The sequence below is a fragment of the Ursus arctos genome, unplaced genomic scaffold, assembly GCF_023065955.2.
Source record: "Ursus arctos isolate Adak ecotype North America unplaced genomic scaffold, UrsArc2.0 scaffold_17, whole genome shotgun sequence".
In the NCBI taxonomy this organism is placed as follows: domain Eukaryota; kingdom Metazoa; phylum Chordata; class Mammalia; order Carnivora; family Ursidae; genus Ursus; species Ursus arctos.
Window position 1 is genome coordinate 208,498 of NW_026622841.1, and position 110,797 is coordinate 319,294.

The 110,797-nt window shown below is 47.3% G+C and overlaps 4 protein-coding genes and 1 non-coding gene across 28 annotated transcripts; 1 reads left to right on the forward strand and 4 right to left on the reverse strand.

The window, feature by feature from the left end:
* Positions 1 to 1,929: 1,929 nt before the first annotated feature.
* Positions 1,930 to 2,036, reverse strand: LOC113253592 (U6 spliceosomal RNA). The gene has a single exon (XR_003315482.1). It is a non-coding gene; the product is annotated as a U6 spliceosomal RNA (small nuclear RNA).
* Positions 2,037 to 31,409: 29,373 nt separating this feature from the next.
* RBFA (ribosome binding factor A) lies at positions 31,410 to 45,966 on the reverse strand. Of its 2 annotated transcripts, XM_057313294.1 has the most exons (7): positions 45,670 to 45,966; positions 42,487 to 42,529; positions 41,470 to 41,646; positions 40,815 to 40,927; positions 38,437 to 38,521; positions 35,325 to 35,398; positions 31,410 to 34,206 (listed from the first exon to the last, which is right to left on the reverse strand). In XM_057313294.1, exons 1-7 carry the CDS (start codon positions 45,828 to 45,830, stop codon positions 33,840 to 33,842), a joined length of 1,020 nt encoding a protein of 339 aa, XP_057169277.1. In that variant the 5' UTR covers positions 45,831 to 45,966; the 3' UTR covers positions 31,410 to 33,839. The 2 variants fall into 2 exon arrangements, with proteins under 2 accessions (XP_057169277.1, XP_057169278.1); XM_057313295.1 differs by lacking the exon at positions 38,437 to 38,521 and having other exon boundaries at positions 45,670 to 45,860.
* Positions 45,967 to 46,767: 801 nt separating this feature from the next.
* LOC113253553 (glyoxylate/hydroxypyruvate reductase B) lies at positions 46,768 to 71,027 on the reverse strand. 17 transcript variants are annotated; one of them, XM_057313308.1, is made up of 11 exons: positions 70,927 to 71,014; positions 60,910 to 61,094; positions 60,653 to 60,807; positions 60,385 to 60,495; positions 60,161 to 60,235; positions 58,557 to 58,654; positions 54,109 to 54,493; positions 53,126 to 53,297; positions 51,548 to 51,726; positions 49,233 to 49,329; positions 46,768 to 46,973 (listed from the first exon to the last, which is right to left on the reverse strand). In XM_057313308.1, the coding sequence occupies exons 7-11, from the start codon at positions 54,488 to 54,490 to the stop codon at positions 46,817 to 46,819; spliced, it is 987 nt and encodes a 328-aa protein (XP_057169291.1). In that variant the 5' UTR covers positions 54,491 to 54,493; positions 58,557 to 58,654; positions 60,161 to 60,235; positions 60,385 to 60,495; positions 60,653 to 60,807; positions 60,910 to 61,094; positions 70,927 to 71,014; the 3' UTR covers positions 46,768 to 46,816. The 17 variants fall into 17 exon arrangements, with proteins under 17 accessions (XP_057169291.1, XP_057169289.1, XP_057169292.1 ...); XM_057313306.1 differs by having other exon boundaries at positions 60,653 to 61,094; positions 70,927 to 71,027; XM_057313309.1 differs by lacking the exon at positions 60,385 to 60,495 and having other exon boundaries at positions 70,927 to 71,021.
* A 41-nt stretch (positions 71,028 to 71,068) lies between these two features.
* TXNL4A (thioredoxin like 4A) lies at positions 71,069 to 85,475 on the forward strand. 7 transcript variants are annotated; one of them, XM_048218411.2, is made up of 6 exons: positions 71,310 to 71,465; positions 71,615 to 71,800; positions 72,720 to 72,820; positions 73,404 to 73,455; positions 73,971 to 74,040; positions 82,000 to 82,107. In XM_048218411.2, the coding sequence occupies exons 1-5, from the start codon at positions 71,346 to 71,348 to the stop codon at positions 74,037 to 74,039; spliced, it is 528 nt and encodes a 175-aa protein (XP_048074368.1). In that variant the 5' UTR covers positions 71,310 to 71,345; the 3' UTR covers position 74,040; positions 82,000 to 82,107. The 7 variants fall into 7 exon arrangements, with proteins under 7 accessions (XP_044239050.1, XP_044239051.1, XP_044239052.1 ...); XM_044383115.3 differs by lacking the exons at positions 71,310 to 71,465; positions 72,720 to 72,820; positions 73,404 to 73,455; positions 73,971 to 74,040 and adding exons at positions 71,069 to 71,158; positions 85,060 to 85,475 and having other exon boundaries at positions 82,000 to 82,103; XM_044383116.3 differs by lacking the exons at positions 71,310 to 71,465; positions 72,720 to 72,820; positions 73,404 to 73,455; positions 73,971 to 74,040 and adding exons at positions 71,086 to 71,158; positions 85,060 to 85,475 and having other exon boundaries at positions 71,585 to 71,800; positions 82,000 to 82,103.
* Positions 82,278 to 96,598, reverse strand: HSBP1L1 (heat shock factor binding protein 1 like 1). Its single transcript, XM_026495959.3, has 4 exons — positions 96,503 to 96,598; positions 95,443 to 95,509; positions 93,843 to 93,937; positions 82,278 to 84,485 (listed from the first exon to the last, which is right to left on the reverse strand). Exons 1-4 carry the CDS (start codon positions 96,551 to 96,553, stop codon positions 84,411 to 84,413), a joined length of 288 nt encoding a protein of 95 aa, XP_026351744.2. The 5' UTR covers positions 96,554 to 96,598; the 3' UTR covers positions 82,278 to 84,410.
* Positions 96,599 to 110,797: the final 14,199 nt, after the last annotated feature.

Consider the following 110,797-nt stretch of genomic DNA (forward strand, 5'->3'; position numbering starts at 1 on the left):
CAGGGACTCCTTTCACCCACCACCAACATCCACCTCACTCCTGATCCTTGCTTTTACCTAATCTGGGCTCAGGTAACAGTGAGTGAGGGAGGGTGAGTGAGGGTGACCCAGGTGTTAGTTAATCACACCCCTCCTTGAGGTGTTTATACTCTAACCCAGGAAAGTCTCTAAGACAAAAAAAATGAAGTGATAATGGTGGTCTAATGGCTTGGGATCTGCTCATCGGAGATAAGAGGCTATTTCTCCTGCTCTCTAAGGGTGTTCCAACCTTCCTGACCGCTCACTATTTCTCCTGCTCTCTAAGGGTGTTCCAACCTTCCTGACCGCTCACTATTTCTCCTGCTCTCTAAGGGTGTTCCAACCTTCCTGACCGCTCACTATTTCTCCTGCTCTCTAAGGGTGTTCCAACCTTCCTGACCGCTCACTATTTCTCCTGCTCTCTAAGGGTGTTCCAACCTTCCTGACCGCTCACTGACCTCCAGGCAGCATTGTGCATCTTCTGTCATGGACCCTGTGCTGTGCAGTAACAGCTTGTGAGCTGGTGAGCTTGTGACTGCCACGTGCCAACTCTGCATACTAGAGAGGGAGCAGATGAAGGCTTGGCAGACCCCTTGAGAGACTGCCCTTGCCCCAGAACCCAGGGAGAACCTCTTCTCAAAATGATGGACCCACAGATTTAGAGTAAGTTACTGATGCCAGTGCCTTTCCCCACAACCGAAGAGGACTCAATTGTAAAACAAAAAAATGTACTGACAAGTGTGTTAACTTGAATATTTTCGACTATTATCATTTGCCTTTTGGTCTGAAGTCTCATAATTGATTAGAACCATAACTATGGGTATGGGTAAAGAGAAAATGCTGAGTTGTATAGATATTGTCCTAATATGGAAAATCCCCAGCTTCCCTCACATATTAAAATGGTGGCATTGACATATATGGCCTGACTTAAGAGATAAATCATCCTTGGTGATACAGTGACAGGTGGAGCTCTAAGGAACTTGCTTGAATGACATAATACATAAGAGAGGGAACACAGGCTTTGGGGTCATGCAGAGGTCAGTCTTAATATGGGTTTTTATACGTGTGTGTCCTCGGGCCACGTTGGAACTCCACTGCAGATCACCACATTTAGAAACTGGGGATAATATTATCTCTGGATTTTGTGTGAAAATGGAATGAGATATCACACATAAGTAGCTGAGCATAGTGTGTGAAATCTAACTAGCATTCAATTAATGTCATGTCTCCCTCTCACCTGCAGATATGTACCAATTGAGTTCTGCTATAAGCCTTTTTTGTAGAGAATGGTAACATAAAGACAAGTTGTAGTTGTTCATTATTGATTGGAAAATGGCAAAAGGGTCCCAAAAACTTACTTTATTACTTGACTTTATGATAGATAGAGAAGGGGAAAGGGAGAGACTTTAACAACTAGCAATATATCATGGCAATGTTTAATTATGGTTAAAAATATAAGATGAATGATAATTTTGAGTGAAAATGATCAGCTGCAAGACAGAAGATGAGCTATGGATTACTAAGTTTTTCTTTTATTGAGGTGACACTCACATAACATAGAGTTAATCATTTTAAAGTGTACAGTCTAGTGGCATTTAGTATGTTTCATCACTTGTCTCATTTCCAAACATTTTCATCACCCCAGGAGAACATCCTGTGGCCATTAGGTAATCACTCCTCATTCGTAGTCCCCCAGCCCCTGACCATTAATCTTTCTTTCTATGGGTTTGCCTAGTCTGGACAGTTCATATAAAAGGAATCATACAGTATGTGATTGTTTTTGTGTCTGGCTACTTTTACTTAGCATAATGTTTTTGAGGTTCATCCAAATTACATCTATCCTAATTCATTCCTTTTAATTACTGAAAAATATTCCATTGTATATATAAGCCACATTTTTATTTTTATTTTCTAAATATGGAATGCTTCAAGAATTTGCATGTCATTCTTGAAAAGGGGCCATACTAATCTTCTTTGTATCATTCTAATTTTAGTATAGGTGCTGTAGAAATGATCACTGAACCACATTTAAAAAAATCCATTCATCCATTGATGAACATCTGAGCTGTTTCCATATTTTGGCTATTATGAATAATGCTGTTTTAAACATTCATGTACAAGTTTCTATGAGGATATATGTTTTCATATTGTTTGGATATGTATGTAGGAGGGAAATTGCTGAATCATATGGTAATTACAGATTTACCTTCTTGAGGAACCACCAAACTATTTTCCATAGCAGCTGCACCATTTTACAGCAATATATGAAAGCTCTGATTTATTCACATCCTGGCCAATGCTTGTTATTTTTCATTGCAATAAGAATAATAATAATAGCACATAGCAATATTCAAAATGTCCAGTACCAGTTTTCAATGGAAATTTACAAAGCATACAAAGAAACAAGAACGTATGATACATTCAGAGAGGAAAAAAGAAATTGGCAGTAAACATCCCTGACAAAACCAAGGCACTGGATTTACTACACAAAGACTGTCTTAAATGTGCTCAGGGAGCTGAAGGAAACCATGAACAAGAAACTAAGGGCAATCAGGAGAATGATGCACGAACAGTAGGGAATATCAATAAAGGGATAGAAATTATAAAAGCAACCAAATAGAAATTCGGGATCTGAAAATACAATAGCTCAAATTAAAAATTCACTAGAGAAGTCCAGCATCAGAATTGTTCAGATCCTTCTGAAAGGATCAACATACGTGACTATAGGGCAATTGAAATGACCCAGTCAGAGGAACAGAAAGAAAGAAAAAAAAAAAAAAGAATGAAGAAAAATGAACACAATCTAAGGAACTTACAAGACATTATCAAGTGTACCAATATACACATTAGGGGCATCCCAAAGAACAGAGAGAGATAGGGAGCAGAAAATATTTGAAGAAATAATGGCCAAAAACTTCCCAGATGTGATGAAAGACATGCATATATACATCCAGGAAGTTCAATGAACTCCAAGCAGGATAAACTAAGAAACATACGATGGAACATGTTACAAACTATCAAAAGACAGAGAATCTTGAAGGCAGCATGAGAGAAACAAAGCATAACATACAAGTGATCTTTGATAAGACTAACAGCCAATTTCTCATCAGAAACCATGGAAGCCAGAAGGCAGTGGGATAACATATTTAAACAATGTCAACTAAGAACTTTATATCCAGCAAAATTATCCTTCAAGAATGAAAGAGAAATTAAGACATTCTCAAATAAACAAAAACTAAGTGAATTCATCACTAGTAGACCTGTCCTACAAGGGAATGCTAAAGGGAATTCAGGGAACAAAAGGAACCTAGGGTGGTAACACAAAGCCATACAAAGAAATAAAGATCTCTGGTAAACATACAAATAAGTATAAAAGCTAGTATAATGGTATTGTTGCATTATAGCTCCTCTTTTTGTTTCCTATATGATTTAGAAGCCACAAGCATAAAACAATAATTATATATCTATGCTAATGGGCACACAACATATAAAGATGTGATTAGTGCCAACAACAGCATAAAAGGGGAGATGATGCTTGATAGGAGCAGAGTTGATGTATGCTGTTGAAGCTAAGTTTGTTTCTATTCAACCTAGAGTTTAGGATTTAGGATTTAATTCTAATCGCCATTTTCACTAATAAAATTTAAAAATTATAGAAAAAATAAATGAGATAAAAATCAATCAGATATAAAAGGAGGCAGTATTGAATTTAAGAAAACACAAAAAATGGGGGCTCCTGGGTGACTCAGTTGGCTAAGCATCTGACTTCGGCTCAGGTCATGATCTCAGGATCCTGGGATTGGGCTCCACGTGGGGCTCTGCACTCAGCAGGGAGTCTGCTTCTCCCTCTCCCTCTGCTCCTCCCCCCACTCGTGCTCCCTCTCTCAAATAAATAAATAAATAAATAAATAAATAAATAAATAAAATATTTTTTAAAATAGTAACTATAGAAAAGAAATAGCAAATTGGCAGAACTAAGTCCTTCATTATCCATAATCACTTTAAATGTAAATAGATTAAACTCACCAATTAAAAGGAAGATATGGCAGAATGGATTTAAAAATATGATTCAAGGGTACCTGGGTGGCTCACTTGGTTAAGCGTCTGCCTTTGGCTCAGACCATGATCTCCAGGTCCTGGGATCGAGCCCCACATCAGGCTTCCTGCTCAGCATGGAGTCTTCTCTCTTTCTCTCTCTTCCTCTGCCCCTCCCCACTGCTTGTTCTCTCTCTCTCTCAAATAAACAAAATCTTTTAAAAAATAAATAATAAAAATTAAAAATATAAAACATGATTCAACTATATGCTGCTTTAAGAGACTCAACTTAGACCCAAAAACAAGTAAGTTGAAAGTGGAATGATAGGAAAAGATATTCCATTCAAATAGATACTGAAAGAGCTGAAGTGGCTATACTAATATTAGACAAAGTAAACTTAAGTTAAAAAATGTTGCAAGAGGGGTGCCAGGGTGCCTCAGTTGGTTAAGCGTCTGCCTTCGGTTCAGGTTATGATCCCAGAGTCCTGGGATCAAGTCCTGTGTCAGGTTCCTTGCTCAGCAGGGAATCTGCTTCTCCTTCTGTCTGCTGCTCCCCCTGCTTGTGCACTCATGTTCTCTCTCTCTCTCTCTCAGACAAATAAATAAAATCTTTTAAAAAATTGTCACAAGAAAGAAAAAATGGCATTAAATATTGATAAAAGGGTCAATTCATCAAGAAGATATAATAGTTATAAACATGTATGCATTAAATAGGTGGAGCCCAAAACATGTAAACATTGATAGAATTGGAGGGAAAATAGCTCTACATTAACAGTTGAAGACTTCAATATTCTACTTCAATAACGGATAGAACATCTAGACAAAAGATCAACAAGCAAACAGAATTTGAACAGCATTAAAAATCAATTAAGGCTAACAGACGTATACAGAACACTCCACTCACCAACAGCAAAATATACATTCCGAAGTGTATGTGGATCATTAAATCTTAAATCAACAATGAATGTCTGCTCTTTTGATCAGTTGGCTATTGGCAAGAAAAATAAAACAGAATTACTTATTTGGGTCTTTGGAGCCATGTGCAGTCCTTCTTTCTAATACTTCCAATGTGCTTTGAAGACTCAGCATTCAGTACAGTGTCAAGCACAAACAAGCATTTCCTTGGTTCTACAGTTTCTTGATGTGCATGAAACCCATGTAGAACGATTGTTAGGTAAAAAAAATGTATTTGAACTAAAATTACACTGATGTTTTCCCACTTGCCAACTTTCCAGGGGGAGATGGGAAAAGTCAGTCTTTGACAAGTCCACTGTCTCTACTGATACCAGCATATTAAAGAGGCTCAATGTGATAATAGGAAGGAAGCTAAATTACTTTCCCATTGCTCATAAATATTTTCCACAAGAGCAAATGCCAAGTTTGATATGACTATCTTTATTCAAAGTCTACATTACTAGAAAGTAGGTCACAGGAGAAAAGCAGATTAGAAGATTTAAAATGGAACAAAATAGAAGCTCTGTTATTCCTTTATTCTTTTTTTATCACCTTTGCAGTCAGTTTATTAGTTTCCAATAAACTGTGAAATCTATTTCAGATACTTCATATCTGAATCTTTTACCCAAATAGTAAAGTAAAACAAACAAAAAGATCCACCATTTTGCTGAAATATTCACCTTTTTGTAATTGAGAGTTTGTTATATCTTATTAACCATTCAATCCACAATTGCTGAGCACCAATAGCCCTTGTCTTTGAGAAGGAAGTCAGTGGGAAAGATAATCAAAAGAATCCATGTTGACAACACACAACGATAGTGTGCTGATAAATGTTTATACTGTATCTTCTGGGAGAAGGGAGGTGTAGGAAAAATTTTCCTGGAGAATATGAAGCCTGACTTGAATCTTGAAAAGAAATGGAGTTTTATATCGTCAGAACAGGAGGGTAAAAGCCTTCTAGGTAAAGGGTTAGCATGTGCAAAGGTGGGGGGAGGCATGCTGCTTATCTGTAACCACACACAGGCACCCACATACATACACTATCATCATGGTGTCAATTCCCTACATTGTTTAGTTTACCTGCATCTCAAGAAAACTTTAATTTTTCTCCTTTTCATGTGTGCACAAAAGCTTTACCACCTCTTGCTGGTTATACCTGAAATGATCATCTTCTCCAGAATTCCTGGTACCCAAGGACAAAGCACTAACTAGGCTTGACTCTGGAATGCTGGATCAGGGATGCCCACCTCAGGACCACTGTCAGGCTGGGCAAGAGAGGTATCAAATTGGACATGCCCAGTAGCATTCCATTATCAAGTAGAAAATGGTTTATATAAGTTCTTCAAGGATACTAGTGTTGCTTTCATTGATATATTTCTCCATAATTTGGTAAAAAGAATGTCTCAGTGCCCTCTTAGCAGAATCAAGTGAGAAAATGCATGAGGGGTCTCACTCCATTCCATTACTATCATAGATCTATTCCATCATTTCTAACTCCTTAAGCCTAGAGATTCCTTCCTCTACATTAAATCAAGGAAGTTATGGATCTAAAATTCATTTAATGTGGCCACCGCTTACTCCAGCTATTAGTCAACCAACAAAGCAAACTGTAGGAGTCACAATCAACTGCTCACACTAACAATGAATCCCAAATATTTGCTAAGTACATCTATATCAGTAAATTCAGCTCAATCCAACACTGTTCTCCTCCTTGTATAATGTCAATAAAATCACTTTCATACATTTTACTCAGAATTCTTTTGATAACAACTACAAAAAAAAAATCTTCATATATGCCTCTTTACCCAGTTCAGACTTTGGATTCCTCTCCCATGATGTGCAGGTAATGGGTCTGGAGGCAGCAAAAAGGTGGTGGGGTGGGCCTTGAGAATAGCATTCTCTTGCAAGCTAATTGCTTCAATGAGAACATTACAAAGCCTTCAACAAGGGAGGCTGACTTCAGGTGGGGGAAGAGCACTGGATTCTAACAGAGAGAGAGGTGCAGTGAAGCTGGAAGTTATGGTTCTCATATTCATCAGAATCCACTCAAAGATCCTCATTCCAATTCTTAGGGCTCCGCTCTTCCCCAGTCAATGTCCTAACTTTTGGTAAAATGCCTGAAGAGGCTGTGGTGTCAACTTGTGTTGTTCTTTGACAACTTGAAAAATAAGATTTAGGTCCAACACAAACAGGTGGAATCTTTAACAGCTTGGAGTCCAGCCCAGTTGCTTTTGACTATAAATTAGAACAGCTTGTGAAAGTGTAAACAAATTGGTGTCCTTAGGACTCTTTGCACAGGAAATCCCTGCCTAGCCTATTGAGCCCCTTTACCCATTAGCACTTGCAAGACTCTGTCTCCCCAGGGTACTCTCTGGTTACCTTTCAGCCCCTTTCGACAATCCCTGCTTTTATTACTCAGAGTTTCTTTTTCTTTTATTTTTTTAAAGATTCTGTTTATTTATTTAACAGAGAGACAGCCAGCGAGAGAGGGAACACAGCAGGGGGAGTGGGAGAGGAAGAAGCAGGCTCCCAGCGGAGGAGCCTGATGTGGGGCTCGATCCCATAACGCCGGGATCACGCCCTGAGCCGAAGGCAGACGCTTAACGACCGCGCCACCCAGGCGCCCCTATTACTCAGAGTTTCTTGATCTGAGTCTCTTTTCTGGGTCCTTCTCCTCATTTATGTCCTCATTACATTTTCTGTCTCTACGGTACCTGAGAGTCACCCTTGAGGGGCATCCTCATGGGGCTTCTCTGAGAGGTGTGCAATGCGTTTCTCTCAGAAGCTCAGAGAAATTACATATTTAAAAAAAACACACCTTTTTAATGTTATCAATTGCTGTTTTCTTTGATTTGGTTTGTTAGATTTCAAAAGCCAGAATAAAGGTGTGACCCTTTTAGGAAGTGAGATAGTAAACATTAGAAACAGGAGAAAGAATTGTGCTTCCTTTTAAAAGGAATTAAAGAGCCATTCAGAGAAAAGAGGGAGGAGAAAGGTTCTGACATTGTCTGGTGTTTAGCAAACAGCAGTGATGGCTTAGATGGGAGAAGCTAAGCACCTGGTGGGACGGTCACGGCTTAGGGATGTGGAGCAAGTAGTTCACAACTGCATCACAAATAACAGCAGAAATAAGCAGGAACGTGTGCTGTAACGTTCTTAAAAAGCACAGAGCAGACTCGAGGTTAAGAGAAGAAGCGGATTGAGAGAAGTAGGGTGCAGTCACTCTTGCCCCTTGTAGCCTAACTTGGGTGGGCTTGTCTTCCTTATCGATAGAAAGTGAAAACACGCTGTTATCGAAAGCAGCTGTTCATCAGTGAGGTATCGAATGCTCATGTTCTCGGGCCACCCCAAGCAGCAGCTTCAGAGCAGCACCCTTTCTCGTCCCAGGAGGGACCTGCACACCAGGTCGACCCGGTGCTTGGGGCACCCTGACCTGCTGGGGGTGAGCAGGTGGTGCTCATACTATAAATGTGTTCTTTCTGTGGTCCACTCAGCGCCACGCTGCTTGTTGTTGCTGTTGTCACTGCACTTCTGTGCGTTTTCTCGGTGTTGTCAGTGTGTAAAAAGTCCCCAGGTGTACTTCTGAAGTCTGTGTTAGTGTTCCTACGTGCAAGAAGGCGGTGCCTTAGGGAGCAAACGTATGTGTTAGATGGGCTTCACTCAGGATGAGGGAGACACTGCCGGCTGTGAGGTCAATGATAATGAATTAACAGTGTATACTACATAGGGTGCCTTTAAACAAAAACACCCAAAAGACAGAGTTTTGTACTGATCGGTTGCTGAGAATGTTGTGACCAGAGGCTTGCAGGAACCTAACGCTGTATTTCCTGAGGAGCAGTGGTTCGTATCCACTATTCCAGGGTTGACAGCAGCTTTGCAGCACATAAGTACCATGAATTACAAGAACCAATTGTTTCTGTCTCCATTTTGCTCCACGGAGAAGCAAAATGATGTCCCACCCCTTTGGCAGAAGAGAAAACAGCAAGCCAACGTCCAGCGGCAGTGCATGCTGGTGTTAACAGAAACACAGAGCCTCAGTCTGGTTTCACCTCATTTTCTTTAACGTTTCTAGTCTTTCCTCCAGTGATTTCTTTCTGCATAGGCTTTCCAGAGTTCAGTCTCACGAGCAGTTTTAACCAGATTCACCTGCCTTAACAGAAAAAATAGCAAAACAGTTGGAACTGCCAGTCTCCCAGTGGTATTCTTAAGGTTTTCTTAAAAGAGGGATGCAAATATTTTTAGAAGAAAGTCATCATTTAAAAATTGGTTTAGAGACTCTTAATCATAGGAAACAAACTGAGGGTTGCTGGGGGCGGGTGGGAGGTTGGGGTGACTGGGTGATGGGCATTAAGGAGGACACATGATGTAATGAGCACTGGGTGTTATATGCAACTGATGAATCACTGAATTCTACCTCTGAAACTAAGAATACACTATATGTTAATTAACTGAATTTAAATAAAAAATTAAAATTAAAAAATAAAAATTGGTTTATACTTGGGGCACCTGGGTCATTTAAGCATCTGCCTTCAGCTCACGTCATGATCCCAGGGTCCTGGGATGGAGCCCTGCGTCAGGCCCCTTGCTGAGCAGGGAGTCTGCTTAGCTTCCTGAGCTGCAGGCAGATGCTTCACCAGCTGAGCCACCCAGGCGTCCCAAAACTTAGCCTTTAAGATAAAAACAATTTCTCCACATCCTTCTCCAACACTACATATTTCACACACAAGCTTGTTTGCACAATTTGTTTGTTTGTTTGTTTGTTTGTTTGTTTGTTTAGAGAGCATGAGCAGGGGAGGAGCAGAGGGAGAGTCCATGCTGAGTGTGGAGGCCAACATGGGGCTCGACCTCACAATCCTGAACTCATGCCCTGAGCTGAAATCAAGAGTCGAGTGCTTAACTGACTGAGCCACCCAGGTCCCACTACAATGCAATATAATTTTATATGGAAGTCTGTTCATTTGTTTTTGATTTCAGTGACTTTATCCTAGTCTTTTCTTTGAGCTTTACTGTCCTTTATCTGAGGTGCTTGCCTCTCAGACCTGTCCTGTTTCCAAGGGAAATGTGGAAAGAGCCAGGCCTTTCCACCACTGTCCTCCGTGCAGCAGAGGGTAGACAGAGCACGCAATGCTCAGCCAGGGAGGACTGCCGTGGCCTCTGTGCCAACGAGGACCCTTGCACGTTCATACAACACACTCAATCTCCTCTGGTGACATAAACTCGGGGGCAGGGAAGAGGGTGGAGGAGGACCTACCTCGTTCCTTGGGGCATAAGGAGCAGCGTATGCCCTGTGGGAAACAGAGTACTTCAACACAACCCCAGGAGAGCCCCATATCCACCTCTACGAAAGCTTTACCGTCTGTAACCCTCATTTCCCTGGCAGGTGGACTCTACTCCAGGCCTTGCTCTGAGTTTTCACTGGGCCAGACCAGGGTGGGGGGTGCCCCCGACGGCCTAGGCTTCCCTGCAGGCAAAACTGTCTCTCTTAGAGCCATCATTCCAATGCTAAAAGCCACTTATAGGCAAGCCACTAAAAGGGATCCTTGACATATATTAATCAGAAATAAGGAAAAAATGCAATCCCTGCCACTTGCAACCCAAGCAAGTACGTAATGCCGAGAAACCACTGCATCAGGAAAACCTCACCTCATAAACAAAAGAGAAAATCTGGGTCATCAAGAAAAATTGCTGAAAATCTATGAAAAGCCAAATGTCCCAGTTTTTTCAAGAGATCTATTCCCAATATAGATTGGAACATCTCAAAAGTAATGGTTTGTGACAAAAGACATGCATTTTGGGGTGCCTGACTGGCTCAGTCAATAGAGCGTGCAACTCCTGTGAGCCCAGCATTGTGAGTTCAAGTCCCATGCTGGACAGGGAGCCTACTTAAACAACAAAAAAGACGTGCATTTTCTTTTTTGAGACAACAAACAATAAAATGACCCATGCCCAAGTATGACCGACCCAGCCTTGGAATAATTCTTACGGACGTTTCTATTCTGTAAAGACTGGTCATGGGCCCCACGATCACGAGGTTTGCAGGGCTGCATGAAAGCTGCAGGGGCTGCGGAGCGCCTGGGCAGAAAGGAGGTGGGCAGCTGCTGTGCAGGACAGCGCCAGGGCCCAGCGAAGGGAAGGGCCGTAAATGCCCTCCGGGTGCACAGAGCTGGGCCAGCGCTGAGTGAGTCCAGGACTGACGGGACAAAACGGTGTGCAGTTGAGGAAACACAAGTCATGCTGCACTGACTGCGTTATTGGAAGGCCGTCATCATGACGTCCTGTGGGTACAGGGAGTCTGGTGATACCCTCCCCCAGCACTCAGACACAAAACTGACAAACATACTCATTTCATCCCTGCCTAATGATGTTGACGAACAAATTTTCATTCAGAAATCCCAGGGGCGCCTGGGTGGCTCAGTCGTTACGTGGCTGCCTTCAGCTCAGGTCATGATCTCAGCGTTCTGGGATCCAGCCCCACATCAGGCTCCCCACTCAGCGGGAAGCCTGCTTCTCCCTCTCTCACTCCTCCTCGTGTGTTCCCTCTCTCGCTGCCTGTCTCTCTGTCAAATAAATAAGTAAAATATTAAAAAAAAAAAAAAAAAAAAGAAAGAAAAGAAAGAAATCCCAGAACTCAATCCTCACGTAATTCTCTTTGGAGAATATTCTAAGCAACTCTCCAAATCTGGGGAATACTTGACAATAAAGAACACTGTCTATTCCAAATCTCCCCATACTCTTTGACAACAGATATCATCCTCTAGTGTTGGGAGAATTACATAAGCTCCTGCTTCCACTTCCAGCCCATCGTAAGGACAGACGGGAGCATCGTGCTTCCTGCTAAGAGCAGCAATGAAACGCGGTCCTGCGTCTTCTCCTCGCCTGGCTCAGACGGGCTGGGCCCAGACCTCACGCCAGATGCTGCACGCACGGCAAAGGGCCGGCAGGTGTGGACAACACGCCCAGGTTTGCCCAGCCGCAGATCACGAGCACGACCAAGAGGAGAACACATCCCAAGAAAACATCACCTGTCACAGTGTGTGACACAAACGTCTGGCCTCCACCTGCCTCTGGCCCACTTCCCCAAATGCCAAGTATCAAAACTGCAAACCCTCCAGTGCACGTACGGTTTATTTCCAGAGGTTTCAGACCAAACTCCCTGCTTTTTCATTTAAATGGAAGACGTAGGGGGTGTCTGGGTGTCTCAGTCAGTCAAACGTCTGACTCTTGGTTTTGGCTCAGGTCGTGATCTCAGGGTCTTGAGATCGAGCCCCGTGTCAACTCTGCGCTCAGCGGGGAGCCTGCTTGAGATTCTCTCTCCCCCCCTCTGCCTCTCCCCCCACTCGCACGCTCTCTCTAAAATAAATCTTTTTTTTTAAAGATTTTATTTATTTATTTGACAGAGATAGAGACAGCCAGCGAAAGAGGGAACACAAGCAGGGGGAGTGGGAGAGGAAGAAGCAGGCTCATAGCGGAGGAGCCTGACGTGGGGCTCGATCCCATAACGCCGGGATCACGCCCTGAGCCGAAGGCAGACGCTCAACGACTGAGCCACCCAGGCGCCCCTCTAAAATAAATCTTTAAAAAATAAATTGAGGACTTAGGATGCTCACAATACCATAATATAAAGTTTTAGTCTCGTGAAATTTTACCATCTTCAGAACTCCCTTTTCAAGTACTTAGAGTTATGTATTCGACATAGCGGGGTCGGCTCGCTGTAGGCCAGCAGAGAACATCACACGCCGTGGTAAGAAACACTCTCACACACTCTACTGTCCAGAACTCGCACAGTGTCCGCTGTCACCCCACAGACGTCCGGAGCCACAGAAACAGTTGGCTCGCGGTTAGCTGCTTTGCCCCTAATTTCTGACTGAACACAAACGGGAGTCCTTGAGGAGGAAAACCTACTTTCAAAACATGAAATTTCTTTTGAGGTTTTGACAGTTTTTCTATGAGCCCAAGATTAGGAAAGAATATTCGTTCCAGGTTACCCGATACACCACCATTATTTCCTGATACTCCCGATAATTTTTTTAAAAACTCACCTTCTTACGGTGTTCATTACACAGCAGTCTTTTGCTCACATCTTATTAGAAAACCAAGAGAAGCAGAAACTTTTCTGCTCACACACATATTTTTGGAGAACGCACTTGGAATTCCCCACCAGCCCTCTAGCTGTAATTCTATGTTGCTTTTATGAAACTACCCATTTTCCTTTATTTATTTAACTACAGCCAAGCAAAAACTGAAACAGTGTTCTCGTGACATTTTTCTCAAGCCGAACCCGACTGTTGTCGGGGCGGAGTCGACGCGCAGAGCTGTCGGAGACAACCACAGGGAGCCACTCTGCATCAGTGCAAACCTGTGATTCAAGTTCTCAAGAGCAAAGAAATGGCCGGTTCAATGACTGGCTCTTCACCCACCTTAGGAAGAAGAAGAGGAAGAGACCGCCCCGGGATCACGGTGCGCCTGACCCAGCCTTCTGAGGTCGGAGACGTGCCACCAGAATGCTCTGTGTGTGTGGCCTCCCTGCCTCACTCGCTTCTCATCCCATTGACATTCCGCTTCACAACTTGAGAGCAGAGTAGCTCTCACTTAAGAAAAACATGCCATTTGGTAGAAAAAGCTCTTACGGGAATTTTCTGTACTGGGTCCATCAGCCCAAAGGACGCAAGCAAGTCCATGTATTAGGCGCCCACAGAATTCAGCCCTGGCTACTAATGCCAGGTTTAGATTTGACTCTTAGTTTTATTTATTTGTTTAGAGAAAGAGACTGTGCAAGCTGGAGGTTGGGCAGAGGGAGAGGGAGAGAGGATCCCTAGCAGACTCCACACCCCGCGTGGAGCCCTGCAGGGGCTTGATCCCAGGACTCTGAGATCAGGACCTGAGCCTCTTCAGGGCAGATGCCCACGTGCCAGGTGGGGGTCACAGAGAATGCATTTGTGACTCCAGCAGACACTGGCAAGCTCCTCCCCACAAGGACGCCCCGCCTGCACCCCACCCACCACTTCCGTGTGGGAGAACACATCACCCACAAAGGTGCTTCCACACATTTTATATATTTTTTATTTAAAATCAATGATCATATAATGTATTATTAGTTTCAGAGGTAGAGGTCTGTGATCCATCAGTCTTAGATAACACCCAGTGCTCAGTCCATCACATGCCCTCCTTAATGCCCATCACCCAGTTACCCCATCCCCCACCCACCTCCCCTCCAGCAACCTTCAGTTTGTTTCCTATGATTAAGAGTCTCTTATGGTTTGTCTTCCTCTTTGATTTTGTCTGATTTTATTTTTCTTTCCCTTCACCTAAGATCCTCTGTTTTGTTTCTTAAATTCCACATATGAGTGAGATCATACGGTATTTCTCTTTCTCTGACTTGCACACATTTTCATTGCTACCTGTCCAACAGAAGAAAAATTATTCCATTTCCTTTTCTTTAACGACGTCACCTCCTGAAGCATTTGCTAGTTAGGACCAAGCCACCACTGGCCCCCAAGAGGCTCTTGAGCAGCCTGTCCTAAGCAAGCATCACTCGGGGCTGCTGAGGGGGCTCCCTGCAGCCAGCACAGGCAGGTCCAAGGGTGGGACCACCCCCAGAGGCTCCAGGGAGCCTCCGACCTGGACAAGGGCACAGAGAGGCAGAAAGTTGGTCCATAAAGACAGTGACCGCTTTGGAACTGGGGGAAGGGTCAGGTTGGTGCAGAGGAAGATGCGTCCACCTGTGGTTTCCATGGTGACTACAGAGTGCAAACATGGACTCCTTACCCTCAGCGTCCCCGCAACCACACCAAGGATGGGACTGTCGTGTCCTGGCTGACGACCATGCGAAGTGATAACACTGTAGATTTTTTTTTTAATGGCATGTTTTGGTAGGAGGAAAACATTTTAAATATTTGAGTTTTAGTTAAATGAATATCTACTTAATTTAAAAAGAACAATACCTAAGACTAATCACAAATGTTGCATCAACTTTTCATTCCTCAAATGGAACCTTTTACATGATAAAAACAATACTTGATTGAAAACTTCAGACCACCTAAGATCAGATCACCGACAGTGGAACTTGACCCTCCTCTTCCCCACCCTCGTCCACAATCTCATTCTGCAGAAACATCCCCCTCAGGGCTTCCTGTATCTCGCTCCAGACCTTCCCGTCTCCAAGGGAAACGGCTCACACTCGCGGGGCTTATCTGAGCCAGCCCCCCCCCCACTTCGCCCTGCCTCGCAGAGGAGCCAGACCTACAATACCAGTGGTTGCTAGTCAGTGGGAGCCGACCGACTCCCCACCAGAGGCTGACATATCTAACCCAAGCCGCAGAAGGAGACACGCAGGCCACGTGCTTGCGTTACAGGAAATCTAGGTTTCTCATTCCCAGATCCTAGCATGTACAGCGGCAAACTAGATTTCAAATAAACAATAAAAGACAAGTAAAAAACTTTCTGCCATCATAAGGGGATTATGTAAAAAAATCAGTCTTTAAAATGCTGATTTTCAGGGGCGCTTGGGTGGCGCAGTCGTTAAGCGTCTGCCTTCAGCTCAGGGCGTGATCCTAGCGTTGTGGGATGGAGCCCCACATCAGGCTCCTCCGCTGGGAGCCTGCTTCTTCCTCTCCCACTCCCCCTGCTTGTGTTCCCTCTCTCGCTGGCTGTCTCTGTCAAATAAATAAATAAATAAAATCTTTAAAAAAAAATAAATAAAATGCTGATTTTCAAAACTTCAGCCAGAGCAAAACCCAAACAGATCATGTTGGTTTCCATACAGTCGCCAAGCCTGAAGGTGCCACCTGCCAGAGAGGGGCTGCCTGACTCTACGGGTCCACCTCTGGCCGCAGGCCCCTGGGCGCGCCCCTTGTGGTCCCCACCCTCCAGTCTGGCCCTGGCTGCCCTTCCCATGAGCACCTGCCAGCTCTGACGGTGCTGTCTGCGTAGTGCAGAGCTCCAGGCTCACCCCTCCCCTGCCAAACACCCTTCCCACACTCCAGGATCTGCACAGATTCAGGGCTCGGGACTCGGGGCTGGCGGCCTCGTCAGAGGGGCCTGGACTGACCCCTCCTGCACTCCCGTGGCCCCCGTGTGCACCCGTGCAGCTGAACCCACACCAGTGTCACGACTGAGCCCTGGCCTGCGTTTCTGGGGGCAGGAACATGTGTTTGTCTCGCAGCCAGTCCTTCCTGCCCAGCCCCACAGGGCAGTGCCCACCAGTGCCCAGTCTTCCTCCAGGCTCCAAAGAGTGCAGAATCATCACAGACAACATAGAGAAACAAAAGATGGGGCGCCTGGGTGGCTCAGTCCGTGAAGCATCCGCCTTTGGCTCACGTCATGATCCCAGGGTCCTGGGATTGAGTCTCGCGTCGGGCTCCTTGCTCAGTGGGGAGCCTGCTTCTCCCTCTGCCTGCTGCTGCCCCTGCTCGTGCTCTCTGACAAATAAAATAAAATCTTAAAAAAAAAAAAGGAAAAAGAAAAGAAAAAATCAACCAAGCCTTCCGGCTAACCCTGCCGAGCCCGGCTTGTATACAGTTTGTGTGCAAGTGTTCTGCACACGACTAGAGCCTGCTCTCACTCTTACCTCCCTGCGTGAGCACATGGGATGGGTGCTGCCTACACCTTCACGCACCAACCCTTAGGATTCCAGCTCAGAGCCTTAGGGAGCCTCGCTTCTCCCAAACTTCATAAAGTTCGTCCCAGGTCCCTGTCTGCACCGGCAGCTCTCCGAACTTTGACTAATTCTTGGTAGCTGCAGACATTTGTGCATTCATTAAGAAGCTAACCCACAAGTCTGCTCCCCCAACTCTCCTGGCATGAAGGGTGCAAGAACCTTTCTGCTTGGGGGCTCATGGACCCTCACCATTTTTGCTGCATTTTAAAACCCAATTCTATAATCGAAGTGATTCAGAGGCACCCACACGGCAGAACTCGGAGGCCGGGGCCACGGCGGGGCCAACGGCTCCGTGTCCTCCGGAGCTGACAGAGGCCCTGGGTCAGGGACAAGTTGAATGAGAGGAACCGAGCAGACTCGTGTTCACAAGCCCGTAGCAGCTCAAGGTTTGGGAACACGAAGGACTGCGAACAAACGTGGCCTTTTCCGAGTCACGGAGGCCAGCTGGCCAGGAGGTCACCTGCAGACAGGCCTCTAAAGTGTCCAGTTATAAAAACGAAGCTCCTCCGTGATCAACGAAATCTACTGCGGAGATTTGGGATGGGACCGGGGGAGGGGGAGGATGAGGCTGGGTGGGCTAGGGTAACCCCTGAATCAGCCACAGATCCCTCTGAAAACACAGCCACGGGGGCGCCTGGGGGGCTCAGTCAAGTTAAGGGTCCAACTCCTGATTTCGGCTCAGGTCACCTTCTCAGGGTTGTGAGATGGAGCTCCACACTGGGCGTGGAGTGCACTTGAGCTTCTCTCTCCCTCTCCCTCTCTCACACACAAAAAAACAAAACCCAACCAACCACCCAACCAAGCAACAAGCCAACAGAACCCACAGCCACAGGTTCTGTGAGCAAGGAGGACGCTTCAGCAGCCAACCCCTCAGTCATACAAGAATCAGGCATAAAGAAGAAACATCCTGAGCGCACAGGCCCACGTTTCTCTTTGAGCAAACACAGACTCACCCCGGGGCCCCAGGTCAGCGCCCTCAGTCCGCCAGGACACCCCCTTCACTGTAGTCCACTCTCCAGCAACTTCCTGCACAAAGTCCCACACTTTAAAGGCTTCACTGAAGATTTAGATAATTTTTAAAGCATCACTTATTAGAAGAATCATCCTGGGTAAAGGCCAAATATAAAATATCACTCCCTCGACCACTGCATCGGTCACAAGCAGGGGAGCAACAGAGGGAGAAGCAGACTCCCCGCTGAGCAGGGAGCCCAATGCGGGACTCGATCCCAGGACCTTGGGATCATGGCCTGAGCTGAAGGCAGACGCTTCACCGACTGAGCCACCCAGGCGCCCCGCACAACATTTTTACAGCCCCCAACATTCTAAAGTCTAAAACACATCTGGGTCTTGAGCTCCAGGTTAGGGAGGATTCTAGGGGGTAGGAGTTCCATCAGGAGGCCATGAAATTCGGTGGTAGGGTCTATAGGACTCCTATTTCCCTCCTAATTCCAACAACCATACAGACATGAACACAAGCTCAGGCAGGATCCCCTTTGAAACGTCCCTGAAGCTCTCATGAGGGGCTGATATCAGGGTGCTGGCCCAAACTTTAGGGCTCACTTAAAATATGCTGCTCTTGGGGTGTCTGGGTGCCTCAGTTGGTTAAGCATCTGACTCTTGGTTTCAGCTCAGGTCCTGATCTCAGGGTCGTGAAATGGAGCCCACACTGGGCTCCGTGCTCAGTGCGGAGTCTGCTTGGGGTTCTCTCCCTCTGCTCTTCCCCTGCTCTCGCTCGCACTCTAACATAAATAAATGCTGCTCTTGGCGATGAAGGGTGATGCTATCTACCGCGAGAACGGGGCCATCACTTACCCCAGGGAGGCATGGGGAGATGGCCCGGGACACGCGGATGCTAGGGTTCTACCGCGAGAACGGGGCCTTCACTTACCCCAGGGAGGGACGGGGAGATGGCCCGGGACACGCGGATGCTAGGGTTCTACCGCGAGAACGGGGCCTTCACTTACCCCAGGGAGGGACGGGGAGATGGCCCGGGACACGCGGATGCTAGGGTTCTACCGCGAGAACGGGGCCTTCACTTACCCCAGGGAGGGACGGGGAGATGGTCCGGGACACGCAGATGCTGAGCTCCCTATTCACACCCAGAACACTACGGAAGTATCTGTCAACCATCAGCTAAAATTTTAATAAAAGCTATAGCGATCTCACTGTATAATTGGAAAAGGCTTTCTTGAATTAGTGAGACCACTTAGCATCCCTGCTAGTCTTAGCGCTTCTGCAGACACAATGTAATGGAAGGAAATGCCAGGCCATCACCTTTTAGGGAGCAGAACACACGCACGGGGAGGCACGTACTCCTGCCCACGCACCTGAACTCAGACACGGCCTGGGTCTGCTCACACTTAAAGGACCTGGTTGCACCCGTCTGCCCAATGCTAAGTAAGCACAGTAAAAATGCAGATAAAGGCAAACTGTTTAACTGTGAAATAAGCACCTCTCAAGCTGACCCCCTTTCCCTCCCCACCTCTACAGGGGACCCCCTGAGCAGCCTGTAGAAACAGAACGCCCTGCCCCTGCTTTCTGCCCCTGCTTCATTCCGACCAGAGAGCCACACGAGCTGTTTGTCAGAACTCGTATGTTAAGAACATACCCTTATGTACCCTGAGAAACACTGCACATAACCCTTGAACAGTTACCTGAAACAGCACATTCCGACTGTGGGTTAACTTCTCCCCTCCCTGTTAGGCTGCATCTAAGGGTTCCCGAAGTCCTTGAAAACTTGCACCAATTCACGGTCAGGCCTCTGGACACATGCGCGTTTGGGGAGCAACGAGCAAGTCTCTGCCCATCTTCTCTCAGACTGACACCAGTGTCCACATGTGGACAGCCCCTGAGACACACAGCCAGAGACTCAGGGACAGGGAGGGGAGGGACAGCACCCAAGCACATTCCAGAAACAGCAGAAGCAGAAGGAGCAGGCAGCTAGCTGGCCAAATACCCCGGACACTAAGATTTTGATCGGTTCAGGCAAAGTTCAGAATAGACACCTGGTTTAGTCCTCCCGCATTTTAGGTGTTATGCAAGGCTGTGTGGTTTGGGGTACATGCTATGGAAAAGATGAAGACATTTTCTATAAAAAAAAAAAATCTTCTTCATAATTCAGAAGATATTTTCTGTAAGTTTCTATCTCAATGTGAAGTTTCCAATTGCGACCCTCAGGGTATATTTTAATCCCCAATAGAGGGTGAGGGGAGGGACCGGGGTAGGGAATGTAGCAGATGGAAGAAGATGGAAAAAACCTTAGTTTACTAAGTTCCCTCCCTGGCAGGCCTCACCAGGAGTCCAGACAGCCGGGTCAGGGAGCTGAAAGCTTAGACCCTACTGGACAGACACAGGTCCCTCTGCAGAATGACCCCACATTGTGGGCCAAGGTAAGCACCGGAGATGTGCTAACAGAGATCGGCCACACGCGCACAGAGGTGGCCTGAGCCAAGACACCTCCCACCAGGGCAGCGAAGCTTGCCTTTCCCCTTTACGCCTCGGAGGGTGGAGTGTGGACGTGCGCTGGGCGTTCAGGGGCGCTGCCAGGGGAGCAGACGCACCTGTGACCAGGCTCAGGGCTTAGTGACCTGGGGCAAGCCCCTTATCCTTGCAAACCTCCATCTCTCGCCAGTGTCCCGGGGACAACTCCAGGCCCGCCCCGGCCCCACACAGCTGATGTTTCTCGGCCGCGAGAAGCTCCACACCTTCCCGCAGGACTTGCAGCGTCCCCCGCACCAATAGCCCGGAAAGAGCTCCCCGGCCCGGGGGGCCCCTGACACGCCCGGCCAGCCCACTGTGCGCACACGCCTGCGGGTCAGCTTCCCCCGCACCCTGGCCACCCCTCCTCCAAGCCCTAGCCTGGCCACCAACCACACCAAGGCCTTTCTCTGCCCAGTCCGCCACCCGGAGCCGGAGCCGCAGCTGCCGGGTGCCCTCCACTGTCTCCTGCGCCCAGCACCAGCATCACTCCACAATTCTGAAACAAGGGCTGGAACCCCAAAGCTGGCCGTAGGAGGCAGGGGGCATGAGCCACAGCTTCTCCTCGTGAGGGGCTCCTCTACCCACAAATCAGGGGATGCAGCAGAGACCCCGCCTCCGTGTCCTCAGTTCACAGTAAATTTGATATTGGCACCTGCCTCCCAGGATTAGGTAAACTAATACAAAGTGCTTTGAGTAATGCCGTAAGTGCCCAGGGAATGTCAGACTTTATTGTTACTACCCCTCTGGTACCATATACACTTGCTCTAGTCTTTGCTTTCCTGAATGATAGGTGGGTTGTCCCACAGACTGATGACCACTGAGGGATTAACGCTAATGAGGAGTTCGCCCACACCCCTTCCTGCCACATTTGGATTTCAGCTGGGGAATTCTCAGTGATTGTCAGGATGCTTTCAGACGGATCCTAACAGGATTAAGTGAATTGAAGATACTCCTCATCTCACCCTATAGGAGGAAAGGGGCTGGAGAGTGAAGGAAGTTCATTCTTGGCTCACACACGTCCAGGCATTTTCCCAGCTGTCTCATGTCTGCCAGGCATGTCTCCAAGCCAGGGTCCAGAGGTAGGAAAGGGGTCCCCCTCCTTTTGTACCCTCACTTCTCATTGGCTAAGTGCCCATTTCTGAACCCAGTGCTGACAAGGATGGTGCTGCCTTGATGCCCTGGCTTTGAGGAGGGACACATGCTGCCCCAACTGGATTCTGGTTAGCAAGGAAGAAGGTAGGGGACACCCCTCCCCACTCGCTGTAAGGCCTCAACCCCAACGAACGCATCAGGAACAGTGGGGCTACAGACTGGGGGACAACCCCAGACCTGCCAAGAGCAGAGAGCTCAGAACCTCAGCAGCTTCATCTGAAGTATGGGGTTGCCAGTACCCCACGCGTTGCTGTGAGGAACAGGAGGTTGTCCATGGAACACACAACCTGCATTGTCAAGCCTCAGTCCGTGGCGAATGTCAGCTAGCATGATTATTACCTCCTTTTCCCCCAAAGGCCTTCCTCTACTTGAGCTACTTAGTGTCAATATTTAAGTGCTTAACTGTGTGAATATTAATGTTTTTGATACAGTGTGCTGCCTCAGACCCTAAGGATTTCAGATAAGGGACTGCAGACCTGTGTATATTTTTCAGAAGTGCTATAAATGACAAACTGAGGGCTTCAGAGGGGAGGGGGTGGGGGAATGGGATAGGCTGGTGATGGGTAGTAAGGAGGGCACGTATCGCATGGTGCACTGGGTGTTATACGCAACTAATGAATCATCGAGCTTTACATCAAAAACCAGGGATGTACTGTATGGTGACTAACATAGTATAATAAAAAAACATTAAAAAATAAATAAATAAACTGCCCTTTCCAATTAAAACAAAACAAAACAAAAAAAGAAGTGCTATAAATGTAAATAAGATGACATTTTATCTTTCTTTAATCTTTGTATGAGAGCTATTTGTACACTTTTTCCCCCATTTTTCTTCAGAATTTTTATTGTGGTAGAATACACAGAAGAGAAACTTTACCATCTTAACCATTTTAGCATCCAGTTCAGTGGTATTCAAACACCGTGCTGCATGGCTGTCACCATCATCTGTCCCCATAATTACTTCCGTCTTGTAAAATTAACCCTCTATGCCCACCGAACACTAACTCTGCAGTCCCCTCCGCCCCAGCTCCTGGCACGATCATGGACCGTCTGTGTCTATGATGGTGACTCCTCTAAGCACCTCATGGAAGTGGAATCCTACAGGATTTGTGTTTTTGTGACCAGCTTATTTCACTTATATGTCCATATCCTTGCCAATACTTAGATTTTTTGTAGTTTTTCAAAAAAATTTTAAATCTTTATCATAAATATTTAGTAGAAAATATGGTTCCAAAGGACCTGACATCACTTCTTGTAAGTATGAGTTTTGTATTGTGTGTGTCTGTGTGTTTAAAATAAACTCTTCCCCCAATGTGGGGCTCAAACTCATGACCCCGAGATCAAGAGTCACATGCTCTTCCAACTGAGCCAGCCAGGCGCCCCTCTTTGCTTTTTTCTAAATAGTAGCCACCCTAATGGGTGTGAAGTGGTATCTCATTGTGGCTTTGATTTGCATTTCCCTGACGATGAGGGATGTTAAGCCTCTTTTCATGTGATTATTGGCCCTGTGTATATCAACTTTGGAGAGATTTCTATTCAAGTTCTTTGCCTGTTTTTTAATTGGGTTGTTCATTTGTTGTTGTTGTCTTGTAAGCATTCTTTGTATATTTTCAATATGGATTAGTTCTCAGATATATGATTTGCAAGTATTTCCGCCCATTCTGTGGGTTGTTTTTTTTACTGTATGGATAGTGTATTTGTGTAACATTTAAAATTTTTCATGAAATCTTTTTCTTTTGTTGCCTGTGCCTTTTGTGTCGTATCTGAGAAATCACTGCCAAATCCAATGTCCTAAGTCTTTTGACCTATGGTTTCTTTTAAGAATTTTATAGTGGTTAAATCTTACATTTAGGGCTTTGATCCATTTTCAGTTACATTTTGTATATGGTGTGAGGTAAGGGTCCAATTTCATTCTTTTGCATGTGGATGTCCTGTTTCCCCAGCACCATTTCTTGAGAAGATTCCTTTCCCTGTCGAATGATCTTGGCACTCTTGTCAAGAGTCATTTAACCACATACGCAAGGGTTTATTTCTGGGCTCCTGATTCCATTCTGTCAATCGGTCAGTCTGCTTTTAAGCCAGAACCCAGTGTTGGATTACTGTAGTTTTCTGGTGAGTTTTGAAATCAAAAGTGAAACTCCTCCAATGTCTTTCTTTTTCAAGGTTGTTTTGGCTATTCAAGATCCCTTGAGATTCCACACAAGCTTTTGGAAGGGCTTTTCTATTTCTGCAAAAAAAATCATTGGGATTTTGACAGGGATTGCATCGAATCTGTACATCACTTTTTTTTAATGATTTTTTATTATATTATGTTAGTCACCATACAGTACATCCCCGTGTACATCACTTTTGATAATACTGACATTTTAACAATATTAAGTCTTCCCATCTGTGAGCACAGGATGTGATTCCACTTATTTATGTTTTTATTTCTTTGAGCAGTGTTTTGTAGTTTTCATTGTACAAATCTTTACCTCCTTGGTCAAATTAATTCCTAAGTATCTTATTCTTTTTAATGCTACTGTAAATGAAGTTATTGTTGTAATTTCCTTTTCAGACCATTCATTGTGTACAGAAATGCAACTGATTCTGTGTTGAGTTTGAATCCTGCTACTTTGCAGAATTCATTAATCAGATCTAACAGTGTTTTTGTAGGGTCTGTAGGATTTTCTATACGGAAGATCAAATCATCTGCAAAAAGATATAATTTTACTTTTTCATTTCCAATTTGAAGGTCTTTTATTTCTTTTTCCTGGTTAATTGCTCTGGCTAGAACTTCCCTTACTATGTTGAATAGAAATGGTTAAAGCAGGCACCCTTGACTTGTTCCTGATCTTCCAAGAAAAGCTTTCTTTCACCATTGTTTGCTGTGTTTTTTCACATATGGGTTTTTTTTTAGGTCAAGGTAGTTTTCTTCGATTCCTATTTTGTTGAGTGGTTTTTTTTTTTCATGAAAAGGTGTTGAATTTTGTCAAATGCTTTTTCTGTATCAAGATGATTGTGTATTTTTCCCATTTTGTTTGATGGGGTTTATCTATCAATTTTTGTGTGTTGAATCATCCTTGCATTCCAGGAAAAAATGCCTCTTGGTCATGGTGTATAATCATTTTAATATGCCAAATTGTTTGCTAATATTTTATTGAAGATTTCTGGATCAATCAATGATCATAAGGGACATTGTCTGTAGTTTTCTTTCCGTGTAATGTCTTTGTCTGGCTTTAAGAGGGTAATACTGGCCTCCTAGAATGAGTCAGGAAGTGTTCCCCCTTCCGTTTTTCTTTTTTGAAGTTTGAGGATTGGTATTAGTTTCCTTAAATGTTTAGAATTCACCAGTGAACCCATCAGGTTCAGAGATTTATCTCTGTAGAGATGTTTGGTTACTGATTTAATCTTAGTAGTTTTAGGTCTGTTCAGATTTTCTGATTTTGTGTGTGTGTGTGACTTAGTCTTGGCAGGTTTTGTGTCTCTACGAATTTGTCCATTTCATCTAGGTTATCCAATTTGTTGGTGTACAAATGCTCATAGTACTCATAATCACTTTATCTGTAGAATTGATAATTTCTCCACTTTCATTTCTGGTCTTAGTAATTTCAATCTTTTGTTCCTCATCTGAAGTTTTGTCAATTTTGTTGATCGTTTTGAAGAACATTTAATTTATTGATATTCTCTGATTTCCTGTTGTTGTTGTTTTAAAGATTTTATTTATTTATTTGACAGAGAGACAGCCAGCGAGAGAGGGAACAGAAGCAGGGGGAGTGGGAGAGGAAGAAGCAGGCTCCCAGCAGAGGAGCCCGATGTGGGGCTCGATCCCAGAATGCCGGGATCATGCCCTGAGCCGAAGGCAGACGCCCAATGACTGCGCTGCCCCGGCGCCCCTCCTGTTCTTGACTTCGTTACAGCTCTCATCTTTACTTCCTTCCTTCTGCTAGTTTTGGGTTAGGGTTGGTTTTTCTGCATTTCCTTAAAGTTAGGTTGTTGATTTGAGGTCTTGGTTTTTTAATGTAAGCATTTCTAACTATAAATGTTCCTTTAGCACTGCTTTTGCTGCATCCCATAAGTCTTGATATGTTGTTTTCATTTTCATTCATCTCTAAGTATCTTCTAACCTCCCTGTGATTTCCTCCTTGATCTACTGGTTAAGAGTGTGTTGATTCCATTTCCATAGATTTGTGAATTTTCCAATTTTGTTACTGATTTCTAACTTCATACCATTGTGGTCATAGAAGACTGTAGAACAGCTGTTTTTAAATTCATTGAGACTGAATTTGTGGCCTAACATATGATCTATCCTAGAAAACGTCCCATGTACACTTGAGAGCAATGTGTGTGCTCTTGCTGGGTAGAGGGTCCTGAATGTATTAGATTTAGTTAGCTTATTGTGTTAAGTCCTCTATTTCCCTACTTCTGTCTGGGTTTTGTATCCATTATCATGAGAAGGATATTAAAGTCTCCAAGTATTATTTTAAAACTATTTCTCCCATCAGTTGTGTCAAATTTTACTTCGTATATTTCAGTGACCTGTCATTAGGTGTGTGTTTATAATTATGTATCTTGTTTTATGGAAATTTTTATTAATATACAGTGCCCTCCCTTATCTCTTGTAATTTGTAAAAATTTAAACTCATTTTTGTCTGATTATTAGTGTAGCCACTCCTGCTATCATTGGTTATTATTTGCAGGGAACATCTTGTTACATCCTCTCACTTTTCAATGTATTTGTGTCTTTGGATCCAGTCTCTTGAAGACAGCATGTAGTTGGAGGACGGTTTTTATCCATTCTGCCAATCTGTCTTTTCACAGGAGAGTTTAATCCATTTATATTTAAAGTAATTACAGATAAGGAACAACTTCTGTCATTTTGCTATTGGTTATGTGCCTTACAGCTTCTTTTTGTCACTCATTTCCTGTATTACTGTCTTTTTTTGTGTTTAGATTTTTTTTTTTTTTGGTACTGAAACATTTAAATTCCTTTATCATTTCCTTTTGTGTATATTCTATAGCTATTTTCTTTGTGGTTACCGTGGGGATTACATTTAACATCTTGAAACTGTAACACTCTAATCTGAATTTATACCAGCTTAATTTCAATAACACACAAAAACTCTGCACCTTTAACATCTCTGTCCCCAGCCTTTTAGTTGTTGATGTCACAAAACGTAAGCTAACAATTCTGTTAAATGCACTAGTCTCTTAAATTATGTAGAAAACAATGTGGAGTTACGAACTGTTGTTACTAGTTTTTATAATTGGCCATGTATTTTTCTTTACTGAGATCTTTATTTCTCCATATGGCTTCAAGTTACTGTCTACTGCCCTTCATTTCACCCTGCAGGACTCCTTCCAGCATTTCCTGAAGGGTAGGTCTAGTGGTAAAGCATTCCCTTAGCTTTTATTTACTGATGCATGTCTTAATTTCTCCCTCACTTTTGAAGGACATTTTGCTGAATCTTGAATTCCTGGTTGAACATTTTTCTTTTAGCACTTTGCATATATCAACCCACTGCCCCCTGACCTCCAGTTTCTGATGGAAATCTGTTAACCTTGCTTGGGATCCCTTGTATGTATCGATTTACTTGTCTCTTGCTGCTTTAGGATTCTTCGTTTGGCTTTTGTGTTTCTTAGTGTGGGTCTCTGAGTTCATCTTAACTTGGAGTTCATTGGGCTTCCTGGATGTTTCCTCAAACTTGGGAAGCTCTGAGCTACTTTTTTTCAGCCATTATTTCTTCAAATACTTGCTCTACCTCTTTCTCTTTTCTGGGACCCCCACAATGCATAGGTTGGTCTGCTTGGTGGAATCTCCCAGGTCCCTTAGGTCCCATTAACTTAATTTTTTTTTTCTTTCTATTCCTCAAACTCAACTTCCTTTCTCTTATGTTACAATCCAGTTTCCTTCTTGTGCTTAAAACCTGCTTCTGAATTCCTCTAGTGAGTATTTCATTTCCATTACTGTACTTCTCGACTCCAGAATTTCTTCACAGTTCCTTTTTGCTTTCTCTTTGTGGATGGTTCCATTTTGTTCATATATTGTTTGTTGATTTTCTCCATATCTTTCATCAGTTGAGGATCAAGACAGTTGTGTTGAAGTCTGTCAAGTAGATCTGCCACCAGGTCTTCTTCAGGGAGGTTTGTTTTTGTTTTTGTTTTTTCCCTTTTCTTTTAAATGGGCCACACTTTGCTATTTCTGTGTGCCTTGTGACTTTTTTGTTGAAAACTAGACATTTGACTCTAACCATGTGTTAACTCTGGAAATCAGATTCTCCCCTTTCCCTGGAGTTTTTTTTTTTTCCTTGTTGAAGGCGGTGTCTATGCACCAAGGATCAGCAAAATCTCTCCCCCAAGCCCTCTCTCAATTCTGATACCCTCGTGTCCTCCATTTTGTCATATGTGCACAAAGACCAGGCCCCTATAAGAGGAGAGGTGTTGTGACCCAAGAATCAGGGTAGACTCCAGACCCAACTTGTTACCACAGATCCTGGGGGCGGGGGTGTCTAGACGTTGCTGTCTATCAGAAGTTTCAACATTATTTCATTACAGAAAAGGGTTAGAAGCCTCCAGTGTGTTTGTACCCCAAAAAGTACAGCTTTTTAACAATATAGGACCTAATCTTCAAATCCTGCCTCCTCCCTAACCTTGATGGCTCTGAGACTTCTTGAAATGGAGCCAAAAGCACAAGACAAATGTCAGTGGCAATGGCCAGATGGCCCTGCTATGTATGTTGTGCCTTCAGACCTCACAGCCTGGGGCACCTGGGGGGCTCAGTCGGTGAAGTGTCTGCCTTCGGCTCAGGTCATGATCCCGGGGTCCTGGGACTGAGCCCCACATTGGGCTCCATGCTCAGCGGAGGGTCTGCTTCTCTCTCTCCCACTGCCTGTTGCTCTCCCTACTCGTGCATGCTCTCAAATATTTAAAAAAGACGACCTCCTAGCCTAGTTGCTTGTGAACAGGCACTCACACATACATGCACTCACACACGTGCAAACACATATTTGAGTAGAGTGCTCTGAGGCGGTATGTGGCACACTTCCAGGATCTGCTGGTTTCTATCAATAGAATTCAGGCAAGAACCTGCCACAGATCTTCTGTCATTTCTCAATGACATTTCTAATGATTCTTCCTCTGATTTTCTCCTGGTAACTAAAATACACGCAATTATTCTTGGCTTGACCAAAATTAACATACTCTAATAAAACCTGCTTTGAAGACCCAGTAGTCGAGCATGGGAGCAGGATGAGGGCAACTGACTCCTCACAACCCTTCTTGATCCTAATGATGCGTGATGCAGGAATGCAGCCCATGTACCAATTTGCAAGTCTCAGGCCTGAGCAGGGACCAACAGCAGGAATTCAAACAGAAGGTCCAGCCCACAAGGTGAATACCACCATCCTGTCAGTCATTCTGATGTGCTGGCTCTTCTCCAAACCCAGCGTGTGAGCTGTCTGCGTACAGAATGGTGGCACAGAAGGGAATCTTATGTCTGGGGCTGAGTCACGAGGATTTACTGGACATCTGGGAGTTTCTTGCACACATACTCTTCCCAGAACAGCATGCTCTAAAAGGCTGTGCCTAACCTCACAGTTCATGTTGAGAAGTGATATCACAAGCGAATTTGAAAATACACAGAAAATGGTGCTACGGGGACAAGCATTCTAGAATACTCGGAAGTGTTATCCAGATCTAAACAAAATATTGGAGGCAACAATGCTCTGTTCTGCTTTCAGTTGCTGAAAACTTACTTTAAAAAATAGATGGAGGAAGAATGAAGGGGGGGTAAACAGAAGAGGGAATGAACCACGAGAGACTATGGACTCTGGGAAACAAACTGAGGGCTTCAGAGGGGAGGGGGTGGGGGACAGGGATAGGCTGGTGACGGGTATTAAGGAGGGCACGTATTGCATGGTGCACTGGGTGTTACACACAAGTAATGCATCATGGAACTTTACATCAAACACTAGGCATGTACTGTATAATAATAATAACAAATTATTATTTAAAAAAATAGATGGAGGGAGCCTGGGTGGCTCAGACGGTGAAGTGTCTGCCTTCGGCTCAGGTCATGATCTCTATGTCCTGGAATCCAGTCCCACATCGGCTCCCTGCTCAGTGGTGAGTCTGCTTCTCCCGTTCCCTCTGCCCCTCCCTCACTCATTCTCTCTTTCTCTCTCAAGTAAATAAATAAAATCTTTTTTTTAAAAAAATAGATGGAAACTAGACTGCTCTTCTATGTAGCAGATACTTTGGGTTTGATCTCAGGGGCATCAGTGTAATGACTGTGTGTCTCCTCGGCTTATCTGGTGTGAGATGATCCACGTCCACCTTCCAGCAGACCACTCCGAGCTAAGAGAGGAAGTAGGTTCCCGACCACTGCCGGCACCATGTGCACCACAGACAGGAGCAGAGTGAGACACTGGAGGCTGCGAGCCACACTTCTGCTGCCACGTGGTCACCCTAGCAGGTGCCAGGGTAGCGAACTTGGGCTTTTCCAGGGAAAGAAGCTGCATGGAGGCTGCTGCTTCTAAGTTTTAGGAGACAGGTCCTGGGGAACAGAGGTCGCTGGCGGCAGATCCGAGTGCTCACCCCGGAGCCGCAGCTCAGGAGCCAGATGGCCGGAAAGCACTTCTCCGCAGCATGAGGGCCTCACCTCCGTGGTCAGATCTGGAAGGTCCAGCACGCCTGTGTTCTCCCTGAATACACGAAACCCGCACCTTGCCTTCTGCTTAACTCCAAACCCTGATTTTCTGCTACAATCCCAAGGACAGTGGCTCTTTTGCAGTCTTCTTTCTGGCCCTCGGTTCTGCTTTACCTCAGCTTTTCTCAGGCCCAGGGTGAAAAGGGGCCACAGGCCGTGCCTTTGTCTGCTGCTTATGTTTTCCTCTGAGGCAGAACAACACTTGCCCCTGGCTTTGGAGCAGATCCCAACAGTCCATTAGTCAGTCAATCAACATGTGCTACACTCTGGCTTGGGAAACCTTACGCAAGAGGCAGGCAAGAGGCTGACTCAACAGTCCGTGCGGTGAGGCCTCAGCTGCGGGAATGTAGGGGGCTGCTACCAAGACTTGGGGGTTCACAGAAAGCTCCCCAAAGGAGGTGGCCCCCAGGTGAGGCAGAAAGGAGGGGAAGAAAATGTGCCAAGATGAAGTCATAGGAACAGGATTACATGCAGTGAGGTGACCAAGTAAGGCTGTGGCACAGGTGACCCCATCAGAGTCCCGAGAGAAGCTGGCTGGGGGGCTGGTGCAGATGGTGGACTGGGGCTCCCATCTGAAAGGGGAAGGGGGTAAGCATGAAAGGGGAATGATTAGCAAGGAAACTTTGACTCGAACAGAAGGAACATCCCAAGGCAAACCCACGGACGCAAAGCTGACTCTGACTTGGGGGGGGGCGGTGAGGCTGGGAGTTCAGGTTGACAGCACTTTAAATCTGCCCTGTACTTGGCGTCTGAGGCCAGTCCCAGCTGTGGCTCCCTGCTACTGTGGAGTAACCACACCACTTCAGGGCCCTGACTCCGCCTCCCCCACGAATTCTTCCCAGGGCAACCTTTCCTACAACCAAAGTCCTCTTTAAACACAGTTCCACAAACAGAACGTCAGGAGCCAGCTGTGGGTACCTGAGTGCAGGTTGGGCCAGCCACCCCACCTGCACCACTCCACCATGTCCCGCCCTCGGCAGCCGCACCTGCCCCAGGCTCTGCTTAGGACACACGCTGCAACCACCAGACTTCTCGCTGGGGCTGCAATGCTGTAGTTCAGTAAGTAATATTTTAAACCCCAATCACAGGAATTTACACGGAACCCTGTCAAACTTCATTTGGTTGGTTTGGTTCTTTATCTCAATCTACTGAAAGACAACTCTGAGTTCTATGTTGTCGTATGACATATTGTTCCCAGTGCTATACTTCATATAATTCCAATAACCCTCAATTAACAAACAAGCAGACCCTGGGACACCGGGTCTCAGAACCAGGTCTCCACACTTCAACAGGCTGGCGCAGAACAGAAGTCAGTCCTGGGATGGCACAGGCTGTTCTCAATCCTATGGGATTATATGGAGCAATGAGATCCTTTCTTTTACTCTAGAGCTTAGGTGCATGCATCATAGACGTGGTGTTCTGAATACGTTTTATGACGAATAATTTTTATTTTTTAAAAAACTGCATGTATCACAAACTCTTGAACGGAGAAGATGCCGTAAAAAAGCGGGAGATATTCTGAACTTTACTGGTAGGACCCAGAAGGCCAAAATGTCAGATGGAGACTTGAGGGAAAACGTGGAGTTTCCAAAAACTGAAACAAAGCTGTCTTCCATGGCAATCCTCCCATGGAAGCCTGTCAAGTTTTCTTCCCTATTAGGTGTTTCAGTTGCTTAATGTTTATTTTCAGTTCTGCTCTCTGGCTACTCAGTTCTTTCTAGGATTTCCAGTCGGTCCTCAGTGAAGGGTGGGACCGTGCCCCCAAGCTCCTGTGTAGATTGCCAGCTTATTGTTAAGAGGAAATAACCCGGGACCAGCCAAAGGAAGGGGTGGGGAGGGTGCAGAGCTGCCATGCCCACTCCCCAAACCTCCACGCACACCAACCCAGAAACTCTGTGAATGCAGATCAAGTAACTGAAATTCCAAGTCCTTTTAACAAAATCAGAGATGAGGGGCGCCAGGGTGGCTCAGCCGGTGAAGCGTCTGCCTTTGGCTCAGGTCGTGATTCCGGGGTCCTGGGATTGAGACCCGCATCGAGCTCCCTGCTCAGCGGGGAGCCTGCTTCTCCCTCCCCCTGCTTTTGTGCTGTTGCTCACTCTCTCTCTCCATCTCTCAAATAAAATCTTAAAAAAAAAAAAAAAAAAAATGTGCAGAGTGCTGCACGCCAGCTGCTAACACGGATGCTGTTCATGTCAATTTTTACCCCTGGAAGCCCGGTCCACACCACCTAGGGCACCTGGCAGGAAATGCAGAGGTGATCATGTGGTCGTACTCCTGTCCCTCGAGAACACAACTGCTGGTGCCGCAGCATCAGGGCCTGACCGTGGAGGATGCCGTCCGTGGAGGACGCCGGCGGGATCGGCCACGCCACAGGCTCCTCCTGACCTGGAAGCTGTCCTTCCGTCTCCACTCCAGTCGTGGCCCCCTCATCCCCCCCGTTCCCACGCTTCTACTGGTACTTACTGGAGTACCTCAGACAAGCGTAAGAGTCTGGAGCATAGCTTCCCGGGTCTGAAAACACACCTTGTTCCGGCCATTTGTTGTCTTTCAACAGAACTGAGCCCCAAGCACAAGCGGGAAGAGAAAGAGAACAAGCCACACCCTGTACCGGCCTCCCCACATCCCCAGTTCTGCGAGGCAGCGATGGGCACACCCAAATCTGCGGTGCATAATTCATGACCTCACAGTGCAGGAGCCTTGCCCCTGCGCCCGCTGCTCTGCATTTGGGGTCTGGGCACCTCCTGCAGTGTGGACCCAGACGTGGCCATCAGTAAGCAGGCAGCTTGGCACCGTAGGGTCCCGTGTTAGTCATGTTTCTTATGTCCGTGTTTATGATGCTTTAACATCTCGGGGGCCGTGTTGGCCTAGGAGAGACTGCCCCTCCCAGGGCTAACTCCCAAAGACAGTAAACAATTACCTGGTAAGCTCACCTTTTATACGCAAACCCACCAACCCAGAGTCCACACTCCAACCGCCTCCTTTACCTGGTTCTCTGGCGCGCATCCCCCAGGGCCAGCACGCCCACAGCCCGGAGCCTACTGCTCCTCCTACAGCAGGAGCCACGCCTTCTCTGCCTCCTGACCTGCGCCTTCCGGGACAGGTGGGATCACGCAAATACCACCCAGACACCAACACACCCAGAGCTGCTGCGGTGGTCCCGCCTGTGACCTGTGATGCGGCCTTTGACGGGGCCACCGTGTGGCAAAGGCAGCACTTCCTGGTGCCACCTGCCTGCACAGAAGGCTCACAGGGGGCGTGCCCGCACAGTCCTTCCTGAGGCTGTTTACAAAAGTGCAAGTCATGCTCCCCAAAGAGCCAAGCCACAGCTTCCTTGCTCCATCTCACTAACACATGTCTGATCACATAAACCCTGTGGGTACCATTTTCAGCATCTTTGACACTGATGATACTTGGGAAAGAGAGGTGCATGTTTCTCTAGGTCAGACTTAAATAAGGATTTATTTTACTTCCTTCCAACAGCACTAGTCTGGCAAGGCTCCCCACAGCTGCCCTGCCCTGGGGAAAACTGGACTTGGGGCCATTCTGAAGTAGACTCTGAGGACGGTGTTCGGAATGTGAGCCGAAACACGTGCAAACAAGGCAACGATGCTCTGCCTTCCTAACGGGAAGCCTGTACAGCACACGGCTGTGCACGTCCGAGAAGGGTGTGCAAGTGCCCAGAGTAAGGAGGACCGACTGCTGCCATCATGCTAAAGGACTTTCACACACTTCCGACGGCCACCTTCCTTCTCAACCGAAGTTCCAATTCCACCTGTGTTGTCGGGCTGCACTGCACACATGGAGCCCGCGGTTCTGCCAGCAGAGCTGAAGCCTCAAGATCCACCCCCTCCCTGCCCCTCAGTTACCGCCACCCTTCCTGCCTGCGCCCCTTGCCGCCTCCTGCTCTGGGCTACTGTCCACAACCTGGGCGCCACCCAGGTTAGAGCTGGGGTTGTTGCTCGCTGTCCCCAATGGGTGGTTCCTGGGGGAGAGGTCACCATCCGCACAGGGCGCCGCTGCCACCTTTCCCTCTCTCGTTTGCGTTGCCAGATGAGCCGTCAGCAGCGACTCCTCGGGACTCACGGTCCTACGCCCTTGCCCTTTCCTCCTCTTGTACTCCATGATCTGTTTGTTGAGCGCCTCATGATCGATCCCACACAGACTTGAGCATGGGGCAGAGGCCGGGGTGCCTTGCAGTGCAGGAGCGTCCAGAGCCCCGGGGCCCCTGGAGGGAGAAGAGGCATCCGGTGAAGCACAAGTGGGGCAGCAGGAGGGCGTGGGGCCCTGGGCCAGCGCTGCCATTTCCCCCTCCACTTGCCTGTGGACTGCTGAGGGAAACTGGGGAGAACGGCACAGGGCTCCCCAGCCCAGAACCACTCTGCTGGCGCTCCTGGAGTCTGCATGTGGTGCAGGCCAGCCCAGTCCCCGCACGGCCCCTCCACGAGATGTGTTTTCCATCTCTTTTTCCCCAATTAAACACAGCTAGTGTGCTAGGCCAGTTTCACAGAATTACGGCTGGGGCCTTTTAGATCTATCACTCAGGTTACTTGAGAAACCAAAGGAAAAGAGAACTGGTGCAACCCTTTCAAAACCCAAATTCGGCCAAGTCATGCCTCTAAGTCCTTTCCTGCTCAGCTCTGGAAGGTCTCACACCCACGGGCTGGGCTCCCTGTGGCTCCGGGCCTTTGCCCTAGCTCCGTGGTCCTCGGGCTGGTGATCGTGGGCCCTGCCCGAGGTCCCGACAGGACCCCAGATGCTGCGGCACCCAGTCTAAGGAACAGACGCTGAGCATCTGCTGTAGCTCTTCCCCGGCCTGTGATGGGGCCCCTCCACATACACCCCTCGAGTCCTCACGACTCTTTCTCAGACCATGATGAGCTGATTGAAAACCGCAACGCTGCCCCACCCATCCGCCTCCTGCTGCGCCAACCACACCTTCCTGACCTACAATCATCTGTGGCTCCCTGTTGGCCTCACCCAGCAAAACGCGAGCTCCAAAGACCCCACTGTGTGTTCTGTTCACGTAAGCACCCTAGATGCTAGAACAGGGATACAGAAAATTGTGCTGAGTGGATAAAGAGGATGCGGGAGGGACACGTGTCCTCCCTTGGTAAGTCGCTGTAGCAACGTCTGGGGGGGACCATGGAGGCCCTCCCAGCCACCTTGCTGAAGTGCCAGGAACTGCTGCAGGCTGCCACTGGGAATGGCCACAGGCCGGAGGGCACAATGCCAGGCCCGACTGGCACCCCTGGCTGAGGGTGCAGGACTGTGCAGCAGCCATGGCAACCACCAATTCCACACCTGGAGGTCTGCCCAAAGTAGCAAAATCACATCCCCACATACCTGACGTCATCTCGCACACAGTCTTCTTTCTCATCCGGGGGTCCGAAATCGGCACTGGCCAGTAACCAGTCAACCTGAGAAGGACAGACAGTGGGTAACTCGGTAAGCCACACCTCCAGCACCAGCATCAGAGCACGGCTCAAGTGAGCCCGTGTGAAGCCTCGCCGTGTTGGCTTGGACACAGGCCTTCCGAGTGCCCGTCACAGCCCTCTGCTGACACCTCGCAGTGGTGACGCTTTCAAACACCTGCTACTTATGTGTTCTCTGATAACCAACTGATGCTTTTTTAAAACTACACTTTAAACCTGTAAACATCAAACTTACGAAAAAACCAGGCAAATATGAGTCCAAATAAGTAATTCCTAACAAAGCGTAAAATACTTTAATTTTGCCACAGAATTTGTGTTTGGGGAAAGAAAGCCTCCTGGCGTAGTGATCAAGTCACAGTCTGGGGTGTGGCGTGCGAATCCAGCTCCACGGTGACCGAGGGGCCTAATCTGGAAACGAAAGCTCTCCCTCCGTGGGGGCACCACACTGAGCCCTGCTCCCTGGACACTGAGGGCGGCTCACACCTTTACCTGCCTACCTACATGCCCAGGATGTGCACCTGAGACCCTACCCTGCTGCAAGCAAGCCCAGGAGAGCCCACGTCCAGGACCAGCGCCTGTCGTTCCCCACAGCAACACAAAGCACCATCACAAACCAACGGCACGCCAGTAAAACCCACAAATGTAAAAAGCAGCAGAACCAGGAGAAACGTCAGTCCACAGAAAACAGAAACAGGACTGACGACGCCACAAAATGAGCAGTGACTGGACGTCTCCCAGGGTAGCTCGGAGAACACGCTCACTCGCACCTGGACACTCGACTGTCCTGCGCAGCTTGGACAGACTTCACGAAACAAAGAGCGGCCAAGAGGTGCATGGGAAGACATGCGCATCAGTCATCCAGCAAACGCGCGTGGCCACCAGAAGGGCCACCGCAAGGGCAGCAAGACCCCTAACATCACGCGGGAGCTCACGGGGGCCCGGACAGTTCCACCTAACCTGCAGCTCCCTGAAAATTGACATACCTGCCACCCCTACATACCGACCTAAAACACGCAAAGATGTGTAACAGCGGTTCACAACAGCTCTACTCACAGAGGCCAAAAACCAGAAGAGAGACAAATGTCACTTAGCAACCACTTACACATGAAACAACATGAATCTCAAAAACAGCGCTGAGCAAACAAAGCCAGGTGTCTGCTCCTATGCATGTGGAATTCCAGAAATCTAACCAGGCAAAACTAATTTACAGACGGTGGTAGGGAGGGTGAGGACTGGGGTGCGGGGGCACAAAGGCACGTCCTCCTCCATCCGGTGCACTGCCTAGAAATCAAGCTTCACTAAAGCTTCTCTTTGAAGCCTTAACCAAGCACTCAATGCAAATGCAATCAAATCCTGACACGTCCAAGAGACTGCAGAGACAGCAGCGGCTCCACGCTGACCTCTGAGAGAGAAATCAGTCTGCCCAGACCCCCTTTCCAGGAAAGACTCAGGCCCGACTACACCAGAGTAAGCAGTCCGCATGGTTAGCCGTGCTCTGCCTGACACCTGCTTCTCAGACGCCCAACCGTCAGCGGGAAGACAAGCAAATGTGTGATAAATCACAATACCGGTACCGTAATTTAAGCATTTTCTTTAAAAATTAACATTTTTTCCTTTATAATCATGATAAAATCAACATTTAAAAAACCCTCTGGGGGCGCCTGGGTGGCTCAGTCGTTAAGCGTCTGCCTTCGGCTCAGGGCGTGATCCCGGTGTCCTGGGATCGAGCCCGCATCGGGCTCCCTGCTGGGAGCCTGCTTGCTCCTCTCCCACTCCCCCTACTTGTGTTCCCTCTCTTGCTGGCTGTCTCTCTGTCAAATAAATAAATTAAATTAAAATCTTAAAAAAAAAAACACCTGACTGAAACGTAACACACGGGAGAAGTACACAAATCGTGACGTGTACAGCTCGATGACGTTTCTCAAATGGACTGCACCCACAGCCGTCTCCGACGTTGCAAAAATGAACCCCAGAAGCCTCTTCACATCCCTCCCGCTCACTCCCTTCCCCAAAGACAGCCATCAGTTTGGCCTTCATCACCAAAGATTAGTCCCACTTGTTGGAACATTCTGTAAACAGGACCACAAGGAACATAGTCTTTTCTCTGGCTCCGCATCAGCTGCAAGGTGAGGGGGCCATGTCCACCCACCACCTGTACCCAGGAGTCCGCGAGTGTACCGGGGCGTCTGACTGAGGGATCCCTGCGGCCAGCACTCCGGGCGCATCTCTCGTACCTAACCCTAACCCCACCTCCCTCCACTCACGTGCACCCACCCTTTCTCTCAAATAAATAAATCTTTTAAATAAATAAAAAAATAAAAATAAATAGGTGTCATCTAGTCCCGTGGTGAGTAACAGCTACCTAACTATAATATCATAAATGCTACTGACTGGATTTTTTTGTAGTTTTTAAAAGTATATCACACCTTAATAACTACCAGGTAATTACCACACAGAAAGAAAACCTATATAAACATACTGGTTGTAACCTTTATAACTTACAATTAACAGAACGTAACCTTCAGTATAAAGTAACTTAGGTTGAATCCAGAGAGGAAGGCAGTTTGCAAGTCGAGAAACCGAAATTTGGTTTCCTAGAGATTTATTATTTTTTTTTAAAGATTTTATTTACTGATTTGAGAGAGTGAGTGAGAAAGAGGACAAGAGGCGTGAGGGTCAGAGGGACAAGCAGACTCCCCACTGAACACAGAACCTGATGCGGGACTCGATCCCAGGACTCCATGATCATGACCTGAGCCGAAGGCAGTCGCTTAACCAACTGAGCCACCCAGGTGCCCCTCGTAGTTAGAGACTGAGTGGTAAACGTTAAAAGCCAGAAAAATCGGTTACCTCTGGGGAATGTGGCTGGGACAGGTGCCCGGGACGCTTACCTTCCATTTATACTCTTGGGGATTGATTACTTCTTTTAACTACACACATTACCATTCGAATATCTGAAGATTAAATATAAAATATTACTCGTACGGGAAGATTATGGGAAGTGAATTACGTCAGAGCCGTACCTCAGCCAGAGCTGCATTTCCTTTGTCCTGAATGAACACAATTGGTGGCACATTCCTCAGGGTCTGCTGGGACATCAAGAGATGCCTGGAGAGAGACAGTGCACACGGTGCAGTTGTAGCTGACACTGAGCAGAAAGGAAAACACGCAATCATCTCACAGAGAATGAAGAGAGATCTGCTCTCACATTATTCAAACATGAACGTGTCAGCGCAGGACAGTCTTCCTTAGCCAACTGCCACATCACACAAGGGACACCAAACACATCATCACAACTGTTTCTAATTGCCTAAATGCGACTCTTGAGATCCTTACGAATAACTGGATCTTAGCCTGGATGCCTCCTGGGCGTGGTGGTGGTGGTGGGCTGCGTGGCCTGCGCATGAACAGCCAGTGGACATTCCCTGGCAACAAGGCCGCAGAAGTGCACCGAAGTCCTCAAGCACGGAGTCAGACACACATCGGCGTCTGCGTCATCACTCATGCATGCAGACATTTATACCATTAAAAGTCACTGAGGACACCAAGGCGCTTCCATTAACGTGGGTTATACCTATCCATATCTATCATACTATAAATTAAAACTCAGAATTTGAAAAATATTCATTAATTAATTTCAAATAACAAACTCACTAAGTGTTCATGTGGATATTTTTAATGAAAAATAACTTCTTTAAAAAAAGATTTATTTATTTGTCAGAGAGAGAGAAAGAGAGAGAGCACAAGCAGGGGGAGAGGCAGAGGCAGAGGGAGACGCAGACTCCCCGCTGAGCAGGGAGCCCGATGAGGGACTCGATCCCAGGACCCCAGGATCATGACCCGAGCTGAAGGCAGACGCTTAACGACTGAGCCATCCAGGCATCCCGAAAAATAACTACTTTAAAAAAAATGATTGAGAGGCATGGCATTGTTTACATGGTTACAAATTTCCTCAGTGCCTAGGTTAGCTGGATTCTCATCTCTCCACCTGCATTCAAGCTGTTCTGTTATTTTGGCTGAAACAGGAAAATCTGGCTTCATACGGATCCCTAACTAGAAAACGAGTACGTGAACAGCACTTGAGAAAAGAAAGATCTTCTCTGCTACCCCACAGAAAGTCAACCAGTGATGGCTTATTAAGGGTTGGCTGCACCGTGGAACCTGGAACAGGCCAGCATCGCTTGCTTTATACGAAAATCCAGTGGTCTTCCTGCACTCTGAATCAGGCTTTCCCTATGCCTGATTTTTGTAGCCTCCTGAACTCACTTGGAGACTACGGATTCCTCGAGTGACCCAGGATTTCATGTGCTGGCACGGTACCACACAACACTACAACACTTGTCAGCGTTACCACCAGTCTCATCCAGGGTGTTCAAGTATCCAAACGCCATCAGACTCACGGTGGTAGATACGAGTTTTCTAAAGTCAATTTTCATTTGAAAGCTTGAATTCTGGGGTGCTTGGGTGGCTCAGTCGGTGAAGCATCCAACTCTCGGTTTGGGCTCAGGTCGTGATCTCAGAGTTGGGAGATCGAGCCCCTTGTCAGGCTCCGTGCTGGGTGGGGAGTCTGCTGGAGATTCTCTCTCGCTTTGCCCCCCCCAACCCCTTTCTCAAATAAGTAACTCTTAAAAAAAAAAAAAAAGGCTTGAATTTTATCACTGGCAACAAGTACGGTCAGTTGTTTCCCCTGAAATGACAGGTTCACTTTGCTCATTTTAGAGAAGATGTCGGTCAAATACCCGCCATCTGAAAAGCACAGCTAGCTCACTCGTTATTCTCCGTGAACAAGCGTCTGCTTCAGCTCACATGCAACTGCGTATTTTCCCGAGACCACTGTCCCACAGCAACAGGGCTAGTTTAGGCTTACTCCCCACCACACAGAACACTGAGATGACACACACCCAAGGGTCAGGACTTAATAAAATTAGTAGCTTCTACTTATTTGTCAAGGATATTCTTTTTTTTTTTTTTTTAAGATTTTATTTATTAATTTGACAGAGAGAGAGACAGCCAGCGAGAGAGGGAACACAAGCAGGGGGAGTGGGAGAGGAAGAAGCAGGCTCATAGCGGAGGAGCCTGATGTGGGGCTCGATCCCATAACGCCGGGATCACGCCCTGAGTAGAAGGCAGACGCTTAACGACTGAGCCACCCAGGGCCCCGTCAAGGATATTCTTGAGTAAAACTGCACAGCTTTCTCTGTCAGGAGCCCCTAGACGTCTAGGACCACACTTTAAGAACCACTGTCCCAGATTATGTCTTGCATGAAAATGTAACTTACATTTTGAAATTTAAGAATATGCTTCCCAGAGTTTCCTTAAAACCAAAAGCACTTAGTGCGACAAGCGGGAGGTTCAAGGTGCAAGCAGAAGCAAACAGGCTGAGAGAGCAAGGCGCCATCACCTCATGTGTGCAGCGCTCCTCCGCAGGACGGCCTCTGTGTGCGCGTTCTGTTCAGCAGAGACCGTGGTCTTCCAGTACACGCGGCAGGCGGAGAAGTCTGGAGTCAGAGAGACCTGAGTCCCACCCACCCCAGCCGCGAATCACTCTCAGCTCCTGTGGGTTTCCCGTACACAACACTCAGGAGACAAAAACGAACGCGTCAGCAGCCCTCAGCTTCAGGGACCCACCACGCACAGGTGGACGCTGCAGCAGGTACCGCCGCAGCCACCATCTCCTGCCACTCACTCACAAGGGAGGAGGCTGGGCCCCGCATCCAAAACCTCAGTGTCCCTGACTCTGATCCCACAGCACGCATCAGAAATGCCTCACCTGCCCCTTCTTATCCTCTGTACGTCCCTCTGGCTAAACTCACTCTAGGGCAACACAGATCGTAGGAAGACAGGTGCAGACGCATCCACCCCACACACGTACTGGGCACCTGACAACGCCGTCGGTGCTTGCACACCACACACACATGCACCCCATCTTTACTACTTAGATGGTCACGCTTAACGTGGCTTCTGAACTCAAAGACCTCGTGACTGATGTGGGGCCCCCTTCCTAACCACTAGGCTGCCAGCCTCACCCGTTCCTCCCGCTCTGCGACCAATTCTACCTTGGAGAGCTGCACGTTCAGGTCACAGATCTCTTGGCTCACTTCAGGGGTGCACAGCAAATCCGTCAGCGCTTTGTAGAGGAGGCCATTCAGGGCCCTCAGGCGCACATGGTCATCCCTCCTGGTCTTCTTTGAGGTGCTCTTCGTTAGGAATTCCAACTGGGATGGCTTGTAAATCTCCATCCGGAAGAACAGACAAAAAGGCCAACATTCCAACTATACATTAAACTTTCTCTAACTTACAAAAAGCGGGCTGGGAAGGACTTAACACCTTGATAAAAAAAACCAACGTTACTCTCAGCCATCTCAGCTTTCATCGAGATACAATTTACAGACCTGGGTCCTTCTAGATTTTACCTAGCATCCCCCCCCCCGGAATTAAAAGTACCATCAGTATATGTTACTCCATCCAAAAATCTTACTGAAACATAATCCACATAGTGTAAAATTCTCCCTCTTAAACAATTTAGTGGTTGTTTAGAATGTACTTTTTGTAACAAGAGACAGTTACTACATAAACTTTCACAGTTCATCCACACATACATTCGTCATATACAGATGCTAAAAACCAAATGGACGTTTTGATATTACTATCTGATAACACAGACAACATTCCAGAAAACTTCAGAATAGTTTTTTTTTTTTAAAGCCAAGGGGCACCTGGGTACTCGGTTGAGCGTCTGACTCTTGGTTTTGGTTCAGGTCGTTATCTCGGGGTGGTGAGATTACACCCCAAGCTAGGCTCCATGCTTAGCGGGGAGCCCACCTGGGATTCTCTCTCTCTCCCCGACTCTGCCCCTGCCCCCTGCTCACTTGCACTGTCTCCCTCTCTCTAAAATGAATAAAATCTTTTAAAAAGTAAAAATTCACACTCCCGATGTCTCTAGTCCCACCCCTGCAGACCTTGTGTCCTCAAGAATGGAAATGGAAGCACTGCCAGGTTGGAGCTCTGCCGACTGCTGGAACCTTATGCCCACCAGAATCTAAAGCAGCTTCTTGCGGTTACTCTGTACTTACCAAGTGAGAGCCCAAGGAAGGACCTTCATACCAAAACTTCTTTCTACGGGGAGAAAATAAGAACTATGATACTGGTGGCAAATTAAAGAAAACAAAATCACATACACCAACTCAACATTACAATACCACAACCCTTCCTAAGGGGCTAAACTTCGGCACAGAAATGATGTTACTGGAGGACCAAGAAATTCAGAATTTTCTTTAAAGCATGGGTTGTAAGTGAGATAGAAGACAGTTTTAACTCAACCTCCTAATGTTTACTTAAGGTCTACTTTCAATCCTCAAGGCAGACAAAACAATCTCAAAAGAACGCCTACCAAACTGCACGCGAGCACTATACCGGGGTTTGCAGCCATGCGTTTGCTGGACTGGACGAGGAAAACCGGTGGTAGGGGAGGGAGTCTTCACTGCTTTGCTGGGAGATTACAGATAAGCAAGGACGCTAGCTGGACCAGCCGTGTGGTGGTGAACTGGAGCTGGACATCAGTATGGACTCAAGTGTCCCTGAGTATCCATGCAGTGGTCACATACAGAGACGTTTACAGGCGAGTGTATGTGCAGGGGTTAACAAAAATGTACTTTCTGCTTTGTCAGCTGAAAAGGCCTAAGGGACAGACTCCCCAGCTCTCAGATTATCATCTCTGATGGCGTCCTGCTATCACAGAGCGTCTCGAAGAAATGGCTGACTCCAGGGCTGAGAAAGGAAGTGCCAAAAAACGTTTTTAGGGGCACCCGGGCGGCTCAGTTGGTAAAGTGTCTGCCTTAGGCTGTCATGATCTTGGGGTCCTGAGATCGACCCCCGCATCAGGCTCCCTGCTCAGCGGGGAGTCTGCTTCTCCCTCTGCCCCTCCCCACTGCTCATGCTCCATCTCTCTCTCTCTCTCTCTCTCTCTCACAAATCTTTAGAAAAAAAAGCTTTTAAACTTAAAAGCCGCCACAAAGCCCCATAATGATGAGTTTGCCAAAGAATATAGGAGCTAAATAAAGAGCTCCCAATGGTCAAAGATGAAACAATCTGAGCAAAATAAAGTAATATTAGGTGAACCCCCAGAAGTCCAGGCTGACGTAAATCAGTAAGTGCTGGACAAGACTAGTGCCTCTCTCAGGGGCGCCTAGGTGGCGCAGTCGTTAAGCATCTGCCTTCGGCTCAGGGCGGGATCCCAGCGTTATGGGATCGAGCCCCACATCACGCTCCTCTGCTGGGAGCCTGCTTCTTCCTCTCCCACTCCCCCTACTTGTGTTCCCTCTCTCAAATAAATTAATTAAAAAAAAAAAAAAGACTAGAGCCTCTCCCGCAGAACTGCCCACCGTGAAGTCCCCTAAGGAAGACAGGGCGCAATGGGGGGTGGGTAACTCGACAATGGATAAACCTGACACACGTGACTGCAGTCAGTCATCAGGGCCAACAGCAAGGGTGACCAACATCCTTCTGTGGCCCTCCTCCCAAGCCCCCATAATGCCAGCACAATTGCGACAAGAAAACAGGAAATCACACCAATCCCAGCGGAGGGGCACCCTAGAGAATGTCTAACCAGTGCGCCTCAAAACCATCAAGGCCATCAGACACAGACACAGAAACCACCAGTCCAGGGAGCCTGAAAAGACGATTCAGTGCAACGTGGTCTCTGGAGGGGATCCTGGGGCAGAAAAAGAACTTTGGGTTAAAGAAGGAAACCGGAATAAGGAGTCCACTTTAGTCCACAGTGGGGTATCCACACTGGCTCATTCACGTGATGAGCGTGCCAGACGAACCATCCCAGAGCAGGCACTGTGGGCATCTGCGAACTCCGCACTCTCTCCAACATCGCTGTAAATCTAAAACTGTTTCCAAAATCTAGTCCGTTAAAACAAACGTACATCTATTACAGAGTTCAAAGTGTGGTGCGGACATCACTGTATTATTATACCCCTCTCACCGGACGAAAACTATCGTCAAACGAAGCCCACAGAAAAAAGCATTCAGGTGGACAGAAACGCTCAGGTATCTTTCCCTCTCTGATGAATCTACTCCCAGAAACTGCTAATAACAAGAATCGACAGAAACGCTCCTGACATACTGTTAGGTTTTCGCAAACCTAAAATCGTGATACCTCAACTGTAAATAAATAAATAAAAATAAAAATAAAGAGAAAAGGGCTGAGTGGGAAACCGAACAAAAAACAGCGATCAGCAGTGATGAGGTTCAGGTGAATATACGTGAGGTTCAGTGGGGTGAGGCCCGGAGCCGACGACCAAGAAAGAATTCTTGAGACTCTTGAGACGTCTTTGGTGCAAAATGGTGGTTTATTAAAGCACGGGGACAGGACCCGTGGGCAGAAAGAGCTGCTGCACCGGGGTTGTGAGGAATGGCCTATTTTATACCCTCAAGTGGGGAGGGGGCTAGGGATAGTCTCTAAGGAATTTTGGAAGCAAGGTTTCCAGGACCTTGAGGGGGCTAGCTGTTGTTGGGAAAGGGTCATTTATTACCGTCTAATAAAACCTTAGTCATGAGACCCTTCAGATGTATATCGGTGGGCCATAGGCTTGGGGGACGATTGCCAATATGTATCTTGGGGGGTTATAGATAAAGGAAGTTTCCAAAGGAATTTTTATACGTTAAAGTAGACTTACAGGATCTTGGTGGAGGGGAGGGGGTCAGGCTAGGACCGCCTTTTGCCCTTAGCAAAGTATTAACATCGAGGCAGCTGAGTTCCTAGAGGAATGTCACCATGCCTGTTTCAAGGACTTGTCAATGGGCTGTAGGTAGTGAGGACTGTTTCTTTGTCCTTTAGGGCAGCCAGGAGTGCCTGAGGAATGTCACATACATCCCATGGGGGGGGCGGTGTTTGCAGGGTGTCAGCTTCTGCTTTGTCCTCAGCTTGCCTTCCGTTCCCTCATCAAGCGGGATTACTGGCAATTCTCCAATAATCGTTAACCTGAGGAGCAAGGGCCTCGCTTGCTGACCAGGTGCGCCACACAAACCCCGCCCAGTGGAGTCCGCCCCTGGTCCCGTGGGCACCGCCGACCCCTCTCTTCAGGCCCATAGACGTGCTGCCCTTGTCCCGTGGACGCCCTCCCCTTGCCCCCCGCCTCCGCACATGAACAGATCCCCCTCCCCTGCCCCCTACCTGAAGCGCACCGCCCTCTGCCAAAAGGGCACCGCCCCCACCCCCAGCGCCCCCACCCGCACTAGGTGCGCCTTACTTGGTTTTCGAAGCAAATTTCTTGAGTAGGTTCTTGCCGCATGAGACCGAGGAGCCATGCAGGCCTCGCGCACCACCCGGAAGGAGGGCCGCGTGCCTACCGCGAAGTAATGCCGGGAGCCCCTCGCGAAGCCCCCACAGAGGGAGCGTGACCGCCCACATGGCGGCACCGAGAGCGCCGGGGCGGGGCGATGTGAGGGGGCGGGGCGACGTGAGGGGCTCAGGGCGGGGCTGTGGGACGAGACGGAAGCACCCGGAGCGAAGGGAATTCGGTGACGCAGTGCAGTCTGGGGCGGGGCGACCCGCGTACGGAGCGACGTAGGGGCGGGACGACGTCCTTTCAGGGCGCCGTGCGGCACGCGAGTTGCTCAGAGAGCGGGGCGGGGTCTAGAGGCCGCGGCGCCGCGCGGCGACGTCGGGGGGCGGGGCCTGCAGGCCCGGGGGCCGGCAGGGAGTGCGGGGGTTTCGGCGCCTCAAGGCGAGCGGCCGGGAACGGCGGTAGAGCGGGTGCGGGAAGCGGGGAAGTGCGCCTGCGGCGCCCGCGCCACCCTGCTGCAGGTGGGGAGAGAGGGGAGGGGCGGTGCGGACAGCAGCCTCCCGTGCGCTCCAGAGGAGGCCGCCCCGTGCCCGGGGGCCCGCCCGGCTCGCCGCCCGCGCCCCTCCCGCCCGCACGGCCCGGGCCGCAGTCCCCGCGGGAACTCGGCGCACGGGCGCTGTCGCTGGCTGGTCAGTGTCGGGGACACTGTGACGCACGGCACGAGGGAAGGCGGCAGGGCCCCGGGGAGATGCAGACCGAGCCCGGGGTTCACCCCGACGGCGGGTGCGTGCCTGCTGTTGGGACGGGACGCCAGCTTCCCTCAGAGCTGCCCAGAGGGGGACAAGCTCTGTGCGAGCTCTCAGGACACAGTATCACTGCTTTTAAGGTTTTTTGGCCAAAAGAATATTAAACTTTTTAAAATTTTATTAATTTACGAGATCTCCAGTCCCAAGGTGGGGCTCAGACAGGACCCTGACGTCTTCCGACTGAGCCAGCCAGGCACCCTTTGGCCAAAAGAACATTAAACCACTCTGTATAATGGACGCTCGTAAAGACACAAAGTAAGATTTTCCCCCATTTAATGTCACCGCACTGATTAGCCCACATAAGATCATTTAAGTAGCACTTCATTAGGAATGGGAAGGCCACTGAGAGAAGCCAGGATGCTTTCCACCAGATTCTCCATCATCAGTCGTCTGGCTTGGTGAGTGGCACTTCCGACGTGAGGTGTCAGAGTGATGTTCTTCATCTTCAACAAAGGGTGGTCTCTGAAAGGGGGTTAGCTGATGAGAACCATTCCCCATGGTTTGTCTCTAACTGCACATTCTGTTTTGATACCCTCATGCTGGGAAGGGGAAAGCTGTGGGTGGCCTTACAGCAGGACCACCGCTCATCTAACCCCAGTGGGGGGGGGGGGGGGCGCAAAAACAAGTACCCTAGCCACAGCCAGGCCATTAGCAGACAATGGGACGACACGGGGTGCATTAAGTAACACTGGCCCACAAAACAGAAGAGGGCCCTTGGGGATCTGCGTGCTAGTCTAGGCATCGTAGGACAGGCTGGAAGTGCCTTTAATGAGTAGTGGCATTCAGAGGGGAAAGATTTAACTGGAATTAGATTAGGGGGAGTTCTCTTCCCAGAAGAAGGCAGAGGATGGGAGTCAGCCCGGAAAAAGAACGAAGTGTTACTGAAGGGGCTCAGGGGGATTCAAAACAATGATGGTAACCCTAGCAACCAGCACTAAGAAAGGGCAGTGACCTGAACCCGGCAGGGCCTCTTGACTGTTTTAATACAAAGGCCAAAGTAGACATGCAGCAGTAACCCTCCATCCTCTGGGAATCTTACAGAGCCCAAACCTATGGAAGTTCTCTGGGGCCACTTGAAATGTATATCAATGCACTACGACTGTCCTTGTCCCCAGGGCTGATCGAAGTGAAGACAGAGCCTACGCTTAGCAAGGGCAGGAACTACTCAGAAAACACATCTGTCCTCCTGCTAGGAAGGAGGTGGGCCCTACTAACAGCACACGCTGGACACCAGTCTCAGTATGAGGTTGTCCCCACGACTCAGAACTCAGAAATAACGGAGTCGTGGCCAGTTGTAACAACACCTGTCCATAGTATTTGGAGTCTACGTGAGACTCTCCCTCCCTCACCCTCCGCCCCCCCCCCCAATGCATGCATGCATGCTCCCTCTCTCTCTCAAAAAACAAACAGGGACGCCTGGCTGGCTCAGTTGGTGAAGGGTCTGCCTTCAGCTCAGGTCATCCCAGCGTCCTGGGATCCAGGCCGGTACCGGTATCCAGCTCCCTCTGCCCCTCCCCCTGCTCATGTGCACGCGCATTTGCGCTTGCTCCCTGACAAAATCTTTTAAATAAAAACAAAATGTCCTTTCTTAAAACTAGACACAGAAGCAAATTACATTAAATAGAAATAAATGTAAAATTCTGTGCATAAAAGACAATTGAAGGAGGGGTGCCTGGGTGGCACAGTGGTTAAGCGTCTGCCTTCGGCTCAGGGCGTGATTCCGGCCTTATGGGATCGAGCCCCACATCAGGCTCCTCTGCTGGAAGCCTGCTTCTTCCTCTCCCACTCCCCCTGCTGTGTTCCCTCTCTCGCTGGCTGTCTCTCTCTCTCTGTCAAATAAATAAATAAAATCTTTAAAAAAAAAAAAGACAATTGAAGGAGTAATTTCAATTTTTGCTGACTAAAAATGTAACGAACTAAGGGTGCAATAGGCCTGCTAGGAATACATGCTGCAAAACCAACTCGTGTGGTCAGACGACAACATGAATGCTGTGTTCAGGTCTTGGGAGCACATTTTCAAAGGACCTCAAAAACTAAAGTGCCGGAAGCAACAATAATGACAAGGTGTCTGGAAATGCTACCACTTAGGCTGTGATTAAAGGACCTGAAGATACTTAACCTCAGACACATGGCGGTTGTTGGACAATACATGAGGTTTGTAAAGAAAATGGTCAGGGGGGGCACCTGGGTGGCACAGCGGTTAAGCGTCTGCCTTCGGCTCAGGGCGTGATCCCAGCGTTATGGGATCGAGGCCCACATCAGGCTCTTCCGCTATGAGCCTGCTTCTTCCTCTCCCATTCCCCCTGCTTGTGTTCCCTCTCTCGCTCGCTGTCTCTCTCTCTGTGTCGAATGAATAAATAAAATCTTTAAAAAAAAAAAAAAAGAAAATGGTCAGGGACTCTGATGCTCCAGGGGGCAAACTAGGGTCACTGGGTAAGGCAAGGACTGTTTTGGTTGGACAGAAGCAAGACTGTTCGGTGCAGTGTCCACCCATGGGGGCTTCTGCCCAAGAGCCCAGAGCTCCCTGTGCACGGAGGTGTTGAAACAGACATCTGGCCATCTGCAGAACTGGTCAGGCCACCAGAGGCCCGCTCAGGCCCCTCCATGGCCAAGACCCTGCCGGTCTGTGACTTAACACAGCTGCAAAGCCAAAAGCAGTGACTGCTGGAGGAGTGCCGTACATGCTTCGAGAGAGATGGTGGTTCTGTCCAGCTTCCTTACCTGGGCAGGGGCTCCGGGTGCGTCACATCCAGTGCTGCCCCTTTGATGACCCCAGTCTGAAGAGCTTCCACCAGTGCCTCCTGGTCGACTAACAGACCTGAGTCAATGAGACAAGGCCTCTGTGTTACTACGGGCAGGCAGGACCCAGGAAGGATGCTTTGGTCACCGTAGCTGCTATTCCAAACACGTCTTGATTCTGTCAAACGTCTTGACAAAGAGCATGCAAGCTTCATTCTGCCAATTCATTATTAGATGTGGTGAGCCACGTGACAGGCAGTACGCTAAGCCCCACAGACACGCTATCTCACTGAATCCCACACGTGAGGGACTGAGGCCTGACCCCAGGTCACACAGCTACTAACGTCAACCCAGATCTGAGCCCCGCTTTGTTTAACCTCAGGCCTGGGCCTGTCTCACTTTACACACCACCTCCCCAGGTTAGGGACACAGCCCCCAGGTTAAACCCCCCACATTTAATCTGCAAACTCACATTAAAAACTAAGCCACAAGCACACTCCACAACTGTCACTTCAAATACGGAAGAGGAGAAGCTGAGAAGAAAATCCCTTCCTTGAGGCAGAGACCAGCAAGGAGCCCAATGACAGCCTCCTTTCCACTGACCGACTGAGGGGCTGGTCCGCTGGTCAGGACACAGAGTGCCCCTGGTGTGCGGCGGCTGCTGCTGGAGAAGCCTCGTCCCACGCCCTCTCCCGGGCTGTTTTTCCAGAATCTTGGGCATGTTCATGAGCCTCTGACATTACTGAAACCACCTAATGCATGCACTGGTCCTTCCTGCTCACCTAGAAGGTCTGAATTTTTAGAGAACTCTCAAGCATATTAGCTCAGCACTGTGCAGTTTTCTGTCTTCCGTCACCAACTCTTTTTGGGTTCCCAGACCCAATTCCAACATGGGGGGGTGGGCCCCTCCTACAAGACCAAGCCATTTTCAGGATACCAGCAAGGTGTCTGAGAATTCAACTCAATTCTGACACTGTCTACCTTGGAAATAGCATACGATCCCAGAGGTTACGAGCTCAGTCCTATAAGACTGCCTCCTGCCCCCCGAATTCAGACACTAGTCAGAAGTCCCAGGCTGTGACTTGTGCTTCTGACCAACTGGCTGCAGATTGGGGGTTCCAGTGACCTCATCCGTAATTGGCTGCAGCGGCTCACAGAACTCAGGGGAACGCTCACGTTCACCTGTTTGTTAAAGGATATGACAGAGGGTAAGAACCAACAGCCAGATGGAGAGGTGCACAGGGAGAGGTCTGGGGAAAGGGTGTGGAACTTCCATGCCCTCTCCTGACAGCCTCTCTTTCCAATCTCCAGGTGTTCACCAATCCAGAGGCTTCTGAACCCAGTCCTTTTGGGGTTTTATGAAGGTTTCTTTGCATGGCCACCATCAATTAAATCATTGGCCACTGGCTGATTGAACCTCCAAGCCCTTTCCCCCCGCCAGAGGTCAGGCGTGGGGCTGAAAGTTCCAGCCCTCTGATCGCATGGTTGGACCTCCTGGCAGCAGCCCGTGCTCTTGAGTGAGTGGGTTCCAGAGTCACCTTCATTAACAAAAGACACCTTTGTCACTCTCAACGCTTAGAAAATTTTGAGGGTTGGGGGAGCAGAGAGCTAGAACAGTGGATAAAGGCCACCGCTGAATGACCAAATATGTATTTCTTACAAATTACAGTCTCAGGTGGCAAGCATTATTTTCCTTCTTTTACAGATGAGACACGGGCGGCTGCTGGTAGCCCCAGGTGCCACATGTCCTCTGGCCCCGAGCCCCACAAAGGTGCGTGGCCTGGATGTCTGATGTCAGCGCTGACCCTCGATTCCTTATAAATGTGACACCAACAAACCCACAACACGTGCAACTCTGTCTTGTATATAAACACAAAGCACCACATAAATGCTGAATAACCAAACTAACACGAAGTTACCTACTTTTTAAAGTGAAGGCTCAGAAAATTCATCCCCATGAATTCTGCTTAATTACACCTGGAAAACCAAACGTAATGCCTCTACCCCAAGTAGATGCCCAAATTGGGATGTGAAAGTCCTATATTGTACCATGCTCATCCTTCTTGTTACTACTTTGAGTTTCAAAATGATGTGAAAACAAAAATCAGGAATATTTCTAAACAGAAAGCAGACTCCCTCAAACTCAGCACCACCACCCCCCGCCCCCGCCAGTTTACATGGCATTTTTGGACGTGCCACCATCAGGAGAAAGGCAGATGAGAGGAGCCCTACGGCCGGGACGCTTCCTCCCACGTGACTGTCCAGCCCCGCGGGCGCACGCTCGGTGGAGACAGTACCTCTGCCGATGTTGATGAGAATGGCCGTGGGCTTCATCAGACTCAGCTCCCTCTTCCCAATCAGCCTCTGGGTCTGGGGTGTCAGGCCCACGGCCAACAGCACGAAGTCTGACCACTGAAGCAGCTCATCCAGACTCTCACAATACGTGGCCCCCACAGCTTCCTCCTCCTCTAATTTCCTATGAAGGGAACAAGGAAGAAAAACCATGTTCTCTAATCAGAAATTCATCACATCGCCCCAGGAAGGAGTTTCTGAGGGGAGCCAAGGACACGGCCTTCACTGCTGGGTCCAGGACCCATGGGAACCCCGTGGGTAACCCTGGGTTCTCTGAGGGGAGGCCTGGGGGTCTGTGGGATTTCTCAACAGACAGAGGCTCCTTGAGGCCAGGAGCTGTTTCTCCCCCCCAGAGCCTGGTACAAGCCCGACGGTGCACACCTGCTCAGTGGCAACGGAACGTGACTGAAAGGAAGCAAGTCCCACTCCAAGTAAGAGCGTGAGTGTGTACTTCCTTGACCACAGAGCATCACTGATGTGGGCAAACACATCGGGTTTCCAGAAAACACACAAACAGAGCAGGAGAGGGCCTGGGAATGCTGCTTATCACACAGAAAGCAAGGATCCGGGGTCTGATGCAGGCAGACTTTTGTGTTTTGTTTTGGTCCAATCCTAACTCCTGCTCTGGTTATTCAGCAGAGACCCCAAGATCCCAGAGGTCACAGCATCCTGGGCAGCCGCCACGGCTCTACAAATATGGAATTCCAAACTACATGAATTCTCTCCTAACACCCATCTAGGTCAGGGGACAGCCCCGAGGAGAGAAGAACACCCTGCCCACATCACACACTTGGTCCTGAAAGAACCGCGGCCTCTGGGTGTGTGTTCATCACAAGGAAAGTTACCACACCTAAGTCTCTTCACTGCCCATGGTGCAAACACTGACTGAAAACACAATCTCCCAGCTCACCATGCCTCCATGAGTCTCTCAGCAGCTGCAAATGTGGTCCACAGGCAGTGGGAAGCCACTGAAAGGGTGTAAACAATGGCCATCATCGGGCTGGTTTGTAAGGAGGCCTGGAGGGTCAACGGCAGAAGTGAGCAGCCCCGTAGGAGAATATGTATTTCAGGTGAGAAAGGACGGGGCCTGAGCCAGTGGCCTTGATGAAGTGAGAGAGAACAGGCAGGTCTGAAGGCTGTTTGGAGACAGAACCAATAAGCCTGGGCATTGGGCTGAGGGAGAAGCCCGCACAGTCAAGGAAGCGGGCCCTTCACTGAGTGCTGACGCGTCCTTCAGTCAAGTTGCTCAGTGAGTATGGACAGCTTCTCCCTTTCACTTTAGAAAAATACAATTGTGAGTTAAAATTTAAAATCTCTTTTCTGGTGAATGTTTTCAATAAAGAAAGTCTCAGTCACACTCCTAGGTAATCACAATCACTTTCTTGACCATCATTCTTATTTTTTGGAGAGAAAGAGCAGGAAGTTCTATGAAAAGGGAGGGGTCCTATATCTGAGCCATACTGAAGGCAGTGATGCTGCAAAGTTCTGCTCGGTTAATTTCAGGCCCATGTTCGAACGTTTACCTGCGTCTCCTGTTGCGATACAGAATCTTCATTTCGAATGCTCTGGCTCTCTGAGCAACCTTGTAACCAATGCTGCCCATGCCGATGATTCCCAGAGTGGCCCCCGTCACTTCCTGACCCATCCAATTTGTAGAAAATTCCTCTGTATCCGGTGCACTAGCCAACATATGACCTGAAATATATAAGGAACAGAGTGAATAGTGGGGATGGCACCACACACAGAAAGCCCACACCCTTCCTGGGCTCTTCTGACACCGCAGCATCACGCCTCCCCGACTGCAAACAAAGGTTTCTGAAAGGGCTGAAGGGAGGGGACAAATGGCAGTTTCCTCGTAACAAAACCAGAACATCCTGGTAGAAAGCTTTAAAATGCCAACATCTTTTACATTAAGGAAGCACTTGTGGTTAAAATTTGCTGGTGATATATGTACACGTGTGTGTGCGCATGAGCCCTCAGCCAGAACCAGGAAGAGCCTGGTTCCCGCTTCCTCTTTCCTCAAGCGCCTTCGTCCCCAAGCTCCACCAGGAGGAAGGGAAGAGGGCTGAACTGCTACGCTGCCCTTCCTGGGGACCCTCCCAGAGATGTCCAGGGTGTGCAGAGGTCAGATTCTGCCTTCTCACTTGGAGGCCTTCACCCCAGGGGAGCATGCTGACTGACCAATGAATGACCCCAAGGGCATTTCCACAGAGATACTGAAATTACTTCGCCCGTCAAGGGAACGAGAGGAACCTCGTGGGGGTGGACATGGCTGCTGTCAGACAGACTGCGGGCCGCCATGTGCCGGGGAGCTGGGCTCGGGCCCTGAGTGGGCTGCCGAGAGTGACTCCGATTCCCAAGTGCAGCAAAGTCCTGGATACAGTGTGAAGAAGTCGGGGCCGAGAAAAGACTTGTAGTCTGAAGACAAAATGATGTTATCGTCTCTGTTATTAAGTATCTGTCATCTGCTCTCTTTGGAAAACCAGCATCTCCAATGGCTGCTTACCTTCCACAACTCTTCGAGCTGCCGCCAGCAGTAAGGCCATCCCCATGTCGGCCGTGGGGTTGGACACAGCCTGTGGTGTGTTGGCTACCTTCACACCAAAGCTGGCAATGAGCTTCAGGTCCAGGTGATCGAGACCTACTCCTGCGCTGGCAATTATCTTCAGTGATGGCAGGCTCCCCAGGAGCTCCTGGTCAACGGCCGGCTTTCCTCCCCAGATATATACAGCTTGGATCTTTGGGCCAAATTGCATTTTATTTTCCAAAAATTCTTGCATGGTAATGAGATTAAAGTGTTTCTGCAGATCTCCAACATGATCTTCACATATACCATACGACCCTTCCAATCCAGCCACCAAAACGCCAGGTAAGTCCTGATCCCCCATGGCCTGCAGAAAGACAAGCACAGTGTTTGCTGTCAAAAAGTCTTTAAAAGATCAATATGCTCCTCTACTGCTCTTTTAGGGTTCTGAGTGCCCAATTTCCAACATGGGGGGATTCCCCCACCCACAACACCACGCAATTCTCAGGATACCAGCTGAGTGTCCGAGTGTCCCAGAATTCAACTCAATTCTGACACTATCAACCCAGAGATAGCATCAGATCCCACAGGTTGAGGGCTGAGTGCTCTAAGGCTGCCCCGTCCCCACCTGCCAACACTAGTCACAGGCACCAGGCTGCTCCCTGTGCTTCTGACCCACTGGCAGAGTGGAGTTTCCAACCACCTCCTTCCTAGGTTCTCCAACTCGCTAGAGTAGCTCACAGAACTCAGGGGACACTGCCTTGTGCTTCCCAGTTCCTCAAAGGATATGATAAAGGACACCGAGAGGGACGTGCCAGACAACTGAGTTTCTGTCCTCATGGAGCTTGGGGCCGGCTCGTCGTGGAAGAGTGCCGCTTCCCTAAGCATGGAAGGTCTCCAGAAAGGACCGAAAAGCTGACCTCTTGGGTTTTTATGGAGGCTTCACGGCATAGCCAGGATTGATGAAATCGTTGGCATTTGGCTGAGTCCATCGCCAGCCTCTCCCCAGAGGTCGGGGGTGGGGCTGAAACGTCCAACCTCTGATCACAAGGTTGGTCCTCCTGGCAGTCAGCCCTGCCCGGGGGTGGGGTCCCAAGGTCACCTTCATGAAGGCATCCATGTCACCTTTCTGGCTTATAAGCATTTCTAGGAAGTGGATGAAGACCAAATACATCTGAGGTATATTTTGATCTCTGAACCACCGAATACATATTTCTCATTAATCATTATATTGCAGTTACTCTTTAGACTTTCTAAATGACATCGACCCTGGAATTCATTTTATTCCTTGGACAAATCCCTGTAATACCTGAGGGCAATGCACCCATGCCTCTGAAGTTACCAATATCTCCATCACGCCCACTTTCCTCCCTATGCTACTTGGCTCTTTATTTCTACCCTGCAGCCGTGGTGGCAGCCTCTCAGACAACCTTCAAAGATCCCCCTCCTGTCAACCACATCTTTGCGTGATCCCAACCCTGGTGCTTCTAGTGAAGAGAATACAGCAGAAGCAATCGGAGGTCACCAAAGGGGCTCTCTTTCTCCCACTCCGGGGGGGGGCGGTGGGCAGGGCTGTGCTTGTGAGTGAGCTTGAAGCAGATTCTAGAAGCCTGCCAACAGCCTGGTGAGCACAGAGGTGACCACAGCCCTGGCCCAACCTCGATTATTGTTTCATCAGATCCTGGGCCAGAGCCACCTGGGTAAGCCACTCCTGGATTCCTGACCCAAAAAAACCTGGGAGGTCGCAGAGTTTGTTTTTACAGCCACTGAAATTCAGGTAATTTGTTATGTATGCAGCAGTGACTAACTAATAAAACTGATCACTTTTTACTGTGAAAGTAAAAGATATGTTATTGTCTGCCAAATGCATTAAATAGGGCTTTATGATCCTTGTTCTTAAAGATATTTTTAATATTTTATAACTTTCCTCCAAAAGGAAAACAAAGAAGGATTGGGTATAGACAAGCAAAGTAGGATCAGGTATAGACAAGCTGGGATCTGGGTTCAGACCAACTGCTCTGCTGGGCTGGCCTTTCCCTGAAACTCACTTTCCTCAAACAAAAAAGGAGGGCAACACACAGCCTTGCTGGTGGCCCCAACCGTGAGAGAACATGCAGAGCCCAGAGAACCAACTGTAAGCTTTCAATGAACAAAAGTTACTAACATTTCAAACAGAACAACTTGGACATTTACCCAAGTCTCTAAAAATTAACAGACTACACCAAAGAAAAATACAGAATTCCTTTTTTTTTTTTTTTAAGAAGAGAACAGCCATATGCACCCCAATGTTCATAGCAGCATTGTCCACAATAGCTAAATCGTGGAAGGAACCGAGATGCCCTTCAACAGATGACTGGATTAAGAAGCTGTGGTCCATATATGCAATGGAATATTACTCAGCTATCAGAAAGAACGAGTTCTCAACATTTGCTGCAACATGGACGGCACTGGAGGAGATAATGCTAAGTGAAATAAGTCAAGCAGAGAAAGACAATTATCATATGGTTTCACTCATTTATGGAACATAAGAAATAGGAAGATCAGAAGGAGAAGAAGGGAAGAATGAAGGGGGGGTAAACAGAAGAGGGAATGAACCGTGAGAGACTATGGACTCTGGGAAACAAACTGAGGGCTTCAGAGGGGAGGCGGGTGGGGGAATGGGATAGGCCAGTGATGGGTATTTAGGAGGGCACATATTGCATGGTGCACTGGGTGTTATATGCAAACAATGAATCATGGAACTTTACATCAAAAACTAGGGATATACTGTATGGTGACTAACATAATATAATAAAAATTATTATTAAAAGAAAAAGATTTTTAAAAAACTTATTTATTTCAGAGAGAGAGCGTGAACAGGGTGTGCGGCAGAGGGAGAAGCAGCAGGGAGCCTGATACAGAACTTAATCCCAGGACCCCGGGATCACAGCCTGAGCTGAAGTCGGACACTTCACCAACTGAGCCATCCAGGTGCCCCCACAGTAGAATTTCTTAAAATCCTATTTCCTCATGCGTCTTTCTCCCTTAATATTGGATAGATGGGCCCAATACCCCCCAAATCATCCTCACTTCCCCAATGTGCAAGATTCGCCTCAGACCCATGCCCCTGGCTTTGATCTTCTCTCCAACCCCTGTGAAAGTCCATTCTCTCTACCAGCAGTCCCGCTCTCTCTGTGAGTCCAAAACTAAAGTCCTTTCTTCTCGGTCCCCCACACAGACCACGGGCCCAGCTTGTGCACAAAAGGGGCTCAGAAAACAGGTTGAAAAACAAGAATTCTCCTTAATGAGGGGTAGGTGGTACCATGGTCAGCCCCTCTCCTTTCCTATTACCCCCAGCAGGAGATTCTGGATTTGATGGGAATGATCTAATCAGCACTTGACTAGATAAGGGGACCCAAAAAAGTTAAGATATGCCAAACAGCTTGCAGATTCCTTGCTGGTTCAGGGTTAGAGAGAAATGCATCATTTACAGCTTTTCTGTGAGCTTTCTCCAGTCACCAGTTATCAGCAAATCCAGCATGACTTAAAATCAATACTATCAAAATGTGTCTCAACTACCAGCAAACACAGGTGCTTTAAGAAATGGCCTGTCAGGGCACCTGGGGGGCTGAGTCAGTGTAGCGTCTGCCCTCGGCTCCGGTCATGACCCCGGGGTCCTGGGATGCAGCCCCACACAAGGCTCCCTGCTCAGCGGGGAGTCTGCTTCGCCCTCTGCTGCTCCCCCTGCTCGTGCTCACATGTTCTGACAAATAAATAAATAAAATCTTAAAGAGAGAGAGAGAGAAATGGCCTGGCAGGGTTGCTAAACCCTGAAGAAAGAAATAACTGAATTCATGTAAGGAAGTAAATTATGAACTAAAATCTGATACGAGTATCTGAATCCTATCTATTTAAAGCTTAATCTGCCATATGGGGCACCTGGGGGGCTCAGTGAGTGTAGGGTCTGCCTTCGGTTCAGGTCATGACCCCGGGGTCCTGGGATGAGACCCTCCTGGGTCAGGCTCCCTGCTCAGGGGGGAGCCCCTGCTCACGATCTCTCTGTCAAATAAATAAATAAAATCTTTAAAAAAATAAATAATAAATTAAATAAAGCTTAATCTGCCATTGCCGAGAGCTTAGAAAAATAGTAAATACCTGTCCAAACTGATGTTTAGATTCTGGCAGAGTCCCTGAGGCTACCTTAAATCCTCTCCAGCAGGCAGGTATAAATAATGAGATCGGATTTCCCTTGCTAAATCTTTAGGATTGAGCAATGCAGGTCTGGATGGGCACCAGAATTCTACTTGGCCCACCTGTTCCAGGTGAGGTCCAAGGTCACAGCCACACCCATGTGGCAGAGTCTGATCCAGTCTCTGGCCCAGGCCAAATCTTAAAGAGAGAGAGAGAGAAATGGCCTGGCAGGGTTGCTAAATCCCAGGGGCACAATTTACCTTTTCAAAAGACGGCAGGGGCGCCTCGCTGGCTCTGTGCGTAGTGCAAGCGACTCGATCTCAGGGTAGTCAGTTCAAGTCCCAGGCGGGCGTGGAGACTACTTTAAAAAAAGAGAAAAGGTAAAAAAACCCTAGCCTCTGGAGCACCTACTTGACAGTGAACGGCACAGGTCAAGGAGCACAGCGATCTCGCACCAGCTCTCCGCCCCAGGCCCCACCTCGCCCCAGCACCACCTTCTGCGGGCCCTGCCCTGAGTCCACAGGCCCCACCCCGAACCCACCCTTCACCCCGCTCCCAGGATGCCAGACCCACCCCGAGGCCGCCTGGCCAAGCCCTTAGGCCAGCAAAAAGGGCTTTTTGGGGAGGAATTGCAACTGAAGACAAGCAAACTATGGCAAAAACCATAGGCTGGTCCAACAAATTAGGAGAAAGCTGGACAAAGTCCCTTAGAGAAATGACAGTTTGCCATCGATTAGGCTGCAGGAAAAGCCGATTTCTTGTAGGAGATGTAACACGCATCTTTTCCTGCTGGGCCTGTAATTGATGATTCTTCCTGTAACTGACCTTTCAGGGTAGGACGGGGGAGCACCCCCTTCTGGCCTCCCAACTCCATTTTAGTGAAATTTCCCTTTATTAATTTTCACTTACTTTGTCAAAAATACTATCTGGGGAAACGTCTAGGCTAATTATGTTTTTTTTTAAAGACCAAATGGTACTACTAAGAACAGGTTAGGGTTGGGGTTAACATCGCCTCTTTAGTGAACAGTATGTCCTCCAGTCCTAACTTTACCTGCCGCCTCTACTGTGACGGTTCTCAAGTTTTTACCCCCTGTCTCACCGACCTCTGGACACCACCTGACTCCCCTCTCCTCATGGACTCCCTTTGCTATCCTCCCCCCCCCCAAATGGCAGCCTAAGTGACTGAAAAATACATAAAGCTGGTATGTTCACCTCCAGCTAAAGCCCCTGGGCAGCTCGCCTTGCTCATAGGTCAAGTCCAAAATCCTGAGCACAGCCTCGGAGACCCCCATTTCCTGGCTTGCCCACTCTGCAAACCCCTTGTGTGTTCTTACCATGTCAGCTGCATATTTTCTGCCAGTCGCCTCAAACTGCCAGCGGCTGGCCCTGGACTTGCTCCCAGGTTGCCTGGACCCAAACCCACACCTTCCCCTAGTCTTCAGTCATCTTGCAGGTCATCCCTTAGGGGAAGCCTTTCCCAAACCCCCTGCTAAATGTGCTCACCCTGGACTCTCCCCCATAGACTCTGTCACAGATCCAAGTTAAATGTTTGATTTTCTGGTAAGATCAGGCCTTCTGCTAGACCCACTCCATGAGGGCAGGAACTCAGACGTGCTGAAGTCCATTTCAAGCACTCCATACCCTGTCCAGCACACATATACACTCAATAAAGATTTGTTGAATTACTAAGGAATGAATTAAATGTGAAGAAAGGAAGGGAAGCTTCCCAAAACAGAAATGCCCGGAACGTACAGACCGAAAGAGCACATGGAGTCTTACTACTTCTATCTCAAGATCATAACAAAGGTCTTAAGCAAGCACTGACTTGCAAAAAACGGATGTTATCAGTATCCAAATAACCCACCCAGAGTGCTCTACCAACTTCAGTTCAGCAACAATCCAGATCGCCAGAAGCCCTGCTGTGTTCAGTTGGAAGTCACTATATTAAAAAAATAAGAAGAATTTGATAAAACTGGCTTTAACTTTATTACTAAATGCACATAAGAATATGTATAACGTGTGTGAGTTATAAAAATAGTAATAAATGAGCCCGTCATGTGCCACCAAGCTTAAGAAATACAGCATTACCCCGACTTTTGAAGTTTTTGTGCCGCTCCTTGCTGTGCAGAGATAACCCCTACTGTGAATGCAGTGAGACACGGCATACCTCAGAGGTACTGCCCGTTTGGTTCCAAACCCCTGCAATAAGGCGATTGTGACAATAAAGCTAGTCATTTTTTTCCTTTCCCAGTGCATATAAAAATTATGTTTCTATTAACATAATTTCTATTAACTATGCAAGAGCATAGTTTCTATTAACTATGCAAGAGCATTGTGTCTAAAAAAATGTACGTACCTTAATTTTAAAATAGTTTATTCCAGAAAAATGAGAACCACCATCTGGGCTGTGAGCCGTAATCTTTCTGCTGCTGGAGGGTCCTGCCTGGATGTTGATGGCTGTGGACGGGTCAGCACGGTGCCTGCTGAAGGCTGGGACGGCCATGGCAGCTTCTTCAAACAAGACAACAGTGCAGTTGGCCACATCGACTGGCTCCTCCTTTCACAAACAATTCCTTTGTAGCACATGATGCTATCTGATAGCATTTTACCCACAGTAGAACTTCTTTCAAAACTGGAGTCAGGGGCGCCTGGGTGGCGCAGTCGTTGAGTGTCTGCCTTCGGCTCAGGGCGTGGTCCCGGCGTTCTGGGATCGAGCCCCACATCAGGCTCCTCTGCTGGAAACCTGCTTCTGCCTCTCCCGATCCCCCTGCCTGTGTTCCCTCTCTCGCTGGCTGCCTCTGTCAAATAAATCAATAAAATCTTTCAAAAAACAAAAAACAAAACTGGAGTCAGTCCTCTCAGACCCTGCTACTGCCTTATCAACTAAACGTGGTCATATTCTAAATCCTTTGTTGTCATTTCAACAATTTTCACAGCATCTTCACCAGGAGTAGATTCCATCTCTAAAAATTTCTTTGCTCATCTGTAAGAAGCAACTTCCTAGAGCACCTGGGCTTTCGGTTAAGCATCCAACTCTTGATTTCAGCTCAGGTCATGATCTGGGGTTCGTGGGTGGAGCCCCACATTGGGCTCTGCACTCAGTGCTCCCTCTCCCTCTGCCCCTTCCCCTACAACTGCTCGTGCACGTGCGCTCTCTCTCTCTAAAAAAACAGCAGCAGCAGCAACTCCTCACCCTGTCAAGTCTTATCCTAAGACCCCAGCAACTCAGTCCCATCTTCAGGCTCACTTCTAACTCTCATTCTCTTGCTGTTTACACCACACCTGCAGTGACTTCCTCCACTGAAGTCCTCGACTCCTCAAAGTCAACCATGACTTTGGAATCAACATCATCAACACTCCTGTTAATGTTGATATTTGGACCTCTTCCCCCCATTTTTTTTTTTTTAAGATTTTATTTATTTATTCGACAGAGATAGAGACAGCCAGCGAGAGAGGGAACACAAGCAGGGGGAGTGGCAGAGGAAGAAGCAGGCTCACAGCAGAGGAGCCTGACGTGGGGCTCGATCCCATAACGCCGGGATCGCGCCCTGAGCCGAAGGCAGACGCTTAACCGCTGTGCCACCCAGGCGCCCCCCTCTTCCCCAAATTTTAATTCCAGGGGTGCCTGGTCAGTTAAGCCACTGACTCTTGGTTTTGGCTGAGGTCATGATCTCAAGGTCATGAGATCAAGCCCCAGATCAGGCTCCTCATTCAGCAGGGATTCTCTCCCTCCCTCTCTCTATGCCCTTCTCCCCACTAAGCACGGACACACACACACTCTCTCTCTAAAAATAAATAAATAAATCTTTAAAAAAAATGTTAATGCCAGTGTAGTTAGCATACAGTGCTAGTTTCAGGTATACAGTATAGTGATCTCAACGGTCCTTTATATTACTCAGTGCTCATCGAGTGTCCTTTTAATACCCTTCACCTATTTCACCCATCCCCCACCCACCTTCTCTCTGGAGTGTGTTCTGTATAGTTAAGAATGTTTGGGGATTAAAAAAAATAATATTAATTTTTTTAAAAAAGAATGTTTGGGGGCTCCTGACTGGCTCAGTTGAAAAAGCACATGACTCTTGATCTCGGGGTCGTAAGTTTGAGCCTCATGTTGGGTATAGAGATTACTTAAATGAACCTTTTTTAAAAAAGATTTTATTTATTTGTCAGCGAGAGAGCACAAAGCAGGCAGAGGGAGAGGGAGATGCAGGCTCCCTGCTGAGCAAGGATCCCAACGTCCTGGAATCATGACCTGAGCCGAAGGCTTAACCAACTGAGCCACCCAGGCATCCCTAATAAATGAACTTAAAAAAAAAAAAAAAAAAAAGAGTGTTTTTTGGGTTGTCTCTTCCCTCCCCTTTTTTTTGAGATTTTATTTATTTGAGAGAGAGAGAGAGAGCACGAGTTGGGGGGAGGGACAGAGAGAGGGAGAAGCAGACTGCTCACTGAGCAAGAAACCGATGTGGGACTCAATCCCAGGACCCTGGGATCATGACCTGAGCCGAGGGAAGACGCTTCACCAACTGAGCCACCCAGGTGCCCCTCCCCCTTTGTTTCTTAAGTTCTACATATGAGTGAAGTTATACGGTATTTGTCTTTCTCTGGTTTATTTCACTTAACATCATACTCTCTAGATCCATCCATGTTGTTGCAAATGGCAATATTTTAATGGCTTGTTAATGGCTGAATAACATTCCATTGTATATATACCACATCTTCTTTATTCACCTATCGATGGACACTTGGGCTGCTTCCGTAGTTTGGCAGTCGTAGATAATGCTGCAATAAACATAGGAGCGCATGTATCCCTTTGAATTAGTGTTTTCATACTCTTTGGGTAAATACCCAGTAGCGTGATTCCTGGATCATAGGGTATTTTTATTTTTAATTTCTTGAGGAACCTGCATGCTGTGTCCACAGGGGCTGTACCAGTTTGCTTTCCCACCCGCAGTGCATGAGGGCTCCTCTTTCTCCACATCCTTGTCAACACCTGCTGTTTCTTGTCTTCCTGAGTTAACCATTCTGACACATGTGAGGGTTTACCTCCTTGTGGTTTTGATTTGCGTTTCCCTGATGATGTGATGCTGAGTATCTGCTCATGTGTCTGTTGGTCTGTATGTCTTCTTCGGAGAAATGTCTGTTCATGCCTTCTGCTCATTTTTAAATTGGATTATTTGGGGTTTTTTTGGTATTGAGTTTATAAGTTTTTATGTATTTTGGATACTAACCCTTTATTGGATATGTCATTTGCAAATATTTTCTTCCATTCAGTAGGCTGCCTTTTAGTTTTGTTGGTTGTTTCCTTTGCTGTGCAGAAGTTTTTTTTTTTTTTTTAAAGATTTTATTTATTTATTTGACAGAGATAGAGACAGCCAGCGAGAGAGGGAACACAAGCAGGGGGAGTGGCAGAGGAAGAAGCAGGCTCATAGCAGAGGAGCCTGATGTGGGGCTCGATCCCATAACGCCGGGATCACGCCCTGAGCCGAAGGCAGACGCTTAACCGCTGTGCCACCCAGGCACCCCTGTGCAGAAGCTTTTTATTTAATTTTATTTAAAGTCAATTAATTAACATATAGTATATTATTAGTTTCAGAGGTAGAGTTCAGTGATTCGTCAGTTGCATATAACACCCAGTGCTCATTACATCATGTGCCCTCCTTAATGCCCATCACCCAGTTACCCCATATCCCTACCCCCCTTCTCTCCAGCCACTCTCAATTTGTTTCCTATAGTTAAGAGATGCTTATGGTTTGTCTCCCTAACTTCATCTTATTTTTTTCCCCTCTTTTCCCCTATGATCCTGTTTTGTTTCTGAAGCTTTTGATTTTTATGTAGTCCCAATAGTTTATTTTTGCTTGTGTTTCTCTTGCCTCAGAAGATGTATCTAGAAAGATGTTGCTATGACCAATAGAGAAATTACTACCTGTGCTCTCTTCTAGGATTTTTACAGTTTCAGGTCTCAGATTTAGGTCCTTAATCCATTTTGAGTTTATTTTTGTGTATAGTATAAGAAAGTGGTCTAGTTTCTCCAACATATTCATTCCTCCTTTTTGAAGATTAATTGACCATACAAATGTGGGTTTATTTCTGGACTTTATTCTGTTCCATTGATCTATGTGTCTATTTTTGTGCTAGTAACATACTGCTTTGATTACTACAGTTTTGTAATATAACTTGAAGTCTGGAATTATGATACCTCTGGTTTTGTTTTTCTTTTTCAAGATTGCTTTGGCTATTTGGGGTCTTTTGTGGCTCCAAACAAATATTAGGATTGTCTGTTCTAGTTCTGTGAAAAATGCTGTTGGTATTTTGATAGGGACTGCATTAAATCCGTAGATTGCTTTGGGTAGTATAGACATTTAATATTTGTTCTTCCAATCCATGAGATGGAATGTCTTTCCATTTTTGTGTGTCATCTTCAATTTCTTTTATTAATGTTTTATAGTTTTCAGACTATAGGTCTTTCACGTCTTTGGCTAAGTTTATTCCTAGGTATTTTATTATTTTTGGGAATCACAAATGATCTTGATGGCATCTAGAATAGTGAATCCTTGGAGTACCTGGGTGGCTCAGTCAGTTGAGTGTCCAACTTGGTTTTGGCTCAGGTCATGATCTCAAGTTCATGAGTTTGAGCCCTGCACCAGGCTCCAAGTTTGGCATGGAGTCCGCTTGACATTCTTTCCCTCTCCATCTTGCTCCCCCTCTGCTCCTCCCCCAGCTCATGCTCTCTCTCTAAAATAAATAAAATCTTTAGAATACTGAGTTCTTTCCAGAAGATTTTCAAATTCCTTTGCCCATATCCATCAGAAGAATCACTATCTGTGGCAGATATAGCCTTACAATGCGTATTTAATAAGATCTGAAAGTTGGAATTACTCCTTGATCCATGGTCTACAGAATGGATGTTCAGTTAGCAGTCATGAAAATAACACTAATCTCACTGCACATATCCAACCACACTCGGGTGATCAGGTGTCTTGCCAATGAGCAACAGTATTTTAAAAGGCATCTGAGGGGTAGGTTTCGACAATGGATTTAAAATACCCAGTAAACCATGCTGTAAACAGATGTGCTGTCATCCAGGCTTTGTTGTTGCATTTCTAGAGCACAGGCCCAGTCGATTTAGCATAGTACTTAAGGGCCCTAGGTTTTCAGAATGGTCATTGGCTCCCACTAAAAGTCACCAGGTACTTGAGCCCCTAACAAGAAAGTCAGCCTGTCCTTTGAAGCTTTGAAGTCAGGCATTGACTTCTATAGCTATGAAAGTCCTAGATGGCGTGCACTTGCAATAGAACACTGCTTCATCTACGTTGAAAATATGTTGGTTAGTAGTCACCTTTGTTAATTGTCTCAGCTCCATCTTCTGGAGAACTTTCTGCAGCTTCTACATCAGCACATGTTGCTTCGTCTTACGTTTGTATGCTATGGAGATGACTTCTCTCCTTAAACCTCATGAACCAACCTCTGTCAGCTTCAAATTCTTCTTCCACAGCTCCTCACCTCTCTCAGCCTTCACGGAATTGAAGAGAGTTAGGGTCTGGCTCTGGATAAGGCTTTGGCTTAAGAGAATGGCTGGTTTCATCTTCCATCCAGATCAAACTTTCTCTATATCAGCAATAAGGCTATTTTGCTTTCTTGTTATTTGTGGGTCCATTGGAGTAGATCTTTTTAATTGCCTTCGAGAACTTTCCTTTGCATTCACAACTAGGCTGTCTGGCACAAAGAGGCCTAGCTTTTGGCCTATCTCAGCTTTCAACATGCCTTCCTTAATAAGCTCAATTACTTCTAACTCTTTTTTAAATTAATTTTTAAAAAAGATTTTATTTATTTATTTATTTGACAGAGAGAGCGAGCCAGAGAGCACAAGCAGAGGGAGCAGCAGAGGGAGAGAGAGAAGCAGACTCCCTGCTGAGCAAGGAGCCAGACGCAGGACTCCATCCCAGGACCCTGGGATCATGACCTGAGCCGAAGGAAGACCCTTAACTGACTGAGCTGCCCAGGCATCCCCACTTCTAACTTTGGATTTAAAGTGAGAGTTGTATGACTCTTCCTTTCAGCTGAACACTTAGAGGCCATGTGGGTTATTAACAGGCCTAATTTCAATCCTGTGGTGTCCCAAGGACTAGGGAGGCCTGAGGAGAGGGAGAGAAATGGGGAATGACTAGTGGGTGGAACAGTCAGAACACACACATTTACCAATTAAGTTCATCATCTTACACTGTAACTGAATCCAAGTTCGTCAGCCCAATGCCCAGCTATCAAGTATGCGGCAAGGAAAGCGTGTGAGAGGCAGCCAAACGAGGACGGGAGGAAAACCCTCACATCCACCTCCCCGTGGAGGAGGGTCAGAGAGACTTAAAGGCACACGAACAAGGTCTGAGTGGAAAGTCGCACTGCGCTTCACCGTCCACAGCCGCGAGTGGTCTCACTAAGCCTGCTTACTGCTGTTGACGTGACACAGTGACAAACTAACATCGAAGACCACTAGCCACAGACCACAACAAACATCACAATAATGAAAACATCTGGAATACTGCGAGAATTACCAAAATACAGGAGACGGGACGCGAGCAAATGCTGCTGGAAGAGCGGCACTGAGAGTTGCCACAAACCTTAAACCTGTGGAAAAACGCAGTATCTGTGAAGTGCAGTAAAATGAGATGTGCCTACAGATAAAGACAGAGGTAGAATTAGCCTAAACAATACCTGGTTTGGCTTGGCATAGTTCTGAATTTTTTGCTCAGGAATCATACCTTATGTGGTCTTTGGTGACCTGCTTTTTGTCTAAGCTCATCAGTATGTGAGACTCATCTCTGTTTATGCGGAGGCTCAGTCATTCATCTTTACAAGTATACCTCAGTTTATCTATTTCTCTGCAGTTGGATAATTGCATTTTTAAGGTTGAGCATTGGTCACTTTCACAGAGACCATACTCTATACATTTGAGGGTTCCTCCCAAAAGTTCAACTCTGGTCCCTTTAGCAGGTCTGGACATAGGGATTTCTGCAGCTAAGCAAACTTACAATCCTGGGTGACAGGTTCTTTCCCCTCCTGACCACACCCCACCCAGAGGGAGAGGTCCTTTTGGAACTTCTTTGCTTGGCTTGAGGTTAGGTGGAAACACCTCTTTCTTCTCCAAAGGTAAGAGAATGAAAATGGAAATATACAACACTCCACAATTTCTTCCAAAGAAATGATGTCACACTGTTCCCCAACATATTTCCTCATATATCCTAAGGAGTGATGGACAAAGAAAGTGTAAACTATTCTTTCCTCTGCATAATCTGGAGAAAGCTAGTCTGGTTTCTTGCTTTGAAACACGTAAGCATTTTATTTTTTATTTTTTTTTAAGATTTATTTATTTGAGAGAGAGCACGCAGGTGCGTGCACAAGCAGGGGGAGGGGCAGAGGGAGAGGGAGAGAGAATCTCAAGCAGAGTCCCCACTGAGCATGGAGCCCCACTTGGGGCTGAACTTCACCACCCTAAGATCATGACCTGAGCTGAAATCAAGAGTCGGGCGCTCAACTGACTGAGCCCCTCAAGCACCTCTCTCTTGCCACTTCTTTTCTCTTTCTTTCTTTCTTTCTTTTTTTTTTAAAGATTGTATTTATTTATTTGACAGAGAGAGAGATGGCCAGCGAGAGAGGGAACACAAGCAGGGGGAGTGGGAGAGGAAAAAGCAGGCTCCCAGCAGAGCAGGGAGCCCGATGCAGGGCTCGACCCCAAGACCCTGGGATCATGCCCTGAGCTGAAAGCAGACGCTTAACGACTGAGCCACCCAGGCGCCCCTCTCTTGCCACTTCTATTCAACATTGTACTGCATATCTTAGCCAGGGCAGTTAGGCAAGAAAATAATGAAGAGTATCTAGATTAGAAAAGACGTAAAACTGTCCCTATTTGCAGATGACATGATCTTGTATAGAAAACCCCAGGGCACCTGGGTGGCTCAGTTGGCTGAACGGCTGCCTTCAGCTCAGGGTATGATCCCAGGGTCCTGGGACTGAGTCCCGCATGGGGCTCCGTGCTCAGTGGGGAGCCTGCTTCTCCCACTCCCTCTGCCCCTCCCCCTGCTTTTGCACACGCGCGCATTCTCTCTGACAAATAAATAAATAAATGGACTCTTCAAAAAAAAAAAAGAATAAAAAACTTAGGAATAAATTTAATCTCCCCCCAAAAAAGGACAACATGTGAACGTTGGAAAATATAAATGTTATAGAAATAAAAAAGACCTAAGTAAATGGAAAGACATCCTATACCCATAGAAGACTTAACATTGTTAAGATGGCAATACAGTACTCTCCAAATCGGTGTCAGCACAATCCCCATCAAAATCCCAGCTGCCTTTTTTGCAGAAATTGACAAGCTAATCCTAAAGTTCATATGGAAATTACAGAGACCCAGAAGAGCCAAATCAATCATGGAAAGGAATAAAGTTGGGGGGCTCATACTTCCTGATTTCAAGACTTATTATGAAACTACACTAATCAAGACACTGTGGTACTGACATAAGGCTAGACCTACAAATCAATGGAATAGAATTGAGAATCCAGAAATCAATCCTTACATTTAAAGTCCACTGATTTCCAACAAAGGTGCCAAGACCATTTGATAGGGAAAGTGGGTATCTACATGGAAAAGAACGAAGTTGGACACCTAACACCAACATACACAAAAGTTAACTCAAAGTGGTTATAGACTTAAAAGTAAAAGTTAATGGGGCACCTGGCTGCTCAGTCTGTGGAGCATGCAACTCTTTATCTCCAGGTCATGAGTTCAAGTCCCACACTGGGCCTAGAGCCTACTTAAAAAAAAAAAAAAAAGAAGTTAAAATTATAAAACTCTTAGAAGGAAGCAGAAGTAAATATTCCAACCTTGAGTTAGGCAATGGTTTCTTAGATACGACACCAAACGCACAAGCAACAAAAGGAAAAACAGATAAACTGGAACTAATGAAAATTTAAAACTTTTGTGCTGCAAACGATACCAATAAAAAGTGAAAAGTCAATCAACAGAACAGAAAGAAATATTTAAAAGACATGTATCTAATGAAACTCTTAAAGCTCAATAATAAAGATAACTAATCCAATTTTTTAAATGGGCAAAGGATATGAACAAACATTTCTCCAAATGGAGAATAAGTATATGAAAAGATGCTCTATAGATCGTTAACCATTATGGAAATGCAAGTCAAAACAACAATATCACTTCACGTCTACCATGAGGCCATAATAAAAAATACACAAATAACAAGTGTAGGCAAAGATGTGGAGAAATCAAATCCCTCACACTTTGCTGTTGGGAATGTTAAAAGATGCAGCCATGGGGCACCTGGGTGGTTCAGTCAATTGGGCATCTGCCTTCGGCTCAGGTCATGATCTTAGGGTCCTGGGATTGAGCCCCACATCAGGCTCCCTGCTCAGCCCCTGTCCCCCCCACTTGTGCTCTACCTCGCTCACTCTCTCTCTCAAATAAATAAATAAAATCTAAAAAAAAAAAAAATGCAGCCACTTTTAAAAACAGTTTGGCAATTCCACAAATGTTAAACACAGTTATCATCTGACCCAGGTATTCCACTCACATAGATCCAGAAAAACGGAAACTTAAATCCATATAAAGATTTAACCAGATGTTCACATAATAGCCAGAAAGTGGAAACAGAAAGTGTCAATTAGCTGATGGATAAATAAAATGCATATATCCATACAATGGAATATTAGCCAGCAATAAGAAGGAACTAAATCCTGATGCCCACTACACTATGAGGGTTGAGAACGTGATGCTGAATGAAGCCAGTCACAGAAGACTCCATCGTACATGTTTCCACTCGGATGGAACGTCTGGTTAGTGGTTGCCAGAGGAGGAAGGGAAGAGAGGGAACTGGGAATGATGCTAACTGGGCACAGGATTTTTTCCAGGGTGATGAAAACTTCCTAAAATTAGATTACAGTGGTGGTTCTGCCACTCTTAAGAAAAACCACTTTCACTTAAATGAGCGAATCTTACAGTATGTACATGATTCTCAAATAAGCCTGTTAACAAAAAAGATGCATCTCAAGGTGGACACGGGTGATGGTTGAATAGTAACTTTTATATTATATGTATTCTATACAACAACTTATGCTTTAGCTTGGAGAACTCTTCCAACTGGTTTGACAAGTAAATCAACTGCATATATGTCTGGAAAACATGACTGCCACGATTAATTTCGGGGGACTTGGTGTGGAGTAAACAGGACAAGTCCTTCTTCAGCCATGTCATCCTCTCTGCCCTGCGGTCCCCTCTGTCCCCGGTCACAGGGGTCCTCTCCGTCCAGTCCGCCCTCCGCCCAGTCACAGGTGTCCTCTCCGTCCATTCCGCCCTTCGCCCTCAGTCCCAGGGGTCCTCTCTGTCCAGTCCCTCCTTCCTCCCTAGTCCCAGGGGTCCTCTCAGCCCGGACCCGAACCCCGCCTCGTTGGCCCGCTCAGCCAGCGGCCCCCTCCGCGCCCCCGGGTCACCGTGGCGCCGGGGGGAAGCTGGGTCTCTCCGACCGGCCTGACTGGGACTGACAAGTCGGGCAGAGCCGGGCCCCTCGTGACCGCGGCTGCACCTCCGAACACCTAACCCGCGGGGTCCGGGCGCAGACCACCTACCTCAAGCACACCGCCCGCGCAGACTGCAAACCTGGACCTCGGCTGTCGCACCCCTCCCAACGCCGGGCGCGCGCCCCGCGTCGGCGGACACGCGCACGCTCACGTCGGCGCGAGCGCGCACGCTCACGTCGGCGCGAGCGCGCACGCTCACGTCGGCGCGAGCGCGCACGCGCCGTCCAGCACGCCTCCACGCCGGGAGGAACCGCAGCGCGGGACGCTCTAGTCGGCAGAGGTGTGGGCCAACGGAGTTGGAAGGCCGGGAGGGACGGGAAGGGACGGGGAGGAAGGGGGCGGGAAGCAAGAGGAGACGCCCAGGGGTCTCTGCGCCGGAGCTGGGGTCTGCGGGGCGTCCTCTCAGTCCCGTCCCCCTTCCAGGGGTAGGGCTTAGGAGTAGGGCTGGGCGGGGAGGCGAGGTCCCCATGGTCCCGGCCCCTCCCCGCAGTGGGACCGAGGGGAGCATTCGGGGTCGACCCCCAGGGGTCTCCGCGCCGGGGCTGGGGTCTGCGGGGCGTCCTCTCGGTCCGGTCTCCCTTCCAGGGGTAGGTCTCAGGGGTCGGGGGACTGGGGGGACTAGGTCTTCTTGGTCCCGGCCCCTCCCCGCAGTGGGACCGGGGTGCGCGGGAGGGGTGACGCGCAGCCCCGCGCCCCCCTTGCCCAGCAATCCGCCGGAAGGAGCCGGTGCGCGCAGTTCTCCTCGCAGACCCCCGGACCCGCCCCCGAGATGTCGTATATGCTCCCACACTTGCACAACGGCTGGCAGGTGGATCAGGCCATCCTTTCGGAGGAGGACCGCGTGGTGGTCATTCGCTTTGGACACGACTGGGACCCCACCTGTATGAAGATGGACGAGGTGCTCTACAGTATAGCTGAGAAGGTAACGCAGCTCGGCCGCTGCGCGTGGCATTCCGGGATCAGCCTGGGAATTCGTTGTGGTCAGTCTCCTCCGCCTGGCCAGTCGGCAGGGGAGTTCAAAGTGAGATGCAAGTGCGTCCAACGCTCCTTGCTCGCGCCTTAATTGCTAATGCGCAGCGCGCTGAGCAAAGAGAAGAAGCGGGGTTCATCTACGCGTTCTTACCTTGCGGTGGGAGGATGTGGTCCCCAAGATTGTACACAATAGCTTCTGCCTTTTTCTGGGAGAAGTTCCGTAGATCTTCAGGTTTTAAAGAGGTTCATGAGTCGTCCTCTGCACTGCCATGAACAAACACACTTAGAGACCTTGGCAAGGACGATGGAGTTCACTTAAATAGCTTAGTTGAAAAGGGCTGTCCATGTTTGGTATCTTGTCTCTTGTGTTTGAAACAGAACATTCCTGTTAATCGGATGGTAAACCCTGTTCCTTTTCTTCTCGTCTTTTCCCCTCCACCCTACCATACTCTTTGTAAGTCACTTGTTTATAGCTTCGAGTGATTCAGTTGCAGGAGATGTTAGAAGAAAATAGAATTTAATATCAGTACTCTGGCTTGTCAGTGGTGCTTGTTTGCTGATAAGGGAAGTGCTGTCCTTGGCACTTTTATATAACCAGGAGCTTAGTGCTTTTTCTGCAGTTTCTTCATGGTGATTTTAAGGTAACTTTAATTTGGATTTTTGCAATTGTAGCAATAGGACAAAGAGCAAATATATTAGGGTGTTAAAATATCTAGCTTATTGATATTCCGTAAATCATTTGAGAAGCCATTTTAATGAAGAGTAAAAGTAATGGAAACATTGAAGCCATGCTCTATTTCAGAGGAATAAGGGGTTAAAATAACGTCTTTTGGTAGAATAACAGATGTAAGGATATATCTTGTATTTAGGAAAGAAGAAACTGTCTGACCTTCCGGGACATCTGGCCGACTCAGTCAGTAGAGCGTGAGACTCTTGGTCTTGGGGTCGTGAGTTTGAGCCCCACATCGGGGTTAGTTTACTTACAACAAACAACTCTTTGACTGTCCATTGCTTATTTTTACTATCTCCTATTTGGTAGGAGAGGCAAGGTGAGGGTTAGGGGTGGTGGCCTTGGGGACACTAGAGACCGTTCTTTGTGTCAGTTACCGTGGGCATCACTTGGGATACTTGGTGAAGTGCATCTCTGAGGTTCTGATTCTGCTGGTCTGGGGTGAGGTCCAGAAACAGCCCTTTTAAGAAGCTGTCCTGGGAATTCTGATGTTACTTTCAAAAACCCCTCAGCGGCGGTCAGGATCACAGTAGGCCTGCTGTGGTTACCAGTCATTCCCTTCCTCAGGGAGTTTGAGGAGGTGCCTGGGGAACTCAGGAGAGCAGCAGTTTCTTGACACTGGGGATCCTCCCAGTTGCGGTCAGAAGTCATAAATAAAGTGGTGCCAGGAAATAATTTATGCGTTGCTTGGGTTATGGTGGTCGAGGGCAGATACTGCCAAGGTCAGTGAAGAACTGCCTACGAGCACTTTTCTGGGAACCACATTGCTGCTCTGTTACTTTTGAAATAAATTAGGGTGTGTGTTCTGAATTCTGCGTTGCAGGTGGTGGCATAAACACCAGGTGATGACCAGCTCCTGCTGCCCTCAGCACAAGGTCAGGATGCTTAGAGATGGAGGGTCATTTGGCTCTTCATATCTGAGCAAAACCAGCAAAATGCTCTTAGCTAGGAGACAAGATTTTGTGTGTTAACGTAAGCTTTTAGGGACTTTTATAGGAGTTCTTTTCTCATCCCTTTATGTCAGTTATTATAGACTGAATCACTCTATCGTTGGTGGACGCACTCCTTTTTGGTATTGAACCTGTTGATAAGAACAGCTTAACTGCGCTCACTTCGAGTATTTTTCTTTTTTTTTTTTTAAGGTACTTTTTCTTTTGTCCAAAAATTTGGATTTCTGTTCAATAAACTTAATAAAATATTATATAGTATAGTTATTAAAAATGCAAACTTCAAACGCATCACAAGATTATTGCTTTATTTTCTTCTTAGGCAAAATATGAGTTTATAATTCTGGAAGCCCTTTTTGGGAAAGCTCAAGACGAATTTTTGAAATTTAAGGTTTTAGTATAAAGAACAACTTAACTCTCTATTTAAAAATCTCCCTCTGCAGAAATGGCAGATAGTGGGGGATCTTCCTCATCTTGTTACGAGCCCTGTTTGGATACCCCAGCTGTTTTAAAGTGAGTAAAAGTTCCACTGTTCAGGCTGGACTTGATTCGATTGTTTCTCCTGGAATGTGGTGTGTTGACGTGATGCTTTGACAGTGCTGGCCTCTCAACCCTCACCTCATGCTGGGTTAGTTTTGAGCTGCACTGAAGATGTAAGAGATGTGCGTGACGATTTCACAGATGTCTGGAATTTGGTACAGCGATAATAACAAAGCGTCCTGTTCGGCAGCTGATCTTATGCACAGCCTCAAAGAGAGAATGTTTGTGTACCTCTGAGCTGTCTTGCCGTTTTGTAGGAAGTTTGTCACAGCTCATTCCATGATGGGAAAGAATAAATGGAACGTTTAATTTTTATGTGTTAAAAAAAACCATACAAATAGAGTTTAAAATATGCAAAACCTCAATGTTATCATTGACTCATGATCACACATGCTAATAAAGTTGTATATAAGACAAATATATGTATGGAACTTTTGGAAATGATTTTAAGGGATCATTCTTAAGCATTGCATAAAGTAAATTGAACCTTAGGGAAGTTGATGTTCAGTCAAGTGAGGTATCTCATAAGGGCCAAGAAAATGCGTATGTTTGCTCTGGGTTTGTGTGTCGGTATGACAACCTTGGAGCTCGCAGCAAGCTATGAGGGCAGTGTGGAGTGCTGGTTAGCAGTGGGCAGCAAGCTAGCTCCTGCTACTCACTCCCTATATGACCCTAAATAACTTGTCTCTGTGCCTCCGTTTACTCATCTGTAAGAAAGAGACAGTGTGGGGCGCCTGGGTAGCGCAGTCGTTAAGCGTCTGCTTTCGGCCCAGGGCGTGATCCTGGCGTTCTGGGATCGAGTCCCACATCGGGCTCCTCGGCTGGGAGCCTGCTTCTTCCTCTCCCACTCCCCTGCTGTGTTCCCTCTCTCGCCGGCTGTCTCTCTGTCAAATAAATAAATAAAATCTTTAAAAAAAAAAAAAAAGAAAGAAAGAGACAGTAGTGCCTAACCCATAGGGGAGTCGTGAGGATGGAGTTAATAGAACAGACTTCCGGAACACTTCTCTCACATAGCAAGTCACATATTCCATAATCACTAGCCACTGTTACCAGCATCATCATTCACATCACAAAATTTGCAGGAGTTGTTGTGATAGAGCTAATCTGGCAAATAGTTTGGGAAAATAAAGTTATCATGCAGTATTTTGATGGTTTCGACATGAATTACCTAAAAATTGGTTCTTCAGAAATAAAATACATAGTAGCCAGTAACAGTCCAGAACATGTTTTTCCAGCATATGAGGTGGATTCTTAGCTGGAGGAGGAGCTCTGTTCAGAAGGTTGGAGTGGTGGTTGGTACCCTGGGCTGGCCTTCAGTCTCCATGATTCACTTGAGTTACTTTCACTTGCAGATTTAGTGGCATGTAATGCAGAAGGACTGCTGAACAGCTTAGTCAGTGACTTGCTGAAGAAAAAGGGGCGTGCTTATAAAATGTGTAGGCAACAGGTCTGGAGAGGGTGTTTACTATTACAAATGATCAGAATAATATATACATTAAGAAACAACTTGATAATAGAAATGAAATTTGTACATAGAGTTCTTGGTTTTTAAAAAATACTGGTAACAACCAATTAAAATTACTGCAAATTAGCAGAGAAAATACTACTTTAGATATAGAAGACTTATGCAAATAAGTTTAAAGTACCATTTAAAAAGATGACTCCCATGGATAGAGAGGCAAAGAACCTTAAAAAGGAGGAAATTCTAATGGTTAAGTAAACTTGAGACCCATACACATTAAAATAGTGCACTGTTGTCTCAGGTCTATCAGAGATAAAAAGGTATTTATTGTGGTGTAGAAAAGTTAATACTGATGTCCTTTTAGAAAGCAGTTGGGCATTGTATGAAAAGTCTTAGGAACTCAGCCCCCACCTCTTCAGTAGGCAGAGCTTTGTGCTTCACAAGATTTTTGCTATAATTTCTAGCAAAACTGGAAGCAACGACGATGTCTAATGGTAGGAGAGCGTGGTGATGACTGTAATGTCTAGCTTCTGAGCACTTAGACAGTCACCTTGCCGTGTAGGAAACACCCCTCATGTGGTCCTCATGACAACTCCTGAGGTAGGTATGCCAAGTAATTTGTCCAGACTTGGAAATGGACAGTTGGGATTTGAACTGGGAATGTCCTCTTCACTGGATGGAATATTATTTGGCCGTTAAAAGTGATTTTCTAAGCTTTTTAAATACCGTGGGCATTTGTTAATGATGTCAGCTGGAGAAAGCAGAATGTATGTGATTCCCTCACATGTGAACATGTGGGTCCAGGGAAAGGGAAACACTTCTCACTGTAAGACACTCATATTCTATTAATTGTATTTGTCATGTATTTTTAAGTTCTATAACTTGTTTAAAAAATACTGGGCTGGAGCACCTGGTTGGCTCAGTTAGAAGAGTGTGCAGCTCTTGATCCTGGGGTCATGAGTTCAAGCTCCATGTTAGGGGTAGAGTTTACTTAAAAAAAAAATACTGGGCCGGACAATGGAATGAAATGATTTTTCCATTCCATTTCTATATTTTCAAGGTGAACATTTTTTAATGGAGAAAATATAGTAGACACCTAGCTTCATTTCAGGCTTATAGTTAACCACAGATTCCTTTATGGGTGTGAAATGTTCAGGCAAAATAGTTCAGACCTTGTGGAAGGCGTCATGGCAGAAGCCACGTAGCCCATGTCGGGAGAAGCTTGGGCAAATGGAAGCTTTTCCAGAGGAAAGAGACTGGCGGGGTGGGACAGAGTTGAAGGAAGGCCACTCGGTGCCACCCAGCTGGACGCGTGGTCCCTTCCTCTGCAAGTGCTTGAGCTGCAGGAGCTTGAGAACCTCTGTCAGGAGCAAGTAGCACCAGACTGTCTCTGAAGGCCGGTCTGTTTGAACTCTGAACTCAGGATTACATAATTAAGCTCATGCTGTCCAAAAACACATTTTTAGCGCCAACAATGTGTTTCTAGCATTTTGAAATACAAGTTTATTGTTAAAGTTTATTCAGTAAACATCTAGTACTGTATGAGTCAGGTGCTGTTTGGCTCTGAGAACACATCGGTAAAGACAGCGGACGTGGTTCTGAGCCTCAAGTTTGTCTGCAGAACCATAATGTAATTCATATGGAGGGGAAGGAAAGAGTTAAGTACTAGGGTGTCCCTTGATTGTTTACTTCTTTTTTTCTTTTTAGAGAGCTAGCGGTGTGGGAGGGGGAGAGGGTCAGGGAGGCTCTCAGGCAGACTCCCTGCTGAGCATGGTGCCCAACACAGCTCGGTCTCAGGACCCTGAGATCACAACCTGGGCCGAAACCAGGAGTTGGACGCTCAACCCGACGGTGCCACCCAGGCGCACCTGTTTATCTTACTCCTGAATGAGCTACAGTTTTCTTCCTCATCGTTGGAGGCAAAAGGAAATAGGGCCTGCTCTTAAAGTCTCACTATAACAACCAGCATTTATAGTGTGAAAATTATGTGATATCATTGAGTTGGGATAGTTGAATGTCCTCAGATATAACGTAGATGAGATATATTTTGGTTACTTTTAAGAGGATGTGGTTTCTTGTGTCGGTTTCTGCTTTAACTTGGAGGTTTGGGGGTTCGAGGAACCAGAACCAGTTGGCTAAATAATTCGCATTGAGTCAGAAAGGTACCTTGGGCGTCCGCTGGATTGGCAGCTTATGGTTTAGGAGGCAGACGTACGCCTGTTTGTTTGGTTATACTATCATGTTAATATCTATAATCTTAAATTACAGTATCTTTGTTTTATATGTAAAAAGTAATAAAGTATCTGTCCTTAGTGAAATTCAGAAGGTCAAGAACTCGAGGGTCACTTTTGCCAGGAAAGCCCTACAGAGGAGCGTGCTGCTGTCTGAGGGGCTGTGGTGACGTGAAAGGAACACTGTGCACAGAGGCTGTTTGGGCCAGTGGTGCACAGCCACGTCACTGCACAGCTGCTTTCTCTTCTCTCACCGGGGAGAGAGGGAATTGGGGGTGGCCAGGGAAGGCCCTGCTCTACAGCTGAGACCCTCAGTGGTGTCCCCCTTTTCATAGCCAGGCTCCTTGCAGGGCCTGTCCGTACTTGATGCCTTGTGTTGGTCTTGCACGGTCACTGATGACCTTCCAGTAGCCAGAATCACAAATGCCCACAGGCTTTGTCTGACATGGGCTCTCTGGTACTTGACCCAGCTCCCTCCTTGGATGGGTCCCTTGACTTGGTTTGTGAGTGTGCCTCCCTGGCCAGCGCTTTTCTGCCCGTGGCTCTCCAGCGGGCTGGCTGGGCCGGCCACTGTTGGATGCAGACGGCAGTGGTGTCCAGAGCAGAGCCATGCCAGCATTACTTGTAAGACCTTCTCTCCAGACGCTCCTTAGTTTTCTCGAGTCCCCAGCCCCTCCTTACGTGGAAACAAACAAGTCAATAACCAGAACTTAGGCCTAGAAGGACTCTGTCTGCGTTTCCAGGCTCACGTTCCACCTCTAACCCCGCGTCCCAAACGCTGCCTCTGCCCTTGCCTTGTCCTTTCGGGCATCTGTATCTTGCACATGCAGCTCTTGTAGCCGGGCACATTCCCCACCCCCCCAGGGCCTCCTGCCCCCCTTGGGCAGACTAATTCCTTCGACACCTGGGTAGGGAATCCCATCCAGAGGTTGGGCTTTAGAGCCAGACTTGGTGAGTCTCAGCTTTCCCACTTGCTTCCCCGTGCAGCTCAGAGTCACTTAGTCTTTCTGAGCCTTAATTCCATTGTACACAAAATATTAGTAATGTCTCTATTTGGGGGTGTTGAAAGAATTACAACTAAGGAGTGAGGAGTGCCTTGCACAGAATGGGCTCTCAGTCTGTGGTGAGGGAAGAACATGTTCCAGTTTGGGGTTAAGTGAACTTGACATGACACTTTGCATCTGCTAGAGTTCAGATTGGGGGTTAGATAGACCAGAGAGAATGAGAAGGCAAAGGAGATGCAGACTTGTATCTTTAAACAAGTTACTTTTATTTGATTGCCTTCTGATTATGAAATGTCTATTGGTTTGAGTCCTTGTGTTCCTTAAAATTTTTTGCATACAATAGTTTGCTCTTGCTCACAGATTTACCTCAAGCACCTAAAACAGTGCCTGGCGCTTCATGCTTCCCGAGTGTTGTTGAGGGGATGGGTGAGTAGAGAGTACTTTGAAATTTGCTGTAGTTCACATTGTGACTTGGGGTGTCCGATTTGTCACGGGCAGGGCTTCGGTTCAATAAATGACGTTGGGAGGTTAGTGAGAACCATGCAGTAGCTAAAACTCCCGTGGTTAGTTCTTGTGTGCTGAGGCTGACAGTCCCCTGGAAGTGCAGTTCAAGGCCTCTTGGAGGGGCAGGAAGAGGGGGCTTGAATTTGCAAAGTGGCAAAGCGAATCCGTGGAACACAAGGTGCCAGAGGTGGATCTTGGAGGAAAAGTTTTGGGGACTGTGGAGTGGACTGCAGTAATAATTTGTAAATTATTGTTAGTCCTTTACGATTCTTGGTTTCTGGAGAATTATCAGTAAAGCAAAACCAAAAAACAAAACAATAAAATTTTTTGCATATAATAAAAAGGACAAATTTGTGATTCTACTTTTTTCCTCAAGTACAAAATTTATAGCCCTGCCCATTTGATTTTTAGACTAATTGAATATTTACATAGTGATTCCATAAGTTAATATTTAATATAATAATTGTTATTGGTATTTGTACATCGGTCAACAGAGCAAGGCATTGAAGGGATAAACATGAGTCAGGCTTACTGCCTGACCGTCTTGTGTGTGTTTATACACACGATTTTATAGTCTTCTGTGCTGCAGTTTCTGTTTTATTTTTAAATAAAATCAGAATACAGTTGATTAGTTAACCATGAAAATAGTACTGGGTTTTGGTGACCACAATCTCACTGTTGACACAGGAAACCAGGGTTTCAGGAATGTGTTCAGAGATTGGGATCAACCATACAACCATATAAAGGAGTTGCATTAAGGCTTTTTGGAAACAGTGTGTAGACCGCGGGCACATGGCGGTGTCAGCGCCCTCACACAGAGAGCTGGTGCTTGAGGGTTTGTGAGGCTTTCCCCTGACCAGTGCTGTGGGGCAAAAGGAGTCCTCATTAGATGTCAACTTTTTTTGGTGATGGTGGCTTAAGTTTCTATGTTGAGTATTTGTTAATAGCCCCAAAAGCAGAGAGGAGGGTAGAGTGAACCCCTCTGGGCCTATTGCTCAGGTTCAACAGCTCCCAATACTTTGTCAGTCTTGTGTTACCTGACCCCTGACATTTTTTATGCTGCAGTATTTAAAGCAAATCCAAGGAACCACATTATTTCATCTGCAAATTATATTCAGAATTTTAGCATTAGTTTTGTATGTGTTTCCTGGGGCTATAATAACAGAGGCATTGAAAACTGGGCAGAGAAAACAACTGAAGTCTGTCATCTCACATTCTGGGGGCCGAGAGCCCCAAACCAAGGCATCCGCAGGGCTGCACAGCCTCTGAAACCTTTTAGGGAGAATGCCTCTGTGCATCTTCCCTGCTATGGGGTCGTCCGCCATCTTTGGTGCTCTTGGCTTGCAGGTATCTCGCTCCCTAAAAGTCATCCATGGCTGGTTCTCTAAAGGACACTGTCCGGAATGGCCGGTCCCATCCTAGCTGATGACATCTGCAAGGACCCTCTTCTAGATAAGGCCACATTCTGAAGACTGGGGATTAGAACTCCAGCGTGTCTCTGCATGGGGGACACTACTCAGCCCACAACATGCAGATTGGTGTAAGCTTCCTGGAAGGCATTGAGACAGTGTTTATAAGGGCCTTTAAAGGGGCGCCTGGGTGGCTCAGTCGTTGAGTGTCTGCCTTCGGCTCAGGGAGTGATCCCCGTGTTCTGGGATCGAGCCCCGCATCAGGCTCCTCTGCTTGGGGCCTGCTTCTTCCTCTCCCACTCCCCCTTGCTTGTGTTCCCTCTCTCGCTGGCTGTCTCTCTGTCAAATAAATAAATAAAATCTTAAAAAAAAAAAAAATAAGGGCCTTTAAAATGTCACATCCTTTGTTGTAAAGATTCTATTTTAGGAATTCATCTTTGGAAATAATGAAATATGTACACAGATTTAAGGGTAAGAATGTTTATAGGTGAATAATTGGTATTAATGAAAAATCTGAATTATTTTCATGAAAGATCAGAAAATAATGGAAGAATGGTAAAGTAATGACATAACCATTTGATAAAGTATTATGTAGCCATAAAAACTGTGTTTGGGGAAAATATATAATTTGTATAAGAGAATGTCCATAATTAAAGCAGGATATAAGATACTATGATCTGATCATATTTAAACAGCATAGACAGATTTATATGTGTGTATATATAACAAAAAAAATGGGAAAGAATTTGCTAAAAATATATTTGTAGCAATTAACTCTGGTGGTTGGGATTGGAGGTGATGCTATTAATAGTTTTCTGAGTTTTCTAAATCCTGTCTGATGAACTTGGAATTAGTGAAAAAAATGAAAGAATATTTGTTATACGCAATATTACTTGGAGTACTAGTCTATTAGTATTTGCAGTGTTTAAACTAAGTGGGAGGAATGTATGGCTGAATTCCAAAGGCATGTTTGAAGGCCGTTGTTGATTGTGTGCAATTAAGTATTTGGAAAAGTACAGATTTGGGGAAGTTCGTGTGGATTACTACTAGATCAGCATGACTAATGTATCTGGGCATTTCTGCGGGAGTCGCGTAACTGGCTGTTCTGGGAGCATTAGAGCAGGTGTGACAGCCAGTTGTCAGGACCCCGAACGGCTTGAATCGTCTTCCTGTGTGTTAGCGCTCCTGGGAAAAAATGCTGGGGAGTTGGTTTGAAATTGTCCTCTTATCCACAAAGTCCTGTGTTTGTTTTTAATGTGCTTTTACAGAATAAAAAATTGATGTGTTATTTTATAGGGTTCTTTTCACTCTCTTACTTCTAGGTTAAGAATTTTGCAGTTATTTATCTTGTGGATATTACAGAAGTGCCTGACTTCAACAAGATGTATGAGTTATATGACCCGTGCACTGTCATGTTTTTCTTCAGGTACGTTCTCCTAAAGTTAGCACCTCAGTTGGGTATCGTTGGTTTGGGAGTTTGATGTAATCAAGATGTCTTCCCATCTGATGGCATTTATGTAATAAAGTTGAGTAACATCATGAGTTGAAAAAAGTTGTGTTGTGGAGATTTAATTCGGAAAGAAATCACCATTTGGCATTGTTTTTACTTGTCAAAATTTCTGTTTATTGTTACTGCAAAGGCTGATAAGTAGCAATACTTAAGCATTAGACATACCCCGTTCCTAAGTGGTAAGGGTGTCTGGGTGGATTGTCCAAGGTGTGTATTGGCTTTATATTCTGTGTAACAGATCCGCACGGCGTTGGTGGCTAAAAACAGCACATTTATGAGCTCACGTTCTGTTGCTCGAAATTCAGGCAGGCTCGGTGGGTTTCCTCTTGGGGTTCCACGAGGCCACAGTCACGGGCTGGGCCCTTATTGGGGCCGTCAGTCAGGGAAGAACCCAGGCTCATTGGGTTGTTAGATGAATCCAGTTCCCTGTGGTCATGGGTCTGAGGTCACTGACTCCTTGCTGGCTGTGTGCTGGGCCCTCCCTGCTCCTGGAGGCCCTTCTGTCTCCACAACCCGCACCATCTCCGCAATTTCCTGTTCTGCTTCTATGAAGCTGAGAATGGCACAGACTCACCCAAATAATCCAGGATTATCTCCTTATTTTAAAGTCTGGGACATCTGCCAGACTCCATTTCTCTTAACGTCACTGGTGGTTGGTGTCTCATCACATCACAGCCCCAGGGATGAGGGCAGGAACTTCGCGGGGTTGGATTGAGGATTTTGTCTACCACAGTGTGCCCTCTGGCCCCAAAGATTCACATCCTTCCCATATGCAAAGTCAGCTCTGGATGAGGCTTCTTAGGCTCCTGGACACCCCTTGTGTGTGGCCCCAGCTCTGCCAGCACACATCATGGTACAGCTTAGGAAACAGGTCTGGTTTCTCAAGGGGGCTCACGCCCCAGCCCTGGGAGGGTTCTGCCCAGGCTTTCTGCCTTTTCCAGGAAAGGTGAATGCAGCGGGGCCATTTTTCAGCCTACCTCAGCCAGTAGCACTTCGGGGCTCCGTCATCTCATCTCACTGCACCGTCGGCCCCTGCAGCCCAGGTCCCTGTCCTTTCGCCTGCGAAGATCAGAAGGCACCCTCACTAGTGGCTGAATGTTCGGATTTGGGGGCTTTCCTGGGCTCAGCACAAGGTCCTATGGCCTCTTCCACGTCTCTGTGCCGTTTCTGCCTTGTGGCTTCTTCTGCCATCTGGAGGGGCTGAGAATGAATTCTTTCTCTTAGCGGTTCTTACGCCACATTGTCGTGACCGTCCACAGCAGGGAGAAAGCAGGCAGCCTCTTCAAGACTTGGCTGGACATTTCCTCAGGTATACATCCAGGTGCATCATTACAACTTCTGCTTTCCACAGAACTGCAGGACAGTGTCCCTGATGTCCTGCCACTAAGGAACAAGGGCCCTTTCCTCCATCTGCAGCAGCGCATTCCTGGCTTCCTTTGGAGCCCCACCAGCCGTGCTCCCCAAGTCCGTGCTTCTACGAACAGGCTCTTCAAGGCAGTCTAGGCCTTTCCTGTCGTGCTGCTCAAAATTCTCCCCAAACCCTTCAGGTGCAACTCGTGGGAGCCATCTGGGGTCCAGCCTCCCGCTGCCTGTGGCCAGCCCAGCCGAGGCACAGCGGACGCTGTGGTGGAAGAGGAGGCTGCAGAAAGAAGGCGGGGCAGTGCTGCCGCACACCGTGGATGCTGGTTTGTTGGGTCTGGCGCTGCTCTCAGAAGAGAAGACGAACCCCCTTCCGCTCTTTCTGTGACCCAGAATTCTAAGACAAGGCGCATCAGTCCTTGAGTTAATTTTTTCGCCAAATGCATATATTGAGTCCTGCCAGGTTTCGTGGTCTAGCGCCAGGACATCAAGTCAAATGACACAGGGTTCCTGCCATCACCGAACTTCACAGATTGGCAACAGCTGAGTAAATGAGCAAAGGGAAACAGGTGCCAGAGGACGGGTATTTATAGAGACACAAGTACTGAGTCAGGGCAGCGGGGAGCTGAAGGACAGCTGGAGGAAGTTGAGAATGAGCTCGTGCGTTCCGGGGTGGGGCGGGGGGGGCGCACACGGGCATGAACAGGTCGTGTCGGGGACCCTGTAGGAACGTGGAGTGGCTGACAGGTGATGGAGGGAGAGTGGTAGCAGGGAGGGGCAGGGTCCAGACCCCCAGATTCCTGGGCCCGTGTGAGTATGTGGAATGTTATCCTGGAAGTAAATGTTGGCAGCAGAGGAAAAACATCAAATTTGCCTCTTGGATGCTCGCTCTGGTTGAAAGGCGGCCAGGCTGGAGACTTCAGGATGGAGTACTTCATTCTTGTAGAATGAAAAGTTCGATAAATGAAAACTAATCTTCAACAAACTTGGAAAAATTAGTGCGCCAAGGACAACAGGGTTAATATCTTTGTAAAGTACACATAAATTCATTTTTTAAAGTAGCTTCTTAAAAAACAAATTCGTGAAGTGTCATTTACTTCCCTAAATGTAGAAATGCAAAATACACTAATTTCACAATTAGGACTTTAATAAGGTTGTACACTAGGTGCTCAGGAGAGCACCATGAAAAAGTCATATATTGTGTTTCCCAGGTAAATTAGTGCAACCCTCTGGAAAACAATGTCACTTTCCAAGTGACTAACACTGTGTCCTGCAGGGTACCGTCCTGAGGGAGCAGCGACGCACGCAGAAAGGGCTTGCACCATGCGTGGTGTGTGTTTCTACAATGGTATTGAGGTTTCCATCTTCTAAATAGTGGCGGATCCTCTTGACTGTGTGTGTTCTTAACTGGTGTTTAATACGAGCTTGTGATGGTGGGAAACAAGGCATTTTTTTCATGGAACTCTTTTTTAGAAAGCTTTTGTGAGCATTGACCCCTGTCTCCTCTTTGCAGGAACAAGCACATCATGATTGACCTGGGCACTGGTAACAACAACAAGATCAACTGGGCCATGGAAGACAAACAGGAAATGATCGACATCATCGAGACTGTGTACCGGGGCGCCCGGAAAGGTCGCGGCCTGGTCGTGTCTCCGAAGGACTACTCCACGAAGTACAGATACTGAGCTCAGCCCAGCCTCCGTGCGCAGAAATGGTGTGGAGTCATTTTCATGTGGAAATAACGGAAACTATTTAAAGCCTTAGAGAAAGCGTCTGGAAGAGAATGCGAAGCTGAAGGAGTTGGAGGGTCTTTGCAGTGTGGGTCGCATGGCCTCAACTCTCTGCCTGCCCGGCCGTTGTATTTTTATATTAGCAAATATCTGTAAATACCTAGCTGAAATAAATAAAATATGCAGGGATAGAAAATCATAATTGCTTGTTTCCTGAGAAACTTGCCCTACAGATTACTGATTCTGGCAGGCCGAAATTACTTGTCATCTTTCCCATTGGGGTGGAATTCAGGTGTGTGTCCTGTGGGGCCACTGTGTTTGGTTTGCCTGGCAGTGGGGACCTGTGTGAGCTTCCCAGGGCTGCCGTAACAACGAAGCCCAGACTGGGTGACCACGGACATGAGCCGTCTTGCAAATCTAAGGCCAGAACTCCAGACCCAGGTGTGGTCAGGGTGGTTCCTTTGGGGCTGTGACTGAGAATCTGTTCCCCACCCCTCTCCCAGATTCTGCTAGTTTCTGGCAGTCTTTGGCATCCTTTGGCTTGATGCTTCACCCCGATCCTGGCCTTCATCTTCACATGGCCTTCTCCCTGTATGTGTGTCTGTGTCGAAATTTCCTCTTCTTATAAGGACACTGGTCATTGGAGAGGGCCACCCTGCAGCAGTATGACCTCATCTTAACTAATTACATCTGTGATGACCCTTTCTCCAATAAGGCACATTGTGCTGGGGATTAGAACTCCTGACATAGGTGGGCACCTGCGTGGCTCAGTTGGTGAAGCGTCTGCCTTCAGCTCGGGGTCCTGGGATCGAGTCCCTCATCGGGCTCTTTGCTCATCGGGGAGCCTGCTTCCCCCTCTGCCCTCCCCCTCCCCCCATTCTTTCCATCTCTTTCTCTTTCTCTCTCTCTCTCTCGCAAAAATAAATAAAATCTTTAAAAAACAAAAAACAAAACTCCCGGCATAGGAATTTACCAGGGGGGTGGGGGCACAATTCAACCCACAACAGAATCTAAAGTCTTGAGATCAGAAAGAATATGCACTCAGGGAAAAAGTGTCTTTTATCCTGTTATAAAAACAGTGCAATAAAATAATGATTCTTGGAATTTTCCTTTTAAATATAAAGAGTAGAAGTTGTTTCCTATTCCTCCTAAGACCGTATCTAATGTACTCAAGCAAGCTGTATTTCTGTAGAAACCATGGCCCTTCAGTACGTGCAGCTAGTTTCCGTATCACAGCAGCATGTCAGTGGGTGGTCGGGAGCTTCCCGGGAACATCTCGTGTGCACAGGCTCTGCTGTGGACACTCCGTTTTCTCTCAGGTGCTAGTGTCTGCTGTCCCGTGTGTGTCTCAGAATAGTGCCTGGTGGGCGCTCAGTGGTGGGAAAGCACTCCCTGTCGTGGCCTCATTGACTGACTGCGGTGGAAACACAAGCACAAACCAGACGTACGAACGAGAGGTGCCTTAAGTGGATTTAAAACTCAAATGCACATCCTCAGCGTTATTGCTCCAGCCTTAATTTTTCCATTTACAAAATAGGGGGTGTGATGCCATATCAAATGAGGGGCTAGTGGGAAAATCGTCATGACCCCAAGTACCTGGCATATAACAGACATTCATTATTCTACTTCTGACGTTTCTCCAAGATAGAAGAGCCAAGAATCACATGAAAAACTCACTATTATGGCTCATCAAGGAAACGCAAATCAAAGCCTGGAGATGCCACTTCACACCCACTGGTCCAATTATTACAAGTGTTGTCAAGGACGTGGAGAAATTGGAACCCTCATACACTGCTGGTGGAGAGGTGGAATGGGGAACCCTTTGGAAAACAGTTTGGCGGTTCCTCAAAAAGTAAAATAGGGAAACACCATTTGACCTAGCAATGTCAGTCCTAAGTATATACCCAAGAGAGCTAAACACATCTGTCCACACGAACTTGGACAGAACATCGGTGGCAGCATTATTCATAATAGCCAAAATGAGGCAACAACGTGCCATCCATCAGCTGCAGGAGGGATAAACAGAACGTGTTCCATCCGTACAGCGGAGTATTACTTGGTCATAAGAAATGAAGTACTGATGTCGGCTACAGCATGGTGAACCTTGAAAACATTAGGGTAAGGGAAAGAGGCTAGGCACTACATTTTGTATAATTGCATTTTTATGAAATATCCGGAATAAGCAAATTCATAGAGACAGAAAGTAGATTAGTGGTTGCTGAAGACGAGGGGGAGGGGGAAAGAGGGAGGTGATAGCTAATGGGAGGGGGCTTCCTCCTGAGATAAAACGCTGTAAGACTGATTATGGTGATGGTTGTACACAACTGTGGTTATACCAAAAACCACTGAATTGTATGTATTAATTGGGTGAATTGTATAGCATGTGAATTATATCTTATTGATAAAGCTTTATTAGCTGTTAACAAAAAAAAAAAGCAAAAAAAAATACACTCCACATTTGTAAATTTACCCCTGTAGTTACTGTAAGTTTGTTGTATTTATGAGTTTATATCTTATTATTATGTACCTACTGTCTACCTTGCCCTGAACTAAGTGATTTACAAGCCATTTTCTCAAATCCTTCCAACCACCTGCCAGGTAGATAGTTTGCAGAGAAGGAGACTCAAGCTTAGGTTGCCCGTGAGTTATGACTCATTCAGAGGACATGAATTCAAACCCAGATCTGCATGGCTCCTGAACCTCGCCTCATTGCCGCACCGTGTTGCGTTATTCAAATTGAAATTAACTGGTGCAGAAAGTATACCCATACCCCTGGTTCTCTGAGCACTGGATGACTTCTGTTTCCCATCCTCCCCAGGATGGTTTTTGTGCAAAGTCCAGGAATCAGTCTTGGCAGCTGACACAGAGGCAACAAGCCTCAGAGGCACAGAATAGATTCAGGGATGCAGTAAGTAATCCAGTACCCAAAGGGAACGGACACAGAGGAGATACGCAGGAGTGTATTGCAGCATTATTTGGAAATAATATTAGTCAAATGGAAAACAGAATTCAAAGGGTTGTTACACAGCTGTCGTGACTGAAGCAGAGCTACACACATCGACATAGACAGATTTCAAACTACTGGATGGAGAAGCTAGGTACAGAAGGGTACCATGGCATGATGTCATTTACTTACAGTTTTCAGACATTCAAAACAAGGATCAGAAACATTAAAACACCCAGCAGTTTTAGTAGATTTTTATGTGTGTTTGCAGTAGAGTGTTACGTGTGGGTCCCTGGGGTAGACGGCCTCTTTCCTACTGTTCTGAGCCCATGCAGAGAGGAAATGAGGAGTTTGGGGCACTGACAGAATCAAAGCCACACTACCCTAAAAACCACTCACCGATGTTAACAAAAACTGCACCCAGAGTTTGGTTCCTTAGGTTGCTCAGTTAAAATATAGGATGTGTTCCTGGCCTCACCAGGTTTCTTATCTGAAAGTTGAGGTGCTAGTTGGGAAAGTTTCATGTCTTTGAAAATCAGAATGGGGAACTTTGGGAGGACTCACTTTATATAGATGTCATTTTGAATAGTTTTTTCTACATCATTTTTATTAATGGCTTTTAAAATACATGTGGTTTTAGTATTCCTTTGTGGCATTTTTACACTCATCATCAAAAGCTACACAAAGAACACCAACAGCATCTTAATGAGATTTGTATTGCCTTGCACACTGTAGGGGGCGACACCCCACTGGTCTTCCCAGCCACTGCTGTAGCCCATGTCCTCCATCTGGCCTTGGATTTTCTTGTTCAGTAGAGTGGTTAAGCTCTCCCACATCTCCATGGACAAAAAGCACCACATAAAAGATTGCAAAGAATTTCGAAACTCTTGAAATTCATTCATTAATTTATTTTTTAAAGAAGTTTGAGTAGCTCCTGGGCCCCAGGGCTGAGCACAATCAATCTGGTTGCTTGCTGCCCTGTGAAGATGACTAAATGATCGTGTAAAAGGTGAAATGACAACTGTGATAGTCAACAGGTAGAGTGCTAGGAGATCACATAAAAAGTAGATCTGACCCAGATGGGGATTCAGGGAAAGAATCTCTGAGGAAATTATTTCCAAGCTGAGGTCAGATATTAAAAAGCTAACTAAGTGGGTGTGTGGGTAATTGCATTCCAGAAGGGAACCTGCAGGAGCAAAGACCCACAGTGGGAGGGAGGTGGGCTTGTCTGGGAGCTGTGGTGTGGTTAGATGGAGAGGGCACAGGTGGGAGGCTTTGCCTCGGAACCAGGTGTGACATGATCAGATTTTAGTTCTGAGAAGATCTTTCTGTCCCCTTGGAGGAGCTAAAAGGAGATTTGGAAAAGAGTTAAAGGTCTATGGTGATAGATCAGGCAAGAGACCACGGTTGTAAAGAAAGGAAATTAAATGTGAGAATTTAAAACTTCAGACAATTGCATCCAGACTGCTGACTTACAAATTTAGCCCTTTATTATTAAACTTCATGTTTTCATAAGTTCCCAAAATTTGAGTTAAATGAGTTTTAAATTACAAGTATATGAATACAGCATTTGATATTGAATTCACAACATTTTACTTAATCTTTGAGTAGACGGCTTGCTACTAAAGTTTCATATTAATCTAGTTTATATTAGAATAACTGTGTTTAAGTGTATGTAAATCCATCTACTACTTTCCCTTTTTTTCTTATGGAAGCATTTTGATTTCTTCTAAATATATGTAACAGGGTACTGGAAAACAGCAATCCTTTATAAAAATGTTAGGAAGACGTTAAAACAGGTACAATATTATAAAATGCCAAATAACCTCTAAAGGTAGATGTCTGTGGTTTGAGTGAATAATTGAGATGTTAAATGTCAGACTAGGAAAGGGTATCAGCTTGGAACTTCGTTTAGAAAGAAGTTAGTATTTTTTTTGACAGCATAAATGTTTTTATTTCAGTTTTTAAGTAGGCTCCACGCCCAACGTGGGGCTTGAACTCATGACTCTGAGATCAAGAATCACATGCTGTACCAACTGAGCCAGCCAGGAGCCCCTAATGTTTTTATTTTCGTTAATAACTAATAGAAGCTTCCTCCCCTCCCTTTTTAAAAAAGATTTTATTTATTTATTTATTCTGAGAGAGAATGCAAGCAGGGGGAGGGGCAGGAGGAGAGGGAGAGAATCTCCAGCAGACTCCCCTCTGAGCGCAGAGCCCAGTGTGGGGCTCGATCCCATGACCCTGAGATCAGGACCTGAGCTGAAATCAAGAGTCAGACGCTGAACCAACTGAGCCCCCCAGGTGCCTAGAAGGTCTCTTTTCTACTTAGTTAATTTCTTAAAAATCCTGGCTTTTGAATTGTGATCTGTTATTAATGAGGACTCAAATCTGTTTGGGTTACTTCAATTCAATATCCACTTTAGTTTCTGCTGAAATTATAACAGCACCTAAGATGCTTCAAGATTTTTCACATAATCCAATGGGACCATCATGATTTTAAATCACCGAGAAGACTGAATTTAAATGATGCCATTTTAAAACTTTGAATTAAAAAGATAGACACGGGCGCCTGGGTGGCTCAGTCAGAGAAGCGTCTGCCTTCGGCTCAGGTCGTGACCCCAGGGTCCTGGAATCGAGCCCCACATCGGGCTCCCTGCTCAGTGGGGGGTCTGCTTCTCCCTCTCCTTCTGCTCCTCCCCCTGCTCGTGCTCTCTCTCGCTCTCTCTCTAATAAATAAATACAATCTTAAAAAATAAAAATAAAATAAAAAAAGAAAGACATGCACCCACTGTTGGGAGTATAAAGTGACGCTTCCTTTCTGAGATGTGTTTGACCAAACGTACTTGGCCTTCACACTTCTGACCCTAATGAAACGCGCACAGAATTCATGGTAACAATGCTCCTTCTAGCATTATTTATAATAGCAAGAAAGTGGGAGGTAACCTTGATGTCCAAGGGATAGTTACGGGAAAGTTTAAATTATTACAGCCATATGATAGAAGTCAGCCATAAAAAATATGAAAAGTGTATGAAATTCTCACATGGAAAAAATGTTTATGATATGAAAAGAGAACAGGATGTGAGATTATAAACAATATGACCAACCATGTATAAAATTGTGCACAGAACAATGTTTATAGTGGTTAATTCTAGATTACAGAATTCTGGGTGATTTTGACTTTTGTGTGAAGAATAACATTTACCTCAGATGCAGGAATAATGTTATTTTTTACAATGAGAGCCGCTTACTAGCCCCTTTGTAGATGATCACAGCTCTGTTTTACTTTGGCTTAGATAGGTGAATCAGACAATTATTTGATCGTCTCTATACGACCTACAAAGTAAGGGGAAGTGAGATCTTTGTGCTTGTCCTTGGTAACTAGCCCTATAGGAGCAAAGTGGGTGAGGTTGACCTCCGAACTGAGCACCGAGCTCCTGGATAAGCTGTTTTCTGGGGTTTTGTTTGGTTTGGAGAAGAATCTGTTTGAACTAGACAGATGAAAATGAGTCTTCCCAAACACTGTGTGACTGGAAAAGCTGAGTTGGAATGAAGTTATTTAAAAAGCAATCTCAATCAGAAAACAGCTTATGATGTTTTTTAAAAAGATTTATATAGAACTTAATTCAGGAAAAAAAATTGACCTAATGTAGCTTATGCTTTTCTCCCATGATTTATAAATACAAGATATACATTGAAAAGTTTCACAACCATCTTTGTTAATCACTTTCTGAATTATGTCTTATTGGATTGTTTGTTCTTTTAATCTTTCATTTTATTAGAATGAATTTTTAAGTAGTAAAAATCAGAACTCATGCAAATTATTATTTAAAAAGTACAGTTTTGATTTTATCACATTCTCAAGTGACTGGTCTACCGTTCTCAGGTCTGTAAGAAAAAAATTTGAAAGAGGTAATGGTTGATTTACATACCAATTAATGCACAGTTAAGTAACCTGGAATCCAGAGCTTTCAATAAAAATATAATTATTAAAACATCTGTGGATAGGAAAAATCCAGTATATAGAAGAGCATAAATGTTAAATGCTTTTCCTTTTCCACCGACGGAGTCAGTGTGGATTCACAACCGGAGGTGAGTAAACAGTGTGGACGCCTGAAACTACAGAACTCGACTCCTGCATCGACATTCCATCGCTGTGACTAACCAGCCCGAGTACTGGGAGAGAACACCTGGGACAACACGCTGCCTGTGCGTGGAATTAACTGCAGGAAAGGGGCCACAGTGTCGTTCAATGGGGACACAGACAAACATAGAGCGTTTCCAACATTTTGGGGTCACTGACTCTCCCTCCTCCCACTATCCCTCCCCACAACAGGAACACGGCTTTCCCCTCAAGTCCCGGCACAAGCCCTCTGTGAACCCCGACCTCGTGCAACCAACAGACACAGATTTATCCAAACATCTCGTGTATTTAGGTCTTTCTATTCATTTGAAAGGCAGGACCCCTTTTAAACAAACTTGGATATCTGAGCTCTCATGCTGCCTGCACATCAAACAGGGAGGTTTCCACATCCACTTAATCATTTACCTTGATGCCTAATATTTCATGGTTCTGACCAAATTTAAAACAGCAGCTGGGTCTGGGTGATGGAGGGATGGACCGGCTCCTGGGCTGCCACCCCAGCCTGCAGTGGGCAGTGTCTGCCCTCATGCCCCCATCTTATCACCAAATCAGCCCTGTGGGAGGAAGGCGTGGCTGGGAGTCTGGGGAGGTGGGAGGCCTCAGGGCAGGCGGGACGGGAACCCCGAATGCACCCTGGAGACAGAGTGCCCCCTGCAGTGTTTTGCAAACCCTAAGCTGCAGGACACGGCTTCCCGTTACCTTTTTCACCGGGAGACCAGATGGAGACATTTCTAAGTCGCTGGTAGGTGAACCAGCTCTGATTTAGCAGGTTAAGTATGGATCATTTGCCAGTGGACTTAGGATAACAGTTGTAAAAGAAAATGGGAAAACAAAGGCACCTAACTGTTCAATCAAAATATGCCTATATAATCAGAATATTATGGAAATAAAATATGGGTAAGTATCCTCATAAAATAAAGTTGTGTCTCTCCATATGTCACGTGGACATAAATCCAGTCTGAGACCTGAAGCCAAGCATACATTTGCCTCTTCAAGATTAAGTGCGATGTTTCCCTGGAAAATAAATGTTTGCATTGTGGGGGCCAGGGTGGGACCCTCAGGAACAACCATGAAATGGGTTGGGGGCTTAATGCACATGCATCTTCTTTAAATGGGACAGAGTCTCAAACAGAAACTACTAGTTATACTCCCCAATCTCTAATTCATCCTATCTTGTGTCTTGATTGAAGACCAGCTTGAGAGGTAGTGGTGAAAAGTAGTTTCATAAAAGCCAATTTTTAAATAATAGAGCTTGTCATTTAAAATGTACACTTTTTAAGGAATTATGATGAGGAATGTCCCAGTTAGTCTATTTAGAAAAGAGCCTTTGTAAATGCCTTTTATTATTCCTGAAGGTTTTCCATGCAGTACAAAGGCAGTAATCCCCAGTGAATGAATATGGGATTGTAGTTTTCAAGATGAAAGCAATCAAAAGATATGCAAAAGGCAAACATATTTAGTTTCCTAATGATGACCTTACCATCTGTTCTTTAATAGGATTTTCAATCCCAGCTTGCACCATTAGGTCATTCACATTCTTCTGTAAGTCCTCAATGCGATTTCCCATTTCTTCCAGTACGACGTCAAGGAAAATTGCACGTGGGGTCCAGAGCGCCAGCCAGAAGGTCCTGAAAGACCCTACTCCGAACAGCACCTACTCATCAAGGCACTGACACAAACGACCCCGCCGTGCAGCTTTTAACACGTGGGAGTCACACGCGGCAAGTACTAACCCTTAGGGTCAGTGCGACTAGACTGCTTCCCTGAGGTGTTTGTACTGTGTGTTTAACCTTTGACCGTGAGCTCGGTTCTGAACACTTGGCTCCCCCTGTGTGGATACAGACTCAGGAACATGAGATGGTCTGGTATGTTTAACTATGTGTTAACCAAACTCTAATGAGTATGTATATATAATGGAAATTGATTCTGTTTAAAACCAACTTTCCTGCAGTTTAATTTTATCATGTTTAAGAGTATTTTTTTCCAGAGAAAGACAATTATCATATGGTTTCACTCATTTATGGAACATAAGAACTAGGAAGATCAGTAGGAGAAGAAAGGGAAGAAGAAAGGGGGGTAAACAGAAGGGGGAATGAAGCATGAGAGACTGTGGACTATGAGAAACAAACTGAGGGCTTCAGAGGGGAGGGGGTGGGGGAATGGGATAGACTGGTGATGGGTAGTGAGGAGGGCACGTATTACGTGGTGCACTGGGTGTTATAAGCAACTAATGAATCATAGAACTTTACATCAAAAACTAAGGATGTACTGTATGGTGACTAACATAACATAATAAAAATTATTATTAAAAAAATAAAGTGTGAAAGCTGAAAACCAAAAAAAAAGAAGAAGAAGAAGAAGAAAGAAAGAAAGAAAGAAAGAAAGAAAGAAAGAAAGAAAGAAAAAGAATATTTTTTCCCTATGGGAACCCATCTACAAAATCAAAAGTTGAAGTAAATGGTTCCATATGGAAATACTTTTCATATAATTTCTAAGGAATGAATTTAATTGTGTAAAGTGAGCTCTAGCTTGCCAAATCTTAGGGCAGATGTTACCATTATCTGGATTTGCTTGAAGTGGAAACATACGTCCTATCGTATCTGAATTCATGTCTTAACAAAACAGTGAGAGGCTAAAGTTGCAGAAAAAAACAAAGGTGGGGAGAGCCATGTATAGTACCGTATGTTGAAGACCTTCCATATTATGTTGGGAAGTTTCTGATCGCTTGGTAGAGTATAAATGTTATTCAGCAGACTACCCAGATTTATTTAGGGCTTAGTGGAAATGCCCCACTGGGTAGTATTGTGCTTTGTGTCCTTGTATTTTATCATTGTCATACAAAATGCCCTGCATTGTATTGCCCTGTGTTTGTAAATGTCATACAAAAGGCTTCCTGTCACGCAGGAGTAATTGCCTGTGGATGGTAATTACTACTTCAGGGTACTGTGGAAAGGCACACATGTAAACACCAGGAAATCCTAGGTCAACAATTATCCACTAGTAGCAGTCAAAGAGCTATTCCATGATAATTCCAGAGTTCAAAAGCATCACAGTATTTGTTATAAGATAGAAAAGGATATTTCTGAGGGTTAAGGTTGTAGTCAGAGCTTGAAAATGTTCTTGAAGTTCCTGAAATAGATTTTCTGCCTGAAAAAATGAACCATAAGACAACTGAATGTAATATTTACTTTTTTTTGGTCTCTTGATGTCTCAAATTTAATTAAATTGGATCTATCGCCCCCCCCCTTTAAAAATATTTACTATTGATGCAAGGGTTTTAGCATCATGGAATAGAACCATCCTTATTTAGTTAGTTAGGTTTTCGGCACGGTGCCAAGGCCTTTCAATTCAAAGGGTAGGGAAAATCTTTTCAAAATAGTGCTGGCACAAGGAGATAGCCAAACACACGGGAAATAAGCAGCCCTGACCCCTTGCTCACACCGTACAGAAACACTAACTCAAAATGAGGGTGGTCACACACGCAAACGTACTCGGAGCTGTCAAACGTCCAGGAGGGAGCAGCCCAGCGTCCTGTAACTGGGTCCCTCAGGAAGTGCTGAGCAGCGCTGGACGCGCACGCGGACGGGCACCGCGCCTGCCCCACAGCCTGGGCTCCGGGCGGGTCATCAGCTGGGGAGGGGGTGGCCGACGCCGGGTGCGCTTACAGGAAGCCCTGCGTGTGCGCGGCTTTCGGGCACCGCGCAGGTCCCTGCTCACAACCGCGCCTTGTCTCCGCCGCGGAGCCGGCACCGATCTCGGACCTGCGTCTGCAGACCGAGCCCGCGGCGCCTTAACCAGCAGCCGTCTCCCCTGGGGGGGGTTCCTTTGCTTTTTTAACCGTTGTCAGAAAAACGTAGACTCAAGTGTGTACAACATCTAACGACTTCTTTTCAAGATGACAAACCAACCAGCCTCAAATGTGGCTTCGTGACGCGCCGCGTCCGCGTCTGATGCGCGAGCGCTTCCGGCAGATCCGAAGCCGGGAGGGGTGGGGGCGCCAAGGGCTTGCGGGGCGGGGGGCTGCCCGAGTTCCCCCGCCACGCCCACCACCCTAGCCACGCCCACCCACGACCCGCCCCAGTCCCGGAGGCAGCGCAGGTGAGGAGGCACCGAGGAGGGGAGGGAGGGGGCCCCACTCACCGCGTCCCGCAGCGCGTCCCCGCCGGCGGCTTTGGGTCCCCGCGCGTCCATGTCAAGTCGGTCCCGTGGGCCGGGGGGGCCCGGTGGGTCCCAGTGAGCCTGGTGGTTCCGGGTGGGCCTGTGGACCCGGTGGTCCAGGTGGGCCGGGTGGTCGCGTCGTTCCCGATGAGCCCGGTGGTTCCGGGTGGGTGCGGTGGCTTCCGTGGGCCGGGGGGGTCGTGGGGGCCGGGTGGTCCAGGTGGGTCCCCTGGCCCGGGTGGTCGGGTGGTTCCGGGTGGGCTCGGTGGGTCCCGTGGGCCCGGGTGGTCCCAGTGGGCCGGGTGGGCCGGGTGGTCGGGTGGTTCCGGGTGGGCTCGGTGGGTCCCGTGGGCCCGGGTGGTCCCAGGGGGCCGGGTGGTCGGGTGGTTCCGGGAGCGCACGGTGGCCCCCGTGCGTCAGCTGCACGGCACACGTCCCGGCAGCGGCTGCAGGGCTGCTCCGGCGGCCGGTCGCCCAGACGCTCAAGCCGCAGAGGGGAATACTGGGGGAGCCTCGCTGTGCTCCTGACACCTGGACGCGGGGAAAGAGCGCAGCAGCTTAGGTCCCCAGAAGTGAATTGCGGGGCACGGCGTGGCTGCCGGGACCGGCAAACAAAATCCGCAGGCAGGTCCTGGGAGGAGGAGGTGGGGGCGAGGGAAGGCGAGGGCTCCGTGAGGATGGCTGCTCCAGACGGGATGGTCACCTTTCCCGGGGAGGGAGGGGCGACCCTGCGCAGGGACAAGGTAGCTGGTCCTGTCGGGCAGCTCACCCTGCACGAGACTGGTTTGCTTTGTTTTCATTGCATCAGGGATGGAAGAGGTGGGCAGAGTGAGCTCCACCTTCTTATTATGGTGAAATATACACAATATAAAATTTTCCATCGTAACCAGGTCTAACTAGGTGTAGGGTGCAGTGGCAGTGAGCACATTCATGTCAGACTGTTGTGTGGGGTCCCACTGCTCACAGGCAGAGCCCCTTCATCTTCCCAAACCGAAACCCTTCACCCATCAAATGTGAACTCCCCTCCCCAGCCCCTGGCACCCACCACCCTACCTGTTGTCTTTCTGCTCCCTGGGTTTTTATGTGTGTTGTCACCTCTCTAAGGTGATCGTGGAGACGCTGGGTAACTCAGCTGCAGCCCACATGCAACCCAAGTGAGCATCCCTGTCCTGGCCCCATAGTCACCCATCCAGGGGACGCCATCTCTTTCATCTCTGCCAGTTCTGTGGTCAACCTTAAAACCAAGAACATGACCAAGTCCTAACACACTGCCAACACTCACGTCCCTATTCTGATTTTACGGAAGGTCTGGAAGGAAGATCTCAGGACCCATTCCTTCCTTCCAGCGCTCTTCAGGCCTGTCTGGATTGTGGCTTGTGAGTCACTTAATGGGTGACCTCCCAGGACCCTGTTTTTAGCAGGTACCTGTTTTGGTTACATGTCTGCACCCCTCTGGACCAGAGCTCTGTCGGGCAGGACTGTGTCTCTGTCTCGGTCGCCTCTGTGTCCCAGGGGCCCAGCCAAGCAACACTAGGTGGATATCTGGGTGTTGAATGTGTGTGTGAAACACAGCCACACACGCCAAGGCGCCCAACGTCGTTAATCATCAGGAGAATGCACATCGAAACCACAGTGAGATCCCACTTCGTGCCCACTACAACGGGTAGAATCAAAACACAGTCACTGACAGGTGTTGACAAGGACGTGGCCAAGCTCGAGCTCTTACAGGTTGCTGGTGGGATGAACCCGGTGTGGACACTGTCGGCTGTTCCACAGAGTTCCACACAAAGTTACCATATAACTTGAATTCTGCCTCTAGATGTATATATAGGAGAAATGGCAACATATATGTAACACAAATGTTCACAGCAGCGTTATTAACAATAGTTAAAAAGTGGAAACAGGCGCCCCGGCTGTCTCAGTCCATGGAGCATGAGACTCTTGATCTCGGGGTTGTGAGTTCAAGCCCCACGTCCAGGGCAGGGATTTAGAAATAAAATCTTAAAAAAAAAAAAAAGGTGGAAACACCCCAAATGTCCACCAATAGACACAAATGGACAGACAAAATGTGGCCCATCCATACGATGGAGTATTACTCAGCCATGAGAAGGAGTGACGCGCTGAGCCACGGCATGGATAAAGCTTGGGAACGTCATGCTGAGTGACAGGAGCCAGTCACAAAAGGCCATGCACTGTAGGATTCCAGTTCTATGAAATGTCCAGAATTGGCAAATCCAAGGGAGAAAGCAGACTGGTGGTTGCTGAGGGCTGGAGAGGAGGGGCATGGGAGACAGTGCTCAGGAGTTAAGGGGCTTCTTTTGGGGGGGCAAAAATAGTCTAAAATTAGATTATGGTGGTGGGTGCACAACCCTTGGGATCAACTACAACTCATTGAATTGTATACGTTAAATGGGTGGATTTTACGGTATGTGAATTATATCTCAATAAAGCTGTTAAAATAATAGCTTTTTAGAAGCATGGCCATTTTGCCACTTTTCATGTCTTTTTAAGCATCTTCCCTCGGAGAGGCGCTGAGAAGGAAAGGTGTGCAGTATGAACACTGATGAGTGGGAGACGGGAGGGGGCGTTCTGTCTGGGCTCCTCAGGGGAGGGGGTTGGGCGGGGAGGGTCATGGGCTGAGCACCGGGTGAGGAATCCTGTCAGGGACCTTCTGGTTTCTCCTAGGAGGAGGCGGAGGTGGGGCATCACCTGCAGAAGGAGGAGGCCTCATGCAAGGTGATCTGTGTTCTCTCTCAGCCTGAGGACCCAGCGAAAACCTGCTAGGCCAGAGGGGCCAGCCCGGCATTCCAGAAGACAGGACGCATCTCCTTTGCAAAGCCGGGTTCCCTCGTGCGACCAAGCAGCCTCCTGGATGCCCCTTCCCACGGGGCCGGGCTGTGGGGTGCTGGGCATTTCTGACACGCCGTGCCGGCTGACTGAGGCTGGGGCAGGGCAGACTGTGTGACCATCCCGGTGGAGGACTCGGATGCTGATAGCCGGTCCTAGCGAAGGTTCCTGTCCGTTACTATCAATCAGCAATTCCACCCCTGGACATACACCCCAGAAAGTGAGAACAAGGACTTGAAAAGGTATTATTCCCAACAGCCAGAGCAAGGAAGAAGCCCACATGTCCATGGATGGATGAGTGGATGAATGAAATGTGATACACACACAGGACTATTATGTGTGTGGAAAGGAAGGAAATTCCAACACAGCTGCCACGTGGATGGACATGGAGGGTATTGTGCTCTGTGAAAGGAGCCATCGTCCCAGGGACCGATATTGTGGGGTCCCCCTACATGAAGCACAGAGTTTTCCAATTCACACGACAGAAAGCAGAGCAGCAGCTGCCAGGGGCTGGGGAGAGGGAGAAACGGGAGCTAATGTTTCCTGTGGCAGAGTTTCAGTCTGGGAAGATGAGAAACTTCTGGAGACAGTAGATGGTGGTGGTGGGCAGCAGCATGGATGTCCTTACTGCCAACAATCTAAACACTTAAAAATGGTTTAAACAATAACATTCGACATCGCATATGTTTTACCACATTGGGTGCCTGGGCGGTGAAATCGGTTGAGGGCCCGACCCTTGGTTTCGGCTCAGGTCATGAACTCAGGGTTGTGGGGTCCAGCCCCTTGTTGGACTCTGTGCTCAGCAGGGAGTCTGCTTGGGATTCGCTCTCCCCCTCCCCCTGCCCATCCCCACATAAATAAATAAATAAATAAATAAATAAATAAATAAATAAAATCTTTATAAAAAATCTGTAAGAAAAGAAGGGTTCTTTTGGGGTATAGATTTGGATGCACAGATGTGAGTATAGAATTTTTTGCTTCTTTTTATTCTAAAACAGTTGCAAAGTTTTCACAATTTTAAAAATTTCTATAATTATTTTAGTTTTCATAATTTTTTTCATGTTTTTTTTTAAATGATTTTTTATTATATTATGTTAGTCACCATACAGTTTTTTTCATGTTTTAATGCAACACTCCCCCTATTTTTTGATCCACGAATTATGTACTATGCACTTCTGGCGCCCTTTATGGCAGGTGCTCTCTCCTGGGAGCCACCCTCCTGAGCCACAGGGACTGCGTGTCAATTTTAACAGTGGCCGGCAAATCTGGCTGCACACTGAGCACCCCCCCCCCCCCCCCCCCGGGCTTGTCAGCTCTGGGGCTGCTCTAACGCTCCAGGGTCTCAGCATGTGACCAATGGTCAGAAGCTACGGAATGAGGAAGCCTGAGGAAAACAGGAGAGAGGGAACCGAGGTGAGGCCTCCCCACAAGCAGAAAGACCTTCCTTTTCTCTAATTTGGATACAGACTAACGTGCCACTCTGAGTTGTCTAGACTTTGAAAAGAGAGAGATTTTCGAAATGCTCTTTCTTCTGTCTGTTCCAATCTGCCAATCTGTTTATCCGATGAATGTTTCATCTCCGTCCCTGCACTTCCAGCTCTGGAATTTTTTTGGGTTTCTTGTTAGGTTTTCTTCCTCATTACTGATATTTGCATTTTGTCCATACTTTTTTTTTTATTATTTTATCCACAACTTCCTCTAGTTCTTTGAGCATCTCTTTTTCTTTTTAAATATTTTATTTATTTGTCAGAGAGAGAGAGCACAAGCAGGGGGAGGGGCAGGCAAAGGGAGAAGCAGACTCCCCGCCGCAGGGAGCCCGATGCAGGACTGGATCCCAGGACCCTGGGATCATGACCTGAGCTGAAGTCAGATGCCCAACTGACTGAGACACCCAGGTGCCTTTCTTTGAGCATCTTTAAGACAGTTGCTCTAAAGTCTGTCTAGTCAGATCTGACATCAGGTCTTTTTTTTAGGGACAAATTCTGTTGAATTCTCTTTTTCCTTTCAGTGGACAGACTCTCCTGTTTCTGTGTGTGCCTCGTGATTTTCTGGCTGACCACCAGAATCTCATGATGGAGTAACTCTGGAAATCAGATTCTCCCCCTTCCCCAGGGTTTGCTGTTTTGTTGTCGTCATACTTGTGATTGCTGCGGGCTGTCTCTGTGCCGAGGATCAGCCTGAGGTGTAAACTGAGTTTCTTCTCAGGTCTTTTCTGAGCCTTTCCTTGGGCACGCACAGTCCCTTCCTAATTTCCCACGTATGCAGCTGTTTTTGAGTGTCCTAATGTGTGGCTCCCAAAAGGGGAAAAGTGGAAAACAAAAGGGGGTAAGGGGGCGCTCGCCCTCTCGATGCCCTTGAAGTCACTCGAGCTGGAGCTGGAGGGGCGACAGCACGGGCCGCCAGCCTCTGTGTCTGCACCTGTGTGGTCAGAAGCAGCCGTCAGTGATGAGAGCATAGCCTCCTGCTCTTTGGAGGACGGGGCCCTTTCTGCCCACCTGGCGTCTGCGGGCTGCTCCAGAAGCAGGTGCACAGCTGCCTGCCGCGTGGTTGGGTAGCTGCGACTGCGCTAAGAGCTAGAAGAGACCAAACCGACTACTTTCCCTGGACAGTTGCAAGCCTGCAGCAGACTCCGCGGTCCCCAGATAGTCCCATCAGACAGATTCTGCCCGTGCAGTCGTGGCCCAGGTGGGGAGAGATTCCTGGAGCTCCCTGCTCTGCCCTCTTCCCAGGATCCTCTCCAAGGTTACAAGTGATGTTGGGAAGAGGTTAGGGTTTAAAGCTAATGGCCAAGAAAGAATTCTTGAGACGTCTTTGGTGCAAGAAGGTGGTTTTATTGAAGCATGGTGACAGGACCCGTGGGCAGAAACTTTCAAGTTGGGAGGAGGTTAGGGATAGCGTAAGTCTCTAAGGAATTTTGGAAGCAAGGTTTCCAGGACCTTGGGGGGTGGTGGTTTAGTTATTATTGGGTAAAGGTCATTTATTACCGTCTAATAAAACCTTAGTCATGAGACCCTTCAGGTGTGTATCTCTGGGCCATATGCTTGGGGGATGATTGCCAACATGTGTGTTGGGGGGTTTAGAGATAAAGGAAGTTTCCAAAAGAATTTTTATGTGTTAAAGTAGGCTTTCAATCCACTATGATCCTCTACACTGTTTCTTACGTTCCACATATGAGTGAAAACCGATGATAATCATAGGGGAAACGAGGGAAAACTGAATGGGAAGCCATCAGAGATGGAGCAAAACCATGAGGGGCTCTTAACCACAGAGAACAAACTGAGGGTGGCTGGAGGGGAGCTGGGTGGGGGGATGGGGCAATTGGGTGAGGAGCATAAAGGAGGGCACGGGATGTGATGAGCACTGAGTGGTATATGCAACTGATGAGTTATTAAACACTACATCTGAAATAAGGATGTACTGTATGTCGGCTAATCGATTTTAAATAAAAAATAACGAAAAAAGAAATAAAATGAAGTAGGCTTTCAGGATCCTGGTGGGGAGGTCAGGCTAGGATTGTCTTTTGCCCTTAGCAAAGTGTCAACATCCAGGCCTTTGAGTCCCTAGAGGAATGTCACTCTGCCTGTTTCAAGGACTTGTCAGTGGGCTGTAGGTAGTAAGGAAATTTAATAATTTTCTTCTGCTTTTGTTTCCCACATCACAAGCACCTGGAAAAGCTTATAATACATACTTTCAAATGTCCCCAATAGAGGTTGCGCCATCTCTCACCTTGACCAGCCTTGTTTCTGGTTTTTATGCTGTGCTGTGAACCGCCAAGGGTGGCCCCAGTCTCCCCCGCAGAGCCACCCAAGGAGAATAGACAATACGAAAGTAGCGTTCTGTGTGGGGCACAAATACAATCAGCCCTGCTCTTTCCGCTAATCGCAAACACAGTGCTTAAGAAACCTCAGTGTCCTCCTGCCAGTCTCCCGGTAGGAACGCTGGGGCTTTGGCTTGGCTCTTGGCCGCTGGCGCCTCTTCCCTCAGGTACCTCCTAGCCTGGCACTGGACTCCTGTCTGTGTCCCACAACTGCCTTGGGAACAGAACCAGAAATCTGAGGAAAACCTGAAGTTTCTTCTTTTTCAGGTGAACAATTTATCAAGTCACAATCTTAATGAGGAGAAGCCAAGGAAACAATCCAGTGGGTTGGGGGACTGAGGACAAGTGTTATATCCCTGGGAGGCTTCTTCTAGTTGGAGCATGGGGACCCCAGGAAAGGCCCTAGTGAGGTGTGTGGGAGCGAGGGAGAGAAACCTATAAGAATAAAGAGTCTTGGGGACTTGGCAGCCAGTTAATATACACTTTGTAGTTAAAAATTCTTGGGGCGCCTGGCTGGCTCTGTTGGAAGAGCACGTGACTCTTGATTGTGAGTTCAAGTCCCACATTGAGTGTAGAGATTACTAAGAAATAAATAAACTTTAAAAAATTCTCTTCAGGGGTACCTGCATGGCTCAGTCAGTGAAGCGTCTGCCTTGGGCTCAGGTCATGATCCCAGCCAGGGTCCTGGGATCAAGTCCTGCATCAGGCTCCTTGCTCAGCAGGGAGTTTGCTTCTCCCTCTGCCCCTCCCCCTGCTTGTGCTCTGTCTCTCGCTCTATCTCAAATAAATAAAATCTTTTTTTTTTTAAGATTTTATTTATTTATTCGACAGAGATAGAGACAGCCAGCGAGAGAGGGAACACAAGCAGGGGGAGTGGGAGAGGAAGAAGCAGGCTCCCAGCAGAGGAGCCTGATGTGGGGCTCGATCCCAGAACGCCGGGATCACGCCCTGAGCCGAAGGCAGACGCTTAACCGCTGTGCCACCCAGGCGCCCCTCAAATAAATAAAATCTTCTAAAAATTTTCTCTTTAGTATAATTTATTTTCCTTTTACCATATGGTTTTGCAAATGTAAAAATTGTGCTACTCTTTGTCACGCTCAGGTCAAGATCATAAGATTTTAAAAATACTTGAAGGAATGTGAATAAAAACAGAAAAGTAAAGTTGCCTGAAGCATTTCTGGAGCACCTGAATTATCCTTTAAAAAGCAGCCCCCCAGGAAGGCCAGTAGGAAGGGGGGTCTCTAAGAGCTGGAGCTGAGCTTCTGGGGGGCAGAAAATGAACGTTCCTCCCTTCGGCTTCCTAAAGTTTTAGTGTTGACATGAGGCCAGTGGAAGAAGCCAGAGACACGAGGTCCCTCATTGTAGGATTCCATGTATAGGAAATATCCAGAATAGGTAAATCCCTGAAAGCAGAGAGCAGATTGGTGGTTTCCAGGGCCCGGAGGGAGGGGAGCGGTGGAGGTGTGGTTTTACTCTGGGGTGAAGAAATGTCTGGGCGCCGGACAGGAAAGGAGCTGGCACGGCATCATGAATGTACCAGATGACATCGAATTTTCCCTTTACCAGTGCTGAATGTGTGTTGTGGGAATTTTGCTTCAATTTTAAAAATGTGAGAAAAGGGGGAGGTTCATAAGCAGGAGTGTGTATTTCTGGAGACGGGGAGCCCTGTGTGTGCAGTTGTGTGCACTAGTTGGTCTGCTTTACTGGTGTCAGTGTATCCCTCACGCATGCATTTTCTGTCCGGGAAGATTCTTGTTGCCGGATGAGCGAGCAGGGAACCCAGCTGCCGGGAGCTTTCTCCTGCACGGCGACCTGGCGTCTCTACACATCAGTCTGCTTCTGCACACCTTCCTCCATTTCTTGAGTTCTGTCTCCAAGTTCTCATTTCCTTTGTTGCTAATGCCTTCAGCTCATTCTAGTATCATTCCTACTCTTCCTGAGACAGTTCCCTTTGCAGAGTCATGTATTTCTGCTAAATAGGGCTCATTACAAATTTCTCCCTTTTTTTGCACAAGATCTTGCATTCATTTTCGGTGGATTTTTAGCCAAGGAGAGTAAACAAGTCATGTCCAAATTTTTTTTTTTTTTAAATCTCATGTGCAGCTGGCATTTTATCACTCAGTTTGCATTTGAAATGGTGTCTATTCCAAGTATTAGTGAGGAGTTTGGAGCCTGAGACAGCCTCACCTGCCCCTCCAATCTCTTCCTTTCCTGAGAGTGATCTGCCTGCCATTCAGCAGGAACAAACCAATGAGGCAGAACTTCCATTTCGCTTTTCGAAAAATACGTAAAATATTTTCAGGGTCTTTGGGACTTCTGGCATGATGTCATCCGTTCTTTGACCTCTGTATACTGCACATGACTGGCTCTGCTTCTGCTAGGAACTGAATGCGCATTCTGGTATTTTCTTTTTAGATTTGGTCAAATTCAAACTTTGTTTTCTTTTTAATCATTTTAATTTCATTATGGGTTATTTTTCTCTCTGAATGTTTTTCAAACAATTCCTTGAAAAAACCTGGAATAGTCCCACAGACCCGTAGCTTTCCTCTAGTCCTCGACTCAGACACAGACCCCCACCTGCCTTGGGTTAGTTTCTTCAAACTGCGGTTACACCCTGAAGCCCAGCTTCTTCCTCAGAGAGTCCCTGGTTTTGTATACAGTTCCCGTGTCCTTCACCCAGCGTCCCCTAATAACATCTTGTGACCACAGGTGCTGGCAACACCAGGGACACGGTGCAGTGCTATTAGCCACACGGCAGACTTCTTTCAAATTTCACCCATTTTTCCCAGCTGGGCTGTCTTTCTTCCTTTCTGTCTGTCTGTCTTCCTCCTTCCCTGCTTCCTTCCCTGCCTTCCCTCCCTCCCTCCTTCCTTTCACTTAATACTATCATTATCTGACAAATTTTAAGAATTGCATGTATTTCTCTAAAAATACTTCAAAACTTAACACACACTCTGTTGTTCAGTCACTGATACCTTTCACACTTCCTGGATAGTTTCCAGAAGAAAAGCGGCAAAGCAATTGGTTCCCAGCAAGGCAGTTGTGGTTCTAAGCTCCCCGGTGCTCTGTGAAAAACAGACTCTGGCCCATTCCGTGGGCAGCGTCACCAGGGCACCTCCCTGCTCCCCTCCCCAGTAAGGCTTCAAGACACTTCGGAAATAGGATTCCCGAAGCTCTGACACTGTTTCGTGCAGTTGTTTCCTTCCTTCCTTCCTTCCTTTCTTCCTTCCTTCCCTCCTTCCTTCCTCCCTCCCTCCCTCCCTCCCTCCCTCCCTCCCTCCCTCCCTCCCTCCTTCCCTCCCTCCCTCCCTCCCTCCCTTTCTTTCTGATTTTATTTATTTGAGAGAGAGAGGGAAAGCACAGAGGCAGAGGGAGAAGCAGGCTCCCCATGAGCAGGGAGCCTGATGCAGAACTCGATCCCGGGACCCTGGGACCATGACCTGAGCCAAAGGCAGACGCTTCACCGACTGAGCCACCCAGGCCTCCCTCGTGTGGTTGTTTTCTATTTTCTCTTGGTGGATCAATCGATTGGTTGATTTTAGAGAGCATGCATGCACAGGTGAGTGGGGGGAGGGGCAGAGGGAGAGAGACAAGCAGACTCCATGCTGCTCAGAGCCCAACATGGGACTCCATCTCACGACCCTGAGATCATGACCTGAGCCCAAATCAAGAGTCAGACACTTCACCGACTGAGCCGCCCGGGCGCCCCTTGACCGATGGAGCTTTAAGTAGTTCTAGAATGTTCCTAGCACCAGCCTGTCAACCTCGTTCCCCTGTTGCAAGTTAGGGGTTTCATTTTTGCCATGTGGGGGTCCCAGAGCACGTGCTGTCCTGGCTCTCTCTAGACTTGCGCCCCCACCATCCTCCTTTGCTTTGGCTGATGCAGGTGGCAGCCTCCCACCTGTTTGTAGCTTGGAGTTTCTGCTCTCTCCTGATTTCATTGCAAGAAGACTTGCCATTTCTGCTTACTGTTCTCCTCATGGCCTTTGGGAGAGGGGAAGTACTTGGCAGGGGCTGGTGGCTCTGCAGGGACAGGGTTAGGGCCCTGGCAGCTCCTTCTCACCAGGAAAAGCCACACGGCTCAGGAGCAGGAGCTGGACAGGAGAACTCTTAGGTCACTCCCTCTTCTTTTCTGTGGTTCTGAATATTTCCGCCATTTTGTTGTCCTTTTATCTATTTTTGTGGTTTTGTCATTCGAAATCTAACGCGGTAACAATGTTCCTGTGTAGGGTCTCAGTGATCTGTGGGCCACACAGACACTCCTGCCCCAAAGGCTGAGCAGGGTCCCCCCACACTCAAGGCTCTCAAAGTCACAAGTAGGGCTGAGCAGGGTGGTAATATCCTTGACCTCTGAAGACATACCAGAGGCCTTTCCTGCATCCAGAAGAGGCTATAGAAGGGTCTGCAAGGATGACTGTCTTTTCTAAGGCCTGGGGAAATGGGACGTGCTGTGGTCCCATGGTGCTAGAGCATGGTTCTGTGCTCACTAAAGGGGTCTTCATCTTAAGAACCATCATTTATGAAACTTAAAATGATGCAGAGTTGCTATGTTTCCAGTGAATCTATATGGAGTCTGGATGAAGGTGCCATTTATGTCAAGACTGTGTTTGGTCTGTGTTGGGCTGAGTGGAAATTCCGGAGGGTTCCCAGTGGCTCCTTCACTGGTAACAACACAGGTGTTGGTCTGAAAGATTAGAAATGGGCTGCTCTGGATTTTCAGGTGTCGTCAGTCTGGGGGTTTGTGCAGTGTGTTTGAGTGTGGCTAAGTGCCATTTGGGAAGGGGTAAGGTGGCGGACATTTGAGAACTTGACTGTAGGCTGCAGGAAGTAATGCTCGTCTGTAACGAACAATCCCACATCCCGGTGCTTGAGCCCGGTGGCATTCTCGTGGATGTCGCGGTCTGATGCTGCCAAGCAGAGCACGTCAGTCAAGCCGCAGGGGCCATCCAGCCAGAAACCACATCCCGGGCCACATCCTAGTGGATTCTCCACTGCGTTGTTTGCACCTGGTCAGCAGGTGACAGTGAGCAAGAAGGGTTGGGCGGAGACCCACGGGGGCCAGGCCTGGAAGCGGCAGACATCAATTCTGCCTCCCTTTATTGGCTGGTGCTCAGCCACATGGCAGCACCAATGCAAGGGCATGGAAATGGAGGCCAGTGGTGCCCAGCCTCTGCCGCAGGTGGGAAGCTTGCCAAAGGAGAGGCGTGAGCTCCGAGTGCACGGAAGCAGACGTTCTTTACACCCACTTCACCAGGCAAAGGCTATGGCTGGGTCCGTGATGAAAGCCTCTGGTGCCAGGGGTGGGGGGAGGGGGTGGATGTGGGCATGAGGGTCATCAGCGGATGACCACCACGTGCTTTGGAGCTGACTCTGGAAGTCCTGTATTCCTGCACTTTGCCACCCAAGTCCTAGAGTGAAGCCCCTGACCAGTCTCCTTGCAGTCTTCGTGAGACAAGGCAACAGCCGCCTGCAGTCTGCCTGCAATGTCCCGACTCCCAGGACCAAGGTCACTTTGGTTTACTTTTCATTTTAGAAACACGATTGGTTAGGCAGCTTCTGACATGGCTCCTGGCAGAGTTGGTGGCCTTCAGTGACACCCTCCCACATGTGGGCTGAACTGAGTGACGTGGTCTTCACCAGCCAAGCTGGCAGCGGTGGTGGGTGGTTCTGCCTCTCTGGGCACAACCCTGACTGTCTTGTTAGTCACTCACTGGGGCTCCTGCATTCCTTCTGGCGGCTGTAACAAGTTACCACACACTGAAATTCCTTCCCTCACAGTTTTGGAGGCCAGAAATCCAAAATCAGTTTCACCAGGCCCACATCAGGGTGTTGGCAGGGCTGCGCTCCTTCTGGAGGCTCCTGGGGAAAAATCCCCCAGTGTCCCTTCCAGCCTCTGGTCTATGGTGGCCCCAATCCAGTCTTCAAGGCCACATCTTCACATCTCTCTCTGCTCCGTCTTCACGCAGTCTTCTCTGTGTGTCAAGTTTCCTTCTGCCTTCCTCTTATAAAGACTCAGGGCCCACCTGGATATTCCAGGATGACCTCCCTATAGCAAGATCCTTAACTCAATCATACTGCATTTTTCTTTAAGACTTTATTTTTATCTTATTTATTTTTTAGAAGATTTTATTTTTAAGTAATCTCTACACTCAACATGGGGCTCAAACTCACAACCTCAGACCAAGAGTCGCATGTTCCACTGACTGAATCAGCCAGGTGCCCTGAATTTTTTGTTTAAATAACATTCACAGGTCCTGGGGAAGAGGATGATACATTTGGGGGCTATTTTCTGGCCTCGTACAGCTGGACTGGCTACTTTTATTTGGGAATGCAGGGAGCCATGCAACACATGCAGCATCTCAGATGAGCTGTCCTCCCTTCCGCTTGACTGACTGATGTTTCTAGACCAGTGAGTGCCACTCCGATCCCAGACAGTGATGTCTGAAAGGACTACAAGTTCGCTCTCCAGTCATCAGCTCCCTTACTGGAGACCTTTGTGGGGTGAAGTCCTGGACCAAGTATGCAGGAGTGTAGCCACTGAGCTGGTTTCTGCAGATGCTGTCTGGTGTGCACACTCCAACTGACACACTCTGATGGGTCCAACAAGCCAGGTGGCTGTGGGCTGGGGACCAATTTTCCTGGAATGGGGTCAGCAGCTATGACTGCAGATGCTCCGGTGAGAGGAGGGAAGCCTACAGCCTTACTCCAACCTCCAGAAGAGTGAAACGTTCTAGGGTCTTTAGTGCTCAGGGGAGGAACTGGCTAGGTAGGAACACCCACGTTTTCCTCCTAGCCCTGCCACTTCCTTGTCTGTGTTTGTGGTTGTGGTTGTTTGTTCTCCCCTCCACACATTCCTGATGCTTGTTTCCTGGGGATACTCTGAGCAGCCATGACTCAGAGATACCTGACATCAGCCTCAGACGTTGGAGGGGATTGAGAATGAGCCTGTGTTTTATTGAGGCCTTGCTCATCACACCAGGCTTGTTTGGGAGTTAGTCTCAGTGCAGTTGGAGCTATCCCCATGATTTCTCACAAAACCTGCCTGGTAGGAAGCAGGAGGGCAGGCCACACCTGGGAGTGGGGAAGCTGGCCAGCCTGGTGTGTGGCCCCGGGGTCACCCTTTCTCATCTACCAGGCCTTCCCTTTTGGGGTGTTTCAGGTCTGTCCTTGTTGAGATGGGAGCCCTGAGGGGAGCTCCCTGCAGACAGAATCCTGGGGCCCAGCAGTTGGTCTCCTCTGCCCTGAGTCCCACCTGCAAAGGTGCTGGGCACATGGGGCTGGCTGGCTTCTCACAAGGGTCCTCACTGCCCCCCCCCCCCCCAAGCCACCCGGGGCCGCGGGCTTCCTGCACGCCTAGTCCCACCAGCACCTACTCCAGAGCACCTGCACCAGGGCCCCCGAGGGGCTCACCTTGGTCAGGGAGCCCTGGAATGCCTATTTCTTTCTCTGTCAATGGGCACCCTACGGATTCACCTCACAGAGCTCGGCTTGAGATGAAGCCGAGCAACAGAGTTACAGAGCGGAGTGACTGCGTGGGATAAACTCGCGCCGTGAGCGGGCGGTCCCTGGGCCTGGGTCCTCAGAAGAGCCGCCCCGCGGCCTCGCCCGAGACC

What these genes read in the sequence shown, in the direction of transcription:
- RBFA (XM_057313294.1), bottom strand. Translation starts at nt 45,830, where the DNA reads ATGTGGGCGGTCACGCTCCCTCTGTGGGGGCTTCGCGAGGGGCTCCCG. An exon ending in CTTCCTTGGGCTCTCACTTG is followed by an intron (nt 41,647 to 42,486) that starts GTAAGTACAGAG and finishes TTCCGGATGGAG; the next exon opens with ATTTACAAGCCATCCCAGTT. An exon ending in TGTGTGCGAGATGACGTCAG is followed by an intron (nt 34,207 to 35,324) that starts GTATGTGGGGAT and finishes TTCTCCCTCCAG; the next exon opens with GGGCCCCGGGGCTCTGGACG.
- LOC113253553 (XM_057313303.1), bottom strand. Translation starts at nt 54,490, where the DNA reads ATGGGGGATCAGGACTTACCTGGCGTTTTGGTGGCTGGATTGGAAGGG. An exon ending in AGCTCGAAGAGTTGTGGAAG is followed by an intron (nt 53,298 to 54,108) that starts GTAAGCAGCCAT and finishes TATATATTTCAG; the next exon opens with GTCATATGTTGGCTAGTGCA. An exon ending in CACCCGGAGCCCCTGCCCAG is followed by an intron (nt 46,974 to 49,232) that starts GTAAGGAAGCTG and finishes ACCCCCTTTCAG; the next exon opens with AGACCACCCTTTGTTGAAGA.
- TXNL4A (XM_044383114.3), top strand. Translation starts at nt 71,346, where the DNA reads ATGGTCCCGGCCCCTCCCCGCAGTGGGACCGAGGGGAGCATTCGGGGT. An exon ending in TCTACAGTATAGCTGAGAAG is followed by an intron (nt 71,801 to 81,999) that starts GTAACGCAGCTC and finishes TCTTACTTCTAG; the next exon opens with GTTAAGAATTTTGCAGTTAT. An exon ending in ACTGTCATGTTTTTCTTCAG is followed by an intron (nt 82,104 to 85,059) that starts GTACGTTCTCCT and finishes TCCTCTTTGCAG; the next exon opens with GAACAAGCACATCATGATTG.
- HSBP1L1 (XM_026495959.3), bottom strand. Translation starts at nt 96,553, where the DNA reads ATGGACGCGCGGGGACCCAAAGCCGCCGGCGGGGACGCGCTGCGGGAC. An exon ending in TACAACCTTAACCCTCAGAA is followed by an intron (nt 93,938 to 95,442) that starts ATATCCTTTTCT and finishes TTGACGTCGTAC; the next exon opens with TGGAAGAAATGGGAAATCGC. An exon ending in ATCCTATTAAAGAACAGATG is followed by an intron (nt 84,486 to 93,842) that starts GTAAGGTCATCA and finishes TCATTCTACAAG; the next exon opens with AATGAAGTACTCCATCCTGA.